The following is a 126,066-nucleotide window of genomic DNA, read 5'->3' as shown; positions in this document are numbered from 1 at the left end:
TTTCCGAGAGCTCTGAAGACAAATCTCAAACTACCCTGCAGGGGAAAAGTGCATGGTTTGTTCAACCCTCTCTTCTTTCTTCTCTTTTCTACATGCTTTAAGTCTCCTGCATGCTCTCCAACTAGAGCTTTTTCTCTATATGCACAGAAGTACACTTTCATATTCAAAACCTTGAAGGAGTGTTTGTTTCAATCATAAACATGGCAACCTAATGTGTGTGTTTTGTTGTACCAATCTGTTTCCTAGCAACAGTTTCAGTTCCTTTTTGTGGCTTCATCAAAAAACACGATGTACACATCAACAGTAGTCATACTGAGATGCATCACTTAAATCAGGAGGATAGAAAGCTGATCATAAGAAATTCTGTTTAAAGCCTTTCCTCACTTCATTATTGAATAATTTCCGGTCAGTAGCTTAGTGGATGTCATATGTCTGAATAAAGATCTGCCGTGTGTTGATAAGGTCTGCAGAGCACAGACAAGCCATCATGGTTTACAAATGAAGAGTCTAATGAAAAGTTGGCAGCCACAGCTGGCAGACGGGGTTAAAGAGGAAAAGACTCACCAAAAAAGCAGGAAAATAGAGGGACAGTGAGTCACACTCCCGAGTGAAGGAATTTTCACCACCCTGCCCCCTTTTACAACATGTGACCACCCCCACTCCTAAACTCTATTTCTTTATTTCCTTCTCTCTCACGCACAAACATGCATGCTTTATTTGTCAGTTACATGAATGCAGTGTTTAGGCTTATTACTTAACTAATAGGCTCGGATTTACATTCATTATATTTATGAAAATCTGCAGCCTTTTTTTTTTTTTTTTTTCTCGAAATGTCTCGTTTTTAACTCATCTGACTCAAAAAGGGTGGAAGCACATTTTTAGTTGCACCCATTTCCAGATGAAACCTCATGCAATTGGCTCTGCGGGATGTAGCAGGAATGAAATAAATGTCCTTGGCAATCACATTCAGCTCAACTTTTTATTACTCTTTTGTGTTTGTATGTTTTTTTTTTTTTTCATGTTTCCACCCAGTCACCCTCTGCTTACCCATTCATTAACTGCAACTCTGACATACTCAGGAAAGTGAAAATAAAAAAAGAATAATGGAAAGAACAAGGAAAGGAAAAGCTGAATCCTTCAGCAAGGGGAAACTGGAATCAGATTTCTTTTTTTTCTTTTTCTTACTCACTCCCAAACCAGCATTGTTTGTGTTTTAGCTGTATGTACACCCACTGTTCACAACTGTTTTAAACATTATATATAATAATAAGAAATATTTCTTGGGCAAATCAGCATATTGGAATGATTTCTGAAGGATCATGTGACACTGAAGACTGGAGTAATGGCTGCTGCAAACTCAGCTTGGCCATCACAGGAATACATTACACTTTAAAAATACTTTAAAATAGAAATAGATTTTTTCCCCCTGTAGTTTTAATCAGACAAATGCAGTCTTGGAGAGCATAAGAGATGAAAAAAAAAAATTAATAAATAAATAAATTTAAAAAATCACACCGGTGCCAAACCTTTTAACGGTAGTTTGTATAAGTGAGTACAATGAGAAAGTGAAGATGTATGTTCTCTCATGACTCAAGCTGTCAGAAATACACACAACAATAGCAACCTTAATGATTAATAGGACAGAATATGATGACAACCCTTTGTAAAGGGAATGTGTGGCATGATGAGCAATGGCTATACTAATTATAGGCTAATCGTTATCTCTGTATAAGGAAAGATGCTGTAGTATGATATTTATAAATGTGCACTCAAAAACATACATACACAATTAAAAGTAAATGTTTTATTTCAACATATTTGATATAAAGACATTGCAATGATTTTTACTTCATGAGTCATCTTGTTTTCTGTGTCTGTAGACTAAAGCAAAGACAGAAGACTGTGAGGTGTGTGATTGGTTCGGGTGAGGTAAGATGTTATGACGGATTAGTGGAACAGACACACCCTGTGACATTTAAATTTATCTTTTCAGCAGATTAAGAGATAATTTTCATAATACGCCTACTTCAGTTGGTGAGAAAAGGCAAAAGAGGGTGAAGCTACAGGAAAATGATGTCCTGACAACGATTGGCACCACAAGAGTGCGCACAGACCAAAACCTTCACTGGCTTCTTCAAATTCATGGAATTCTTATGTTGCTTGCAAAATATTTTTTGTTTACACAGTTACTTTTGAATGGCTGCCAATGGAGGAAGCTGCTTTTTGCCCACAGAATGGCGTAATATCTACCTAAAAGGGTTATTTAGACCTTGCTAACCAGCTAAACCTTAACCCTCATTCATACCTTCAACTCAGTCTGCTAAGTGTTCATGCAATGCCAAACTCAGCCACTAGGGAGTGCTAAAATCCGTTACAAACTGGGGAAACAGAAAACAGACCTACCAGAATGTCATTAGTTTACCGCTAGCACATGTTTTTACTCAGCTTTTTTCCACTTCAGCTCTCAAATAGTTTTTCTCCCATGATTCACTGGCTCAAAGCATTTAGCATTTGTATTCATATTCAGAGCTTGCTATCTGTTAATTCTACACTACATTTCACTATGCTAAGGCTGGTTGAAATGCAACATGTTGCAGTCATCTAACATTACATTGCTTGAAATTTCTCAATTTTTCTTTATTACTGTTTTGCAACTGTTCCCTTTGAGGCATAGAGATACATGGATGTAGTAGGCTAGGCTGTATTATAATTTGTCTTTGTCCACCTTGTCTGTTTTCAGTCCCTCTTACCTGAGTACTATTTATGTAAAAACAACTCCCTCCTTCAGTTCAGCACCTTGTACTTACAAAGAACGCTTTATCCTTTGGTGAAACATTTATCCAAAAGCAAACAGATGTTGTGCCTGCCTTAACATCACTCATGAGCCAATTGTTTCTTATTAGTGCTGTCATAGATTAACCCCCTGGTGCCCCAAAAGGGAAACCAGTTCTGGTGCAATTTTCCTTTTTTAAGATCTGTTTTAACAACAGTCACCTGTTTTTGCCTTCAGGACACCACACCCTTTTTCATATTACAGGAATACAGGCAGTAAAGGGTACACTGTTGAATTACCAGAATTATACTGATGAAAATTCATGCCTCAAGCCAGCAACAACAGGTCACTATTGGTTAGCTGCTGGTTTGGGCTTGTTTGTGGTCGTTACACTCTATCTCGAATGAAAGTGAATGACACGCATTCCAGGAGTTGTCAGAATCAACATGAAGTGGTAGAAAGTCTTCAAGGAGAGTTATGTGTTTATTATTACACTGTGTCTTGCCAATCCCAGTTTTACTTAATTTTATACTCTGTGGTTTATTTAGGAGTAGAATGAATTTACTAACAATTATTAATATAATTATATTATTCATCAATAATTAATTAATATATTCTTGATCAATAATTCATCACTCTTGTCACTCAAACCCATGTATTCATGTCATGATTTTAATCATTTATTAGTTTTACAGGCTTTGTGTGTATTTGTTGAGAGGTGACTGAGGGTCTGACATGTCAGGATTGTAGTATTTACTTCATTAGCCTGGCGTCTTCCAGAGAACAGATATGCAGTTATATTGTACTTCGTTTATTGATATATTTTTTTTGTGTGTCTGTGTGTGTAATCGTGTTTAATCATTAATTCCAGAGAGAGTTTTAGTTTCGATTTCTTTCTCTCTTTTTTTCTTTTTTCTTTTTTAATTTTGATGTGCATATATATTCAGCTTTGTCATCACAGGAATAAATAACATTTTGAAAATATATTCAAATAGAAAACGTATTTGAAACTGTAATAATATTACACAACATTACTGTTTTAATGCATTTTTGATCAAATGAATGCAGCCTTGGTGAGCATAAGAGATTTTTTTTTTTGAAAACATTAAAAAAGATCTTACTGACTTCACACTTTTGTTCAATAATGTATATATTGCTAGCTATATAGTATGTATAGTCAACCGTATAGTATGATTTATCTCCATTTTTTTTCTCTCCAGGTTTCTTTGTTGACTGTTGTGGCCCTACAATGTTGCTTACAATTTATTTATTTATTTGGTCACAATGCACATCTCCTTAGATCAGTTTTAAATTCTTCATCCCATGTTAGGTACCAATGGTGATTTGAAGGTTTTGGTAGTCTAAGAAAAGAGGCCAGAGTTTGTCTGTTTAACTTGGCAGTTAGTCCCTGCTGGTAAGCATAGTCTTGCATAGTAATTATAATGATGCCAATAACTTGCAATATTCCTGTAAAATACAACTTTTTTTAAAATCATTTCTCATTTTGTGTATCATATGTCTAGACTGTCACATCTTATCGCATACAGTATGCATACAAGTTGTATGTCGAGTTCAACTTGAGTTCTTTTACAGATTCTATCTGAATCCTCCTATCTAGCAAAATAACTGAAGTAACAGTCATTGCACTTTTGTATCTAATCTTACAAATGAGCGCCACGTCTACTAATGTCTGTCTACACCGCAAGTGCATGATTTTAATAGTTTTCTAATGTCATAACAAGCCACTCACAATCACAGTACCAGTGTTGTCATATTTCTCTCACCTAGAGAAAAGACCAAGAAGTAAAAGGAAAAACGAATCAACTGCCTTTAGTCTGTATTAAACTGCATTAGCAGAGGAGAACTGAAATTCGTTTTTAGTGGCACATGACCTTCATGAAAAAGGGGAACAAAAGATGCCACAACATTTTTATGACAATAGTACATAGATCTCTCCTCTATAAATCACACTCGGCAACAACATGAACATGATACACCTACATATATTACATGGAAGAAAAACGCCGTCATGTTTACAACTGTGAGAATGAGCGCTTACCAGGATCAACTAAACGCTGGATTTTCAAATGTATGTGAAGTTCGCAGCTCCATTGTTGCAGTAAACTTGCACAACGTTCTTGAATGAATAATTTATTAGATGCACGCCAGTCTATTATTGTAGGGACATCGACTTTACATTTTCACACTCCTAAGCATGGCGCGGAACAAAACAAACTGTGATTGGTTGTGTTACTTGTCAGTCATAAGGCCTGGCTATGTGAGACTATGTTAGGTTTAGTAGAATAAGGGGTTAGGGTTAGTAAAAATTTGACATTTACTTGTAAAGTTACTTATAGTCATTAGAATGTCTGTTGGGGGACCATCAAAATAAAGTGTTAGGCCACCTTTATTTAGATTTGTGTTTCTTGCACTATAGAGTACCTCAGAGATGACGTGTTTTTGTATGCAAAACCCGGAAGCGTGTAAGCATTTTAGGACTTCCGGTTCCATTGCCCCAAAGTCAATGGGTTTTTTGAATGTGTTTTTGCTAAATCGCCTGAAATAAGGTCTGTGGTTAACAAAGCCTCTAAATATTTTCACGTTTTGATATATGACATAAAACACACCAGTTATAACCCGCTTGTGATTTTTTTTAAAACCTTTATTGTGTCTTAAAAACGGCGGTTGCTAACAAATTGCTAAAAAGGTCTACTTCCTTTGGCGGGGACTTTAGACGTCATCATGACAAACAGGACATTTGGACAGCATTTCTCATGAAAAAGTGGATAAGTATACATACACACTGCAGATCATAATCAGCGAGCATGTTTTTAAATAAAGTTGTTTTCTAAATAAAGTTTGAGGACGCTTGGTGACGTTGATCTGCGACCATGGTGTGCTGTAGTCCGTTTATAGCCTACTGTTAGCTTTTTATATCTGACGACTTTATTTAGGCTTCAAAATGTATAAATGTTGTGCTAACTAGTAAAGATTATCTTGATAGACAAAACGTGTAAGTGTCATAACCCTTTGTTAAACACAGAGCTTATTTTTTCGATTCTCCAAAAGTCTATGGGAAAAATGCATAGGCTTTCGATCGAGGGAACCCGTGCGCCACTAACTTCCGGGTTGGCCTACAAAATCACGTCATCCCTGAGGTACTCTATTGCACCTCTTGGGCAAGCTGTCATATTTAAAGGGAGAGTCCATCCATTCCTCACGTCGTTGCAAATGTTTATACATTTCTTTCATTTCATTTGCTGAACACAAAAGAAGATATTTTGAAGAATGTTGGTAGCCAAACTGTTTTGGTCCCCGTTAACTTACATTATATATTGTTTGTCCATATGGTGGAAGTCGATAGGAACCAAAACTCCTTGGTTACCAACATTCATCAAAATATCTTCTTTTATGTTCAGCAGAAGAAAAATAGTCATGAATGACATGAGGATGAGTAAATGATGACAGTCTTTTCATTTTTGGGTGGACTCGTCCTTTAAAAGGTGCGCTTATCCAGGGACTTTCCTGCTGATTCATAGTTTATAGATCACACATCTAGAGAAAAGAAAAAAAAAAAAAATATCTGAATGATTTTTCTGTATAGGTTCACAAGAACGTATTACATTCTTAATATGAATATGTCATTCCATTAGGTACTCAATTTAAAATAAATTCTATGACAAATCTTTATGGAACAAACACAAAAAATCTTTAAATTGCGTTATGTTAGTAATTCAAATATTTTAAACTAATGTAGTATATTTGTAGCCTATATTGAGAAAGAATTTTATTTTGTAGTATACTATGGCATGGAGGTCACATTCAAAGGGTTGGCTGCAATAGGATGACTGTAACAGAAATATGCACACAGTTTCAAGTCTTGGACTGTTATCTTTACAACAAGTTGGATGGATCAGCCCATGATGCCTTTTGTCTCCAGAAAAGTACAACATACGACCAACCAAAGGAGTGTTTGTGTGGAGGAGGCTATGAGGGGAATTGTAATGAGTTTAAAGGGTAATTGTTTTTGCATTTGTAGATTGTGGGGACAAGTTCAAGTTAGCAATTAATTATTCATTCTAAGAGGGTGTACATAAAATTAAAGTTGTCAAATATCATACATGAACACTCATATAGTGGTTATGCAAACTCATGAAATGTTATACACTCTTTATTTTGTGCAATTATAGGTTTTTTGATTCTTAATTATTGACATAATATTTTTGGCTGGTTCTTGATTTGTTTTCTCTGATTGGCTGATCCTGCATCTTCTGTTTCTGTGCTCTCATGTCAATTAAGGATGCAAAGTAAAAGTACATTTGCTTCATGGTTTCTTAGCATGTTCAGATTTCACCATAAAAGTAATTATGTTTTGGAGTATTCCAAGCATTTCCCCTTTGCTCAGGGATCGAAGTGAAGCAGTTAATGTATAACAGTGTCCTCTTGATGTTCAACCCCATAACTCTCCAAACATATCTTGAAAATTGTTTCTTGACCAATAAGCTGGCCTTGGGCCACTCCCTGCTTTCCATATAAGAGTTTGAGGGCACGTCTGTCATCCCACCACTCTTGAGTATTCAACCCCTTAACTTTCCGTTCTCTCCAACTCTGACTGCAGAGATGCTGAACACGAAGAAAACCGTGAGGTCATTCAGCAGTCACTCCTCAGTAGGTGTGAGCAGGAACAGGAGGACACCCCTCACCCGTTCAGGGATGGTTTCGAGGGAAGGTTGGGGCTCCAGTCCAGATGTCTGCCCTCCAATTACAGCTGTAAAGGTCAATGAAAGTCTTCTGGCACCTCTGAACCTAGAGATTGACCCGAACATCCAGGCCATTAAGACTCAGGAGAAAGAGCAAATCAAGACGCTCAACAACCGCTTTGCTTCGTTCATTGACAAAGTAAGTTACCCCCTTCTTCACCTTGTCTTCATTTTAACCTTTGTGTGGACCTTTTATATTTTCACATCTAACAGAATGCATGTGCGTGTGGTTCGTATCCTGGTGTGAGGAAGTGATGTGAATGTGATAATGCATCAGTAACAATATAGGTCCAGTCATATCAGTGTCATATTTTATCAGGACCCCCACTTAACTGACTTACCTGAAGGGGCAATGTCCACTCTCTGCCATAAACACACCTTTGTCGTTTTTTTGGGCAATATCAGTTTACTATCAGTGGACACTCCCTTATACAGGCCTTTATTCAAAACACACACACTTACCTGTGCACACAACTATCTTTGAACTCGCATAATCTGTTCAATAAAGGACAGAGAGACATTTGCACTTAGGCTGCATTTAAAAATACATTACATTACATAGTATACGGTGTACAGAGAAGTACAGTGTGTTACTGTTGTTTAACATTACAATTGTTCAGCTTATGAAACATCTTTCCAAAACCACTTATAGTAGATAGAAACTCCATAAAACAGTTTTTAAAGTCATGGGATATGAACATTTAATTTTTTATCTAGGTTCATGCCATTGTAATGACTAAGTTTATCACTCACAGCCTTGTTTTTGTTTGTGTTAAATTCAACATACCCTGACTAAGGTTTATTCATGCCCATGTTATTTGTAAACTACCCATATGCATGCATTATATTTTATCATATAAAACTGTAAAATCTCTCTGTGAAATCTTCTTATCTTTCCCCAGGTGCGCTTCCTAGAACAGCAGAACAAGATGCTGGAGACAAAATGGAGTCTCTTGCAGGAACAGACCAGCCGCCAATCCAGCATTGATATTATGTTTGAGACCTACATTGCTAACCTACGCAGACAGCTGGATGGTTTAGGGAACGAGAAGCTGCGTCTGGATTCTGGCCTGCGGGACATGAGCAGCCTGGTAGAAGACTTCAAAAGCAAGTGAGAACATTGGAAATGTTTTCATGAAACTTGTGTGTTTGTACGTTAAAATGTTTAAACACAAACTTTATACATTTCTCCTCAGGTATGAAGATGAAATCAACAAACGGAATGATTCTGACAATGAATTTGTGCTGCTTAAAAAGGTCAGCACATAATGTAAAAGTGCACACAGATCAAATACTTTTAAAAATGTGATAACTAATTATAAATATCATAATTCTATTATTAGAAATATATTTTGTGCTATGTTTATGTTAGGACGCCGATGATGCATACCTGAGTAAAGTGGAGCTGGAAAGTAAACTAGATGGCCTAACAGATGAGATCAACTTCCTTTGGCAGATTTACGAGGCGGTACAATTCACTTCCTTCACATTTCTAATAAATCTTTGCACAGTCACATAATACACTTTGCAGATAGAATTTATTATGTTAACTGATAGTAAAACATAACTCATTACAGCTTATAACTCTTATGGAGTCTAAGCAATGTAAACATTCAAAAATGCATGAACAGGATTCAGAATGAGTGTTTTCAGAAATTCTTGTTTCATGTGTATAGGAATTGCGTGAGCTCCAGACTCAGATCAAGGACACGTCAGTTGTTATAGAGATGGACAACAGCAGAAATCTGGACATGGACGCCATTGTGGCTGAAGTTCGTGCTCAGTATGAGGACATTGCCAACCGCACCCGTGCTGAAGCAGAGAGCTGGTACCAACAGAAGGTGACTTAAAGGGGTGGTTGATTATAATTTCACTTTTTTAACTTTAGTTAGTGTGTAATGTTGCTGTTAGAGCATAAACAACATCTGCAAAGTTACGATGCTCAAAGTTCAATGCAAAGGGAGATATTTTCAACGCTGGATTTGCACAAATGATTAACATGACGACACATGCTAGTCGATGAGCTGAATCAACTCCACAGCAACTACATACATTTATCCACTAACTGTTGAGAAATGTCCAGCTGCATTATAAAAGTTGTAACTTCTTCCTGAGTCTCTCCATCAGTGTCCGACTCCGGTTTGAACAATGTAAGACTTAACACTGTTACTGATAAGTCATTTTGGCTGCGTGAGATTCTCCAGCTTTGTTGTTGTTGAGCAACCGAAGCACGAGCTGTTAAAGCTCCGCTCTCTTCTGGAAAGCAGCTCATTTGCATTTAAAGAGACACACACAAAAACGGCGTGTATTTCCTCACCCTCAAATTTGCCAAGCTATAATAAATGATCTGTGGGGTATTTTGAGCTGAAACTTCACAGACACATTTTGGGGTCACCAGAGACTTATATTACATCTTGTAAAAGGGGCCCCTTTAACTTTCTTGCATGGTGTATATGCGTGTCACAAATCACACACTTTTAAACATGCTTATTTTATTGCATTGTAAAATAGCTTTTCTAAATATGCTCTAATTATTTTTTTCTGTGTTTTTGTCTGTACATGAATGTTCATGTGTGCTATAAAATGTTAGTATGAAGAAATGCAGTTGACAGCAACCAAACATGGGGATAACCTGAAAAGCACAAAGGCTGAAATCGCAGAGTACAACCGAAGAATTGCACGTATACACTCTGACATGGAACTTATTAAGGGACAGGTAAGAACTCTATTCAGGGTCAACTGTCAAAAAAACAAACAAAAAAACTTCAAAATGTCAGTAAACAATTCACAGCATGCTTTTTTGGTGACATTTGACAAGAATAAAGCAAGCATTCTTTTAGTAAATCTAGGTAAAGTGTATTATATGTGAGTTGATCTCAGATGATCTCAATTAATCCCAGCTGATCTCAAGTTTTATATGCTAGGGTGTGGGAAGGATGTAATCTTTTGTCTCCTCTTATTTTAGCATTCAAACCATGAGGTGCAGATCAAAGAGGCAGAAGAACGTGGTGAACTAGCTGTGAAAGATGCAAAACTCCGTCTGCAGGAGCTGGAAGCAGCTCTTCTGAGAGCTAAACAAGACATGGCTCGACAAGTGCGCGAATACCAATCGTTGATGAACATCAAACTGGCTCTGGACATTGAGATCGCCACCTATCGGAAACTCCTGGAAGGAGAAGAGAGCAGGTGGGTGCAGCTTGAGACATCAGTGCTTGTTTATTAATATTATGAAACTTTAGTGAATCACAATGGAATCGTCATGTACTTTTCGTGTGTTCCTTCACAGATTATATAGTTCATTCCAGACTTTCTCCATCTCTAAACCAACCTGTGAGTTTCTTTAGACCATTTCGATATACATATACATTTAGAAGTATTTCACATCAGCTACCCACATTTGTAAGATGCTGCATTTGAACAGCTTTTTGTGACAGTTTTATGTCATTTTTTTCTTAGCGTTGAACTATGACCTTGAAAGCAGCCACCTCTCCTCCCAAAGTGCTGGGAAAGACGTTCATAACACAGGCCTGGTTAAGAAGGACGTCATGATTGCTAAGGGTGATAGCGCTAGCAGCATCACCAGCAGCATTGCCACCATTACCAAAAGCACAAAGACCACCATCATCACCAGTGAGACAGGGAACAAACTTGCAGCTACAGAGGGAAGTGTGCAAGTGATGGATAAATCTGCAGGCAAACTAGAGGAGGATGTTTTTGAATGACAAAAGAACAGATGAAAGGATTGTCTTGTGTACAGGGCCCAGGATCAGGTTTTTATAGGTGGGCCTCCACCACCTTCCCTCAACTCCATTAGCATGTTGAGTTTAGTATCTGTGGCTAAGGTGTGGCAGATCAAAATGAATTACAGTTATACAGTATATCATATTCAATATGTAGTAAATTTACATGGCCCTACGACAAACTCATATAATTTCTATTTTGTTCCCTATAACTAAAAATGACAATGTCTGTCACTGTGAGCACAGTCAAAAAGTAGGAGAAACATCCTTTGTGCACGTTCCTGATTACTATTAAGGCCTATATTCAAATAAAGTGAATGCATCAAAAAATAAATGAATACATTTTCAACCTTGAGTCTTTTATGTATTTTATGTGCTCTAGAAAGCCTAATACTGATGCAGCAGAAATAGACTTTTTGTTCCAAATATGAAGAAAATTTATCAGAAATATGTGACTTTATAGGGTCTGCTTGACGGTGATCGTGATTTTACCAAGCACATGTTCCTAGATCTATAGATATGTATAAGATGCCACATTTGACCGCTCCAGACACGTTGGTGTGCCCGCCATCTTGGAACGGTCAGTGTGTCGTTATTCACAGTAAGAATCAATGATGACAACATTGCATAGCTTCTGGTTGTGAAACTGCCGAGATATGAATTTCCAAAGAAATGGGATAAACTTTCACAGGTAAGAATGTGTTGGTTTGTGTTTTTATATGTACAGTCAAACCAAAAATTATTCGGACATTTTTTATATTTTTGATATATTTTTACTAGTGGGCGCAGGACACTATAGTTCATGTGACATATTATACCCAAAAATTCTTCATACAGTGGACTACCAGTAAAATTGATAAAAGTTTGTAACCAAAAATTATTCAGACACTTTGACCTGACCATGTTTTACTTAAGTGTTATCTGATATAATTAAGATGAATTTTTTCTGACACAGTTTAACTCTGAGATCTTGTCATATTTTATTACCATTTTTTTAAACTATAGTAAATAAACTGTAATAATAAATGAAATGTTCAAGGTGTCTGAATAATTTTTGGTTAACTCAATATTACAGGTTTTTATACTATGGTAACTTTTTAATGTTGTTTTAGCTGACCCCTTTGTCTTGTTAGTTTAGCAAAATCATCTGCTGAACTCTATTGCAGATACAGATATTCATACATGTGTCTAACTACAGTTGCAGATGCACAGTCAACTTGCTTTCAAATGTTCACGGACCGGTGTTTTGAATGCTCCAATACAGTGGACTGCTTACGTATGGCGGCCTACAGAAGCAGCCATTAATTAGGAACCTATCTTTATATATCTATACCTGGATCAGCATCTTTGTGGATCCTGGAACAACATTCCAATTAACCAATTAGATTTGTGGGAAAAGTTTACAGTTTAGTCAAGTTTATAGCTTACAACCAGGGTTAGGTGCTTCTACGTCAGTGTCATTCACCTATCATTTCCCTCTGATTTTAAGGATAAGTTATGTGTAGATTTAGGGGTAAGAATAGAGTGGTGCAGGTATGACATCAATTTGTAGGCCAAAACACGGAAATGAATTAGCATTTTAGCACTTCCGGTTCCATTGTCCCCAAGTCAATGGGTTTTTTTTGAATGGGATTTTGGTTAAATGACTGAAATAAGATCTGTGGTGAACACAAGCTCAAGACACTTTCACGTTTTATTCTACGACATAAAATACATCAGTATTACCCCACTCAAGCTGTTACATGTCTTGAAAAAGGCGGTTGCTAACAAGTAGCTAAATTGGCCTACAAAGTGACATCATACGTGCACCACTCTATTGGTTTAGAACTAAATTTTCAGACAGGAATGTTGTTCCAGGATCAACAAAATATGTTGATCCAGGAACATGTCTTACTTGGCAAAATTATGGTGACACTGATTGACAGTAAAAATTAAGTGGTCAAAATTGTATCTACCCCTTCAGTCGTTTATATAAAAAAACATGCAAAGAAACAACATAAAACTACTTTCTTTGAGCTTTTACATCTCTGCTGTTCAGCATTTTTACTTTGAATTTGCCTGATTGAAGGTGAACCTTGATGGCACTTCTATTCTAAACCAACAGGAGGGGTTGTTCATAGAAAAAAGTAACCAAGAGTTTTTAACTTTTAAAATGTGTTAAATTTAGTAAATTTAGAAACTTTATTTTTGTACTCAAGAGAGTCCAGGCTGATGCAGCAACAAATAATAATGCTACAAAAAAAAAAAAAAAAAAAAATGAGTAGGGGAAAAAAAATGAAAAGACCCAAATTCAAATGACAAGAACATTAATAATACATTTAAAAGAGAGAGAGAGAGAGGGAGGAAATGCTTAGATTATCTCAGAAAAAATCAATCAATTGCTTGCTCTTTTAACTCAAACTTTAATAAAAAAATGCTCTTGCACAGATTAATGTTGGTGATTATTTTAATGCGAATGTGATATCTGCATGTATGTGAGCTCAAAGACTTGTAGAAACAAACTAAAATAGCATGGTTGCATGTTTATTTCATGTTTGCTTTTGTTAAAACTATCGGTTAGGTTTAGGGGAGGGTTTAATGTAAGTGAGAAGTTATTTGCAAATGCAGAACATTAATCATTTAACCATTTAGCGACACTCACCAGACATTGATTTCCGATCTGCCATGATAAAACAATTAACGTAATAAATTGTTGCCAGATTATCGTTCATATTACTGAACGCGGTTTGAGTGCCACTCACTATGGAAGCTTGTTTCCGCCACAGAATAAAAAAAAGAAATAATAAAAAAAAGAAAACTGTGACTTTATATCTCACAATTCTGACTGTTTTTGTGATATCTGCAACTCTGTGAGTAGTAATAACTGCATTTATGACAGCGTCTCCTCCCCTTTAGCTAACACTGCCCTATGAGGGCTGCAGTCGTAAGGGAATTTAGACTCCACACCTATGAACTGGTGTAAAACTTAAACTGCTCAGACCGGACTAACCTAGGCTAATCCTTCACAATCTTTTCAATACTTTTGTAATTATTTTACAAATAACCAATTACTTCCACAAATCTATTAAAAGATCATATGTATGTATTATGTATATTTATGTATGCACCCATGTATTTAGCTAAAGATACTGACATTGATAGAAACTGTCCTTGTGGTGGGGACAAGTCACAATAGGTAAGTGCACTGGAATTTCTCAAGTCTTGCCACAACATGCACAGAGCTATTATGTTTGGTTTTATGTGCACTCATTAACTCCAGCTGTGCAGTTATTTAGAAGTTATTACTACATTGAGTTAAAAGCAGTTATGGCAGGTATTGTTTTCCATGGTTTGTTATCCAAAAGGTATAATGAGCTGCAAGGTGAGGTAAGAAAAATGTATTAAACTCTTGTAGAAAATACCACACATAACAGCTCAGTGGATGCGTGATTTTGGTGACAAATGTTGACACATGTTGGCCCCAGGTGTTTAACCTTATTCCTGAGTTGATCCACACCTAAAACACACCCAACAAACCAGTCCCCTAAGATTCATATCTTCCTTCCCCCACCCCCTCTTGCAACACCTTTATTCACTCTGGCTTTCTGCGATCAATGACTGCAATCTGTTCTAGTTTCTCCTTGTTTGACCTTTCACTCCTCCCTTTTATTGATTTATCATAGTATTTTTTTTATAATCTCCTGTCAAGGAGTTAAAAAAAACCTTCTCTCTTTCTTTCACTCTATGACATTCTCTCTTTTTCTGTGCAGGCCTCAACAGGCTGATACTTTTTTGCATATACCAACAGAAACTCAAGGGATTACAGGGCTGATGCTCTGGTCAAGCCTCTCCATAAGCCTCCTACATCTGCACATATTGTCACATATTGCTCCTGAATTTCATTTCACATTTATGGATAAGAATTTAATTAAAAATTTTTTGGTTATCAAGGTCTCTAGTTACATATATTATGCAACAGTCTATTGAGTAAGTAAGCACGTTTTACAAAAGATGTGTGTACACTGTAAAAAAATATTTTCATGATTTGTTATCAGAAAATTTTTCTTTTGTCAAATCAACTTAAATAATGTATGTGGTTCAGATAACATAATATTTAGAATTTCTGTTGATTAAACCAATTGCCTTCATTGTATTAACTCAAATTTTTAATTTCAATGAACTCAAAATTTTTAAGGCAACCAGGTAACTTACTTTTTTAAGTTAAACCAACAATTCTTTTTTTTTTTTTTTTTTTACAGTGTAAACACATGCAGAGTAGGCCTAGGTTGTTTATTTGGAATAGCTGCAACATATCATTAGTGGCCATTGGAAAAATATGCTTCTACCTACATTTTTGAAAAAAGAAAAGAAAAAGAAAAAAAATCTACATACAATTCACTGCAGTTTCCAATATTTGCACCACAATACCAGCTCCATATAGCCTATAGCCTATGGCTTTTCTGACATAGTAAAAACACTTCTTCAGTAATTCATGTGGTACAGCACTTAATTTTTGTTTCCTTTGAAAAGTGAGTCAAGATAAAAGAGCTCAAAGACTTGTAGAAACAAGCTAAAATAGCATGATGTCATTTTTATTTCATGTTTGCTTTTGTTAAAACTATCACTTATAGGTTTAGGGGAGGGTAAGTTATTTGCAAATGCAGAACATTAACCATTTAACCATTTAGCGACACTCACCAGACATTTCTGATCTGCCGTGATAAAACAACTGACGTAATAAATTGTTGCCAGATTATCATTCATATAACTGAATGTGGTTTTGAGTGCCACTCACTATGGAAGCTTGTTTTCGCCAGAGAATATAAAAAAAAAAAAAAAAAAGATAACTGCGACTTTATATCTCACAATTCTGACTTTTTTTCTCACAATTCTCAAATTGCAAGTTCAGATATTAACTCGCAATTAAGTTATAAAGTCAGAACTGTGAGATATAAACTCGCAATTCTGACTTTTTTCTCTCAATTCTGACTTTTCTCGCAATTGCAAGTTTTATCTTGAAATTCTGACTTTTCTCGCAATTGCGAGTTTATATCTTACAATTCTGACTTCTTTTCTCACAATTGTGAGATATAAACGTGCAATTGTGAGTAATAAAGTCCAATTCTGAGGGAAAAAAGACTGACGTTTTTCTCACAATTCTGACTTTTTTTTCTTGCTATTGTGAGTTTATATCTTACAATTTTGACTTTATAACTCACAACTGTGTGTTATAAAGTCAGAATTGAAAGATACAAACTCACAACCCAGCAAACATTTGGACGTTTAATGACTGTTGAAAAGACGTCCATCCGACACGTCCCGTCATGGTTGAAAAATAGCTCCAAAATGAAATTTGAACGGACGCCAAGTTATCTTATCAATCAATCAATCAATCAATCAATTAATTATTTATATATTGAACTACACAGCTAAAAGTCAAAGTAACAACTGTACATGCAATCCCAGAGAATTGTAGACATGTATACTACCTACCACAACTATTTTTGGCCAGGGACACGGCGTTGCCGTCACCCGTCGGACCAATGTTTGCTGGGAATTCGGAGAAAAAAGTCAGAATTGCGAGTTTATATATCACAATTCTGACTTTATAACACCCAATTGCGACTTTATACATTGCAATTGTGAGTTTATATCACGCAATTCTAAGAAGTGTGAGATGTAAACTTGCAATTGCGTGAAAAAAGTCAGAATTATGAGATAAAAAGTCGCAATTACCTTTATTTTTTATATTCAGTGCAGTGGCGGAGACATGTCTCACTGGAAAGTACTGGACAAGTATCTAATGTGCAAGAAATAACGTAAGCAACGTAGCTTCCGCTAACTCAAAATGGGCCCCGCCCCATGCTCAGGACGGCCCTGGTTAACAGTGTTTGCAGAAATCACCACAGTCGCCACAGTCGTGTTTTTCCAATGGTTTGCATAAAAACATACTTAGTAGTTACTGTTGATGTTTAGTTTAACATGGGCCTATATTAGAAACACTTATAATGTGTATAAACCATTTAAAGCCAAAAACATGCAGCATAATGTCAGACTTCATTATAAAGTGAAAGTGTGCTGTTTTAATCTTTTATCTATTTATATAATCTATTTCTTCATTAAATTTTGCTGAATAAACCTGCTGTAGCCTACATTTGTGAGTTAAAAAACATTTTTAAAAAAATTTTATTTTCAAAATGAACTCGAGTAACAGTTCACTTTTGCATGCACACACATAAACTGCATAAAATTGCAAAAGACGCATACATACACGTGCAACCTGCACCAACATGCGCAAATGGAGTGTGTTGTTTGGATCTGTTTTTTTATAGTAGTAGCATGTTTACTTCATCTCAGCCAATCACAATACGGAAAAATATTTGACAGCGGCTTTCCTCGTTCCTTGGACAATTCTTGCGGTATCCCTCCCTCTCCACAACTGCATCTCCACCTTTAAATTACAACATAGTTCTGGCTGTATCTGCCATACTTTCACAGCACTTTTTACAGTAGTAGTTTCACAGTTTGTAAATAAGTACGTTTACATGCATAATTACAAATGCTGCAGGTTTTTGCATATAGTCGAGCTACAGTGTTCATTTCTCTTTCCTAGAAAACATGATACAGCATCTAATTGAATGTTTGTTTGAATTTACGTCAGTGACGTCACACATCACATGTGTCTTTTGGAGCATGCGCACAAAGTAAGACCAACTATTATGATTAACGTGTTTTCTGGACAAAGCTGAGTTTTTATCTCAGTCCTGTTAGTCCAAATTCGCAAAAAAAAAAAAAAATGCATGGGTACAAATTTAGTTGGACAAAAGTGTTTAAATGGCATTTTATAAAGGTGAATTATTGCCTTAGTCAAACTAAAATCTCCCTTTTAAAGTGTATGTGAAAACATTTGACAATTGTAACTTCTCTGGAAGCCCAGGTGGGAATTTGCCTTTCCATTGCAGACAGCAATCCAAACCTGTTTACCTCTTTCTTAATCTATCACTTTGATAAACATTCACAAATGTGAACCTGCAATACACAGGTTACAACATATTTGATCTAGGGCAGGAGGTCAGTGTGCAGAAAGGCCACTTATAGTCTACTTTTTGACTATGTTTATATATCTTGTCTGTTGTTACATAATTGTGTACGAACTGTAAGTGCTTGACAGTATAAACACGTTTGTGTGAACTCTGCTACGGTCCCAAAACTCTCTATAGTATGTATTGTGTGTGTGTGTGTGTGTGTGTGTGTGTGTGTGTGTGTGTGTGTGTGTGTGTGTGTGTGTGTGTGTGTGTGTGTGTGTGTGTGTGTGTGTGTGTGTGTGTGTGTGTGTGTGTGTGTGTGTGTGTGTGTGTTTGAGAGAGAGAAAGAGAGCAAGTTTTCTTCAGCATGAAGGGCCCTCATTAAAGTTTTGACAGAACTTGTTGTTAAATGTACATATTGTACCTCCTCTCCCCCTCCCCCTGAAACATTCTTGAAAGACAAAACAAGCATATTTTCTTTACATAATGAATTTGCACAATGTTTACTGGCATGCTGGTATTTAACTCCTTTGGCCATACGTATACAGATAACATCTTCATTCTTTTAACAGTACATATTTAAATAAATTATGAATGCAATTATAGGGGGACTATTTTTTGGATGCAAAAGTGTTTTCAGGGCAATTTTTTAGAGCCATTGCACAGTGGGCAGAACATATTTGTATTGATGCAGGTGTGAATTCAACCAGATGTCTTGACACTTTCCCGTCTGCTCTCAATTGTCCTATTCTGTCTACAGATTTAATAAGGGAAATGCATAATTCTTAAAACTTTTGGAAGTATTCATGAAAAACTACTGAGGTTTGTCTGCAGAACAGGTAGCTTGCAAGTTCACACAGAGGCAAAAGCATTTTATGAACATTTGAAAATTCTATTGTTAATGTTCTGCTTCTCCTAGCAGAGAAATTGAATTTATGGATTCTTGTTTTGCCTTTTTGTTTTTGTTTTTTGTTTTTCTTACGCTTAGGGCCTTGAGTAACAGGTTTGCTGTGCTTGCATTCCTTTTACTTTGGTTGCAGGGGCACATTAAACACACCCCCTTTTTCTTTCTCACTCTCATACTCTTTATTTGCATAAGCTGATGGATATTTCTGACAGGTGTGTCTCATTCTTAAGCTGTGCTAAACAATGAAAGTAGCTATTTCAGCTATTCTCCTCAAATTCTCACAATCATTTGCTCCTTTTAGGTGTTAAGAGCCACTTGATACTGGAAAGAAACTTGAGAAACCAACAAACCAAGGAGCTGAAATGACTGGTTCAAAGTTTTCTTGGTTTTAGGACTGTTTCAGTTGCATTAGATTTATTTTATTTAATGCTTCTGCCCATTTATTTACAAATCTGCAAGGGTGTACTGCAAAATTCACTCATGTGAATGCAGTGATTAAAAATACTGTAGGTTGTAGGCACAGATAATGCATGTAGTGTGGTCTAAAAGTTTCAGATCACATATAAACCTTGAAATAAACAAGAGCTGAATGTGATCCTTTTTTAATAATAAAAAAAAACCTTTAAACATTCAAATTAAACTTATAAAACAAGCAGAAGGTTTTAGGGTTAAAAAAAAGCGATGAAGATGCAATTCTGTGCTAATCTTGGTTACTAATCAAATGTATTCAAATTTGTAACATTGGCCATATGAACTCCTTTGCACAAAAGGTCACTTTTTTTTTTTTTTTGAACACTTAAGTGATCATTCTTAAGTCATTCTGGATAACATCATGTTTATTAAACATGATTATGGCTAGTGGTGTGTGTTTACTCTATGGAGTAAGGTAAATGGAACATTCCTTTGAACATGCATATGTATATGAGGTCAGTGTGTTTTCAACACAAGACTGCTGCTGCAAGCCTGCCAGAGCTGTTTATCCATGTATGTGTGTGTGGTCCAGGTACCAAATGTCCCCACAAGAATAGTAAAACCTGAATTTTTTGACCTTGTGAGCAGAAAATTGCAGTCCCTGTGAGGAAAACTTTACAAATCATACTAAATTGTATAATGTGGGCACTTGTGGAGTCTGACAGATCAGTATAGATCAAGGTGCACAACACAGAGAATGTAGACACTCCCAGCATATTCAATATTACTGTAATTTGACCTTATACTTTTTTTTTTTTTTTTTTGCATGGGTGGAAGAATAAAGGTTTGGAATGTAACATTAGGTGTTGTTTGTTTTGTTTTGTTTCCCAGAAAATATTTAATACTTTAATCTACGACTTGTATAACTTTTAAACAGACACACTTTAAAGGGATAGTTCACCCAAAAATTAAACTTCTGTCATCATTTACTCACCCTCAAGTTGTTCCAAACCTGTAAAAAGGAAGATATTTTGAAGAAAGTTTGTAACCAGGCCGCTTTGGGGCACCACTGACTTCCATAGTAGTAAAAAAAAAAAAAAAAAAAAATACTATGCTAGTCAATGGTGCCAACTGTTCAGTTTCCCACATTCTTTAAAATATCTTCCTTTGTGTTCAACATAACGAAAAAATTTATATAGGTTTGGAACAACCTGAGAGAGTGTAAATGATGACAGGGGGTGAATTTTTGGGTGAATTATCCCTTTAAGATACATAAGCCGTCTTGTGACAGCTACTTCATGCAGTATTTGCACTGATGCATGTATATACATGTGTACTTAAGTTCACTTAGTTTTCTTAGTTGTCATTGCTGAAACCTGAAGGAGCTTATTTAGTGACATTTCCCTCTGCCAGAAGCGGTAAATCCTCACACTTGTCTATCTTTGAGACAGTGGCGGCTTTGTTCCAGGCCTGTCAGCTAATCAAGCTTCCAGTGTCCCATAAAGGCAAGTGTAACCAGTATGGGTGTAGATGTGTGTGGAGGGAGTGTGCACTTGTCCAAACACATACCCTCATAACAGGGGTGATAAGGGGGTTAAATCTTTGATTATTGTATAGACACATATGAGTTTGATAAATAGTATAATTTTTTTTGATATACAATATCTGAAGAAATAAAGATCGAAAAGATTCATCAAATTCTAAGACCACAAACTACAACAGCGAAACTGGTTGGTAAGCCCCTCGACCCCACCCACATTTTATGTGTTTGGATGACTGCACTCACAAAGAGATAAGCTTGAGAAACGCCTCAGCATGGTATGATCCACACCCTCAAGGCCCTGTGGATTGAACATTCACTAACTTGTCACTTTAGGTATAACTCTATGTCACTTTTACATGTTTAGATACACATCTACAGATACAATCACTTTTGAAAGAATCACATATGACTGGTTAGTGTGGGTTGCTATGTGAGGTTACTACAAAAACGGTCCACTGCCATTGTAATTATGTAATTATGTCATTTAAAGAGCTTGTTTTGTGGATAAGAAATCAACAGTTTCATTGATATGGACTCAAAATGATTACATTAAGTACTATTTCTCATCCAAGCTTCTCACTCTGCAATGTTCTTAGAATAAAACATTACAGTGATTTAAAAAATATTGTTCATTCATTCATGTTCCTTCATAATAATGTTAATTTATATCATTTGAACTGTTAATAATGTATTAGTATATGTAGAAATTAGCTTTAATTTCGATTAGAAATGCTGTAAAATTGTTCATTTTTTCATACCTATTACTTTTTTTTTAACAATAATTTTTGTGCTCCCAATTATTCATTTTAGTATGACATTATTCTAATATATAGTAATTGCACCAGCCTTTATTAGTCCAAAGAAATGACCAAAAATGAAAGGAGTAAAGTGGATTAAAAAGTTCATATTTGGGATTCTTGCGTTAGTTTTGATTGACAGATCCATTGTGCATCTTATCAGATTTCAGCCTTTAACAGAGTTATGAATAAATGGGTAACTAAAGACTGAAATAAAGGATGGAGAATGTCAAAAAGTAATAAGAACAATGTGTATGCACAAATATGAGTGCAACAGATCAGACGAAGTAGATAACAAGCAGCAGATGGTTCAGTGGCATTGGGAAAGAAAAGCTAGAGTTTATATGATCTACTGTGAGGTTTCTATGGTGAAAGTGCTTGGCTACAGTTGGCATGTGTTACCAGGGGTGTGTGTGAATTATGACTGTATGTTGCCATGGAAATTGTCTTTGGAATAGACAAGTGGAAACAATGGTTTTAGATCCAGAATACCACATAATTCCCCCCACACATTAATGTATAACTAACAGAAAAAACCTGCAAGTGAGCTGAAGTGTGAGTTTTTTTTTTTCTTTTGTGATTTTGTGTAGTTGTAGCAGGAATCCCACCCCCTTTAAGAGAAAAAGGTGGAGCTAGAAAGACTCACAGGCTGGGGTTGCATAAGAAGACTGCTGTGGTAATTATCTCCGTGTGTATATAACTTAGGAAAACAATGACTCACTTAAAAAATATGGGTCTATATTGCAAAAGAGAGACAAACATAATTTATAAAGTAAAATGAAGCTACAGCAGTACAATTACTGTGCGTTTATTATGAATGGAGCATATGATATGAATCAAATGGTGAGCAGGACTGAATCAAAGCTTACTGTGTTACTGTGGACGGGAAGTCTTCGTCATAAACTCCATGGTTGCTAGGCACTGAAAAACAAAAACAATAGTAAATGCTAAAGGAATACCCTCTTCTGACTGTTGAGTCAAGTAAAAGTCTAAGATATTTTATCCTTTGTAAATAAATGTGATCTGACTGCTTTATGCTAACACTTCAAAATAGGAATTAAAAACTAATTTTAGAAAAGAGAAGCACTTCCATGGGAAAAACATTCTGTGGTTATGTCACTGTTAACTCCTGGATTATAGCGCCATTACTATATGATGGGAAAATATGACTGTATCCACTAGTGATGTAGAAATCAACAATTGTCCACCACCCAGCCGTCCTTCTCTGACTTCATCTCTCTGACTCCATCCCTACATAAAAGACTGTCAAGACTAGACAATATAGTTTAGCAAGTCTCCTAGACCAAGGCGGTCTGTGTTCAGTGCTGCAGAAGCTACAGAGCCTAAAGCTTTATTAAAATAAAGCTTTATTTCGAAGCTTTACTAAAGTTTGTATACAGCGCGCAAGGTTTATGCGCAAGCTCCAAGTCTTATTTTTTGTTTTTAGTGTATCTCTATTGCAGAATTACAGCACCATATACTGATCTGGCATGTATATTACATCATTGTGAGTCATTTCAGTGGTTTCGTGTGTATGCAGATATTTCTTGAGAAGAGGAAAAAAAAAAAGATCGGATAGGGTAAGCTCTGGCTTTGTGTGGACGTAGCCTAAATCTCGCAAAATCTCTCGCAATCAAACGTGACTTTAGAGTAAACAAACATGGCGGACGACCAGCAAGAAGAAATGGCGATAATAGTGTTTGGACTGCTTTTAACAGAAAAATGTAGTTTTTAAAGGGGTGGTTCATTGCGATTTCACTTTTTTAACTTTAGTTAGTGTATAATGTTGCTGCTTGAGCATAAACAGTATCTGCAAAGTTAAAGCGCTCAAAGTTCAATGCAAACGGAGATATTTTCTTTTAAAGAATTTTCTGTTTAAAGACAACAACAAAGGGCTGGCAGGGACTACAAAGAGCATCTTCCCGGGTTGGTGACATCACTAACCCTAGAATTTACATAAACCCCGCCCCCGAGAACACGCAACAAAGGGGGTGAGGCCATGTTATTGCAATACAGTACATAACACAAATGCAATGGCATGTTATAAAAGCAAGATGACAAAATGACAAGTTATAACCATAATAAAACTAACCTATAACTGTTCTGTCTTCATGCAGCATATATTTTCTGGCTTTGTAAGCATCTTACAACAGTTCCCAAACTAGTAATTTATAGATTATCATGACAGAATATGCTAATTAATGACTTTAAGATAGTTAACTCCACATCAGCTAAATAAATTCATCAACTAACCATTCAGAAACGTCCTGTTGCATTCAAAATGTTGTCACTTCTTCTTGAGTCTCTCCATCATTGTCCGACTCCGTTTTGAACATAAAAGGCTGAACATTTTCTGACATTTTCAGTGAGGTAACATTAATCGGAGCTGCTAAATGCTAACACGAGCTCCTGAAACTCCGCTTTTGAGAGCAGCAGCTCGTTTGCATTTAAAGGGACACACACAAAAACTGAGAGTTTTGCTCACCCTCAAAAAGTGACAAATTTAACATGCTATAAAAAATGAGCTGTAGGGTATTTTGAGCTAAAACTTCACATACACACTCTGGGGACATCAGAGACTTATTTTACATCTTGTAAAAGTGGCATTATACCACCCCTTTAAAAAATAGTTTTTGAAAATTACTTGAAAATGTGAACTGTTGCAGTTAATGCTTAACACTGAATCTTCATTACCTTTTGAAATAATCCATTAAACAACCTGCGATTTGGGGAGCGTGCATTAATCGGTTCCATTCATTTGCACGTTGTCTCGAGACCACGCCCACAACAGAGGAAATATCATTAATATTTTCATGTATACTCCACCCTCTGGAACATTTTTTCACAGGAACTGAATATTACACAACACCTGGACCTTACTTGTCGGAAGGGCAGGGGAGAACTGTGCCTAAAAGCGGCCCTATTATCTTGTAGCGTGTGGGTGCTGTAGATCCTGCTGGTATGCCATAACTACACCATCTGGGCCAGAAAACTTCTTTCTCCATTGACAGTAAAGTAAAAAGTAAATTTGAAAGTAAATTTTTTATTTTATTTTATTTATTCATTTATTTTATTTATTTATTTTGCAAGCAACATTCATCCATCTATCCATTTTCCAAACTGCTTGTTCAATGTTGGAGCTTATCCCAATGTTGCAATCAACAGATAAATCATAAATATTGTATTATGGTATGTTTACGACAAATTGTTATAGAAATGCTAATGCTGAATTAAATTAAATAAAAATTTAGGTTTTTGAAACATTTATGATTTTTTTATTATTATTAAAAAAAAAGTATAAATTAAAAACCAAGGATTTGAATAAAAAAAAAAAAAAACGGATCTGCACATGACGAATTAGGGCAAAAATATTTCATTATAATTTTTCGGCGGTCACAAAAAAAAGTATTTATTGCCAAAAATAGTGAAATTCATTATGTTTATTGAAAGGTTATTTGTTTAAAATATCGGGGGGGGGGGGGTTTCAAAGAAAAGTTATAGAGAACATACAAACCAACTTTGGTCATCTAATCTGTGTGCTAATGTTTTGAGCTGTGTTCTGTTTATCTCGGCTGCACACCAGCCAACCGCACCTGCTGTCAAGTATAAGGCCTTTTCTCTTAGGTATTATTATATTTTATTACTTAATTTTTAAACTGTGCCTTTTTAGGCTTAAACTTGTCTTGTCTACCTTGTCTTGTCTATGGGCAGCTCAGAACCTGTTTTATTTGAAAACAGAATTGACTTTATGAATGACTAATTGCTCAACATGATGTTTAACAAGTAGGTAATTGCTGTCTGTAGTAATGATATCTAAGTGAGTAGTAAATGGCCATGAGCTACTGGCAACGAACTGATGTATCTGTATTAAAGCGAATCCATTCATTCATAAAGTCTTAATGTCCTGCCTGGAGCTGCAATAATATTCAAACACTTATAAATATCCATCCCAATCTCTCTTTTTTATTATTTCTGTTCTTCCCTGTGTCTATCTTGTGCATTTTTATAGAATGAATCACATATTGTGAAAAAAGTGAACCTTGTCATGTAATGTCTTTTGGTCAAATTTCATTGCCTAACCATTCCAGCTGTTTTTAATTCAGTGGTCTTTTGAAATGGTGTATAAATGTCAGAAAAGCTCTTAAAACAAAAAGTCTTAAATTTCTAAGGGAAGATTTACTTAGTTTCTGTAGGTCATAGGCTGTATCTTAAAATCGAAAGTCTAAAAAAAAAAATTCCACCTTTTCCAAAATGCTTTTTTAAAATAAAAAAGTCCACAAATATTATTATTGGATTTTCATCAACATTTAAGCATAAAACATACAAAAAAAAAAAAAAAACAGCCAAAATGTAAAACCATGGATTTGATTAACATAAATATGTGTAAGGTTAAAAATCCAAACCTTCAAAATATATCTGAACCTGGCCTCCCCAACTTGTGTATGTGTGTGCAATGTTTTTTTCTAATCTTTATTGAGTTCAGTAGTAAATCTGTTGAGATTATGGGTGTGCCTGAATCCCATAAAAAGCGGCTCTGTTGACTGGCAGACAAATATGATTGTGCCTGTTTATATGATCACCCACATTGTTTCAAGGTACGCTGGTTCACAGCATTTTCAGAAGTCAGCAACTCACTGACTGTGAGTAATGAGATTCTCCAGAATGAGCTACTCTAAGTTCTCTAAACCAACACCCATCCACTATAAGAAGGCATACAGGAGAGGGAGGAGAAAAGAGGCATGTAGAGACAGAGATGTTTATACCCTTTTTCCACTCCTTGGCCTTTGAAACAAAAAACAAATCAAATAGGGAAGAAAATAAAATAAACATTGAGTAGATAGAAAAGTATTTTGCCTCAGTGCTGCACACATAGTCATGATAAACGAAATGCTTTATACCATTTCTATTGTAGATATTTAATGACATGATATCTGGAAATAGGCCCACCAACTTAACCTAAATAACAACCACAAACTAAAATTTACTTTTTAGTGAAAATGAAATTGATTTTATTATGTTTTTACATTTTTTTCTGGTAGATTGCAAACACACTGATAGTCATGATGAGTGTTGCAAGAAAAGGCTTGTGCGCATGCATGATGTACCTTTGTGTAGGTGTTTTTATATTATTAGGTATAACTTTTTTAACATTATCACATGTGCACGAAATATCTGGTACATATCATGATGACCTTCAAAAGAAAAGGTTTGACAATAGTACCTTTGGGTGGATGGAATGTGTGCGATTAGTGACATTTTATTCAGCGCTTCTTAAGAAGGTCAATCATGCCGAGCTGGGACAAGTGTAGTAGCAAACCGTGGGAGTGGGTTTCAATCTATCCTCCATAATCTGGAAATACAGACCCAACTGGTTTCATTATCTGAACTTTTAGAATAGAAACCTGAGATCTAAATTTATTTAGTTTTGCATATTGGGTACGAAGCTGGGCGGATTCACTTTATGCAGTAAATATGAGTTGGATCCAGTCTGTTGATGTTTCTCTTTAAGTTCCAAATAAGTCTTTACAAAACAATGCTGTTTTGGCATGATGAACTTTATTTCAGCATACCTCAAAATAGACACCTTTTACTTAGAAAACATTGTGTAAACTATATATTCTAGAGTGCTGAGCAACTCTCCTCTTGCCCAGGCTTGACATTTTCTATTTACTAAATGGAGCATGTATAACAAAATGAAAAGAAAGAAAGAAAGAAAACTGCTGCTGATTCTGGCCCTGTAGCTTTAAGGCAGACTTATATGCAAATTACACATACCACAGCAACTACACATACCACAAACTAGGCAAGTGGACATGTTTCTAAAAGTCCCATAAATCCTGGTGTGCAACATTTAACAGTCTCAATTTTCTGTTCTTGATATTTTTTAGTGATCAGTTTCAAAGATTTGACTGTGGTGTTTTAAAGTAATTATTGATATACAATCCAGAAATGCTTAAAGTGAAAGAAAACCTAAAATAACGAGTCTTTTTCAAAGTGGTTTGAAATGGATATTCAAAGTACTGAATGTATCATCTATGAATAGGAAAATGAAAAGATAATAACACCCCATCCCCACATGCATTATTAAAAATTCAGATTATTGAATGTGCCGTTCAGTTGTGTTTTTGTTCTATTGACTTTTGTTTTGCACGCTTTTAAAATGCAGACAGGTGTTTTGTATGTTTCTCTTGTTAATCCCCTTCAGAGATACTACTACGACTAGACTTAATAGGATTAAAAACAAGATTTCAGCTTCATTTTATCAGATCTAGACTATAGGGTGCCATTAAAATACATATCAGAAGATATTTTGTTCTGTACTGCCACTGTTTGATCTGCAAATACGGTGCTCATTTGAAAATGATTCCACCCTTGTGACTGACAGCTGGCCTGGCTGCATAGTTTACAGTCTTTTTGTGGTGAATGTGTGATGAACACATCTGAACTGCTCTTTTTGAAATAAAACTGCATTGAAAAAAAAAAAAAGTATTCAAGTGTGGGTCTAATCTATGCATATGCATATGTTAATCCATACATTTTTTAGTATTATAAAGCTTTATTTTAGTGTAATAAGTCAGTTGGGGTGTGTCCATTCTTGTCATTAGTTTTTAAACTAGGAATGTGCCAGATGCTTCAGATCTTTATCTCTCATCATCAAACATGCCACTTTAGTACATAGATAAATGCTAATTTGTGTTCTATATAATTCCCCATGTGTGTGTTTATGTGCATATTATTTAGTACAAAAATATTGGTCAACCATGCTACAGAAATATTTGCATATTTTTTTTTCACAATACTACCAATGCAAATGTGGGTGCTTACTGCATTGCAATAATTCCAAGGTGCCAAGCCCTGTTATTTTACTGGAGCAAATCGGAAAATATGCATTATACACCTTAACTTAAGATCTGCTAAACTTGCAAACATGTTTGCACACTAATACGTGCACATGAATAATTTCCATAAAGTCATGGACGAGTCTGCACACAATCCTGCAGATATCCTACAGTCTCCAGCCAAACCCTCGTCTGATTACTGTAATGGTTTGCTACAGTAAACTTTCACCACAATGTACCGGAGATCCAGCCCGGACATGCATTTTCATGCCTTTCCTTCCCGTCTGACGTCTTTAAAGAAGCTTGTGCACACCATAGCCAAAGACACAGCTAGAGCTTATTACTCATCACAAACACTTGTACAAAGTAATGATTGCTGTACTATGATCTCACACCTTTCACACCTGGTTTATACTATCATAGTCTCAGGATGGTTGTAGACGATTGTGTAATACTATGAAATGCCCATCAGTGGTGGCTGTGACACCCAACTGTTGGCTTATCATGTTGGCTTGAACTGGAAATGAGAAATGGTCTGACTATACAGGGCGTATTATGCGTGGGAATGTTGAAGTTTAAAGGTAGAATGAAGTGTACTGTACTTTTGTGGCAAATTTTCTCGCTGTTGCTTTTCCCCAGCCCTATCACACCACTTTGCTCCACCTCAAACACACACACTAATATGTACACACATATGGTGTTTAGAGCCATAAAACGCATTAGCTGCATTAGCCGCTAGCGCTACTGTGCAGAAGCGTGTGCGCACATTTTCCAGTACCAATACTGACGGAAACCCTGCTTGCTGTTCTTTTTCCCTTGTAAATCTCAACAATGTACCTCTTCATCTCTTGGGGGGAAAAGGCCCTGCCAGTTCCAAACACTGGCAAAAGTAGATGGAAAAAGGCCATTCATAAATGTGAAAGTCGCTATGTGCCCCACCCTGCTGAAAAGAGTAGAGGTTAACTCACGCTCTACGGCTGCCCAGCCAACCAGATACTGAGGCAGACACACACCCGCTGGCAGACTGTGAGAGCTGCACTGTCTTTTCTGAATTTTTAAGTTTCTACTGGAATGTCTGTCCTCAAGTCTCTGCCTCTCCTCACATTTTCTCTGTCCACCAGGGGCAAAGCCTGGGGCTGGGTGTGACAGCATTTATCTTGCCACTTTCTCTCTGTACCTGTCTAACAGGTAGGGTGTGTGTGAGAGTGAATCTGTGAGTGAGTGTATGTGTGTGAAGAAGTGGCTCCGCCCCCAACCCCCCCCCTTCAGTGTGTGTATATAATTGGTCAGCCAGCTGCAGAGAGACACACAGAGGGACTTTGACTCTCCTTTCTGAGCAACCTCCTCCACTCCACTCCTCTCTCAGAGAGCACTCTCGTACCTCCTTCTCAGCAACTGAAAGACACAGGCACCATGACAAGCACCAGGACTGTCAGCTACAGCATTGGTGGTGGCAGCGGCGGTGGCTCCATCAGGAAGAGCTACTCCAGCCAGTCAGCGTATGCAGTTCCCGTCGGCTCTACCAGGGTCAGCTCTGTCAGGAGATCTGGCGTGGGTGCCGGCCCAGGCTTCGGTGCAGGGTTCGGTGCTGGAGGCAGCAGCTACAGCTTCAGCAGCAGCAGCATGGGTGGAGGCTATGGTGGAGGCTACGGTGGAGGTCTCGGTGGAGGCATGGGCTTCGTTGCAGCTCCCATCACTGCTGTAACAGTCAACCAGAGCCTGTTGGCCCCCCTCAACCTGGAAATTGACCCCACAATTCAGGCTGTCCGCACTCAGGAGAAAGAGCAGATCAAGACCCTCAACAACCGCTTCGCCTCATTCATTGACAAAGTGAGTATTATGCATTTGTTCTCTCTTATATTGAGATGTCTTTTACATTTTATGCAAATATATAAAATGATATAGTGCACTACAGTGCCTGTAGTGCATTCAAATGCAGAATTTTCATTTTATTACTAAGTATGACCTTTGAACCAGTGGCTCTTAACACTGGATGCCTTAAGTATTACTACACACCATAATAGCTTGCAGCTGTAAAAAAAAAAAAATTAAGTGAATATGTTGTCCCTTGCACAACAGCATTCTTTAAGCATATCTGCAAGCTAAGCTTTTTTCTTAGTTGTAAAAAATGAGTTTGAGATAAGTTTAATTTTATCTGCTTACACCACAGGCCTGTGTGGTACTATCTTTACTAATTGGGCAGTACAAGTAGTAGTAACGTTCAGCTAATAAGCTAATGTAAATTTTACAAATGTTAAACCATTTGTACTAGATCTCTCTTAGTATTGCTTTAGCCTTGGAAAAAAGTCCTCAAAAAACCCCCATGACTGAGGCTATCCAAATATGGGTGGAGTTTAGGTAATAACCTAGCAACCATGTGAGTCATACAGTAGATACACACTACATAGAGAGTGCTACAAGTAACCAGTGTGTGTGTAGTCCAAAGTCTAGACTTTATTACACCACAAAAAAATCACACAGCTTGTGAAATTGATAGTCATTTTGATCCATTTGTGCTGTGCATTTTTATTTCAGCCTCTCTTGTTTAAAAAAAAAAAAAAAAAAAGCTTTAGTCAGCTGTATGTTACGCCCATATTTGGCTGCAAACAAACACTTCATAACTTTCTGAGCAAATGTGGACAGAAGGCACACCCAAGGGCATGTAGTCTGCATACACACACACCTTTATTTTTTAGTGCCTGTGGGAGAATTTGCAATACGAAGTGTGTGTGACCTGGATGAGTCATCTGGGCCATAGACACAAGATGCACCAAACTTTTACTCTGCTTTATAACTTGCTAGCAGGTCAAAGATTATGCCAATAAATGCCTTTGAACCTTTTCTGAGGTTTAAGATAACAGGGAAATGTAAGTTATTGTTCATTTAAGATAATTAAATCAAGAAGTATTGAGGAAAATGGCATTAATATTTCTAGGATCCACTCATACTGCAGACATTTAGAAAAAAAAAAAGTGTAAAGACATCAGATTTAGTAGATTACTAGCTAGACAGGTGCTGTCAGGTATGGCTGATCTCCAAAGACCAGAGACAAAACCTGCCTTAGGGTGTGGCAGGTATGTCGTGTTTCTCTGATGTTACTGTTTTATCTGTGAAGCAATGCAGGTTTGGGGCGAGGTCATTACTGAAAGTTTTTTCCAGCCTATGTAGCTGGTGTGCAGCACTGCCACACCCAGTTAGTCCACTTCACCTTCCCCTCCCCCTTCTTTCACTCCACCCTGCAGAAAGAAAATGCCTGCTAAAATGACTCATGACCATTTGTATTCCCTTAAACAATGCTTCCAGAAAGCATACACAAAGAGACTTAAAGAGCCAGCACTACAAAGGAGTCATACAAGCCAGACAAAACCACCAATCCACTTCATTCATTCATTCATTTATTCATTCATTTTCAGAATGCAATCTTCCTCAACTACATGTTTAACCCCAAATTCAGGAGCTTGACAGTGAAAATCATTTAAAACAAACAGACAAAATACTAATTTCTCTCTCTTTTTTCCCTCAGGTGCGCTTCTTGGAACAGCAGAACAAGATGCTGGAGACAAAATGGAGTCTCCTCCAAGAACAGACCACCACCCGCTCTAACATCGACGCCATGTTTGAGGCCTACATTTCTAACCTGCGCAGACAGCTCGATGGCCTGGGAAATGAGAAGATCAAGCTGGAAGGAGAGCTGAAGAACATGCAGGGCCTGGTTGAGGACTTCAAGAACAAGTGAGTAAAGTTGTAATTTTGAAGGTGAATAATTTAACCGGCAAACACTGAGAACAGAATTGATATACTCACATTTTCCCGTCTCTTAACAGGTATGAAGATGAGATCAACAAGCGTGCTTCCGTAGAGAATGAGTTTGTCCTGCTCAAGAAGGTAAGGACTATTTGTTTTTTCTGTTTTGTTTTCTTGCCTCCCTTTTTCACTGCATTAATCTTTTTTTTTTTTTTTTGTGATAGCAATAGGTTAATGAATGTCCTCTCATTTATTTTCAGGATGTTGATGCAGCCTACATGAACAAGGTTGAGCTTGAAGCCAAGGTTGATGCTCTTCAAGATGAGATCAACTTCCTCAGGGCAGTCTACGAGGCTGTAAGTTCAATTCTGTTGTGTTTGGCCAACCAAAACTACTTAACATATAGTACTGTTGCTTTGTCATGGCAGGCAATGTACAAATTGTTTGGTCTATGTTTGTAGGAACTGCGTGAGCTCCAGTCTCAGATCAAGGACACATCAGTTATTGTGGAGATGGACAACAGCAGAAACCTGGATATGGACTCCATTGTTGCTGAAGTTCGTGCTCAGTATGAGGACATTGCAAACCGCAGCCGTGCCGAGGCAGAGAGCTGGTACAAACAGAAGGTTGGTCAAGCTCTTACAGGCTCAACTCTTGAAGCTCACCTCATCTGTGGCTACGCAAGTGCTCATTTGTCTCAATTTGTGTTACAGTTTGAGGAGATGCAGTCCTCTGCTGGTCAGTACGGTGAGGACCTCCGCTCAACCAAGGCTGAGATTGCTGAACTCAACCGCATGATCGCCCGCCTGCAGAATGAGATTGATGCCGTCAAGGGACAGGTAATGATGAGCAAGGATTGATAGAAAAATATTTAACACCCTGTTTATGTGAAAAAGCTGACTTTGTGTATGTTGTTGTCATTTTAGCGTGCCAACTTGGAGGCTCAGATCGCTGAGGCTGAGGAGCGCGGAGAGCTGGCAGTGAAGGATGCCAAGCTTCGCATCAAGGATCTTGAGGAAGCTCTCCAGAGGGCCAAGCAAGACATGGCCCGCCAGGTGCGTGAGTACCAGGAGCTCATGAACGTCAAACTGGCCCTGGACATTGAGATCGCCACCTACAGGAAGCTGTTGGAAGGAGAGGAGAGCAGGTAGGAAGTGTTCAAAGAGTGTTTCTTTGATATTTACACTCTCAAAAAGCTTTCTGACAAACCTCTAGGTGTTGAAAAACATAACTAAGCAAATCTGTCATCTTTACTCAGACTGTCCAGTGGTGGAGCTTCAGCCACCATTCATGTGCAGCAGTCCACTGGAGGAAGTCTGTCATCTGGTAATTAAATCTTGTTCACTCTCTCTAAATCAATCCACCTTTCTTATAATCTTATTTTCCAGGTCATGTTGGATATGTGTCTGAACCTTCTTTCTCTTGCAGGTTTCTCTGGTAGCGGTGCTGGATTTGGCTATGGCGGTGGCTCAGGATTCGGTGGTGGTTCAGGATACAGTGGTGGTTCAGGATACGGTGGCAGCTCCATCAGCAAAACCAGCGTCACCTCTGTCAGCAGCCAAAGACGCTATTAAAGAGAAGCCTTCCAAGCCAACCCAACCTAGCTTCCCACCTTCCTTACCTGCAACCAGATCACTTCAAACCTTTTTACAACTCAAACCATCTATGGTGCTATATTTTAGCCAGACAGCTATCCCCTGTTAATGAGGAGATGAGGACAATGTTTTCTTAAACAAAATAAGTTTTAGGTTTTTTTGTGCGTTGATGGTCACATCTTTTGTCTGGTGGTGTCACTGCCAATTTAAATCATCAACCCAACTACATTAAAATGACACCAGGAAGAATTTAATGAAGAATATATACTCCCAGCCACTGAATTTTTATTTCTGCACTGGTATGTATGGGGAAAGAGAGACTTGAATGAAATGTATACACATAGAAACCACTGAAGCCAATTAGGCCTTTCCCAACAATATGATTTCAAGTTTCATTAGCATGACCACAAGCAGTACCATGGTTTCACTGGATCAGGGATGTGCTATACAGGTCCTGAAAGTCCTGGTTGAATGTTTTGTGCTGTGTTACAACTCCCTGCTGTACTTTAGTTGACTAATATGTCTTTTATCATCATGCAGTGGCTGTCAGTGTCAGTTTACCTATTTGCTATAAAACATGACCTACAGCCTGTAACTGATGACAATGAATTGTGGGCTACCAATGTCCAGTTACCTCACATTCAAGGGAGATCTGTTACAGCAAAAAATAGGCACAATGACATTTCTGTGGACCATCCCTCCTTAACTTTGAGTACTTGCCAAGTTGGAAGCTAAATGCTTCAGTTGTTACTGTGTGGTTACTGTACTACCTTATACTTTCCCCAGTATTCAACTGCTTCCAGAGCATATTTTACAATCCCTGTTATAAATGGAAAAATGCAACAAAACTGAAATCATGTTCAACCAGATTTATTTTGTATTGATTGACTTGACACCAACTTAAAATCTGAATACAATAAATCTGAGACCACAACTTTTGCCTTGCTTTGTCTTTCTTTGCTTTTGTTGTTTGGGTCCCTTGAAATATTTTCAATTATGGACAGTTTCAACATCAAATAGCTGCATATGGCTTAAAATTAGACAATGGAACCACTAAGAAACTATAAATAGAAAAAGATATTTTAACGGATATATATCCACTTATGTTGGCCTTAAACTGTGATGATGACACTTCACTTTATCATCTCCCCCAATTAGTATTCATTAAAATCTTGCAAAGAACTTATTGCAACCATACAGACTCTCTAATTCATAATCATCTTAAAACTCTATAGACCTTATGTGCCAGAGAAACAAGCGCCGCCATCTTTATAATATTGTCTTTGAACTTTCGTTTTTGCGGTAGCTCTGTATATTTCTATGGCATCGCTGTTGAAGAATAATTAGCTGGTGAGGTTGATTTACTTGTTGTAGAGTTAATTAAAGTTATCGTGAGCATTGTAATGTTTAAAGCAGATGTCTTATCAAATGTCAGTAGACCCAGAAGTTTTTAAAAAGAGCAGTTCATTCATAAATACGTAAGATCGCTGTGGAAATACAAACCGGTAGTCAAAAGACAACGAGCGCAGCGCTGAAAAGGGGCGGGGCTACATAAGGTCTATAGGTTAGTTAATTTTTCAAGATATAATTTTAGCTACATTAACTTTGTCCCACTTTCCTTTATGAAGCCAGATGTTGATGTCTTAAATATTCTCTTTTAACCCTTTCATGCAGAGAGGTCACTACAGAGGACAGCTATTCCAAAAGCCATTTTCTTGCATATGCATAGGTTTTGATGGCATAGTTACACATCAACCACAACATTAGAACCCCATGACATTTTACTTTGTTTTCAAAACCCATATTTTTTAATTATTTTGGCAAAGTTTTATATTCATAAGACAAAAATAACTCAAAAAGGTAATATATGAGGGTTTCTTTTAACACCAATTTCACAATATATTTTGAAACTTTCGAACATGAGATCACAAAACAAAAAGCTTATAAAAACAATACAAATTCTAAAGCTTTTCAAATTCATGTAACTGCCCTAATAATATGTAGCACTTTTTATCCTATTTTCTTTTATTATTATTTATTTTTTTTGTTGTTGTTACTCTTTGTTTATGTGCTCTGATATGTATTACAATGTCTTATATTTGTCTTGTTAAAAAAAAAAAAAACACAACAGTGGACACTAGTTTATTATCCTATACACTGCCACCAAGTGGCAAGCTGTTGATTGTGGATTTTTTTTTTCTACAAACCAAGATGGTTGACAGCCACACACACAAAAAAAAAAAAAAAAAAAAAAAAAGTTGTAACATCAAATAACATTTAAGGAGTCATATCATTGCTACATTTTCCAAGTATTATTTTAGATTGGGAGGAAATTTTGATTAATCATCTATCATCACACTGAATTGGACATCATGCATCACTAGCTATGTTTCATTCATACTATTACTGTTACCGTTGTTCTTGAAAATACTTAAAGGGTTAGTTCACCCAAAAATGAAAATTCTGTCATTAATTACTCACCCTCATGTTGTTCGTTCAGAACACAAATTAAGATATTTTTCATAAAATCCAATGGCTCAGTGAGGCCTGCATTGCCAGCAAGATAATTAGCCCAGAAAGCTACTACAGTGGTTCAACCTTAATGATATGAAGTGACGGGAATACTTTTTGTGCACCAAAAAAAAAACTAAATAACGACTTTATTCAACAATATCTAGTGATGGGCGATTTCAACTTCATGAAGCTTTGAAGCTTTACGAATCTTTTGTTTCGAATCAGTGGTTCAGAGCGTGTATAAAACTGCCAAAGTCACGTGATTTCAGTAAACGAGGCTTTGTTACATCATAAGTGTTTCGAAATTTCAATGGTTCACCAATGGGGGGTGTGACTTTGGCAGTTTGATACATGCTCCGAACCACTGTTTCGAAACAAAAGATTCGTAAAACTTTGAAGCTTCACGAAGCAGTGTTTTGAAATCGCCCTGTGGAACGACATGAGGGTGAGTAATTAATGACATTATTTTCATTTTTGGATGAACCCTTTAAGCTGCAGTAACTTTTTTTGGCTGTAAATAAATGTATTTTTGTTATTAGAATGTAATTTGCAGTTACATGAAAAAAGTATTCTGATTATGTGATGCACCTTACTTGTAATGCGTCACTTTGCTCGTTCATCAGAAAAGTAATCTGACTGCATAATGCATGTTAATTGTAATGCATTACCCTCAACTCTGCACATTTCAGATGAGATTGAAAACACCTGATTGCTAGTTTTTCCGTCTGAAAACATCAATAGATCAATGTAGATTTTAGTCTCAGGTTTTCTCAGAGAGGAGAGCTACAGTAGAAATTTGTCGATTTTAAAACATAATTAGAATTATCAGCTAATAAGGGTAAATTGATGTACTCTGATTGCAGGGAGCGTGAGCATTTTCTACATAGCCTGATTTGAGTTTCCACAGTTGTACCTTCACCGGTTGTAGAGATCTTTGAAGGAATCACATCCTTATGTTCTGATATCAAACACACGCAAAGTTCAACTTGTATGAAGTTCTTCATTTGCTGGTCGAATGGGAACAAACTGTTTGCAATAATTTAAGCTGTATTATATTTTTCACATGATTTTATATAATTTTATTTGTTGGCTTGTTAAATACACAGTATTACTGTGTTATTACTGTATTATGTTTAATACACTATCTCTTCAGATAAAAACAAAAACGCATACTGTGGACATCTGAAAATCTCTTTGAAAAATGTTTTTAAAAACTTGTTGTTTTTCATGCCCTAAGAGCAATAAAAGCAACAACAACAAAAATCCTGACTGAGGTTTTTATAATTCATGCATGAGACGGTTAACTAACCTTTTCAGGAGCCCTTTGTACAAATGTTTTGCGAAATTAATCTCAACGTTTTTCAACATTCATTAAATTTCATATATCATGTAAAATGTAAATTTCCATAGTGAAGTTAAACCAGTTTTAAGGTATTAATGATTTTTCTTTGGCCTACAGTTGCTGTGGTATGTAGACATTGTGATCTGGGTTTTCAGTATTTGTTGCTGGGTCCTGGGAATGTGCTGGATATTCATGGCCCTGTACCTCTTCTGTTGCGGTTCTATACACACAAATATACGTCATAAGTGCTATTCCAGTAACAGTTGTAAGAACACCTACTACAATTGGTACCGGATCCGGAGGGTTGTATACTGCAAAAGACAAACAGAAGTGAACATCAGTAAAGTATAGGAAAAAAAAAAAAAAAAAAAAAGTCAGGAAAACATTTCCATTTTAAACCTAAGAACCTTGCAAATGTGGCGGAAATTAATATTGCGGCAATGAGAAAACATTGTTAAAATGTTGCTCAGCATATCAGTCCTTAAGAAGTGACCTACTCTATCTAAAATAAAATATATGATATGACAGGGGTCTTGACAAAAAGAACTATTCATTCTTTAGGGGTAATTTTTAATGACGTAAAAATTACAAATTAGTAGCTCAGCACTGACCCCTGGTGTTTGTTATTTAAAATTCTACATTAAAACAAATAAATCAAGAGCATAACTGCAAAAAAAAAAAAGAAAGAAAAAAAAAATGGACTGGATTAAAAAGTTGTTTTTTTATAAGAACTCACTGTAAATGAAGACTGTATTGCTGGGCTGAGACAACGGTCTAATTTTTGAAGAATAAAGTTGGTATGCACATTCATATTCTCCAGCCACTTTGTCAGACTCTGTGTTAGACACAGAGGTGAGTGGACTTATGTACATTTCTCTCAAAACAGTACCATCCTTTCTAAAAATGAAGTTCCCCTGAACAGGAAAGAAAACACTATTGAAAAGAGAACTGCTGTATATGTACCAGAAACAATATTTGCAATGTATTTACGAACAATTCAGTGTAACAGAATTAAGAGTACAAGTGTGAATAGGGTGAGTTACATAGTCGCGTTTTAAATAAGTTGAGTTAACGGAGCAGGTGATTTTCACATTTTCTTTGTCCTTGACATACAATTTGGAGACAGGGCCATAAGTCATCACAGACAGTTTAGGAACGGGCAATGCATCTGGAAAAGGGGAGAGTAAAATAAAGACATTTATTAGAAAGGTACAAAGTATGCAGAAATTTAGTCAGAACCCATGAAGTCATACATAAGCTTATGTAGTGTACTCCTTAATGTCGACATTATTAACCTTTAGCTGATATACAGCACACATACATTAAAATTTACAATAAAAACTCTCTTCTGGGAAAATGGGACAAAATGTTGAAGATTCATCTGGCACTACACAGATTTTTGTCCAGTTTTACACCTCTAATACCTGCAGCCAACTAGCAAGTAGCACAGTGGTTCATGAAAACTGTGCTTGTCATTTCATTGGGTCTTAAAAAAAAATATATTTTCGTATAAAGTGACATTGCAAAAATTTTGTACAATTAATCTCAATCTGTCTCACCTGAACAAATTATGTAGAGAATGCCTCTCTTATCGCACAATTCAAAATCACCCATTGGGCAATCTCTGGTCTTTTCTTCTTTCCCACTGCATCTGATACCCCCAACTGCGAATGAAAATGGCCGGTTGTTGTCCAAAATCCTCTTCCACTCCAGCACACTCCCACATCCCAGTTCCCTGCATACCACTTTAGCCGTAGCAATAGCAGCAGATGCATCGGCTTCGGTATCAACTTCCTTCTGACAAACAGGTTGCCACTGGCCTCTGAACTTGACATCCAGGTACCCCAGACAGGGGTTTTCTGATTCTTGCTCCCAGAGGTGAACCGGAAGCTCTTCTAATGGAGTACAAGTGAAGACAACGCACCATGGCTTTAGAAAACATAGACTTGAAATGAATATAAACACGTGGGAAAGAAAAATCACAAATAAGATCTCAATTTTCTTTTTTCCTAGACATCAGTTAAATAATTTGGTCTCAGATTTGGTATCTCAGATCTCAACACCTATTAGTCTCAACCAAGTCTCCTTCTTTTAGAAAAGATATGAACAATCTCAAATTAGACTCCAATTTCTCACCCATTTATCCACATTAATTTTACAGTTTAATACTCTTTTATTCCATTTTTATATTTCTCCTAAAGAGGTTTAAAATGAACATCCTGAGCTCCATTAAGTCTTTTGAGTCTGTATATACAGTATAAGCACACATAAACTCTCATACATACAAAAAAAATGCTTTGATTCTCTGTACCTGGGATGGCTTTCACAATATTAGACTTAGGTGAACTCATGAATTTTCCATTGTACAACATCTCCATATCGCAGGCAAACTCTTCTGGGATGACTGCATTCGTCCCTCTTAAAACGATATTAGGGTTATCTGTGAGAAACAATGAACCAACGATGGTCCAGTTGGTTTCGGGTGTGACAGAGAGGATGCGGCGATACAGACTTAATGTGAAGTTTGTGACTGGGCCAGCGTTTGAATTACAGTACACAGAGTAATTCCCACCCACAGGAAAGAGATTGGGGTGCAAAGACACTTTGGGAGCAGGGAGGGCAGCTGGTAAAGGGAAAGAGAGAGAAACAGAGTGACATTTCAGTAAAACATTTCTAATCTAAAATGCTAAAATACACTCATCTATGCATAATTAAACTTACATACGACTAACGTAACAGGATTACTGAATTCAGAATAAGAATTCTTCAGTTCAGTCCGAGTGGACTGGTACCAGCACACAATTTTCCCTTCATACTTGGCTATTGCAGGGATTATGAAACCCACTGATTTCACATAATGGACGACGTCAGAGGTCACCCAGGCTTCTGTGGTCTCTGGGGTCTGTGAGGGGCTTTCCAGCTTGCCCACAAACACATTTACAGGATACGGAGCACCTTTAGGAGTGTCACAGTAAATGTCGACTAGAGTGTTCAGCTCAATATTCTTTGCATTTACGCTGATTGCGAACTTCAATGTAGGGGCTGGAACAGATGCTGGAGAACAGAAAAAGACTTATTAATGCAATATTGGATCGTTTAGTCACTTTGTGCTTGTTCATTTCAAATCAATTATTATATTCAGCAAACCATACAAGCAACACTAAATAAAAACAAATCATGGAATTTGTTTTTATTTAGTGTTAGGATGCACTGACCTTGGCAGTCATACACTACTGTTCAAAGGTTTGTGTATTGTGGAAAAGAAATTACTTTCATTAGTCAAGGACACATTAAATTGATCAATTAAGACATAAGTTACAAAAGGTTTCTTTGAACTTTCGATTCAAAGAATCCTGAAAAAATGTTTCACAGTTTCCACCAAAAATGTTAAGCAGCACAACCATTTCTTGAGAATATATTAAAATAGATAACAGTTATTATAAATTGTAATAATAGAGACTCCTTTCAAAAACATAAATGATTTAAAAAAAAAAAAAAAAATCTATGGACAAAAACGTTTGAACTGTAATGCACAATAAGAAGAGAACCTGCATATCAACATGTTAGTGCAGGCATGGAGAACTTATGCTGCGTTCCAGGCAGGTTTTTGAGCCCGTAAGTCACGACTTCAAACCACGACTCACGACTTTGTAGCGTTCCAGGCAAGTCGCGTCAAGCTGCCTGAGTTTAAACAAACCAGCATGGCGGACCATACGGGGCTTATGCTCATTTACAATTATTTCTATCGCCAAAGGTGCTTACTCCTTGCTTATTTGAGGGAAACGGAGGAGGAAAAACAGCGCATAAGGCAAGAGAAGCTGTTATACCTTTTATTTTATGTTATTTTACCGTGCACTTGCATAAACACCGCATCCGTAAGGGATGCCATTGTTGTTTCGCGGGCTATGTGACGTCAGAGCGCGGAACTGGGAGTAGTACATCGATCTAGTACGAGTTCACGGGTGGGAAGTTACGGGTTTGACTGCCGTTCCAGTGCACTTTCACTGGTAGAAGGTTGGAAAAACACGGGTTACAAGTTGCCTGGAATGCGGCATTAACATTATATTATTATGCATCAGATTTTATGATCATTTAACTTTGGCAGCGGCTACTTGCACTAAGTGAAAATAGCAATATATTCTATTTACAATAAGTGACAATAGCAGCATTTTCTTAGCGATATGCTATTTACACTAGGTGAAAATAGCGATAGATTCTATTTACACAATGTAAAAGTATCAGTTCTTTTAAATAAGAGTAAATAGTAATTATATGCTATCTACTTTATATTGGCAGATACTATTTGCACCCAAGTATTTTTGTACATTAACAGGATAGGCCTACAATTATTAAATGGATGTTGCCTAATTGGGAGAATAAAAACCCTCCCTACACCTTCCTCTAACCCTACCCAATAAACACTTTTAATATTATTAAACACTTGTTCACAGTTTATTTCCTCTTTTGAAACATTATCTCCATTTTTACTGAAAATAAATGCGAGCTCGGCAAAAGACGGATTCAAACCCCCACTGATCGCGTTAAAAGCCAGGTCTGCAAACCTTACTCACTACTGCTGTGCTACTGAATGTGTTTTATTCCTTCTGTCTTTTGTAAAACTTGAGTGGCCCAACCAGACATTGGTGGGCAGAGTTAGTGTAAATACCATTTGCCAACAAATTTGCACTTAGTGTAAATAGACACTCCGTTTATCTTTTTGCACAGACAACTTATGTACTTTTTTAAAAGAACCCTGACAACCTAAAAGTCTTTCATTAATGCATTTTTTTTATAAACAGGACAAGTTGGTAAGAACAATTAGACAATAAGATATAAGTAACTCACGAAGATGAAGGGTCAAGATGAACAGTCTTTAATATAATAACTCACGTATAAACATAAAACTTCTTAACATTAATGTAGACAGGACAAAGACTGCAGACACACAAGGAGTACAAATACTAAACCAAATGAGGAGCTAATGAGTTAATTAATAGACAACAGGTGAACTGAATACAACAAATCAAACACGCTGGGAAACTGGGTCACAGAACAGAAAACAGAACATAACCCTGACATAAACAGCATGACAGATATATGTAAGATTATATGACCTGTCACCTAACTGGAAAAAACTGCCTTCTTTCCTTGTACTGACCATATGTGTGCTTCTGCATCTGTAAGGAGTAGATTATTCAGATGAAATGATTCTTACCCTGGGACACTGTGATTCTCACACACATTATCCAGCACACCACAGCTAGCGCTATGAAGAAAGAAAGATTGCAATATACTGTGAAAAACAGGACTTCCCAAGTTAAAGTACATGAAATGTGCAAGTTTCAACATTTTATACTTGAGGAGCAAACAAGACATTATTTAAACCCAAATAAATTATTTAAATCCTTAATATAGTTATTTATATTTTTAGGCTACTGGTTGAAAATATATTTGTACTTTACAAAAGTATAATATTGTGAGTCAAACAAACTCAAGATTCAGAAGAGTACTGTTTTTGACGTTTATTGCTTAATTGGCCAAACCGACCAGTCTGCATCTGAACAGTCCTGCTCACTGGAATGTAGATGTTATTAGACCAATTTATGGTGATATTTTTATAATAATAGTGACAGCTCTATCTATTAAGCCAGTTCTCTTCTAGTAACTGCAAATATGTTGTATATTTTGTTGCACTAGGAAGAATTGGGGGAGAAAAAAGCAAGTTCTTCAGCTAGCCCTGATTCACATGATCTAATTTAAACCATTAGTTGCAATTTACTGCAATTTTAAATAACTGAAATGGAAATCAGAGCTACACGTTTTTGCAATTAGCTAAATTTAATTAAATGTTCCTCTGATGGACAATGTAGCCTACTCCAATTAGATAAGCAAGATTTACTTCAAAAACATCAGGAAAACGAAATAAACACTTACCACTTATATTGGGGAGAAACATTCTGACAGGAAAAAGTAAATGAAACTGTGACACAGTACGAATGAAAACTGCTTAAATCCACAACAAAGCAGAGCTGAAATACCCAACTGGTGAAACTCTGCATTAAGTAACCAACAGGAAGTTCATTGACACCCCCCAAAAAAGGATACTGACCCAAAAAAAGGATGTAACACTTTTTTTTTCATTTAAAATATCTTTTAGTCCACTATATACAGTGTGTAATGTATTCAAATAATTCTATTTCAAATAATATTTTTTTAAAAATCAATCTTGAGTATTTTTGTATTAAAATGAAATCTATTTATTTATTTTAGTTTTACATTTGGATGATAAAGGCTTAAATAAATCACCAAAAAGTGAGATATTTAAAAAAGAAAATCTTGTACAATTCACTTATATTTCCACATTAACCATAATTTATGTCGATACCTCTGTCCATACAATAAAAAAGTAAATGAATATTTCATCATATTTCTTTTAAATTGTATACCTCTGCACATACACACATTCTGCTCATCTCTTAGTTCAAATCTAGTCCTTTTGTTTTGTAATACTGGGTGCACAGTATTTCTCTTCCCATTGTTGATAAAGAGATCTTATCACTACAAAAGTGATTCCAAAGCATGTCCTTTAGAAGCCATGGCCCATGATCCCAAACTTAGCCAGAGGCCTCTGCTTGGCCTGAGTGACCCGGCTAGATCTCTAATCCTGCATGGCTTTACTGCTGCTCTCAGGATGGCTGTGTTGTGTAACTGTGAGAGAGCAGATTACTGACTGTTCAGCCTCACGTCAGTCCCTGCCGTTCTGTCAGAGATGATACAAAGGTGGAAGAAAGTGTGACAAAAAGCCGAATAAGACATTTTTTGTGTACTACAGGATACATATTTTATTAAATCATATTTACAGCATCTTACAATGGATCATACATATTTACAAACATAATACATGATCAAGTCAGTCATGATAGCATTTTGTTAGAGTTTACACTGCAAAAAACAGTTCAGCAGTTGCTGTAAAAAAAAACCTAAAAAAAAAAACCTCTAAATGTTCATTTTATCAGCAGCTGAATTGTGGCTGCATGTCTGCTGTGGGATACAATAGTTTTGCAAATATGTAATCCACAGCATTTAAATATATATTTATGGAGAAGCTATGGTAAATTTGTTGTTTTTTAAATTTATTTGTATGAATAATCAAATTGTTCAATAAATGAACTGAAATATTCAGTTCTGATTATGTAGGTGGTTTATTTAAAGACACAATGCAGAATTCATTTAGGAATTATCCTACATGTAAGTCATCCAATCAGATATCTTGAACTGTTTGCTTTATCCTATGAGACTGACTGAAATGATCGTAGATACATTTCCCCTTTAAACTGGCAATAACAGTAGGAAGTGATTTCGTGAGACAGGACTGCACCACTGAGGTTTCAAAATGCACTTCTTCTTTTGCGTTCTTCACTGCATTACTTCACTGATTTCGTCATCAAGCATTGCCCCACACACCTTTACACTGAGGGCATCTACACCCTCACTGAGACTGAGAGATTTAAAAGAGTTTAAAAGAGTTCAGAAATCCCACCTTAGTCATCATCACTCTTTTTCTTTTTTCTTTTATCCTTGTCTTTGCTTTTCTTCTCCTTTTCTTTCTCTTCCTTTTCCTTCAATGCTTTCTTCTCTTTCTTCTTCTCATCCTTGGCCTCCTTATACTTCCACTTTGGAGGCTCCAGGTAACCTTTCTGTCTTTTCTTCTTCTTCTCTTTCTTTGGGGTGGGCTCAGAGGATTTTGTGACTTTGATCTGTGGGACACAGCCTGAGGGGAAAACACTGTTGCGCCTTGACGCTACGCTACGAGGAATGAAGGTGCGCATACCGGACTGAGCAATGGACAGCACACTTCCACGCCTCTCTGTTTCGGCACAGCAGGACACAGAGACGGACTCGACAGAGTGGATAGATGGAGAAATGGAGGAGACGGAGTTGTTTCGATGGCACAACGAACTCTCCTCCAGCTCTTTCTCTGAGTGCTTCTGCATCAGCTCAGCCACAGCCAGCCGACGTTTACCTACCTGTGGAGGGCTGCTTGGGCAAAGCGGCCGTGTGGCCGTGGCTATGAGCGGGCTGCGTAAGCTGGTGGTCATTCGTACCATGTGATCCATGACACCATTTTCCTGTGGGTCACGTGGGAAACTGAAACCGAACGTACTCTTGAGATGATGAGTCAACTTCTGGCCTGCACTCTTTTGAGCTGTTGCTTTGCTGACCAGCAACTTAAGGCTGGGCCACTCTGGGACGTAGGTGTCACAGAACTGTTCCGCTGTGGGATGGAGTACAAGGTGGCGCAGACGTGTCAGTGTGTCAAAGCGACCTGTTTTCAGCGCCCAGTCACGTGCACATTTACCACGGTTGGTGTCTACGGCATTTATGTCAGCACCTACGACAGAACAGTACAGAGAATTAAAATAATAATAATAATAGTACCAAAATCCTTGGCAGATATATTGTGTATTAGAGAGTTGCTGGAGGATTATGGTTTTCAAAAAAAGATTTTATCCATCATAAAAGCAGAGTAGCTGGACATCTTAAAAAAAGGGTTGGAGGGGGGTTAGAGAGTCAGACTGTTAACCCGATGGTTGCGGGTTCGAGTCTCAATACCAGCAGGTACCCTTGAGCAAGGCACCTAACCCCCAATCACTCCCTGGGTGCCACAGCAAAAATGATTGCCCACTGCTCACTACACACTACTCCTCATGTGCGTGCAACTGGATAGGTTAAGAGGAGAAATTCCAAGTATGGGTTACTATACTTGGCTTTCACGTGTCACTTAACAAATTTAAAGTCTGCATTAAAGCGGAAGTTGCGATTCTCTTTTCTTCTCTACTGTGACATCTATCCAAGTGAAACGGCATCTGAAATAAGAGGGCGGGACTTGATTTCGTCCTTCGGGAATTGATTGGATCGTTGGAAGTTGGGCGTTGCTAACAAAATGGAGGCAGATCTGAATGCCTGTTTGCAGTCAGTGGGGAATTTCTCTCCACCGGACTGACTGCGAGCACCCTCATGTTACTGTAAGTACTTTATTTATTGAGGATGACGAGGGCGGTCAATGGCACTAAACAGCGAGAGAGCGCGTGAGACTGAATGACTGACTGACTGTGCGTATCCGTTGGTGCGGAGTGAGCGTTTTCGATTCATTCCTATGGAAGTTGAGCCTCACGCTCGTGCGTATGTTAAGCGTGACGCTCAACTTCCATAGGAATGAATCTAAAAACGCTCTGGTCGCATGAATTTTAAAAAAAATAATGAAGTGCACGGATAAATTATTGATAATAAATACTACAATGTTCCATAAAAAAAAAAGAGTTGTCAATTTTGATTTCATGCCGACTTTAAAGGCTACATTAAAATGTGCACACTGACAGAAGCCTGAGTAGCCTGAGAATTTAAAGGATTAGTCCACTTTTAAATAAACTTTTCCTGATAATTTACTCACCCCCATGTCATCCAAGATGTTCATGTCTTTCTTTCTTCATTCGAAAAGAAATGAAGGTTTTTGATGAAAACATTCCAGGATTATTCTCCTTATAGTGGACTTCAATGGTCTCCAAACGGTTGAAGGTCAAAATTACAGTTTCAGTGCAGCTTCAAAGGGCTTTAAACGATACCAGACGAGGAATAAGGGTCTTATCTAGCGAAACGATCGGTCATTTTCTAAAAAAATGTAAATGTATATGCTTTATATAAACAAATGTTCGCCTTCTAAGTGTTTCCGCCAAAACCGCATTTCCGTATTCTCCAAAAAGTTTACGCTGTATGTCCTACGCCTTCCCTATTCAACTTACGGAACGAACGCAGCGCCAGTTACATTTTTTCCGTAAATTGAATAGGGTAGGCTCTGGGGTAGGCGTAGGACATACAGCGTAAACTTTTTGGAGAATACGGAAAGGCGGTTTTGGCGGAAGCACTTAAAAGGACATTTGTTTATATAAAGCATATACGTTTACATTTTTTTTTTTTTTTTTTTTTCCGAAAATGACCGATCGTTTCGCTAGATAAGACCCTTATTCTTCGTCTGGTATCGTTTAAAGCCCTTTGAAGCTGCACTGAAACTGTCATTTGGACCTTGAACCGTTTGGTGTCCATTAAAGTCCATAATATATGGAGAAAAATCCTGGAATGATTTCATCAAAAACCTTCATTTCTTTTCGACTGAAGAAAGAAAGACATGGACATCTTGGATGACATGGGTGTGAGTAAATGATCAGCAAAAGTTTATTTAAAAGTGAACTAATCCTTTAAAGAAGAATGTGGAGAGAGCAGAAGAGTCATCCCATTCAAAGTGAGAGGGATTAGTTAAGATGTACAATTATTTTAGGTAAAAAAAAGAAAAAAGGAGTTTGTCTAAAATGCTGTGTCAGAAGTCACTTGTTCCAAACCTGGCCTGTTATTCTGCACCTTCCACAGATCTTATGCTTGGCTGCTTAATTAATTAATCTAATAGGTGCTACTGAGGTGAACTGGGTCAATGCCAGTTATGCCATTCTTGATTAGCTATGTGGGTCATTTGGTGACTTCTTATCTCTTCCTAGTGATGTGATAAATATATAAGCAATATATGGAATGCTCATACATCAGACATGATTCAATTACTAACCGTGCATTATAAGAGCTGCCACCACATCAGTCCTGCCCTGTATGGCAGCTTTAATGAGGGCAGTGAATCCTCTGTTGTCTCTGATCTCAGTCTCTGCTCCAGGGAAGTAATTCATGATGTAGTTACATATGGAGACATGACCTGTGTACAGAAAGATTTAGAACTTTTTTACATTGTATTTATGAAGATATACAAAATAAAGAAATGGGGTGAATTCCCTAAACAGTAATAAGTAACTCAAACTGTATTTAACATGAAGTCATTGTCATTCTTTTTGATACAAATACACCTCTATTTTATGTAAATTATACTTATTGCACCATATTCACAAAACTCAACAATATTAGGCTGTACTGTAACACTATGTAACACTACTGTTAATCAGCAAGACCTGGGTTTCAGCAATTGATGGTGAGTTGGCTGGGTTATCTCTGTAAAGTTATGTTCTATAGAAATTATAATCTTTGACGCGGTGCCTCCAAAAATGTATGTCAACTATACACCAAGAAAATAGATGATGTACACTGTTCTCTTGATTAAATAAAATGAATTTCTCTATTTGTTATGGGCTGTGTTTTTTATAAACCACACTGTAATCAAATTATTAAATGCAAATATACAGTAAAACAAATACAAAAAAGTAGTAACAAAGAGAATTATTTATTTTACCAAACAAAAATCTCTAAAACTTAAAACAAAAATAAAATATCCGCTTTCTTTTTAGAAGAAATCAAATGAAAACCCCTCGGTTATATACTGTGAGTAAATTACATAGAATGGACAGAGCAAAACAAAACTGTAAAGTCAGGTGGATAATACCAATTATAAATTGCAGCTGTAAACCTCTATGAATCCACACTAACTTAAATCACATATTCATACTTATATGTGCACAACTGTTCGTAAACCAAGCGCTTGGATTTCGTTGGGGCCCTTATTCGGTGGTGCACTTAATGGCAGTCTCAAACAGATGACGCAGTTTTTAAAGTACCCTGTCAAACTGGTTAGCTACTCACTCAGGTGTGTTACAGCGAAACACTCCAAGCCGCGCTGAGGAGCGATTACGCGAAGCTTTGATCCTCGTCTCCTCCAGATGCACGGGGGAAATAGTCCAACACTGAAATAACTGATGCGTCACACACCCGAAAATGGCCGATGAGTCCGACGTACGAAGGCCTGCGGTCTCCTCCAACACAAACAGTCCACTTTCAGCATATACCCGCAGGAAAACACTCCGATGCGGTACCTGACTCCTCTGGGTCCTCGATTACAGAAGAAATAATGAGCAACGACAGTCAGTTCTAATATATGGCGGCTGCTTCGATGGACAGAGCAGATCTAATGCAGTTGGCTTTTTTCTTTTTTGAACACACGGAAAACCTTCCCGTTGTCAAAATATATAGTCTACATATATGCTATCTGTATCTGATATAGGACATAAATACTGTCGCTAAATCAACTTTACAGCGTTTTACAATCTTACTCCGTCCACAGTTCGCCAAGCCCTGTCCCCCCAGTTTCACAATCTCGTGCCCGACGCTCCTCCCCCTATCCATTACGTCTCGTTGCATGTGAACACACCAATAACCCAATGACATATCTTATTGACTAGCATTTTAAATACTTCAGAATACACTGGACATAATATACAAACTCCAATGTATGTACTCACAATATTGAAATAAATAAAACAAATGAAATAAAATAAAATAAAGGTGTACAAATATTCACAGGGTTACACTCTCCCCCCACCAAAATCCAGCATGACCCCATGTCTGGACTTAAAAAGAACACACAAAGAAAATAAAAATAAGTATGCTCAAACTGTGCATTTGAATGATTAATTCTAGACTCATACTCTAGGGACTGTGCAAGGAAAAATCTTTGAGTTTCTCATGCACATATTACACAATGCTTGAGAATTACACCACCAGACATGTTTATTTTCACCAGGTTTACAAAAACATGAAGACTCAGTTCCATGTCCCCCAACCTCACAACAATAGGAAGTAACAATTGTCTCCTTAACAGGTCTTCCTAGCTCAGGATAAGTAAATCTCTCAGGGGGTTTTCTTTGCCTCTCAGATCTCCGCACTTGAGAAGTATCAAACACATCCGACGGTTCTACCCTAGAAGTCACTGGAACACTGGGCTCAGGTAGGTTATCGGTATGTTCAAGGTGCTGTTCAATCTCACTTTCACCACCCATTATTTCTGTGTCAACATTTACTGTATCTAGAGTCTCATCTGGATCTCCCAACAGTTGACCTAAACTACAAACATCAGGCACAACAGCATGCCTATTTTGCCGGTCTTGATCTGGATATTCAAGCTCTGCAGATTTAGGATCAACATACATAAAAGGACCATAACCATATTCTGACTCGGAATCAGATGAGGAAAAATCTCTCTGCTCGGGGTAAACAGGATCAGACACTGGCTTTTCATTCCCACTTCGTTTCTTTCTGGTCTTACGAACTGGTAAAGGACTCGGGCTCTCACTTTCTGGACTCACTATCACTTGTGATTTCAAGGGCAAGATATGGTTTCTATGGAGAACCTTTTTAGGCCCATTACCACTCTCTGGAACCAGCTTATAGACAGGCAAGTTTGACAACTGACTCTCTACCACATATGGTACGGAATGCCACCGATCTGCAAGTTTGTGCTTTCCTTTTAACCCAAGGTTCTGAATGAGTACTCTGTCTCCCGGACTCAGGCTCTGAAGATGCATTCGCTTATCATACCTCAGTTTGTTTTTTTTGTTTGCACGTGCAGATTCAGCCGTTGCCAATTCATACGCATCCTTTAATTGTTGCCTCACTCTTTCTACATATTTCCCATAGGAAATTGGTGAATCTTCATCAGACCGAACCCCGAGACACACATCCACCGGTAACTTGGGTTCTCTCCCAAACATGAGGAAGTACGGTGTATACCCAGTCGCATCATTTTGGGTAGAATTGTATGAGTGAACTAACTGGGCAATATGCTGGCTCCACCTTGATTTCTGATGTGCATTTAATGTGCCAAGCATATTGAGAAGTGTCCTGTTAAACCTCTCTGGTTGTGGGTCCCCTTGTGGATGGTATGGAGTAGTGCGGGATTTTTTTACTCCCAACATAGCCAACATCTCCTTGATCAAACGGCTCTCAAAATCCCGCCCTTGATCAGAATGTATTCTATTTGGCAGGCCATAATGAACAAAATACTTCTCCCACAAGGTTCTCGCAACTGTCAATGCTTTCTGGTCCTTACAAGGAAAAGCCTGAGCATATCGAGTAAAATGATCAGTAATGACCAACACATTACTTACATTTCGGGTGTCTGGCTCAATTGTTAGAAAATCAATACAGACTAAGTCCAGAGGACCAGAACTGTGCATGTGTGACATAGGAGCACTTCTCTGAGGCAAAGTCTTCCTCATGATGCAGCGATCACAATTTTTACAATAAGCTTCCACCTCCGCTTTCATCCTAGGCCAGAAAAACCGGTCTCTCACGAGCGTGTATGTTTTTTCAAAGCCTAGATGCCCATTTTTGTCATGCAAAGATTCCAAAACAGTACTGCGAAGAGCAGTGGGAAGCACAAGCTGCCTGTACCTTTGATTATTTTTCCCTCCTACCACCCGGTAGAGCAGACCTTGATCCACTTCCAGACTCTTCCATTTTTTCTTTAAAGCCTTGAGGTCAACATGGTCCAACTGAACACTTTCGGGTGATTGCTTCTGGCTAACTGCTAGCCTTACATTACTCAGGCAAGGGTCATTCCCCTGAGCCTCCCTTAACTCACTGGAGTCCGAATTGTTTGGCTCATTTTGAGTAAAGGATACAACTTTCCCAGCAGCTTGGAGCACTCCACTCTCAGGACAACAAGACTTGGGTAAGTGAACACTCTGCTGATACACTACAGTTGACTCAAGGACACCTCGCACTTGATTTTGTGTTTCAACAGATTGGCAAAGTGTACGCACACCAGAAGCTGAAACTTCCTCCCAGTTTTCTTCAGCTCCAGAACTGGAATGAGGCCGTCTCGACAGAAAGTCTGCATCAATGTTTTTCAACCCTCGACGGTACTTCAAGCTGAACTGGTAAGTTGACAGAGCTGCTAGCCATCTGTGACCTGTTGCGTCTAGCTTAGCCGAAGTCAGGATGTAAGTCAGGGGATTGTTATCCGTTCTGACTTCGAAAGTTACTCCATAAAGATAGTCGTGTAGCTTATCGACCACAGCCCATTTTAATGCCAAGAATTCCAGCTTATGTGATGGGTAATTCCTTTCGGAGGTAGAAAGACTCCTACTAATGAATGCCACTGGGCGCAATCCTTCTGGATGTTGTTGATAGAGCACACCACCCAATCCATCCATACTGGCATCAACATGTAACACGTAAGGTAGTTCAGGGTCGGCAAAAGCTAACACAGGAGCTTGAGTTAAACGGAGTTTCAGTTCCCGAAAAGCCATCTCACAACTGTCATCCCATCGAGAACCAAATGGATCTGAGAGCCTGAAGTACCCATCAGTAGCAGACTTCTGGATGTTCTCCTTTCCTTGACGTTTTTGTGGATATCCCTTAAGCAGCTGGTTGAGGGGTCTGCACAAACTAGAGTACCCTTTCACAAACCGTCGATAGTACCCACAAAAACCAAGAAAGGATCGCAATTGGGTAACTGTCTGAGGTCTGGGCCAATTCACAACTGCTTCCACCTTAGATGGATCAGTGGCAATGCCATCTTGTGACACTATGTGACCAACATAAGTCACAGACGTCCTGCAAAACTGGCATTTGTCCAGTGACAACTTTAAACCCTCCTCTCTAAGCCGATCCAGAACTTTGAGCAAACGCTGATTGTGCTCTTCAAGGGTTCTGCCAAAAACAATCAAGTCGTCCAAATAAACCAACACTTCCAGAAAATTCATGTCACCCAATGTCTTCTCCATAACTCTCTGAAAGGTTGCAGGTGCCCCACTAATCCCCTGAGGCATACACTCAAACTGATAAAATCCTAGTGGGCAAATAAATGCAGTTTTCTCTTTATCAGCCTCCTCCATGGGAATCTGATAATACCCACTTCGCAAATCAAGTACACTGAACCATTTGCTCCCAACTAAACTATGGAGTGCATCTTCAACCCGAGGGACAGTGTATTGATCAGGTATAGTACGTCTGTTCAATGTTCTGTAATCAACACACATTCGCACTTTGCCTGATTTCTTACGCACTACCACAATGGGAGAGGCATAAGGGCTTCTGGATTCAGAGATGATACCACATTTCTGCAATTCCATTAGATGGTTTCGCACATCTTGCAAATCAGCAGGAGGCAAACGGCGAGAACGTTCACGAAAAGGAGTTGAATCAGTAAGCCGTATTTCATGCTTAGTGCTCTTCGAACGTCCAACATCCCATTCATGACAAGAAAATACATCATGCTTCTCCATCAATTGTTCACACAACTGTTGCTTGGCATCTTCAGGTAAGGGTGAATTCCCAAAATCAAATGATGCAGGAGTTAGTGTATTGGACAATTTATTCTCGACAACGGTGGGCTGAGGTACAATATCGACAGGGTAAAGGTGAGCAATTGGCGTGCCACGTTTCAGATGCACATCTTTAGTGGACATGTTTCTCACAGTAACAGTGATGATACGATTAGATACCACCGAAACAGACTGCACTTCAGGTCTCACTAGCAAGTCATCTGAAACACTAGTGTCATCAGGCTGGTCTATCAGGACATGCACGTCTGTAGGTTTCACAAACAGTTTAGGTTTACCCTGAATTTGACGTGATTCTCCAGGCCCTACAACAATTGGTTTATGTTGTGTGAACCACACAGTACCATGTCTCTCACAATCATCAGGTGAGCCGTCAGACTTCTGAATATTCTCATAGACTTCTCGAACTACAGGATGTACGGACAAGGTATGTAGGAAGTGATCACCCAGCTTCTGTTTACAAGCCTCAAACAAGCGTCTCACTATATTGGTGTTAGTCCCCACCAGAACAGCAACTCTCTTCTCTGGCTGAGAATCTGGACAAACAAGTGCAAGGGTGTCAACGATTTGTGGTAGTCCTACCACATTTTCGGTGAATTCAAGCTTAATGGGAAGATAACCGTCGTATGGGTATTTGTGTGAACTCAAACCCCATATTTCAAGATTTTCCACTGGCAACAGAGGTAAGTGTTTCAAGTACATGTCGTAAAAGCTTCGATAAAGGATGGTGACTTGAGAGCCACTATCAAGTAAAGCTTTCGTGTAGATTCCTTCAATTTGAACTGGTACTTCAGAAGTTGGACCAATCAGGCCAGATGGAATTTCGGAAGAACAAGCGATTTCTTTTTCAGAACAAGATGTGGAACGGAATGGAAAGGGAGTCCTGTGCCGTTCCTCCACGGAGCTCCCTAGATGTTTCCCGAAAACCTACACTGACTGATCAACTTTTGATTTACTTTTCTCAGGTTTTCAGTTCCTCGACACTCTCGCTTTGTGTGACCATCCTCACCACACTTGTAACAGAAAATTCCAGGCCGAGAAAACCTGGATGTGCTCTGCTTATTGGAAGCTTCTGTAGCACTTGGATCCGCCACTTGACACACAGGGCCAGTTGCTTTTGAAGAATGTTCAGGAACAGAGTCAGTTGCAGCTCCCTTCAACAGCTTGGACATCTTTGTAGTAAGTGCACTCACCTCTTGCTTTATACTGCTCAATTCAGACACAAGAGAAGCCTGTGGAACAGAGGCAGCAGCCACCCCTACTTTTCTACCATCTCTAGCCCTGATCCAATCCTCTTCTTCCCTTACTTCTCGTAACAATTGCGAGAAACTAGGAGGATCACGCAAAGTGTGGGTCATTCTTAGTCGTAGTGCTACCATATCAGTAGTACGAGCTCCTTTAACCACTTGCTCCATACGCATGCGATTTAAATCAGCGGCTACAACCCCTCCTTTTACAAGCATGCGATGAAGGAGCTTGTCCAGCCTATAAAGAAAATCAGAAAGCTTTTCACTTTCCCCTTGGTAAGTACTCCTGAACTTTGCAAGAAGATCGGAATTACTTTCAGTATTTCCATAGGCAGTTTCCAGAGCAACCAGATAATCAGTAGCTGTGGCAGCTGGATTACTAACCTTTAGAAACCGAACTATATCTGAAGCGGGTCCCCGCAAACTCTCAACAATACGCTGCCTTTTCACAGAATCAGCACACTGCCACTCGCTGATCATTTGGACAGCCTGTTCCATCCAGGGGTCATATTCTTCCTCCCCAGCAGGTACTGGTTTCACACCTGAAAATACTCTTAATCTCCTGTAACCCAAAGTTTCACTGGGCACATGGATACACTTTTCCACAAGGCGATCAATAGCATTCACCAAATCAAGATTAACATTTACATTAGAGGACTGACCTTGCTCCAACATAGACTTCACATCCTCCAGCGACTTTCCTTCCTGCTGCAACAAGGACAACAACTTATCCTGAAAAACAGCATCTCCCACAGAAGGATCTGTCACCATTTTTTTAGGTACATGTACCCTCCATGGGCCAACCTCATCAGGAATCCCTATCTCTGGAGGTACAGTATCAGGATCGATATCATTACTCGTTTCAAGCAACAAGAACAACTTAGTTCCTGTAGGGTCTCCCCGTTTACCATGAATTTTGGTATGCCCAAATACCTTCACTGTATTAAGCACATCTGCGATAGTCTCATCCCTCACATCTATTGGGACATCGCTGAGTATTAGACAACGAGATGGATTTATTTGCGCCTGACGACTCCATTCGCCAGCCTTAGAAATATCCATGTCTCACAATGTTTCACAACACAAATAAAAAAGTGAGGAAAAAAAACAGCCCAAGAGGGGAAAAAAAAAAAAATATATATATATGTATATCCAGAGAAACACGAATCCCAGCGGTGCCTCCAAAAATGTAACACTACTGTTAATCAGCAAGACCTGGGTTTCAGCAATTGATGGTGAGTTGGCTGGGTTATCTCTGTAAAGTTATGTTCTATAGAAATTATAATCTTTGACGCGGTGCCTCCAAAAATGTATGTCAACTATACACCAAGAAAATAGATGATGTACACTGTTCTCTTGATTAAATAAAATGAATTTCTCTATTTGTTATGGGCTGTGTTTTTTATAAACCACACTGTAATCAAATTATTAAATGCAAATATACAGTAAAACAAATACAAAAAAGTAGTAACAAAGAGAATTATTTATTTTACCAAACAAAAATCTCTAAAACTTAAAACAAAAATAAAATATCCGCTTTCTTTTTAGAAGAAATCAAATGAAAACCCCTCGGTTATATACTGTGAGTAAATTACATAGAATGGACAGAGCAAAACAAAACTGTAAAGTCAGGTGGATAATACCAATTATAAATTGCAGCTGTAAACCTCTATGAATCCACACTAACTTAAATCACATATTCATACTTATATGTGCACAACTGTTCGTAAACCAAGCGCTTGGATTTCGTTGGGGCCCTTATTCGGTGGTGCACTTAATGGCAGTCTCAAACAGATGACGCAGTTTTTAAAGTACCCTGTCAAACTGGTTAGCTACTCACTCAGGTGTGTTACAGCGAAACACTCCAAGCCGCGCTGAGGAGCGATTACGCGAAGCTTTGATCCTCGTCTCCTCCAGATGCACGGGGGAAATAGTCCAACACTGAAATAACTGATGCGTCACACACCCGAAAATGGCCGATGAGTCCGACGTACGAAGGCCTGCGGTCTCCTCCAACACAAACAGTCCACTTTCAGCATATACCCGCAGGAAAACACTCCGATGCGGTACCTGACTCCTCTGGGTCCTCGATTACAGAAGAAATAATGAGCAACGACAGTCAGTTCTAATATATGGCGGCTGCTTCGATGGACAGAGCAGATCTAATGCAGTTGGCTTTTTTCTTTTTTGAACACACGGAAAACCTTCCCGTTGTCAAAATATATAGTCTACATATATGCTATCTGTATCTGATATAGGACATAAATACTGTCGCTAAATCAACTTTACAGCGTTTTACAATCTTACTCCGTCCACAGTTCGCCAAGCCCTGTCCCCCCAGTTTCACAATCTCGTGCCCGACGCTCCTCCCCCTATCCATTACGTCTCGTTGCATGTGAACACACCAATAACCCAATGACATATCTTATTGACTAGCATTTTAAATACTTCAGAATACACTGGACATAATATACAAACTCCAATGTATGTACTCACAATATTGAAATAAATAAAACAAATGAAATAAAATAAAATAAAGGTGTACAAATATTCACAGGGTTACAACTAGAAGAATCCAGGCAGTAGTTCCTCTAACTACCATCAAAAAAAGTGAATTGACATCACACATTACAACTGACCAGCTTGAGCAGCGATCATTAGAGCAGTGTTGCCGTCATTATCTTGGTGGTTGATGTCCAGATGTGGACAGCCGTGCAGCTCATAAACAATTGGAAGAAAGCCTTTATATGCAGCCACCATCAGTCCATTCTAGAAGAGAGGATCATGTTATAAGGACCTCTCTCAGTTTACAGTTAAAAAGGTTAGAGACAACATAGACACTCCACACCAACAGACAACATTTTCATAATCAACTAAACCATAATATCCCTGCAACACTTTGAGGCATGGGTTTCTTCAGGAATTTCCATGATAATTTTTTACAATAAGGTCTGTTAACATTACTTAAATGGACTTAAATTCACATGCTGTTAAATTTCAAAGTAAATGCAGTAATATCTCAAATATGAATTGTGAAACTGTTGTTAACAAGTTGCTAGATAAGGACTGCAATGGTTGTCCAAGTTGGTAGTTCACTGTTAAAGTACTAAACATAAAAGTCTCTTCAAGAAATGTTAACCTCAGACCCCATTTTACTCATAAAGATTTTAAACTCCCAAAGGAAACCATGTTGAAATAGCCTTTATGGGTGACCTACAAATTTATTTAAAACATCGGCCCCACTTTATATTAGGTGGCCTTAAATACTATGTCCTTAAACATTTGATACAATATACTTACCAAGTATATACATATGGATGTGTTGTAATTACATTTAAAGTACTTAAGATTTGTTGTTGCATTGTTTACTTTTCTTCTTACTGTAACCCAAACCCTTACCCCAGAACTCTAACCCCTAATCCTATAACTCTACCCTTGCTCCTAACCTCAAACTAATGTGAATTTTCCAGAACAATATGTAGTTACATAGTAAATCCATAGATTTGTAAGTATTTAGTACATAGTAGTTAAGGCCATCTAATATAAAGGTTGACCAAAGCATAATTGGTTGACAGTGATGTTATATATTTTGAATGCCATGTTGACAAAAGTTATCTATTTTTAATGGATTACCTCAGTCTTTTATAGCTCACTCCTAAAAACACTATTGACAAAGCAACTGACCTGTCTGCTCTGTGATTAGACAGTCAGTCTCACGCTCTTTAATACTCTGCACAGTCTTACCCAGCCATTAATGTCAACATTCATGACCTCATCACGGGTCACGCCACGTTCCAACACTCTCTTCAGTGCCTCTGCATCATTTTGGACACAAGCCTCATATAGTGTGTTGGCAGTCCCCTTTTTCCTGTCCTCTCGTTCATAATCAGGGAGAACAGAGTCATCAGAGAGCAAACTTCCAGAGTCAGACTCGTCCAACAATGAGATTTCATCATCATCCGGGCCGGACCCCAGGTTTGGGTCCACAAAGGCAGAGCTATGAACTGCTGCCATGTTTCAAGAGTTCAATCTCGCCTACACCATCATTGCTGGAATTTGAGGAAAGTGTTCCAACACGGTTGTAGTAGGTCTGCAACTTGAGGTGAAGGAATGCACTCCAAGTGTTTATGGCCCCTGTCTTGAGGTAAACAGACCAACAGAGATAAACCACAAGGCTCTCTAACCAAGCGAAAGAACCTTCATAAAAATAATGCATTTACAGCGACTGCAACTATTGCCGTTCAATTGACTCAAAAGCTTCCGATGCGAGAAAACTGGGAGTTTTAATAGCTCTGGTTTTAGCCTGGGAGAGCTGTGCTTTAATTGTCGGTGCTAAATCTGGCCTGCTCAGGCTTAAAATACACAGATACCCGTAAACAGGCTTACGTACACTTTAAAAGCATGTTACCTCAGTGAACTGTAGCATAAATATATCTATACATTTATACAGGTCTTTTAAGTTGTAAAACATATTTAATTTAGTTACAAAACTGTTATTTCGATTTCTCAATACAGCAGTAAATTAAACATTTCTCCAGTTGTGCATATCAAAATACAATCCAAAGATTACAACAATAAAGCAATAAACATTCTCTTTAAAGCTCCAGTGAACCAATATGAAGACAACCAGATGCTCTTTTTTTTTTTTTTAACTTTATTTAACATAGAGATTGATCAAATATGGAGTATAACTCACCTGTGTCCACCTTCCAGAAGAAAAGATGAGCCTTTGGTGAGCGCTGCTATACCTTTAATCAACTTTCACATCCTTAGAAACCTCAGCTCCCAGAAAATACAACAGTCAGCTTCACGTCTTCATATTGCATGTGTGTGTGTGGTGTGTGATCATAGAGGGGTGTATACATGCTCCGTAGACTGACTAATGCCTTTCAGGATCAGAAAGGACTCAACATAGGCACTCAGAGTGTAATCACCTTTCACACACGCGCACGCGCACACACACACACACACACACACACACACACACACACAAACACACGCATTGGGTTTCCATGTTTTATGGGGACTTAGACATAATGATTTTTATACTATACAAACTGTAGATATTCTGTCCCTTAACACTACCCCAGCACTCACAGAAAACTTTCTGGACTTTTACATTTTCAAAAAACTTCATTTAGCATTAATTATAAGCTGGTTTCCTTATGGGGACCAAGAAAATGACATTTTGACATTCACTTAGCAATCTAAATGGGGACATTGCATAGACTTCTATTGTTTTTATATGCAGCTAGTTGTACTATAACCTAACCCTAACCCACACCCTAACCGAAAAACTTTCTGCATTTTTACTTCTTTTTTTTTTTTAAAACTGTACTTTATTTTTATATTACACACTGATGCTGATGAAGTTAAACATACAGTGGGTGTGTTTCAGGACTTTGTGTTTTTGTCTTATATATTGCTTGTTTTATGTCACAGGACCCTGAATTCAGTTTAGAGGATTATATGGAATGTGAAGGTGTCTTTGATCAGATTTCAAGACAGAGTGACGTACTTTGCTGACAAAAATGTCCTTACATGACCAGGTTAAATGTTAATTATCAGATAAACACTTGCCTCTCTAGATGGACAAAATAAGAAAACAATTTCTCTGATTAATATGGCACAAATAAATACCAATCATCATTACGTAATTAACACCAATGTCAGTAGAACAACAACCTATAAATATTTTGCGTTGAACATAACTGAACAAGCTCAAGACAAGATAGGGCTTTATGCAGAAAATTATTTAAACAAAACCGCAAGCTAATTTGCTCAAATTCTTGTGATTCTGAAGGGACTGATAAAATAGTCTTAGCTTAACAAAACATCCTATGTACCAAAATTAAGTTTATATTAAGTTAATCCTCATGTATCCCAGCACCACATCAAGTCAGTCATCACTGATATACAAGCACACATATCAGACATAGTATTATAGTAACAGATTATTCTTACAATGAATAAAAACTAAAGCAACGCAAAATACAAAGTAATAGAATACAATTAGAATAGAATTTGCACAGCAAGACAGAACTGCATAAAAGAGAATAGAAAGAAAGCAACATTTTTAATACAATATTCATATAACTGAACTAAAACTCTGCTACTTTCTCGAATGTATTATTAATGTTTTTAAGTATAATCTCTTATCCTTAAACCTAATCCTCATAGGACTTTTACTGCATTTCTAGATTTAAGATTTACTATGTTTATTAAATTGTTTTCCTTATGGGGACAACTAAGGAAAATAGATCTAGATCTAAGTATCCTTCCTCGAACAAGTACCCTCTGCCCCACAACAACCCTTTCACTTCCAAAAACCCATACAAAACACATGTACATTGTTTTCATATCATGTTGGGGACCTCCCACTGATTAGTTGTTCTAAATTTAACTTAATTAGACTAACCCTATAGGGAAGAACCCTAAACCAAAACCTTTGGGACTTGTACATGTTAAATAAGACTTTATTTAATTCCTTTATTTATGTTTGAGATTGGAGGTTTGTAGGACAACATGTTGAGCCCTTTCTCTTGTTTCCTCACGTTGCTCTCTCTCTCTCTCGCTCTGGCCCAGGGAGGTTAAGATGGAGCAAGAGGGTGTTGGAGAAACGGGAGGGAATGGGTGGTGGACAGAAGAAGGAGAGAAGATAAGAATGTGTGTCAGTGAGTCAGGGAGTAGGGATTAAGCTGGACAGTACTGGACCAGGATAGAGAAGACACAACACAACACACATTTCCTTCATCCATCTGAAGACCAAGAAAGAGCAAGATGGAGAGTTTGGCCAGCCTTCAGGGAAACCCAGAGCAACTGCTGATATCTTTATCAAACACTATCCCGTCCTTGGCCCTGAGTAACCAGCACTGGGTGAGCAAACACACGCTCACACACGTCTACTTTGAAATGGGAACATATTTAACGTAGACATTGATTTTTAAAACATTTTTGTTTTTAAAATGATCAATTTTAAGGTCATTTTCGGAGACTATTTTTTCTCTCGAACTATAGTGTAGTGTAAAGTACACACACACATAATATTGACAACTATTAAATACACACAAATAAAAAAAAACTGAATAAGATTAAATTATTTTGAGGCCTTATTTAGTGTGGCTGTTATTGTGTATGTCTTTTGGTATATTCCAAACACATTCCAGACATCAGACATGACTGAGATAACCAGATTTTGACAGTGCGTTCAAAGTCTGTAAGCGCTTTCTCCATGAATTTTGTGTCGCTTTCAAATCAATGGCTAATGGACCATTTACACAGAAATGACTATATATTATAATTCCCTAACACTGCCCTACTAAATGATAAGTATATGGGTAGTTGATGTCCATACATTTATTTGCATCAATGAATTCATTTTAATCACTGTTTAAGTGTCTTGTGACTTGTCCTCTAGTGTAAAAATGAATAAATATTCCATGCAGTCTCTCAATTAATATGAGACCAAAAGAACTGCATTGTAGCTAATACACTAATACATAAAATGCAATAGCAAAATGTAGTGTTTTAGCTGGAATACACAGCAGCATATCACACCACAGGACATGTCAACTACCCTTATCTTGACTATTTTAATCAGTGCACTACACTTAATTTTTATTTCTCTGTTTGTGTGATTGCTTTAGCAATATTGTAATAATTTACAATCACATCAACTTTGTTAACTCAGACCCACACACACAGAATACCAATCTCAAAACAAGTGTGATTGAAAGCAGACCTGTGTCTTGTTTTATGCCTAAGGGATGCTTCTTATTTTTATTTCTTCTAATTTTACTTATTCTCTCTTACCAACAACACATCAGCAAGAATTACATGGAAAATACTTGGGAGAATTTGTCCCAAGTTTTTTTTTTTTTTTTTTTTGTCAGCTGCTGTCTCTTTGAAAGGCATTTTTGGCATTCTCTGTACTTCCTTAAACAGAAAATGATTACTTCATGGTTAAGACTAAAGCACTCAATAGAAATCTGCCAAACTTGTCACAACAAGTCATTAGCTCAATACTGATATTGCTCCAACTAGGCCAACCTGCCAAATGTTTACTGGAAATGAAGGAAGCAAGCACAAAAGATAAGACCTCCTCCAGTACACTGTACTTTGGATGTATTCCTACAGTAAATAGAAAAAAAAAATGTGTTACACTTGTTCATTTCTAGCTTAGTATGTGTTGTCTGGAATGTTTGTATATCGTAATACATGTAAATATATACCAACGAAAGTAAAGCCTAGACAGTGGCACAAATCTAATTTATTTAGATTGTCAATGTATCCATATATTTAGGTCTTAATAGAAAGGTTTTTTTTTTATTATTATTTTTTTTTATCAAAATGTCATGGTACCACTTGTAGTATTATCTTTAAGTAACACTTATTTAAATAAATATTTAAATCAGTAATCAGAATCTAACGAAAATTACCATTGAGAACTCAAATGAGGTACTGAGTATTTAGGGGGAAATGGTCCAATAGACAATAGACTTAATTTTTATATTTTTTCTTTTGATTTTGGGGTGAAATACTTTCTCAAGACTCACCAAGGAGTGTCTTGTCTGTCTAATTTGAGGTGGTATGTGGTCTTTTTTTAGGGTCATATGAATTGCTCAGGTATGGACATGCATTCATTGCTGCTGTGATAGTAAAGCTAGTTACAGCTCTGTCCCTTCAGAGCTGATGGATAACACTAACTTTTATGACCCGTCCAGATCCAAGAGAGAAACGAAGGGTGTACTTTACTGGAAGACAGCTGGGGTTGTTCAAAGAAGGGCGCAGAATTGGAAACTGGAGAACAAAGCTGGAACTCAAGACCCAAACGCATACCTGAGGGCAAAGGTGAGGAGTCAAACATACCCTTTTTTTTTTTTTTTACTGAACATGAATTCTTTGTCACACACAGTTAAAGCATGAAAACATAGTCTTTAACTGACTCCACACCTAGTGCAAGACAAATAAATAAATAAATAAACATAGTAATTTCTGCCAGTTTGTATCTGTGAAAGTATGGTTTAAAGAGCAAAAACAACAGTTTTAAAGTCCAAAATCCCATACATTTTCAGTTAAACCAACTCCAAATGTAACTAACAAATTAAATGGAGATGACCATGAGATGACCTTATCTGGGAAAATATGGTTTATCTTCCGGTGGATATTTCACTCTGTACAAATGTAGGTCTAAGATGCCAAAATAATGAGAAAAGAGAAGGCTCTTCATTGAAAGTTTTCCCTGATGTTTCTCCACAAGATGGCAATGTTGGGTACTCTTTTTTTTTTTTTAACTAGGGGGATTTGTTGTACTTGGAGAGAGCAGTAAAGCCTGATTATTCTTTTTGACGTCTGTTGTAACGTGTTGTACGCGGTCAAGCGCTCTAGCTTTTCTAACCTTCATAAACCATTGCATTATCTTTTAACTCGAGTTGAACAAACGCGGGTACCTTGGCTTCAGACCTCCTCACATGTCCACTTTGTTGCTTCCATCTTCATCTTTTGCTGTTTTTATTGGCGTTTTTCATCGTCTTCTTCGATTAGTTCCAAAGACTTAAGAAGACTGTGCACACATATTACTTTTGAATAGGGTAACGTTATATGTCGGACGTTACATGACCAAACCGGAAAACTGGTCTCATTGCATCCGCTTGTCAGAGAAAGTGTTGACAAGCAGTATGAACTGACAGCATATCTGTGGACTTTTAAGGTAATCAGTGAAACTACATATTTCACATTGTTATATGCGTTTTATTCTATTAAATATCTAAACGTTAGTGTGAAGAAGAAAAAAAAAAAAAAAAAAAAGCTTTTAAATATCAATCTGCATATGCGGGGGACATCAGTTATGCTCATCTTTGCTCGCTCCTTTTAAGTTATCTTGAATAAAACACCAGATTTTTTCATGAAGCACATACAAAAGACCTAAACCGGATGCGATCTGATCTGTTTTACAGAATACAGATTAGATACAGAATAGATACAGATACAGAATAGATTGCGCATAACCCCTATGGTAGAAATTGCAACACGCAATAAGTCCCGCCTTCTAAATAAAAAGTACATTTTTTTCTTGTTCAAGAAGCCATTTCACTCGGATTGGATATATATGGAAGCTTATAAAGTCAGAATTGCGAGTTTATATTAAGTCGCAATTCTGACTTTTTTCTCGCAATTGCGCGTTTTTATTATGCAGTTCTGACTTTATATCTAACAATTCTGACTTTTTTCTCAGAATTATGATATAAACTCACAATTGCGAGCTATAGTCAGAACTGAGTGATATAAACTCGCAACTGCATCTTATAAAGTCAGAATTGCGAGTTTTTATCTCGTAATTCGGACTTTTTTTGAGTTATAAAGTCAAAATTGTGAGATATAAAAAAGTCAGAATTACGAGATATAAACTCGCAATTCTGACTTTATAAGATGCAGCTGCGAGTTTATATCACTCAATTCTGACTTTATAACTCACAAGTCAGAATTATGAGATGCAAACTCGCAATTGCGAGAAAAAAGTTGAAAATTACCTATTTTATTTAATTTAGTGGTGGAAACAAGCTTCCGCAGATATATGACGTGCATCACAATAGGCAAGAAAAGACTATTGAAACTTCCGTTTCATGCCGCGTTCCTCCCCCTGTCACTAAAATAAGATCGAAGAAATTAGTAAAAGAAATGACAACGATGGACAAAATCAAGTCCCGTCCTACATTTTGTCTTTTGAGAAGCCATTTTACTCAGATAAATGTCACAATAGGGAAGAAAAGATGTTCCCAAAATAATAATAATAAAAAAAATCACCCTCTATTTTCTAAACAAAGAAAAGTTATAACATTTTATAAAATCTAAAATGATTCATGTAAATGTTTACTTTTAAAAAAATGACTGAATTTTTTAATCAAAATGTCATAATATGACAGTTTTCTTTCTTGTGATGTATGCGGGACTTCTCCACTCATTTGTCCACTGATTTCATGGTGACTTTGTCAGCAATAAAGTCTCCTGTTGTCTCTCTATTTAAGAGACAGATATTAGCAATGTAGACTGTACACTGGCGGTGGAGGAAAATGAGGAGCCAAAGAAATTAACCACATCCCCATTCTTTCACTCTGACCCTTCTCATTGCCTCCTGGAAGGTGAAGAGGCATGATGTGACAGTGGATCTATGTGGATAAAAGCAGGGATTATACAGATGTTGCGTGTGAATTCAGAGCTCAGGGATTACCTCTGAACTGGGAATAGGAGTGTGTCTCCCTGTAAACATCGTCACAGTGCCATGCAGTAGGGTTATAATATACGGCAGTGTTTACTCGGCTGGTATGAAGGGGTATCGTGCTCCACGGGTGTGTGGCTGTGTACGCTTCTGTCAGAAAGTTTTGGCCAGGTGTGATTGCTGCTTCAGACAGCAAGGTAAGAGATCCATTAGTCTATGTTGCTCTCACTTTTCACTATAGTCAAATTGTCAGATCTCTTCGAATATCATTTGTATTTGCATTGTGTTAGGCTTTGCTGTTTTTAAGGGATGAATATTCTGAATATGTGCCAATCATACTTGATTAGACCAAAAACATTAATTCATATTTTACACATTTTGGAGCTTGGAAAGGATTCTTTGCTTGGAAACCGAGTGTATTAATTGCATTATTCTGCTGCTTCATCATACCTGCAGTTTGTAAAAATGATGTTAAACTATTTCTTAACATTGTTATTTTGTCAGTATTATTTTACATCTATTGAAATGTTTTATTGCTGATGCATTGTATGTGTGTGTGAATGGTTGTTTTATAGGTTATTGCAGGATTATGGTGACCTTTAGAAACAGCTAATCCATGCACACAGAAAAAGTAGAATCCATTCTGTTCTGTCCCTCATTCTCTCTCTCAAAGTTTTTCTTTTTCTTTTGCCCTTCAGATAGGGCATGTTTCTCTCATTTTGCGCTGTAAAGCTTTTAAATCGGGGAAAAAGCCAAACCATTTTTAAGCTGTATCATCTGCTTATAAGGCAGAATCTCTTCCATGAACTGCCAGCTATATTTATATTCCACCTTTCATGACTATGTGGAAAATTCAACAAAAATAACTGCAAGATGAATATTAGAGGTGAAACTGGAAATTCCCTTGTGATATAATCTTATTACTCTCTGTCTCTCCAAATTCTCTCCTTATTGCACAATATACACTACTATTCAAAGGTCTAGGGTCAGTAAGATTTTTGTTTATTTAATTAATTTTTTGAAGTAATTTAATACTTTTATTACGCATTAAATTGATCAAAAGTGACAGTGAATAGACTTTTACTTTGTTGCAAAATGTTATATTTTAAATAAATGCTGTTCTTTTTCATTTTCTATTTATCAAAGAATCCTGAAAAAAATCACACTTTCCACAAAAATATTAAGCATGACAACTGTTTTCAAATCTGATAATAATAATAAATGTTTTTTGAGCACCAAATCGGGATATTATAATGATTTCTGAATGATTATGTGAAACTGAAGACTGGAGTAATGATTCATTTTAAAGAATATATAAATAGTTGTTTTAAATTGTAATAATATTTCACAATATTTTTGTTTTTACTGTATTTGTAATTAAATAAATTCAGCCCTGGTGAGCATGGGGCAAGAGGTTTTTTTAATTATTAAAAAATCTTAGAGACCCCAAATTTTCTTTGTGAATGTTTGTGAATTTAACAACAATAAATGCAACAGTAAAAAAAAAAAAAAAAACAGTTAATTGGGAAAAATGTCAATACGTTTAATTTTACTGCTAAGTATTTCAAAATATGTTTTTAATTTATAATAAAAAAATCTATAATATTTTAATAGAAGAAGCTTTTCTGGTAATATATGTATATATTGTTAAAATTATTAATAAATAAAAATGATAAAAAAGCACTTTATTTATGGCAAAAATGGCCATATATAAAGTAATGGGAAATAAAGGTCGCTTCTAATGAAATGAGGTAAGTCTTCTACCCCCTGTTTTATCATGGTGGTTGTCAGTACAATCAAGTTAAAATCATTTAATCATGCATTTAGTTATAATCTGTTATATTTGTTTGTAGACCTAAAAATGCCATCCATTAATTTGTCAAATGTTCAGAGTTTTGATAATCACAGCCTCCATTTTTACTTTAGCATAAATATGACAATTTTTTCATTGCTGTTTGTTCATATGTTAAACACCTGTTTTTCGGAAGTGTTGCTTTGAAGATCTTCTATCACATTACCTTTCTCTCTCTCTCTGTCTCTGTCTCTGTAGAGTCATACACATTGACAGGGCTTGGCGATGTCTCCTTGCCTACTGATACACCTTCGCCCTCTGTCTCCATTGATGACCTCTCTCCAATCTCACCCAGCAATAATCAGCCTCCTTCCTCTAGGCGGCCATCTACCACATCTACCCGCTCTCTCAAGGCCCTCAAGAGATGGTTGAGCAGCCCAGTTCGAAGGCTGAGTCTGGGAGGAGGTGGCAAGGGTCAGAGCTCAAAGGTCATTCAGCGCCCAGACGGCTCAGGCTATATGTTTCTGCCTCTCTCACCTGCTCAAAGCCCATTGAGCCCAACAGAGAAGTCCAAAAAACTGCCCCACTCCTACAGATCTCTGGTATGCACATAATTTACACTACTGTTTAAAAGTGTGGGGGCAGTAAGTTTTTTGGTAACACTTTACAGTAAGGTTTCATTAGTTAACATAAAACTTTTGAATGGTAGTGTATATCACAGAGAGAGAGAGGGAAAAAGTGTATTTTTTATACTGTATATAATACTAAAACTGTACACACACTCTTGTCCTGTGGCATGCAGGACTGTGGTGAACTTTCAGGGCCAACATCTCCTGACAGTCCCTATTACCCAAGATACCTAAATGATCTCTTGCAGGTACTACACAACACTGATTACTTGACAGTACTGAATAATTTTACTTAACTGATTTGTGCTTGTGATGGCTAATGAGTCCAATTTCAGAGGCATCAGTCTTGCGATGTGCATTCTGGGAGATGGGAGGGAGGTGCCTCGTTGATTGATGAGACACTTGTACAATCGCTGAGCCTAGAGGATGAAGACCAGGAGAGAAGAACTGCCTTAGAGAAAAGCATGTAGGTATTTGATTGATGGTGACCTCAAACCCATGGTTTCTGGAATAAAATGTTGTTAATAATCCTGCTCCAAATCAGACATACCTCATATTTTACTCATAGATATGTGCTGACAGAGCTGGTAGAGACAGAGAAGCTGTATGTGGAAGATCTGGGGCTTGTAGTGGAGGTAACATAAATGCATTCAATATGCATAGAAGAGCTTAGTCATTCTCTCTTTTTAACTCTCACTTTCTCCCTTCTCCAGGGTTATATGGCTACAATGAAAAGTGTTGGGGTGCCTGAGTATTTGGCAGGAAAGGATAAAATTGTGTTTGGGAACATTCATCAGATCTATGACTGGCACAAAGAGTAAGTCACCTATTGATATGATCTGTGCCAGTTGAGACCTTCTTACAGCTCCTACCTTTATTTATCTATTTTTTTCTATTTGAACAGCTATTTTCTTGAAGAGTTGGAGAAATGTGTGTCTGAACCTGACCTGCTGGCACAACTGTTTATTAAACATGTATGTCTATGTTTTATTTCCTTCTTGTGAGTTAAACTGCTGATGATATTGTCAGTATATAATGTAGTAATTTGTATTACATAAATTGAAACATTTGCTGAGGAACAAATATGTCTGTGTGTTTCCCAGGAGAGGCGGCTCAACATGTATGTGGTCTATTGTCAGAACAAGCCAAAGTCAGAGCATATTGTCTCAGAGTACATTGAAACCTATTTTGAGGTAAATTATGATGAAATGAGGTAAAATCTGAGTAGTTATGTGGCCATGTTTACTATTTAGTGTATGAGGGAAAGGTCTTTGATTATGTTTCTTGTGCTCTTTCTTAATGTAGGAACTGAGACAACAGCTGGGTCACAGACTGCAGTTAAATGACCTGCTCATCAAACCTGTTCAGAGAATCATGAAATATCAGCTGCTGCTGAAGGTGTGTTAGTGTAAGCTTGTACAAAAGCTCAAAATAGCTACTTCTAATGGTGGACCTTTTTTTTCACCTGTACTTTCAGTCTTTCTCTATTTTCCTCCTCTGTACACCTAACAGGGTTTATGGCCATAGCTGAAATATCATTATAATTTTAAATAATTGTTTTCTATTTTAATATATTTTAAAAATGCAATCTATTCCTGTGATGGCAAAGCTGAATTTGCAGCAGCCATTACTTCAGTCTTCAGTGTCACATGATCCTTCAGAAATCATCCTAAATACTGTATGTTGATTTGGTGCTCAAGTAACATTCCTTATTATGATCATCAATGTTGAAAACAGTTGTGCTGCTTAATATTTTTGTGGAAACCATGATACTTTTTCTTAGGATTCTTAACAGCATATATTTAGAAATATTTTGTAACATTATAAATGTCTTTACTGTCACTTTGATATATTTACTGCTGAAAAAGTATTAACGGCACAATATGTAAGATTTTTGGATTAAAATATTCAAAAACCACTAGAACAATGTTATATATTTTGTTGATTTGTGTACTTACATTATCCCAAATGTTTCCAAGAATGTATAAATCCAGAAAAATAAGCAATTTAACCAGGACACGGATTGTGTCCGTGCGTCGCCTATCAATGACATCATACCCGCGTTACCCTCGATTTCCATGGAAACACCAAAGACGCTTTAATATATTATGTGTTTTATTAGACAGGTGAGCAACTGTTTGAATGGATACATTAATTGACAGAAAACTCATTGTTATATAGCTTAACACAGTAAGTCTTATTGTTTGAATCTTGTTTTCTTGATTTACAGCGAGTACCATGTTTTACCATGCCTAATATTGATCTAGTTTACTGCAGTGTGCATTAAGTGTCTCATAGTAGCCCCTGAGCGGAAGAAGTGGAAGCGGCGACTGCGGCATAATAAAAGTTCGGCTACTCTCGAGTGTGTCACGCTCGTCTCTCATTAGCTATCGCTCCAGCTCTGCTTCATACTACAGTAACTTTAATAATCTCATCCATAAACATGATTTCTGCCCGATTCCCATCCTGATTCTTTTCCACCGGCTATAGACAACACCTCCGATGATTGCGCGAAATCAAGGAGTCATCAAGCTATACCTTTGTTTTGAATAAGTGACCTCTAGCGGCGAAAATGTACATATTATGCCTTTAATTAAAAAAATTTTAAAAAAATCATACTGACCTCAAACTTTTGAATGGTAGTAAATATATTCCCATTACAGATAAAATTACCTCAAATTCGTACAGTATGGCCAATATATATAATTCTAAATCTTGTCATTGTATGGGCTGACATGAAGTGCATAACAACAAACAGAGAAAAGAAAAGTATTATGATAGCTTTTGTTGCTACTTAGTTATTTGTAAGAAAATCAAATCAAACATGCCTTGTTTAACCCTGACATATAGATAAACAACGTAGATGTGATTTAGGTTAAAAAAAACAAACAAAAAAAACAGATTTAACCCACAGAAAATGGGTTAAAAAAGTCAACGCCTCATTTTGCATATTTATTCTTGTCCGTCTTTACAAATTAAGGATCTGAGTTGGAGTCCTTATGCCTGTTAGTTAGTATTCTGCCTATATGCTGTTTATTTACAGGATTTCTTGAAGTACTACACTAAAGCAGGCAGACAAACAGAAGATCTTGAGGTAGGTTCAGTCTGTACTATCTTATAAAAGAGGGGGAAAGAGAATAAACTCTTTGACATATTGAATTATTATTCTGTCTTCTTTTTGTGTCCTTATCACAGAGGGCAGTGCAGGTGATGTGTTTTGTTCCAAAGCGATGTAACGACATGATGAATGTTGGAAGACTACAGGGTTTTGAGGTAAGATGCACAAATACACTGGAGAAATGGAAATGGTTTACTTCACCTTGGTAACCTTCAGTATCCGAAATGAGCACAACATGAGGCCATTATTTATACAATAATTATCTATTTATGCCATTTATAGTTCTTTTATATTTGTATTAGCTCTCTCACCTATATTTGAAGCTATATGGGTTCATAGGGTCAGCTGAGAGCACAAGGGAAACTCTTGCAACAGGACACCTTCACATTCATTGAAAATGAGAACAGCATCCTCTCCCGTCCCAAGGAGAGACGGGTGTTCCTCTTTGAGCAGCTTGTCATCCTCAGCGAGCCAATTGACCGCAAGAAAGGCTTTTCCCTGCCAGGATACATCTATAAAAACAGCATCAAGGTGAGAAGCAGAGGAGAAAAAAGTGGGAGATTATATGCAAAATAAATATGTTTATTTGTTTCTTTCATAGATTAGTTGTTTGGGCATTGAGGATCGTTGCCCGGATGACCCATGTCGGTTGGTGTTGACGTCTCGTAATGTAGATGGAAGCATGCACCGATTCATTCTTCATGCATCAACTCCAGAAATCAGAATGTCCTGGGCAAATGACATCATACAGATCCTGGAGACACAACGCAACTTTTTAAACGGTGTCATAATCATACTTTTCATTGACCATTCTGTGACCTCGCCATAGATCAGAATTCCTAATGGACACTGTTCTCTTTTATCTCCTCTATCAAACCCATTTTAGCTCTGCAATCTCCTATTGAATTCCAGAGAAAAGAAATTAAATCCCTCAGCCTGAGAATGAACATGACAACATCACCCTCACTGAACTCTGACCTGCGACCCTATAGCTCTGCCTCAATAGACCGCCAGGGTCTGCCTTGCCTGCGCTCCTGGAATTCTTCACAACCTTCCATGCCTCAGTGAAAGGTCAGTGTTTGCTAGATTGTGAAGTTATCATAATTTGTTCATTAAACGCCCCAAAAATGTCTATAGATCCATCTGGTTTCATAGCGTTATATTTTGTAGAGTATTGGACTTATGATTTCCCTCTATTCCTATAATTTTCAGCTTTCTGACAGTCCTGTAAAGGCACTTTCTCATCTTCTTCTGCCTTCAACCCAAGCAATGGATCATCTGTTACTCTCAGGAGAACATTATAAGGAGATAAAGGAAGACTTAGTCCCTTTCCGAGTTAGTTATGTCCAATAAACAAAGATTGAATTTATTTAATTATTCATTATAACTGAATTATTCATCCGCCTGCCATTTCAATATGTTAATTCACACAAACCATATATCCAACACAACCTTCAGGGCCAAGTATTTTGAACCTACAAGACTACATTTTCTGTTACCATAACAAAAAGTATTGGACCGTATGTGCTAAACTTTGCATTAGTGACATTATATCATACTGATAATTCTATATTGCTAAAATTGTGCATGGGAAGGTTAACTTATTCCTTGTTCCAAATGATATATAATGTGACATAGAGGAAGATTTTAGGCATTAAACATGTCAGGTACTGTAACGTATACTTGATCCTCTTGTAAAAAGACAGTATATCAAGCTATCCAATGTATTACTTTTTCATATTTGAATTCAGATGTTTTCATTAGCATTGTATATTCACTGAATGACTCTAGATTTTCGTATTGAAAGCTGTCAATTAAAAGATTATCCCAGACTTCTCTGTATGTCTACTACAGTATATTCTAACTTTACCATACAAGGTTTACACAGTTCTTCAGGAAGACAGAAGACATGACAAATGTTATCACCAAAGCCTTTATCTCATTCCATTCAACAACAAATGCGTTTTCTGACATTTACAAAAAAAAAAAAAAAAAAAGGAAAAAACGTTGTTGTTGTTTTTGTGTTCTTTTCCCCTTTTTTATATTTGAGGGACTTTTGCATACTACATTTTTCTTTTAAAAAATGATCAATAGGCAGCCACAATTTTTGGGGGGACAGAGAATTAGATTTGTATTAGAGATACAAAACACCAACAGAAATTAGGAGTCATGCAGACACAGTGAGAAACCCAGAGATGAGGAGACAGAATCATTGCAGTGAAGTGAGAAGGAAGCAGGGAATTAAAATAGTAATCAAAACGTTGTTTCATACACAGCCAGAGTATCAGATATTCAGCTTTTCACTTATGTTCAGTCTCCTATCCCCTTAAGCTCATCTGAAACTAACCGTAAGACTCGAGTAGCCTTAAACCAATGCTTTTGCATGCTCCATTTTTGACCTTACGCTCATGCTTACACCTGGATATGCAGGGCAGATTAATGGAAGCATTCTCCAAACGGCATCATAGAAGCTCTATACTTAGTATTGCAGGACTGCATCCTCCACTTGTCTTTTTCAGGACTGAAATAAGCTCAATGACTGGTAGAGAGTGATAAAGTACAATTTAAAAGAATATTAGGTCACACTTTATTTTAAGGTGTCCCTGTTACAATGTAATTATACATGTAAGTAGAGTAACATTAATTAACTATATGTGCTTACTATAGGGTTAGGGTTAAGATTAGAATTGGGTTTAAGGTTAACTGCATGTAATTATGCATTATTTATAGTTACAATATAGTTACTACATGTAACAAGGACTCTAAAATAAAGTGTTACCGAACTTTATAACTTTTTCTGTGTTTTGAGGGGGTGTCACATGGCATTCAAGATATAAAACAAGTGCACAAGAGTTTTCAATTTAACTTCACACCATTGCATGTTGTATTCAACCTGTGTATTCATTAAACTCCATTACGTATTTAACCTCTGAGCGCTATCATTTTCTTCACCTCTTTTAAGGCTTTTTTGGACAGCCATGCACGTATTTACTCCTGTATGGCACCATTTTTAGACAGGATGTAACAGAAAAGGAACTATCACACACAATTGCACAGAAATGTATAATCTTTGACAAGGCCATAATGTTGAATGTTGTTTGAAGAATTTGTGGTTCAATGGATAATGCAGCAAACAGTCATTAGGGCCTCATGCTGTTCATGAGCAACAATGTAAAGCCCACTCGATGTAGTTTAAAAACGCTTATCTCTCTCTCACACACGCATAAAAACAAACAATATACAAATAAACATAACTTCAATTATGCTATACATTGGATTAGACAGCTTTTACTCTACAGAAGGTGGCTGTATACGGTCCAGGTAAATTATTATTTTAATTTCCTTATCAAATATACAGTACTAGTCAAAGGTTTGGACAAACTGTTTCTCTTGATCTTAAAGCTTTATTTTGGATGAGAAATGTACACAGTGCCTAAGTCTATACAAAACTTAATTTTTAAATTAAATTATTGGGCAGAGTTTGGATACTTAAAGAACCTGAAATGTAAAAAGTTTAATTTTTTTGGGGCTCAATGTTCTTATCACAAAAATTATTACAAAATGTGGAAAATAATAATGAGTTTTGTCCAAATTTTTGACTGCTACTGTAGATAAAAATTGAATAACCATTTTATTTTATAGTAACTTCTTTATTATTTGCACATCCGTGCTATTTACTCTATGTCTGTTAATAGTGGGGTTTTTTTTTGGTTTTATTAAGGTTAGTTGTCTCAGCCATTCTGCATAGCAAAAGCAACTGACTGGACCTTTTTTTCCACCAAAACTGGCTTTGGTTGAAATCCAGCTCAAACACAATAAAAATGCAATTACAGTAAGTGCCTTTGGACTATATGCTCATGATGGGTGACTGATAACTAAATTTATAAAAGGTGGCATTGGACTTCACATTACTGCTTCACATCTGGCTGATACTTAAACCAGGCTGCATGCTTCAGTACAATGGGACGAAATCTAAAAAATACCCCAGAATCAAGGAAATAAAAACGTACAAAAAATAAATAAACCATACCGGGACAGTGATTCAGCCTTTGGCACAGTCACTCTTTAGAACGGAAAAATATCAAATTCAGAAGGTTTCACTGATACACAATGAATCACTCCTCCTTCTCTCGCTGAGAAATCTGACAGAGTGTGTATGGGAGAGGGAAAGAGAGATAATGAGAGTGATATGTTGGATTGTCTGTGGTTTTAGCTTGCTAATGATGTTCAGTCTGTTCCTTCTTTCCGTGACGCTGAGGGTCTGGTCTCTCCAATTGAAGTCCATTTGTTTTAGTGCAAACGTACAGAGAGACGACCCTCAATAAAACACACACAGACACACATACACAGGTACATACACGATTAATGCCAGACAGGGAGCTGATGTGACATTCCATGCGAATGTCCCAAAGAAAGTGTCTCCCTTGAACTGGATTTAAAAATTCTAAAAGTCATAGTTCAAATGTTTACCTCCACAGTTTTCTCTTCGTTCTTCAGTTTCAAAAGAAACTTGTGTACTCTCGTCGGTTAAAGGACTAGTTAATTCAAAAATAAAATATTCTGTCATAATTTACTTACTCCCGTGTCATTATGGGGCTTGGAAGTCTCTTTTATGGTTTGAACCAACATCCGTGTCAGTAAATTATGACAGAATTTTCATTTTTGGGCTCACTATCCCTTTAAATGTGATATTGAAACATGATTGGCTGAGGAGAAAAAAGACGGCTGTGCATAATTTACGGAATGGTTTGATCTGTATCTAAAGAATTCTTCTGAGCAAAAATAAAGCTAAAGAAAGGAGACACAAAAATACGACATCTTCAGGTATCAAAATAATGTTAATCAGCCATCACTGCACTTCTCATCTGTCAGTCATGTTTGATCACATTAGGACCCTTTCCAAAAGAACTCCCTTTTACTCACATGGGACCATATACAGTATACACAGCACACCTCTAGTGTCTTCACGGGCCCCTTTAGCTACTCAGGGAGAGAGTGTTCGTTTGAGGGAGGATGAGAGAAAGGGAAGAAGGCATTGTCAGAGCGGGTTCAGTTGTGTGTTAGACACTGGAAGCGGTTTTTGAAGTACAAGAGGCCATTTTTGGTGTGTGTCGCATCAGATGAAGCAGGAGGGTAACGGAACTTTGCGTAAGTTTTGTCGCTTTCCGACTGGCCCCACGGGAGCTTGATCTTAGTGGCGTGGTTCACGATGACATCATCACATGACCCAACGTGCAGGGAGCCGAGCCCATCAATAAAAAACTCTGCCAAACAAATTATGGAAAAGAGAAAATTAATTTTGTCTCTGTGAACCATGGTGTTCTTTTGTGTCTATGTGACTAATTTCTTTAGTCTACAATTATGATGAAAATTGTTGCTGCTTATATACGTTCGTAATGATGATTGACAGGACTGAATGTTTAGGCTCCTCCCGAACCTACGTTTGGAACTACATATATTATATATATATATATATATATATATATATATATGGGTCAATGACGTGACGGGTCATTTTTTTGTCCAAAGGCCTCAATAATAATAAAAAACTAAGATATGACATCCAAAGTATGTAAGGTACTACAACTAGACCTCTTTTAATGAATCCAAAAGGTTTTAATTATATTTTGCTACATATATTTTGCAACATGTCAAAAGGTCATTCAGTTTAACCGTCCAAAGGCCAATACAGCCATTTCATTTGTGATTAAAATCTTAAAATGTAATAAGTGTTTTTTTTTTTTTTTTCTGGCATGATGTGAATGAAATTAATTTCATTGATGTAATTCGGAGTAACCAATATAAAGGGACCATTTTGGATCAAGTCACGCAGTCAGTATCATGTGACAGGATGTGACATCATTCAGACACCTGCCAAGGACCACATGGTCATGAAGCAAAGTAACTAACTCTCTCTCTTAACTATTTGAAAAATTCATGTTTTTTTACTTGCTCATACACATGTCCTGAAGCATCAGGTCATTCGGTACAACCACTATAAAACATGGAAAATGTTGTAATATTTTAAAAACTCGTACTAAATATAAAATGTTTGATTGTCCTTTTGCTAACTAGCTTGCTAGCTAGATATCAGCCTGTTAGCATTGATTGAAAATATCGTCATTAGGTATAACTAAAAGTGTCATTCGGTAAAACTGAAATTTTGGTTAAACCGAATGACTTTTTTGGTGACAGATCTTGTAAAAAATGACAAAAGCAGTGTTAATTGATTATAAAAACCACATAATCTCATTGTTAACACTTAAAAAAACTTAATTATATCTCTATTATGTTTTTTTACACTTTTAAAAACCTTATTCGTCAATGACCCATAAATATATATAAATTTATAAAATTCAGCTTTGCCATCACAAAAATAAATTACATTTTAAAGTGTGTATATATATATATATATATATATACACACACACACACACACACACACACACAATAAAATGTAATTTATTCTTATGATGGAAAAGCTGAATTTTCAGCATCATTACTCTAGTCTTCAGTGTCACATGATCCTTCAGAAATCATTCTTATATGCTGATTTGATGCTAAAGAAACATTTCTTATCATTATCAATGTTGAAAACAATTGTGCTAATACATAATATTTTTGTAGAAACCATCATGCATTTTTTCAGGATTCTCTGATAAACAGAAAGTTCAACAGTATTTATTTATTTATTAAGTGTCATTACTGTCACTTTTGATCAATTTAATGCATTCTTGAATAAAAGTATTAATTTATTTAAAATAAAATAAAAATCATATTGACCCTAAACTTGTGTAAATAAATACACTAATAATTTGATAACGTAAAATGTAATCTTCTGCGGATCTCAAAATGAATTATATTTTCATACTGTACATTATGATTCACATGTATAGCATAACATGAAAACAATTATTAGCTCATCGGTATCTGCCAGAACTTAATATCAGTTCATCCCTAATTTATATTTATAAATTTTGCTGTAAAATATACACCACAATCCTAGAACCACCTACTTGTGTGTTTGCACTCCATTGAAAACTCACCCAGATGAGCAACACGGGCTAGCCGGGGGTCAAAGCCAACCTGCTGCACTTTATCTGTCCTGGCAAGAAAGAAATTGATGACTCCATCAGTGACCACGCAGTGAGGAAACCCCTGGATGATATGATGGAAGCCTCTCCGCATGTGCAGACAGTCCCCATCTTCCTCTCCAGCCTCAATTGAGATTGTCTGCCTGTAGGTGGCAGTGTAGCCTGTAGCTTCACGCACTGCGCCTCCAACCTAAACACACACAGCAACCAAACACTAAGAACAATGCAGGGATGATAAATCGAAGTGGAGGACACTCTTTAGTCAGAGTATCTCTATCAATAAAAAAAAAACACAGTTAATCTTTTTTTGTCTCTTTCTCTTTATAAAAGTGTATGAGCTTCTCTCCTTTTCCAGGGCATGCCTCCAGCTGGGTGGTTGTGCACACAGAAGACTCGTTCACTGGAAAGGTCACATAGATGACCCATTCCAGAGCAATAATCTGCCCTAGATCTGCTCCTGCCTAAAGCATAATGCAAACTGTATTTATGTCAGATGACATACTCAGTTGAATGAACTGTATAAAAAATGGGAAGAACACAAAACCATTCTCAGAGGGAAATTCCACTAAGCAATACTTTTAAGAAAAACATCTGCACCTAACAACTCTGTGAGATGAAAACACAACAGTGAGGTTATAAAAATTGTGTCTACTTCTACTGCTGTTGGCCTTACCAACACATTTAAAAAAAAAAAAACGCCCTCAGAAATGCCCTCTAATGCTCCCCCAAGGTAATAATGCAGCCACAACATGAAGCCTCAGGTGTGAAAAGTGCAGTGTGACTGCCCCTTAACTCACGATGATCGATTCAGCTTTAAGATTTAGGGAAAGATTTTACCCTCCTGAACTGGTCAGTTAAATCATGGCCCGGGCTTTGGCCAGTCTGACTTTTATGGGTCCATTGTCACTTTAGTTGCCTTGGCAGATGCTAAGCAGAAACATTTTCATAGTTCCTAAGTGACTTCAAAATGTCCAAGATCGACCCCATGCTAGGCACAAAGGGTCATGTGGCCACAGACACATTGTGAAAACAACTAATACACATAACACACACACACACATACCGAAATTCTCTGCATTTAACTCATATATAAACTATCCCAGAATGTTATATGATGTATTCCTGTGTGTATGCATGTCCACATGTTATAATTAGCCTAGTTTTCTTTTTTTTTTTTTTTTTGTTATTTTAGGATAAGTTTAAAATGCTTAGAACCATATGTGAGAATGTACCATTCTTTTAACGTCTTCCCACCCTATCATATTTGGTCTTGAAATAATTCTCTCTTTATGCCTTATTTGATGATGTATATTATGTTATGATAAAATGCATTATATTATTTTTTACTATACTTTGTGGTAAAAACAACTAATCTGACACCACCATAAACATGCAAAATAGGTTGCAAACGGAGACAAAGGAAACTTTCTCCCGCTCAAAATTCAAACTTGGGATTGGTCAATTTGCCCAAAGAAAGGTGTAGACTGGTTTGTCCTTAAAAGATCTCAATGACATTGTCTCTCATCGTCTCTCATCTTTGTTCATCCTCGATCACTTTTCTCATGATGAACACTTTCCAGCAAAATGTGCTTTGAAGTTACCGCCGTTCAAACTTCCCACGGACAGCACGGAAGAAACCAACGAACTCCAGCTCACGAACGCACTGAATCTCTGCACCGCATCCATCCGTAACTCAGCACCAAAAAATCCATGCAAGTATCGTTCTTATCAATCTTTAGATGCGTTTAAGCCTGTATTCCCCTATTAAAGTAATGTGATTTTTTGCTGGCTCTCAAGGTTAACTAATCTCTCTCTTTCTTTCTTTACTTTCATTATCCTGTATATGTGTATTCTTTGCTTAGATTTAGTTGTATGTATTTGTAGTTTCATTTATTAAAATCCATTATATTAATTAATAATAATTAGAATCAATTTTAATTAATTATATATATATATATATATATATATATATATACACAAATCAACCCTTTGTGGTTGATTTATATTTATAATTAATCATAATGCGTTATGATTAATTATATATACACTTAACCTTTGAGCTAATTCGCTACACTGTATGTACTGTAGAGTAAAAAAAAAAAGATACAGGGTTCCTAGTTTCTTATTTTTAACATGGCATAGAGAGTTTGTTTTCTCTAAAACATTTAACATTGTTAAAGAATAGAATAACATGATGAATAACTCCAACACCACTTGAGATTTTTAATTAGCAGAGACTGAGGCTGTTGCTGTGGATATTGTGAGGTGGGACGGTATCATCTTGATTAAAGGTTTAACTGGGGACTCTGCCAGTTCCAAAGGTGTAAGTTCCTCACCACAAGAGGGAGCATAAGAAGGAATACCTTGCTCACTGTGCAATGGAAAAAGTCCTCAAGGGGTTTTTAAGCCATTGATGTGCACCTGAGGCACCAAACACATGCAATGTCTCTGCAATGGCTCTTCACTAGATAAAACTGGATTATAAGTGTATTTTTTAGTGTTTTTCTTTATTTGATAAATAACATTTAAAGGATTAGTCCACTTTGAAATAAAAGTTTCCTGATAATTTACTCACCCCCATGTCATCCAAAATGTCCATGTCCTTCTTTCTTCAGTCAAAAAGAAATTAAGGTTTTTAATTGAAACATTCCAGGATTATTCTCCTTATAGTGGACTTCAATTGGCCCCAAATGGTTGAAGGTCAAAATGACAGTTTCAGTGCAGCTTCAAAGGGCTTTAAATGATACCAGACGAGGAATAAGGGTCTTTTCTGGCAGTGTAAACGCTGCTAAGTGTATTACTGCCCTCCACAGGTCAAAGTTTGAACTAATTGTTATATACTTGCACTAGCATATTGTATATGACAATTTAATTCAAACTTTGACCTGTGGAGGGCAGTAATACACTTAGCAGCATTTACACTGCCGGAATTCTAATAGAGAAGAAGAGAGCTAGTTCAAGACGTGCGTCTATGGTTAAAACGTATATCATTTTTTATTTTTTTTTTAGAAAATGACCGATTATTTCACTAGATAAAACCCTTATTCCTTGTCTGGTATCGTTTAAAGCCCTTTGAAGCTGCACTGAAACTGTAATTTTGACCTTCAACCATTTGGGGCCAATTGAAGTCCACTATAAGGAGAAAAATCCTGGGATGTTTTCATCAAAAACCTTAATTTCTTTTTGACTGAAGAAAGAAGGACATGGACATCTTGGATGACATGGGGGTGAGTAAATTATCAGGAAATTTTTATTTGGAAGTGGACTAATCCTTTAACGGCAGAAATTTGCTGTGCTAGAAATATATATATATAAATATATATGCAACATACAGTATATATTTGAATGTTTTCTCACCAGGTCAAGTGTGGTTTTCTCCAGCACATCCACCAGCTTCTCTAGCTTTGTGTTGGCAGTGAAGATAAAGTCATCATCCACCCACAGCACATACTTGGTCGTGACCTGTGACACGGCCAGATTACGACCAGCAAACCAGCCCTGAGACATAGACATACATATCAGATCCGATCATACTGCATGCAAACACTCTTTTTTAAAATTGTTAAAAACAAGCCAGTTTGGGTCATTTTAGCAACCCCAGCGCTGGGTCAAAAAGGAACAAACCTAAATATCAACCCAAATTAGATCAAATCAACCCATATTTCTTACCCAACAGTCTCAACCCAGCGTTTGGGTTTAAAAAATAACCCAGTGTTTTTTACAAGCAATATATAAACTCAAGGAAGTTACCTACCTTTCCAAAGGGCATGATGTAATGTTCAATATATGGGCCTGACACAGTTTTCGGGTGTTCACTGTCGTCTGCTATCACTATTGTAACAGTTGGATAGTACCGTCGTATGCTGTCAATTAAATCCTGGAGCTTGTCATAGCGCAGGAAGGTTTTGGTTGCTATGGTCACAAGAGCGCTGATGTTGTATTCTTTGAACAGGGAAAGGTAAAAGTGAGGAATTTAGTTACTATACCAATAACACTACAATCACAGAATGAAACAAGCGAATCAAGTGTATATCTAATGACACCTCTAATAACCCTTTTCTATTTTAATATATTTTAAAATGTAATTTATTCCTGTGACAGTCATTACTCCAGTCTTCAGTGTCACATGATCCTTCAGAAATAATTCTAATATGCTGATTTGGTGCTCAAGAAACATTTCTTCTTATTATCAATGTTGAAAGCAGTTATGCTGCTTAATACTTTTGTGAAAAGACTGATTAATTTATTCTGTTGATTTTTCTATCTTTGCTGAATAGAAAGTTCAGAAGATCAGCATTTAATTTAAAATAGATTTTTTTTGTAACAATGTAAAAGACTTTACTGTCACTTTTGATTAATTTAATGCATCCTTGCTGTATAAAATTATTAATTAACTGACTGTTTTGTATGGTAGTGTAATTAACCAAGCTTGCACTTTTTATGACTAATAATTTGAAGTTTAATTTAATGTCATTTAAAGTCAGTTTTAATGTCTCTAAGAAGGACAAATACTCCATTATAGAATGAATCTTCAGATTAATACATCTTGGAGATGTGTAACTAACATGTAAAACTGTAAATGGTCATGTAAAATATATGAGCAAACCTAAAGCAGGTCTGATTTTTGCATCTCAAAGCATATCTGCACAGGCTGTGAGTTACCAGATTGACTATGGCTTGATTTTGAATATTACAGTAATGCATTTTCTTTGTTTGGGAAATTCAGGAACATTACCTAGCAACATCAGGATGATCTAATTAATATTCATGATATAAGCCATCATCATGATGTGATGCCACAAAAAGTCTGTTATTTTAGTATTATTTACATACTATTGTATTTATTTTAGCTTATATTTTTATATTTGTTACGTGGATGTATGTTCATTTTTATCAGTTGTAGTTTTTTAAACATTTCTATTTAGCTTTAATTTATTTTTCAGTCTTATTAGTCTTAGTCTTAGTTATTTTAGTACTTCAACTTATACTTAATTTCAGTTAGTTGCCAAGGCAACATTTCTAATTTTCATTTAAGTTTTTTGAGTTTAAGTTTTTCATCTTATATTTTATTGTATTTCAGCTTTATTTAAATTGATCAGAAACTATTTTAGTAACAGTTTTAGTTTTAATTAACAATAACAACACCGATGTATTCACCTTTATCTGCATCAGAGCCTGTGTTGTAGAGTTTGGGTGTTACTCCATGACGAATCTTGATGGTGAAAAGAGCCTGATGTCCTTCTGTGTCTAACTGCACTGAATCATAAGCACAGGAAAACTACATATGAAATAAAGATGATCCAGTCCTGAGTTTACATGTACATTTTGGGATGCATTTTTTTTTTTTTACAGTAACTACCCAGAAGCTGCATACCTGTGTCAGCTGTGCTTGGGTGGAACAGCGTGTTAGTATATGTGATAAACTGGAGCTGTCGATTCAGACTGGACAAAAGGCCACTGTTCAGTGTCATATGCATCTCGCCATCACCCCTAATCTTTACCCCCTCCACTTCTGCTGCCACATTAAATGTGCCCAGAGATGCTGAAAAGTTCAGCTACAGAGAAGGACAAAAAACAGAGTGTTCAACGAGCATCCACAACACATGGGCACAGGGAATAGACATAAATTATTCATATCACTTACAGTATAGAAATCTCTGGGCACCTCTTTTAAGGACAAACCTGAAACACATTACAGCCATGCATTGTTACTGTCAAGCCTCTATAAAAATCCACTAAACTACCCTCTATTACAGACACATTCAGTAATCTAGTAATATGCTCTTTTCTTTTCACTTCACTTCAGTCTGGAAAAGACCAAGCCATTTTCTAATTCATTTTGGTGTGAATTATCCCTTTAATGTTGGTGTTAACAGTCATTACACTTAGGGCTGCACGATATGTCGTAATTATCGAAATATTGATATGCATATCACAACGGCTTGCGATAACGGCATGAACACTCCAAAAGATTACAAAAAGACCATGTTTTAGGTCGACGCAGACTGGACACATGACTGTTACATACGTGTGACATGCTTAATGTTATTAAATGCAATAAGCAAAGTACTCACACGCACAGAAAGCTGCCTCTCGGACAGCATATGATCTCGAATTCAGTTATCTTCCGCAGCTTATGTGGTCAAATACACACAAAATTATTTCAAAATGTCCGTCATGGTGAGTATTCATGTAAACACAGTAAGTTATGTCTTATGTGGACTAAACAGTTCAGAAAAAAGTGTGTGTGTATTGGATCCGTACAGCTCTTAAAGTGACAGCAGCCTAATAAACCTGTCTGTGTGCTTAATGTTAATCAAACAACAAAAGACAAAGAGAAAATCACTCACTGCTCTTGACTGAACAACATTTGTAGCTTTAATGAGAATCAGAATATATTTAATTCATACAGTGAAGACTAAGCAGTTTTATTTTTACATTTAATTATTCAATTTCTGTTGTTTAATAAATCTAATGTAGGCCTACCCCCTGATTTACACTGATGTTAAAATGACACTTACTTTTTATGTAATGCTACAGTAAAACACTGCTGTTCACTTTCAGAAGTTGTAGGGATGCTCTTACAAAAAGAATGTGAAACATGTATGTTGGTTATATCAATTTCCGTTTTTAAATATATTTAAATATAATTTACATTTATTTTACACACTTAAAGCATTATTGTATTGCATATCGAATATCACATTATTTATCGAGTTATCGCATTTTGCCTTTTTCTTCAATATCGTGCAACCCTAATTACGTTAGATTAAAGATTTATTAATAAAATGCTTTGCAATATTCTCATCACATCTCTTCAGTCATGTGGCAATATTCATCTAACTAGACACAAAAAGAGTAATACCTGGTATAAGGATAGTTTTAAGTGGCCGAACCTCCACACCCTGTGTTGGGTACTGCAGGGGGTTGTTAGCTTCAGCTACAATCAGCAGATCAGCAGGGGTCTGCGACCTAAAAACACCAGATTTATTATCATTAACTAAAATTAAAACCAGTAACGAAACATTTTATTACTTGAAATAAAATAAACACTAACAGAAATGAAATAATATATCAAAAAGCTAAAACTAATTTTATTTCAGCTAGTTGCCAAGGCAACATTTCTCATTTTCATTTAGTTTAAGCTAAAGTACTAAAATAACTAAAACTAATACTTAGTAAATACTATGTAGACATATGTGTTACATGTTGCCTTGTTTTTTGTTACTTGTTTTTGTTATTTGGACGTTTATTTTGAAGTGTATTTTCTGTTCCCAGTGTTCACGTCCTGTGTTCAGTTCCTGTTTTACTTTGTTTCTATAGTCAAGTCAAGTCACCTTTATTTTTATAGCACTTTATACAATACAGATTGTTTCAAAGCAGCTTTATAGTTACCCTTGTTTGTTGCCATAGTGATTGATTACCCACACCTTTTTCTTGTTTGCCTCTTGATACTCTTGTTTTTATCCTAGTGTTTTCTTTGTTCAGTGTCTGGTGTTGTCCATTGTGGTTGTATTGTGTGCGTTGTTTTCAGTTCTGTTTTTGCCTGCCTTGCCCCGTGTCTGAATTTACTCTCTTTCTGCCTGGATTTACTTTCGGTATTTTGTTAATAAACTTCTATATTGCTCTTGGATCCTATTCACCATCTTTTCTGAAGCACCCCATGTAACAGTATTTAAAAAAAAAAAAAATCAAGAACTACTAATAATGACAATTAAAAATTAGTAAATCAATAAAATTACTAAATTAAATTAAAAAAACAAAACATAAAAAATAAAATATAATTCAAAATATTAAAACTATAACAGTATATCAATTATGCTTCAATTATACATACGTGTATACAGAAAAATATAACTTTATTTATCAAAACTTTAATAACTATTGTCTTAAAAATGTCCCAAGTGTAGACATTCTGACATTCTATTTGATAAAATATGGATATATAAACCAAACATTGGCACTGGCATAAAATGATTAAATGTACCTCATTTGGAAGCTCTGATACTCTTTGGCTCGCCGTTTCTTCATCTCATGGAGCTGGGAGGCCTGGAAGGCAGTGTGCAGGGGATGGGCAGACACTCTAGGGAACAGTAGCTGAGCAAAGGGCAGGTTGACCCCTCGGCTTTCTCCTTCACAAACACACCCGTTGCGAGCCAAAAGCCTTGCAGAAGAAGAGAAGAGTTATCACAAGATCATTCCGTCACTGAGTTTTTGACCTGAAGAAAGATGTTTTCATCCTCCTGAGGTGACGGTAGATAATGAAGGCCTCTGTCTACAAATGTGTGTGTGTGTGTGTGTGTGTGTGTATATATATATATATATAGTCAAACCAAAATTTATTCAGACACCTTGAACATTTAATTCATTAATATAGTTTATTCAGTATAGTTAAAAAATGGTAATAAAATATGACAAGATCTCAGAGTTAAACTATGTCAGAAAAACTTAATCTTAATTATGTCAGATAACACTTAAGCAAAACATGGTCAGGTCAAAGTGTCTGAATAACTTTTGGTTCCTATTTTTTATCAATTTTACTGGTAGTCCACTGTATGAAGAATTTTTGGGTATAATATGTCATCACAGTTTACTTTATTTTGCTATCCTCACTTACATAAATGAACTATAGTGTCCTGCACCCACTAGTAAAATTATACCAAAAATATCAAAAATGTCTGAATAATTTTTGTAAACTTTTAATTTTAATAATATTTAACAATATTGCTGTTTTACTGTGTTTTTGGTCAAATAAATGCAGCCTTGGTGAGCATAAGAAAAAAAAAGGATTAAAAACTCCTACCAACCCCAAACTTTTGAATGGTAGTGTGTATCAGAAAAATCAGTAGTGGAAAAAAGATGCTGAAGCAAAAGGTTTTCTGACCATTCTTAGTCTCCCTTCCTTGAACTGATGTTTGTGAAGATTAACTAACCTGGCCACACTCTCCCTCACACGGTAAGGGATGGTACTAGCACTGGGATCCGGTTCAGGAAGTCTCTCCTCCAGTAGCCGTTCAGCTCCAGGACCTGGCCTGTACCGGACATCCACAGTGCTGTAGACCCGCGTGGGCCAGGAATGTAGCACAGCCAAAACCAGCACCACTGATGCTACCAGAGCTAACAGCACAGTCTTACGTAGGGAACGCATGCTACAAGCTACAACACAAACAGAAACACATAGTGTTAAAACTTCATTCAGTGTAATTAAATCAAATTATACAGAAATGGTAGTGGCCCTTCATGTGAAACTTCAGCATTCTCTTTATTCATATAATGAAGCATTCACTTCAATTCAATTTTCTAATTAGCTTCCATTTGATTTTCCTTCACTTAATAACAATGGGGGGAAAGCACTTCAGTAATTCCTTGTAACACTTCATAATATACTCACTCTATCCAATCAGAGCGAGAGGTACTGCAAGTTGCCATTACTGCTCCTAAAGGTCCATAGTACCGATTGGCTCAATCTTGATGTGATTGACAGTAGCTGATGAGGCTGATGGAGGGCACTCTCCATCTGCTGAGGTAGAAAAAACCTTAGTCATCATGTCAGCTGAAGTGCATTCATTTACACATGTATTTATTACTGTACATAAAAAGTCAAAACTACTCATTCGCTATATTCAAAGTCTTCTAAAGGCCATGAATACACTTTGTATTAGGCACAGGCCCAAATGTCAGGCTTTATCACAGGGTAATTAAAGAATTTGACACAATAGTACACATTATTAAAGATAATTTTACACAACATTCAGCAAATATAAAACAAACATAATAATTTGTTTACATTGAAGCAATATTTTTAGGGAACTTTGTGGTCACCCTGCTACAGCTAAGACAACTAAAATAGTCTTAACCTACAGTGCTGGGTAGATTACATTCAAATTGCAATCTGTTACTGATTACAAATTACATGATCAAAACTGTTTTTAGTAACGTAATCTATTAGATTACACATTTTAGGTAATGTATTCTGACTACTTTTTGATTACTTTTAGATTACTTTTAGATTACTTGACCTAACTGATTATTGTGTACCATATTGATATAAAAAAAACAAAAAGAAAGAATATATATTCCATTTTTTGTTATCTATATCATGAAATGCATTAAACATTACATTACGCAAGGGTTTCCCAAACTGGGGTTCATAGAAGAACTGCAGGGGAAAAGCTAATAATTAATTAAAATATAAATAACATAAAATATGTTTGACATAATGTCAAATTAAAATAAATAAATACATTTAAAATAAAAATGAAACACTTGAACACTAAAAATATAAATATTTTATTTGTTTACATCCTTGTCATTCCCAACATCACTGAACTGAAGGACTTTCTGAATGTATACAAGCAGAAGGATTTTTTAGAGTGAAAAATTTAAAACAGGAAAAAAAAATTAGGGAGAATCAATGAATTATAAATAGTAGGGATGCTCCGAATGATTGGCTGCAGATCGGTATCAGCCGATAATCACATTCTATGACTCGATCGGTTGTCACAAAATTTGGCCGATCTCATGAACTGATCTCAATTTGTTGACGTAAAACATGTGATGACGTCAAACTTTAGCGCCGCAGCCACCTGTCATGTTCTAGAGAAATATCATGTGGAGGAACATTGGCTAAAGGATTTAATACAAGGAACCTGCTACGCTGCCTCTGTCATCTGTTATCGTTGTCTGAGGTGGGGCTCAGACATGTCCTCCACACACACACACACACACACACACACAAAGAGGACAGTGTATTTGGCCGATACACACATGCACACACACACACACAGAGCAGATCGGTATCAGCCGATCATGATGACAAGAAATCAGTAACTGGTAATGGCTGCAAAAATCCTGATCGGAGCATCCCTAATAAATTGTTTACTTCATTGTGTGAATGATATGTAATCATGTAATCTAAAGATATGAGCATTTTAAAACTTCAGGTACATTAATTTACTTTTTTAATTATCTAGTTAATTTGACAGTTACTCTGAATGATACTGGTACACTATCAGTAGTAGATAGTGGATCAAAGCTTGCAGGCCTAGTAAGACAATGTGACAAAATCTCTCTGGGGTTCTCATTTCTGTTTTCTAAAGCTTAATTCTAATCAGTAACTTCTATAATAAAATTTGTAGTGGTAATCTAATCCACCAGTTCCTGTAACACATAATGGAAATGCTGTGATCTGAGCTCAATGAGATGATTTGTGTAATTTTAGATGGACATGTTTTATTTATAACAAGAATGTAATGTAAAAATCTGAGACATTCTACCAAAACAAGAGAGATTATTTCAATTTCTTTTATCATTACAACAATAACATCTTTCTGTAACTGAAAAGGCCTTTCCAATAATGTATTTTAAAGGGGACCTATAATGCCCCTTTTACAAGATGTAATATAAGTCTCTGGTGTCCCCAGAATGTGTCTGTGAAATTTCAGCTCAAAATACCCCACAGATCATTTATAATAGCTTGTCAAATTTGCCCTTATTTGGGAGTGAGCAAAAACAATGTCCCTTTAAATGCAAATGAGCTGCTGCTCCTGGTCCCCTTTCCATAAGAGGGCGGAGCTTTAACAGCTTACGCTTCGGTTGCTCAACAACAACAAAGCTGGAGAATCTCATGCAGCCAAAATGAAGATTGTCAGTAACGGTGTTCAGCCTTACATTGTTCAAACCGGAGTCGGACACTGATGGAGAGACTCAGGAAGAAGTTACAAATTTTAGAAAGCATCTGAATGTTTCTTAACCTTTTGAGCGGTACGGTCACACATATGTGATTTTTTTATTTCTGTGCCCGAGAGTACGGTCCCACATATGGGATTTAGAACGTTCAGCGACGTCACATAACTGCCAGATTCAAACTGTGCTTTCACGCTTTGGCTGTGAGACGGACGCGCTCAGCGCTTGTCATACATCACAACTATGCAGCGTTTTCAGACAAATTCTTTTTCTAAGGTTTCAGACATTTAAATACGCATAAGCACCAGTAAAACAATACATTTAGAGTTTATAAAATACACACTGATGTCAGACAGACAGTGGAAGCAGCAATAACAATCCATTCAAATATAATTTGCCGACATTTATATCATTCATATCAGACACACCTAATGGGCCTAAGTAACTATAAAGTTTACTCTATTGTTCTTCCAGTTTACCAGCCACATATGTTTCGGGAGAAACTGATGAATTCCCCTGTTGTAAATCCGACTGTCAGGACTCTATGAACTGCGGGGCAAACTAAGATGGCGGCACCCACCTTGCGTTATAGATCAAGATAAAGATCATTTATAAAGGTTTTTAAACAACAAAACACACTCACTTACACATATTTGAGAATCGGAATATCAGATAGTTGGTGATATGGTAAGCAAGTTTGGGAATATTTTAAATAAAAAAGGAAAAACAAAATAATAGCGATCCATCTGTCATTCAGTGTTATTGTGGCTGTGGTGTGTTACATGACACCAAAGTCCCTTTAAGACAAGTCATTTCACTCGGCGGCCATCTTTGAAACGCCTCTCGGGCATCCAAGTGCAGCTCCCATCTCTTTGAATGGGGAAACATCAAATTCTCCAAAGCTGTTTGTCAAGCTTTCGATTAAATTTCATATTTGAAGTCACCAATGAAATCTGACAACAACTGTCTCATAAATTTTGTTTCTAAAGGCTCGAATCATGACAAAAAATTGTATTTTTCAGGCTGGATCAAGCTAATGCGCATGCGCAGTCTTGTGCCTCATTTCGGAGGCGTGCGTCTGACTGTTTCTATAGAAACCGGAACTTCTAACGGCTGCTGCAGTGACGCGATGTCTTTACCAATTGGCGATTGGCTCTTATTTAGAAGGCGGGGCTTATTCCGCCATATTGCGTGTTGCACTTTCTCCCATTCAAAACAATATGAGTGACGCGTCTTGTGTTATTTTATAGTCTTTGATGACACGCATGATGAGTTGCCATGGAAACAATAAGGGCAAACGTTCTAAAATAACGGTCGCCTTAAAAAAACTCACTCTGGGGGGTCAGTTAGAAGATTTTAAACTCACGCTTGAAAGAGTTAATGGTTAGTGGATAAATTTATGTAGTTGCTGTGGAATTGATTGAACTCATGGACTAGCATGTGCCGTCAAGTTAATCTTTTGTGCAAATCCAGCGTTGAATTGACCCTTGTTTGTGAAGCAGTCCAGCGTAAAATCGCGGCATGGTAACAACACTCTACTACAACAACTCTTCCTCTTCTCTAAAGCAGCCCAACATGACCTCGCCCCCTTTGTTGCATGTTCTCTCGGGCAGGGTTTATGTAAACTTGTGATGTCACTAACCCGGGAAGAAGCTTGTTGTAGTCCCTACCAGCCGTTTGTTGTAGTCCTTAAAAAGCGATTTCTGTAAAAGAAAATATCTCCCTTTGCATTGAACTTCGAGCATTGTAACTTTGCAGATGTTGTTTATGCTCAAACAGCAACATTACAAGCTAACTAAAGCTAAAAAAAAGTTAAATCATAATCAAGGACCCCTTTAATAATGCCCCTTACCATACTGCATGAATTAAGCCACTGATGACAAGCGTTGACAGATACATTTGCTGCATGAAGCTGAAATGCTGACAAAAATACTTTTACAAATTATGAAGAATAATGCTTAATGGTCACAGTGGTGAGCATTGCCTTATTTCTATAAAATGCCCATGTCATTTCTTCTAGGGCTTGGGAAGAAGATAAACATGAAATCAACATTATTTGTTCAGAGATAATAGTGTCTAGTTTTGAGTGTGTTTAGAAATATTTTAGCAAAGAGTGAATAAAATAAAAGAAAATTAGACTAGATTAGCATTGTAGACTGAGGAGACAACCCAAAAGAAAAAAGAGAGGAAAAAATGAAAGAAAACATTGCATTGCGCAACTAAGGCAGAAACTATTCACTTGCATCTAAACAGCACTCCACCCACGGCTATGGAGGAAAAACCACGCACAGCCCCGTAGTGTAGCCTATAAGCCCAATGGATGCGACTTCCCTCCTAATGATATTGATGTGGTATAGTCTATACAGCAGGCCAATGTGCGGTGATTCCCAGCCTACTGTAAACTACATCTCACATAGGCCTAACAGCTGACAGCTTGCACTGTTGGCTTTAGATCAGTTCAAAGCTTTGGCAAATAGTCAATAGCCATTAAGGGGCATGATAACTGGCGTACTCATCATTTCCACTGCCCATTCAACCGTCTTTACAGAAATAGAGGTACCGAAAGCCCCTTGGCCTGTTGTCGCCATATGTCACAACAGCATCCACAGAAGATTCCATCAGGCAATGCAGAGCCATAATTCTATTAGAAATGTATCGTGGAATCCGAATCCAATCTGTTCTATTCTAACACCAGGAAGTGAGTGCGAACAATTAATTTAGCGGTGCTTATTTAATTGTATTAACTCAATAGTGCAGCAGAAACAAACAAATGTGTCGTAAACGACAGAAAATGATATCAGTGCTAATCACATTAGGGCGGAGGAGCGAGCAAACACGTTCAAATAAATCTTACCTGTAATGTCGCGCGAACAAGAGGGATCTCCTACCCTTAAAATACCCCCGGCGCGCTTGTCATGTGAACGCAAACAGCTGTTAAATGAAGAAAATCCGGTGGCATGGCATCCACCTCTAAAACAGAATGGAGGAGAGCGGAGAGTCGTCGGGCTACCCCCTCTGTGAAAAGCGATGGAGGAAGGCTGCAGCGCGGCGAAATGCGCTCAAATGAGGAGGGGAGGATGATGTAGCTGCACAACGTGCGATCACGCCTGCCGCTCACCACAAGAAGCGGATTTAGCTCCTAAAATGCTTATTGATCTGAATGGATATCAATTATGCAGGAAAAAATAATTGGCTACTGTATAACTAGATTACTGGTAAATATATTTTCACAAGTAGTAAATGAGCACATTATTCACTTATTTGATATAGCTCAATGAAATAAACTACCTTGTCTAAAAAAAAAAGAAAAGGCAGAAAAAAAATGGTTTTGATCCTGGTCAGTTCTCACTGACGGTAGGCTAAACTAAAAATGCTCCATTGGTCAAAAGGCGTTAACAGCAAACAATAAAGCAACATAAAAGTCTACTTTTAAATGTTTTTACAATGTGATACAATCAGTTACTTATGCATAATAGGGTACTGAGTGCACTGGGCATAAATTTGACCACTGATGTGTTTACATGCATTATGATCATAATTGATATGATAATGAACATTAAGAATAGATAATGCATCCTTAATGGACAGACATCATCTCTCATAGAGGCAAATGGAAATAATAATAATAATAAAAATCCGGTCATGTGACACCTGCAATGTAAAAATCAATTTTCCATTTATCCTATTTAGGGTTGAAGTGATGCTGGAGTCAAATCATAACAGTCTGTGCTTTCATTTATTATTCACACATAATCTGTTTACTCAATTAGCCTAAAATAATCATATTGCTCAATTAAATAAATCTCAAAAATAATAAAATATGCTTTCTTTTGACCTCCTCTCTATAGGCTACTTACAAAAGTCCCCTTTCCCATTTTTTTCCCCCCTCACCTCTTTAACTTACATAATTCAATGAGAAGAGCTGTTTCTGTCAGGACCACTATTGTCAAATATGATTGATAACTGCATAGAGTTTGGATTGGCGGTATGGTTCTGTTCTGGACAAGAACTCCCTGCGCATCCATGCAGTCTAGCATGGATAAGAGCAGGGAGAGCAGAACCAGAACAGAACCAACATAAATGTGCATATATCATTAATGTCAATATTTTAACTGTCATGCACACATTTTTTTAAGAATTAGTCTGATTTAAGGGGAATCAGAAAGCCAAATCCTGACTGACGAGAGGAGCTGGGGATGGAGGAGGGTAATTAGCTCCTGAGAAATGTGATACTGATAATACTGAAGAGCTTATATTCATGCTGTGATAGGTGTTGTATTTTTATAGGTAGACGTGAGTCACCTGGTGTGAGCTTGACTGACGTGCCAGAACTGACGCTACGCTTGATTTTCATCCAAAATACCATATTTGTTTATTTCAGATGAGGTTCACAGTTTGAAGTGTTCTCAAGCAGTGACTTTAAATGGGCTTGAAACCAAGTCAGTCAAACAAGAACACCCACTGCCCTGACTTCTGGCTCAAATGTGGGCTGTAGCCATGTGTAGCTTATTCCCCCCAGACTGCTTTTTGATATTATGGTGAATAAAAATGTTTTATTTGTGCACTACATTTTTATTTATGCACTACTGTTATGCTGTAACTTGCCTGCCTGCCTACACTGTGTCTGTTCATTCAGTTTAACTGTTCACATGCATTTCACAAGCAAGAGATCTTCTAAGTGATAGCAGAGATTTGTTAATCAAGACATTCTTAATAAATCTCACTAAAATGTATGATTTATTCAAACACTGTAGCAACTTTTAAAATAAATATATTTACAGTCAGTAACATCAGAAATGAAAAAAGCCAGTAAAACAGAAAAATACAGAAAATAATGTAGGTGTGTCATAGTTTGAAATTGTGCTAGAGAATTCATGTACGTCAGGTGTTTCAGCAAACAGGACATGATGCAAATGTTTTCTTTCTAAATGAAGAAGCCTCAATATAGATTAGATACTGATTAGTAGCTATCTCGTAGTCATCAACTACAAGTAAACACATCTGTCTGAACAGATCTCTGTTATCACAAAAAGATACTTTTTATCTTAAATATAATGGCTATTTATTTTTTTACTCACAGAGAATGCTTTGATTCCTATAATGACAAAAATGAGAGAGAGAACTAAAAACGACGTACTTTGTGCGACTGTGCGTTCTCACATGCTCCACAGCGACCTCATGAGTCCGAATCTTAACATTACATTGATTTGCATTTACTCGGCGGGTCCAATAGAAGCCAATTTCGTGGCTGGTGGGTGTCTATTACCGCATGTGATCCAATGAACACACGTTCTAAACATGACTGACGTTGTTAATAACCAATCGTGTGTCAGTTTTCAACAACGTTGTCCAATCCACGTTCCTTGGCGCATATTGACATGCACCAAATAACAAATCATTTGACAACGCTAGTTTGCGATATGAGAGAACTATGGCTTCCTCCTTGATTAAGTGGTTAAGAGGATTATATCTTTTTTTCTTAACATGTCTCCTGTCCGTTTTTGCTTTTTTGAATTTAGAAGAATTAAATGAAATGAAATATGGAATACAGATTCTGCCCGATCCTGTTATTATGGGACAGGTAAGATTGTTTTGGTCAGGGATGCAGCTAGCTGCTTATTTGCTACAGACAGCTGTTTTTTTTTGTGCATAGCTTGATGTATCAGACATTAAAGCCTATGTAATAGGGGTTTCTATTAAGTATCTACTAGTCCAATACAGAATAGTAAAGCTGGTTAAGTAACGAGTGGGGAATTATCTATGTGACAGGAGGTTGTTAGACTGTGCCTCCACAGGTATGATGTGGATCAGGGGTTTCCAGGGACTGTAGTCCGGGACCCCGTGGGGGCCGTAAGGGAGTGATGGGGGGGACTGTGTAAATGTTTACAGAATAGTCATAAAAATAAGGTGAAAATAAATAAATAATCAATTATTTTAAAATAAAAAAGTAATTAAATAATTAGATTAAATATCTAAGTAAATAAATAAGTGAATTAGCAAATAAATGAAAAAACAAAAATTAAATGAATAATAAATACAGTACTATGAGTAGAAAAAAGTAATAATGTAACTTAATAGAAACTAAATAAATTGGGTCTTTATGTAGTAAACTATATAGATGCCTTTCATATTTTAAGATAGGGGGGTCCCTCGCATGAGGAAGATAATATTTAAGGGTCCGTGGCATTTAAACGATTGAAAACCCCTGCTTTAGAATTAGCATAATTATAACTATATGAATTTCAGTGGAAATCATTATGGTAGAAATGTAGTGTAAACTGTGTTCACACCTCTCCCTGGTTCTCCTTTTCTAATTCCTTTTCTCTCTTTCTGTCATCTTCTTTCTGTTCCTGTTTTTAGATGGAAGATGTGATGTTGGTCTCTAACAAATACAAGCAGCTGTATGAGTGTCGTTTGCCAGCTCAGGCAGTGCGTTTTCATCAGGACCCGGTATCAGAGCCTGACATGCAGGGTTACAGTGGCCCAGGAGTCCCTGACCTCCTCAAGCCCATGCAGACTGCACCATGCCTGATTAAGGTTGACATGGCCTCCAATTCTATGTCACAGTGACTTACACACTGAATAAAAGCATCCACTGACACTGATCTAGATATAAGTGACTATCGCTAATAGTTATTTAGAAAAAAGCACCTTTGTAGTGTCCATGTTTGTGTAAATAATGAATAAATTATTGCCATTTGCTATAGTCTTTTTTACATAAATAGCAAACAATAAAAACTACAGAACATATCACTGTGACTTGAAACTTATTTATTTTGTTCTGTTTATAGACCAAAGACTGGTGGACTTATGAGTTCTGCTATGGCCAGCACATCAGGCAATATCACTTAGAAGGTATGTTAAATCATGTCAGCTATCTTTATTAAAAAATTATGTCTAAGTTATGTTTTACAATGTCTAATTAAATTGAATAAAATGTGTGTACTGCCTGGTATAGCCTTATTATTTTTAATGGAGAAAAAAAAGGGATTTTAGGGCTTTTCGACAGAGAGCCTGGGTGATTTTTTCCTAGGATTTAAAGGGATAGTTCACCCCAAAATAAATTCTGTCATTGTTTACTCACCACTCAAGTTGTTCCAAACCTGTATAAAATTATTATTGTGCTGAACACAAAAGATATTTTGAAGAATATGGGAAACCAAACAGTTGATGGGCCCCATTGACTTCCACAGTATATATATATAAAAAAAAAAAAAAAATAATTAAAAAGCTATAGAAGTCAATGAGGTCCATCAACAACTTGAGGGTGAGTAAATGATGACAGAATTAATTTTTTTGTGTGAACTATCCCTTTAAGGCTTTCAGGATAATGTGTAGTCTATAATGTGTATTTAAACTTTTCATTTTCATTATATTTATACAATATATGCAACCACATTTGTGATTATAGATTCAGAGATCAAGGGAGATGTGCTCTTTTTGGGATATTATGATTCAGAGTTCGACTGGACCAATGAAACTGCCAAGGTAAGGCCAAAGGCTAATGTGCTTAATTTGTTTACTTTTTTTTTTTACTTGTTTCATGTTATTCATCTTTTGAAAGTGTCAGAAATTGGAGGAATTAGGAATTCCGATACTACCAGTAATTATTTTCCATTTATAGCTGATAATTAATATTAGCAATACTGGGAGCAATATTATGAACTAACTCACATCTCTGAAAATGCAGTTGTAGTTATCATATATATATATATATAGTATTTCTGTAATTGAGATATACAGTCAAACCAAAAATTATTCAGACATTTTTGATATTTTTGATATATTTTTACTAGTGGATACAGGACACTAGTTCATTTATGTAAGTGAGGATAGCAAAATAAAGTAAACTGTGACATAATATACCCAAAAATTCTTCATACAGTGGACTACCAGTAAAACAGATAAAAATTTGGAACCAAAAATTATTCAGACACTTTGACCTGACCATGTTTTGTTGAAGTGTTATCTGACATAATTAAGATTCATTTTTTTCTGACACAGTTTAACTCTGAGATCTTGTCATATTTTATTACCATTTTTTTAAACTATAGTAATTAAACTGAATTAATGAATAAAATGTTCAAGGTGTCTGAATAAATTTTGGTTTGACTGTATATGGATAAAAAAATAATATATTTTATTTATTTATTTAGATTTGCTGATATGTTTTCTCTTTTTAGGCATCTAAGCAGCATAAACTGAAGAGGTATCATAGTCAGTCATATGTCAATGGCTCTAAATGTGACTTGAATGGCAATCCCAGAGAGACGGAAGTCAGAGTAAGACTGCACACACACACAAAGTGCCACCTTCTATTTCCAGGCCATAGAGAAAAATGTATTAAGAAAGTTCACTATTGAAGTCAGTCTGAAAACACAATATATGTGGATGCTAATTAACTGTTTTGACTAGTCTTTCAATTAAGACTAATCTTAATACTAGAGTATACATTGTTTGAGGTGTGTAAAATTACTTTTATTCAGAAATGGTGAATTAAATTGATCAAAAAAAATTTTTTTAAAGTGTAACAATATTTCACAACATGTTTTTTTTAAACAGCTTGTATGTGAGGAGGGCTCTAGTGACTATATTGCACGGGTAGATGAACCTCAGTCCTGCCGCTACGTCTTGACAGTACACACCTCTCGTACCTGCCAGCATCCCCTCCTGCGGCCACCTTCCACTGCCAAGCCGCAAGGCATTGTGTGCCAACCTGCTCTCAGTGCCCAGCAGTATATGGACTATGTCAAGGCTCAAGTCTGTAAGTACTAGAGGTTCTGTTTTTTTTTTTTTTTTTTTTTTATAACCTCTATCAGGGCCTTGTCATAGACATAATGTGAATGTTGCAATAATATTGATTTGCTTATTGATTTAAATAATTTATTTGGCCGTCAAGAGTGTGTCACAATCCTTCCTTGTTGTGCTGCACAACTATGAGACGTTAAGATGTTTTCATAACATAATCAGAATGTTTATTGTTACATTATTGCATATAAATGAAAATGATTAAACATTTCTTTTAATTTATAAAATATTCCATATAATTTTTATGTATGTTATTTCAGGAAAAACATTCATTGATAAGATTTTGACTGTACTGTGCTTCTTGCATTTTTAATCTATTTGAATACTTTTACTGTTTAGTAATGGTTGGAACAAAAACACCTTTTAAATATCAAAATAAACTTTGAAATGTAAATCAGGAGAAGTATAAATCATACTGAGATAGATATTTTTTAAGATATATCCCTCAATAGATCCAGCACAGCAGTTTTATACCTAAGAGAGATGACCTATATAATTTGTTAATTACACCTTGGGGGCCTACATGATTACAATAACAGGATTTGGATTGCTATGAGAGCAGGTAAAGCCCAGCCTACTGTAACTCAGTTCATTATAACAGTTGCCAGTTTCACCATTTCATATTGCTGTAGAGGAACATTGTGGCAATTGGCTTAGTCTTGCTTACATGGAAAGCAGTCAGGTAAAAGGAATTCTTCAGATGATTAATCAGACATTGGATGTAGTCTGATTTTGACGACTTGAATTTGTCTTATCACTCATTACACTATTCATGGAAAATGTCCCTAGTGCACAAGTGATGTCCTGTTAGATGAGATATCCAGAGATGCAATCAGCCTAGATTTAATCATTCTCTGTTCTCTAATTGATGCATTATTTTTAGCACATAGACATCTCTCTTTGTATCACTCTCTCTTCTTCATTCTCTGTACTTAGCTGACACCAAACGTAAAGTGGAGCAGATCTCGGAGGAGCTTAAGAACCTGGATGAAATTCTATCCAAAGATGACAAGAACAGAGGATTGCAGGATGACAAAACAGATGAGGACCCTGCCATCCATTCAGATGAGCCTCCAGTTTCAGAGTCAGAAACCAAAGGTTAGCATCAAGGCACTAATTCAGGCTAATTTGACTTTGATCATCCACAACGCCCTTTTAACCACAGTACCTATTAATTTTATAAATCATGCAGTTACAACTCAATGCACTGGGTGGCACTGTGTAAATATGACATTGAGGCAGTGAGACGTGATGCCATGTGCTTTCAGTATCTTAGGCTATGTTCAGACTGCCAGCAAAAATCAGATTTTTTGCATATCCAGATTGGATTTGTGAAGGTCTGGACAGCAAAAAAAAAACAAAAAACACATGAAACCACATTTGGAGGTGGTTTGAAATGCGATTCAAATCAGATTTTTACAGATGCGTCTGTCTGGACACTCTGGCTGCTCAAATTGTCTTTTGCATCACTCTTAACGCGACACACAACGATAACGTCAAAACTGGTGATGGAAACACAGCACCCCTTGCTGCACCTTGTCATGGCTACAGCACAGAGCATCACAATATATACCAGTCTTATCCGACGCTGAGTTTTTCTTGTGTGACAGAGGATTGTTGCACTGCGACTCGACAGGGCGCTTATTTAGAGAGCGAGATATGATGCACCTCCATTTTATCTGCATTAATTTTGAAAGCCTCGTCAGAAACATGGGTACGCCTCTGTCGTTACCAAAGCAACCAATGCAGATACAGTGGTTATGTCTGGACACAAATCTTATTTGATCACTAATAGTGCGACAGCCTGCCTGAAAAGATCTAATTTGAGGAAAAATCAGATTTGGTGTGACTCATTCGTGTTGCCAGATCTTGCTAGAAAAAACAGCAAACAAGAACAAGCCCATAATAAACCGTGATAAATCCAACTGCCAAATAAGAATGTTGTTACCCACATCTGCCCACTGTAATATCCCCATAAACATGATTGCTTTATGAACCAAAACCAAACAACAAGCTCAAAAACATTTAATAAGTGGACATGGCAACACTTCAAGTGCATGTTCTGCGACGCAGCCTTACAAACAGAAATAAAACATGACACCTCGGTAAACTCGTTTTTTTTAACTAAAACTCGTTTAGTTAAAATTGCAGAACATAAGTCTTTGGTGCACATTCCAAACACGCAAGATGCCAGAACTTCTATGGTTACCTTGTTTTCAATCATCGCAATTTTGGGAGTGAGTCATGTTCCATACACACACAGAACGATAATTTAGGGGTTTTACTCCTGCATTTGAATGCGGTTGTCACTTCTGAAACTTTACAGTGTACGTGGCATATTACAATGTTCATTTTCAAATCCTCATCTTTTAATAAAACGGCTGATGTATGCTTGTTTGTGCATTTAGTGTATATTTAGTTTGTATCTTTCCTCCAGATATGTCTTTTTCAGTCTTGATTTTTTTTCCGTTCTCTCTTTTTTTTTTTTTTTTTTTTTTTTTTTTTTAGCTTTCTCCCTTTTGTTTCATTAGCAGCTTCTGTGCAGCATTCAAAGAGTATGACATCTCTGTGTACATGTTTGTGTTAACAGAGGCTGAAGTAGCTGAAGGGGACTCAGTGAGTGAAGAGCCAGAGGACAAGGACTTCTGGGAGGGAGTGACCAAACCAGCAAGCACAGAGTCAAGCACACCTGACTCAGAGGTACAGCCTTATTTAAAGCACCTCTTCACTCTATACTCGATCCTGTTGTGAACCATATACACTTTTTTACACCTGTTTAAAGAACCTTTTTTAGGGGTCACTGATCATTACCATGTTTTAAAACTGTTTTACAGACCCCTCAGGAGCCTCAGGACAGCCAATTACACGAAAATGACAGTAAGACAATTATTCAGTTTAAATAGACCTTGTTTTAAGTCATTTGTGTTGAACAAAAAAAAATTATAGCATCAATCAAGTTGTCCTTAAATTAAAGCTATGCACCTTTGTCACTTTCTCTGTGGTCATCTTTCTCTTTCTGTTCAGTATTTGGGGAGGAAAAGTTTAATTTTAAAATCATCACAGACCCTGCAGACCTCATGAAGTTTGTACAACACCTCAGAGAGAGCAACCAGAAGGTGAGTATGTTTGAATCTGGACACAGACTTTCAGCCAACATCTAGCCATTTGCCCAATAACTGCTCTTGTTTGGCAAAAAATGTGAAAAATCCTGCCCATGGCATTAAATGTCTTGTAGTTTTTCAAAATTTTCTGCCATAAAGTGTTTCTAAGTCACTGTGTCAAGTTAAAAGCCTTCTCTAACTTCGCCGCTCTATTTTCAGAACAGGAAAGCCGAGCTAGAAAAAGAGAGCCAACAATCATCTCAGAACAGAGAAGAGGAGGAGGAGGAGGAAGAGAAAAGAAAGGAGAAGACAGCAGGACAGGAGGTGGAGGTGGAGGTGGAGGTAGAGGAAGGGGATGAGGATGAAAGATTGCTGCAGGAGTTTGAGGATGAGATGGCAGATCTGTCCGTTCCCTCCTCCAAGATAGAAGAGATAAAAGAAGAGATGCAGAAGGAGTTCGACAACATCATAGAGGAAGTAAGAGTTATTACTGTTACAGCCTGTAAGTACAAATCAACCAAAAGATTTGGCAGTGAATATACGCTTTTTCATCTTTCTTATCTCCCAGGCTCAGCAGGAGTTAGAGAATGAAGGTCTTAAGGGTGAGTTTGATCGCTCTCAGGCTACGCAAACTCTAGAGAACACACTGGGGAAACTTCTGGACTGTCTTGAAGACAAGACTGAACATGAGAGTGAACCAGAATCAGAAAAAAATACAGATATGCATAAAAGCACACACTCGCCGCACAAGACAGAAGGAGGCCCTTCTCCTGACAGCCCAAACCTGGTTCCCAAAACACCAGGTAAATATAGAGAATGGATGCTGAGTGAACAGGTGCATGAATGAACAGATGGTGGAATGGATGGCTCATCCACTCATAAATTGCTTGTAACTTTCGCCTTTGCATCCCAGGCTTTCATATAACCTGCTTATGAGCATATTATACTATACGTGTATAGTATAATGTCTATAAATGTGTGCCTGATGCATATATATGCATTATACACTGGCTCCAAAAATAGTCATCAGCAAATGAATGACGCTAGATCTTTTCACTTCACTTTTAATTTAACTGCTTAACCTTTTTACTGCTTAAGTTATTAGATGCAAATATTTATCATTTTAATAATTTTTAATGATTCACCACTGTTCAAAAGTTTAGGGTCAGTAAGATGTTCTTTGTTTTTGAAAGAAGTATCTTATGCTCTTCAAGGCTGCATTTACTTGATCTAAAATACAGTAAAAATATTGTGAAATATTATTACAATTTAAAGTAACTAATATCTATTTTAATCTATTTTAAAATGTAATTTATTTCTGTGATGCAAAGTTACATTTTCAACATCATTACTCCAGTCGAGTGTCACATGATCCTTCAGAAATCATTATAATATGTTGATTTGGTGCTCGTGAAACATTATTATCAGTGTGAAAACATGTATTAATAATAATAGTAATATTATATTTTATTTATATTTATTTATTTATATATATTATATTTTAGTAAAAAAAAAAATTTAGGATTATTTGATAAATAGAAATTCAAAAGAACAGCATCTATTTGAAACAGAAATCTTTTGTAACATTATAATGTTTTTACTGTCACTTTTGACATCCCAACCTTTTGAACGGTAGCATATATCTGTTAACTTATTTTCAACCAACAATGGTCCAAATATTTTTGGGGCCACTGTATATTTTATATTCATGATGAAATCATTGTCACCACTAACACTAATACTACCCCGTGTCATACTGTTGTGCAACTCTAACTTGGCCATTGATGTTGTTCGAGAGAGACTATAATAAGAAATGAAATGGGGAGGGGAATTTTCCGCTGTATCCGCGGTAACCTCCCCTTCCCTTTGTCTCTCATCACCCAAGCCCAAGCGGGCAGCAGTGGCGAGCAGGTAAAAGTCAGGGTGACTAAGTATAAGGTGGGCGGAGGTGTGGCTGCAGGAGGCAACGATGATGATGATGAGGGGGGTGTGAAGGTGAAGGAACTGGGCGAGGGCGACCCCCAGTGGCAGCAGATTCAGGAAGTGGTCAAAGAGCAGCTAGAGAGAGCCGGCATCAAGGCCGAAGGTAGGCCGGAACACACTAACACACACATCTAAAGTATTCTTATTTCCCTGTGTGTGTCTGTGTGAGTGGAGCGAAGACTTTATCTTTCATTCTGAAATCTTGAACTATTCTTCTGCCTGGTCTTTGCTCTGAGTACATTTACATTTATTCATTTAGAAAAGCGACTTACAAATGAGGAATACAAGAAACGATTCATCTTAGAGGCAATTAACATGAGGAGTGCTAGTAATACAAAGATTCAGATATTGATAAGAATAGTACAAACTAGAACAGGGAAGGTTTTTTTTCAGTAACTTGTTTATTCCCTCAAATAATCAACTTTTGTCTGATTGTCTTCTCTTTGACTCTATTCAAGATTAAGACACTTCTAAACTTCATGATCTTCATAGATGCCAGTGATTTTGTTTTTCCCTTGATGCTAGCTTTTGCGTGGCTGTAGAGAAATTCAAGGAGGTCTTTTTCTGCCTTAAGAAAGGCTTTGAAAGAAAACAACATTACAGGTTTAGCGTGCACTCAGTTTTGCCAGTACAGGGTGGTGGCTATTGCTCCAGTTTTCTGGTTTTGGAGAAGATGTTCAGCCTAAATGTGTAGAGTTAGGAATATGAAAGCACTTCATTTGTCCTTCCCACATCCCACAGCCTTCATTACCATCTCTGCATGCATCATTTCTATCACTACTTATTTCTTCTATCAACTGTGTGCGCATGGGAATGAAAAATAGTCATTTTGTTTCTGTTTGTGTATAACAGGATAATTGTTTAGATTAAGGTATGTCGATAACGACTAAGGATTTTGGGCCTGTTTTTCAGGAAAGATTGAGGTGAAGATTTTAACCCGTAAAACAGCAGAGGAAGCGGGAGACCAGTGGCTCACTGAGGAGGATACAAAATCATTTAGAGAGCTTCTCATCAATCTTCTGGTATGAATCTGTACACTACTATACAAGCAGCATGTAAAAAGCAACACCTTCAAGTTTTCTATCTAGTCACAAGTTAAAGAGAACATAAGGTTCATAGTGTAGCAGTGCATGAAGCACAGAAGTCACTTTCAAACCATGCAGATTTCTGTTGGTCAGTGTGGCGAATTCAGGGAATTTTTTCTCAAGCAAAACTTATTGTGCAGATTCCTATTTAAATGACTGAATATCACAGTAGTGTGACCGCACTTTAACAACTAATAAGAGGAAAATGTGGGAAAGTTGGTTGAACCTTGTGCTATTCCTAGCTGTGTGTAGCACCTGCGGCTCTTCATATTTCCTGAATCCAAATAATTAAAGGGGTCAATCAAATTTTCCTTGATCTTTTGATATGTAAGAGGTCATTGTACTATAAAAACATCCTGTAAAGTTGATGATACATGGAGCAACTTTTTGTGCAATGTTGCCAGGCAAAGTCGCTGAGCGATGATCCTTGGGCACTTTCCCATTGTGAATGGGCAACAAATTTGTATCTGGTACTTTTTTTGTTCTCAATGGGAAGGTGCCCAAGCATCATCGCTCGCCAACACTGCCCGGCAACATTGCTCAAAAAGTTTACCTTAAGTTTCAGAACTCAAAACTTCCTTGATAGTCCAAAAACAGCTTTTATTGAAACCGAGCTCCGAAAATTCGGATTTTGTCACATTGTGCGTTGAAAGACCGCCTCTACATAATCAGATCAAAGCCTACTTCTACATCATCGCATCTTTGGCCCCACCCACTGGCACATTAGTGAGATGAGAAGGAGAGATACAGAATCACTGGACTAAAAACTACATTTCCTTCCAAAGGATCCTAATGCTAGAAAAGTGGTTATTTATTTTCAACTATGTGAATGTCTCAGTAGAGCATTATTTGTTTGTTAAGTACATTTCACTGTGGATTCTTTGGTAAATCAGTCGCATTTTCGGCGCAGACTTTCTGTAAAGGTGATGATACATGGGGCAACTTTTTGAGCAATGTTGCTGAGCAATGTTGCTTGGACACTTTCCCATTAAGAATGGGCAACCGATTTCGATCTAAAGTATCGAAATTTGTTGCCCATTCTCAATGGGAAAGTGCCCAAGCAACATCGTTCGGCAACATTGCTCAAAAAGTTGCCGCATGTTTCATCACCTTAAGACTTTTACTGTAAGATATGGAGCCGACAGCAATGCCACAACATAAGTAACTGTGTTAGTTCTAATGCCTAATCTGTGATCAGTGATTTCTGATATTTAATGATTCATGTACAGTCAGGTGTTCTTTGTCTCAAAAACGTTTATTGTTGTTTATGTGTCAGTAAATCAAGCCAGTGACTAAACGTAAAGCAATCAAGGAACCCTTCCTTTATAATAGCTAGAGCTGTCAATCACACAGAGTGAGGTTATCAGCGACAGACATCTGAACTTCTGAGTGTGTTTGCACTATTAGTTATGATGAAATTATTCATGAGGATGCAGAAATCAAGTTGCAATGACAAGATCACTGCATTCATGCACTCAACAGACATGTCTGTCATCGGCTACAGTGCTCATTGCTGCAGTCTTTCTGCCACAGGAGTAGATCTAAATATAATGCTATAATCAACAATTTTTACTATTAGTTAATCTCGACAGCTGTAATAGTAAAAACACAGTAAAAGATTTTAAGAGAGTTCCAAATGTAATACTTCATATTCAAAGATGTTAGCCAATCATAGCAGTGGGCGTTTACATTGAAGTCTCACAGCAAACACACCGCATCCAACAGAGCGTTCAGATCAGAGGGCTAAAATCAGTAAGAAAATGGCCTTTTATTTTTAAGTAATGACAATTATTGATGTAAAAATTATACTAACATTATAAGTGCAACACAGGAAATATATAAAATGTTTTTTAAAAAATGCAGTTCGTGACTCCTCTAAAAAAAATACAGAAATTGATCATTTCGTTCTGAACAGCACATTTCAGCAAGGATTGTTTCGTGAACAGTGTAATAAGTTAAAAAAAGTTATGTTGGACTCAACAGCAAACCCTTAGTTCACAAGTACAGTTAATATTGGAAGGCCATTAGAGGCTAATCAGCACAAAATTATAAGGGTCAGAAACAGGATGGCAAGTACATTATGACTGTTTTAGATACAAAAATCGTTATTATCGTTATGAGTGTAAATAATTAAGAAAATGTTGATGTGACCCCTTTAATATAAATTCCCCTTACACATTTCAGTGCAAGTTGGCTTTTTCATCCCTTGTTTCTGACACTGATTCACCAGGTAAATAATTGATGTTTACTCTCTTTGTGTGCAGACGGGAGGTACAGAGGAGGTATATAAAGAGCAGAAGAGACAGCAAGAGTTGGAGAATAACTACAAATTTGTCTGGGGAGAAAAACAGGATGAGAGCCAGTCCACAGGAAACAGTGATTCTGATGAAACAGACTTTTGAGCTATTTCCTCTTCTCTTAAGCACAGATAAAGTGAAGGAGGACAGCCATCTTTCTCTGAACTCCGAACTTTGCTACCTGGTTGTCACTTTAGAGTGTGCATGGCAACCAAACTGCTCTCTCAGACTGTTTAAGTCATTTGAGCCCTGTAAAGGGTTCAGTCCACGGCCGTGAATTCTGATTATCCTGTATGAGCATCTGTAAGTTGTTTATACTGTATCTTGCCTGTTTTCAGTTTGGGATTTTTTTTTTTTTTTTTTTTTTTTTTTTTTTAAATATACAAATATACTTCACATTTCAGTTGTGTTGCACTTTATGTCTGTGTGTGACAGTCTGTAAAACAGACCTTGCCCCTCTCACACATTCAGACAAAACATCAGTTAGTATTCATGTCAAAGTTTATTTTGAAAAGGCAGTCTGGACCAACATGTTGTCATCACTGGACAAACAGCGACTTTGTTTCACTTGGCTGCTTTTGAATGTCAAGAAAATCTGGATACAAGAAATGCTGTTGATGATTGATATGTGCAATATGGAGCTTGATGCAGAATCACCGTAATGCAAGTTGAACAAATTGAAACAGTTATTTTCAATGTCCTTCCACATTTTTCCCATTGACTTTTTGGAAAAAACCTTCAGCTAGTTTCTTTAACAAATCCTAGCCACGCACGAAGCAAAATATTCAGCGTACAGCTTCAGTTTAGTCTTAATTAATGTTTTTGACAAGTCTGTTATTCTACAACCAGCCTTCAAAGGATTTATGTCTTACATTTATAAGGTTCAGACTTAGTTTAGGAATTGAACAAAAACTATTGCCAAACATTGGGAATCTTCTGCATTTAGCCGCTGCTTCCATGTCCCCTACAGATAAGGGCTCTTTTTGTTGTAAATGCTTCGAATGATCATCATAGTTTGGTCGATTGTAAATAATGTTGCTACAGCATTTGATTTGTTTGTTGATAAGAAGACAGTTTCTAATTTCTTAAGCACAGTTTTTGTGAGGGAATGTCAGTGGTTAAAGCTGCTGTAAGCAATTAATCGTTTCTGTTAGTATCTGACAGATACCAATACCTGAAATATTTATATCCTGAGACATCACATGGTCTCTCTGTGGCAGTCCCAATGTTGGGCAATGAGCTGAATGAATGAAAAACCGCGGCCCGCGCGTGCGAAACAATCAGAGAACCTAGTGGCGGATCTCTGTAATTTCATACATTTGCGGCGCGGCTACTTGTTTGTTCAAACAACGGGACCTTGCAAGGAATGTTAAGACATTTTTAGTGGCTTAGAAAAATCGCTTACAGCAGCTTTAGGTTTTCAGACTTCACCAAGAAATGGACAACTGTATATTTTGTACTACTGAGGAAACGTTTAATCTCAGCAACCTGTTGAAAATGCATTCATTGCACATACTAGTGGGAGGATAATTAAACAATGCCATGTACGACATAATGTGGTCTACTATAAATATATTCAATAATTAATTCATATGTCTAAATTGTTTAATAGCGTTAAAGTTCTCACATTTAATTTACTAGTTTTTTGTCACATCTAACAAATCAACGTCTTCTGAGATGGAGACAAAAACCCTGTTTCATTCTGTTCACAATTTTATTGTCAGTTTTATCAGGAAAATGCCTGATAGTATACGGATATAAATATAAAATAAATAATACGACGTAGGCTAAATAGTTTTATAATATTATAAAATGAAGTATAACGTGGCATTTAACTTAACTTAAAAATACAGACCCACATTACTGACACCTTTCAAATTATAAGTTAGAATTTACTTAATTAAAAAACAAATATAAGTTTTGGGGTATTAAAATTACTTATGCAACTTGACACCTCTCGACCCTTCCCTCTGTTACGACACCGGCTATGCTATGCGTAGTTGTAAAACAAGAATCTTCTTTTATACTAGTTTTCTTCTTGGCGTGATTCTTTTTATTCTGTGCCTTCTCTTGCTGAAACGTGTTCCGCAATTGGGTACATGTGGCCCAATCATAACCCTCCGTTCAAATGACATAATCGTTTAGCCGAAGATCGACAGGTGATCCATCCAATCAAATGCGCTTCCGTATGTCCTGCATTAGTTGTGACGCGAACAGTTCACAGTTCGCAGTTGATCAAGCGTTTACTTTTCTAGAATGGTGTAGTCGAAAAGATGTAGTTTTTTTTTTTTTTTTTTTTTAAATAAAAGCGACACAATTTAGTGGGATGAGTGTGTGTCACTGTCCACAAAACAAAGACTGACAGGGAGTAGCTCTTAAAGAGGCTGGCTAATACGGAATTGAACCGCCCCCACACCTCTCGGCTTTACTTAGTGAACATTCAGTTAACATAGGAAGATAGGAAGCACGTTGCTACTTAGCTTCAAGTAAAGCGTAATATTATCTATCAACCCAAATTTGCATGGGGCAGAAAATAACTAGGACATGATTTTGGATCCGATGTACCTGGTTAGGCTGTCAAATTTCTTGGATTTAAGTTGAAAACCATAGCTTTACTGTCATGCTAGCTCTGTGACTTGGACCGAAATGGCCTCGGAGCCGAATCTTGCTGTTTTTTTCACTTCTGGTATGGAGGAAATCAGCTGTCTGGTAAGATTGTGACAGTGTTTCCTAAACTTATTATTCCGCATGTAGGCTAAGATATTTCCTGTGGTACTCCTGCTGTAATCATGACAAAGCTACAATGTTTTGAAACTTTTTTTTATGATCAGAAACAAAAAAGTGTCAATAGGTTGACGCTTGAATTAATTTCTTGATTACCGAAGTTGTAAGTTCTTCAGTAATAACAAAAGCAACAGTTGAATATATGTCAGTTCACATGTTGTATTACGACTTAATTTTTAACAGCTATTAAGTTTATTTTAATATAACTTAATGTGTTGTCTTGTGGCCCCTTGTAAGTTTGCTAAGGGCCCCTCGTTGACGACTACTATGCTACTAAACAAGCCCTATGTTCATTTCAGTGACTAAAATAAATAAATTTGCCAAGACAAATTGACTGATTGATTGATAGACAGTAATTATTTTACGCATGATAGTGCTGTGTACACTTGTAGTAATTTTCTTATATAAATAGTTTGAATTCAGTAGAATGGGTCATTACTCAGCTGTCATTAGTATCCTGGTATGACGACATATGCCGCTCTATCGCTTCGTTTTTTGTCATATCAGTCAGGAAGCTGCTGTCACGCGGACTGTACACGCGCCTATCTTCCGTTTTATTTTATGAAATATGATTTTTTTTTTTTTTTTAAACATAACCAGATGATAAGTGTGATAAATGCGCCGTCCTCTGCCTTCTGTAGTTAGTCTTCATTGTGTCTCTGTTTGTGTTCTAAATAGTCACACTAAGGTGAGAGTCTCTACATATAGAGCTCGTCATGAAAGCTCTCGGTGCGCGCTACGCGTTCTACGTGGGCTTTCTGGTGGGCACGTGCAGCCTGTACCTGCTCCTGAGTCAAGTTGGGTTCAAGCGAAACTTGGGGTCTCGTGAGCCCGAGGCCCACGACAAAAGCTTACTGCAGATGATAGAAGAAGAAAACAAGAACTGGAAAAAGGAGAGGTCGGCTCTCTTCAACCTCAATCATCCGCACCATACAGGTAAATTACACTGTAGAAACTAATGGAGATGTTGCAAATAAAAACAAGGCTCTTATAATGAGCAAATCACAGATCATTCGCTCAGAAACAATCCAAACCTGTATGATTTTTGTATGTGAAAATTAAAAGAAGATGACAGGCAGAATGTCAGCCTCACTCATGGTTTGTTGACTTATATGCAAAAAAGATTCAATGAATGTGAACAGTAGAAAGTCATTGTAGATTGGCAACAGGTTTGGAACACCTTGAGGTGACACAGTAATTTTAAATCTTATTTACATCTTCATTTTTCCCTCTAAGCATATAAGGCGATTGTGTGTATCTTACTGGAATAGCTTAAATGGCACTGAACAAATGACATTGCTTGTGCTCTCTCATTTTACCTGTACAAGCGGTTTAACTTGTTTTGCATTGTCTCAAACCAGAATATGGAAATGGATCCCTAGCTTGTTACTGGCAGTCATTCCAATTAAAAAAAAAAAGTTATTTGTCATATTTTATTATCCACAAAGATTTTAGTAATTTTAGTAAATATTTTAGTGATTTATTTTATTTTAGTAATCTGTCAGTCATTGTAATAACATAGTGAAAGCATTCCCAGAAGGGGTGTGTTAGACTGGTAGAGCCAGATGATGTACGCAGTACTAAAGCTTATTACACTCTTTTATTGATATGATTTGTGGACATAACCTCTCGCCCTGATGTTACCATTGAGCTACCTGTTCCATTTGAGCTTTAAGTCAGTTGTTTGTATGCCAAGTTTTTTTTGGCATATTTGTGTTTTCTCCCTAGAGAGATGGACTTTGCTCTGATTTTGGGCTTGCGTCTAATGTTTTGTCCTTGTTAAAAGTTTACCAAAATGTCTTATCGCCTGCTGGTTATCACTGAACTATCCCAATAAACTGTTTAGTGCCATATGCTGAATTTTATGCATGAGTAGTTGACAATCTAAGTAGATGATGATATTCTATGCTTTATATAAAACAATTTCTTCAATGTTTATCAACATTTTAAAAACCCTTTTGCTTTGACTAGTTCATTTTAAAATGGTTAGTTCACCTAAAAACTGCCTCACCCTTGTTGTTGATGACTTTTGTTCATCCTCGAAAAATACAATTGGTATTTTTAAAGAAACCTGCAAGATTTCTTTTCCTCCATTGAAAGTCAACTCAATGAAAAATTTTGACACTTCATAAAGTTCATAAAAACAGTGTAAACAACGTAATCCATATGTCTTCTGAAGAGACACAATTTATATGGTGAACAGATATAATTTAGGTTATTTATTCACATTTATTCACATTTTATTCAGCATGTACAGTTGAGCTGCAGTTTGACAAATGAATTTTTAGTATCATTAAAAATAATTCTCTATACATGCACATTCAAAAAATTCTTGTCTACTTTGTAGAATTTGATTTTCATCAGTTTCATGTATTTTTCTGAGTAATCTTTGACTCTCTTGTAGGTGAGGATGGCAAACTGGCTGATGCTCTCTATAAGCGTGTACGCATTCTGTGTTGGGTTATGACTGGCCCTAATAACCTCGAGAAAAAAGCTCGACACGTAAAAGCCACATGGAGTCGCCACTGCAACATTGTGGTCTTCGTAAGCTCTGTGGATGACCCCGATTTTCCAACGGTTGGCCTAAACACCAAGGAAGGTCGGGATCAGCTGTACTGGAAAACGATTCGTGCTTTCCACTATGTCTTGGAGAAGCACGGGGATGAGGCAGACTGGTTCCTCAAAGCGGATGACGACACTTATGTGATCGTCGACAACCTGCGCTGGATTCTGGGCAGCTACTCTCCAGAGGACCCTGTGTATTTTGGCCGGCGATTTAAGCCGTACGTAAAACAGGGCTACATGAGTGGCGGCGCTGGCTACGTGCTCAGCAAAGAGGCTCTGAAGAGGTTTGTGGAGGGATTTCGCACCAAAGTGTGCACTCACACTACCTCAGTGGAGGACTTAGCTATAGGTCAGTGTTTAGAGAAGGTAGGCGTTGTGGCAGGAGACTCCCGAGACACCATGCAAAGAGAGACATTCCATCCTTTCGTACCCGAGTCCCATCTCACTGGCACATTCCCCAAGACTTTCTGGTATTGGAACTACTGTTATTACCCCATTGTGCAGGTGAGTCTGAATTGAGTGAAAACTCAACACTGAGTTTCTAAATATGTTCTTGTTCAAAGCCTTGCTAACTGCCTACCTATACAGCATCACATGCTCCAATTAGCAGCAGCAGCATCATCATCATCATCATTTTTTTTTTTTGTTTGTTGTTGTTGTTGTTGTTGCTTGGATTATCATAGAAATGACAGATGGTGATGTATGCCAGACTTCTCGAATCATTTAGTCCACTTAAACCCTGCCCCTTTCTTACAATCGACTGCAAGTTTGCATTCAGATCTGCCTCCATCCAATCTACAACTGATGGATATAACCAAGATTCCACCCTACATTTTTTTCCGATAATCTGTTTATCTTAGATGTATGGCACAATACGGAAAAAAATTGTGTTTCAGATCAGTCTCTTATGAAGTTTCCATTAAGTTGTCTATGTAGACAGGGAAGCAAAGGTGAAAAAAATCAGTCTTCAGTCTGTCAACATTGGCATTTAACGCACCCTGGGGGTGTGATTATCAACCTTTACATACATCCTGTTCAAATGAATGACGCACAAGAACACTGACTATACGCTCTTCAAATCCCCATGTCAATTGCCCAAGTGAGCATGAGTTTGTTTTGGCACAGTTCAAAGTCTATTGAGTACATCTACGCTGGCAACATTTTACTTTAAGCACTATTGATGATATAAAACAGAAGAAAAGACTAGCTCATAACTAATAGTTAAAAAAAAATAAATAAAGAAAGCTCTGCCATTATTTAACTAACCCCAATGTTGTTCCAAATTATTTTTCTTCTTCTGTGGAATACAAAAGAAAAAAATTTTCATTGTTTACTTGTACTGATGTCATTCCAAACTAATTTCATTTTTTTCTTTTCCCATTGAACACAAAAGGAGATTATTTGCGTAATATGGGCTCTTAAATGGGCTCCATTCCATTACAATGAATAGGGAGCGTATTCTAGCTTAAAAAAGGATGCAAAAGCACCATAAAAGTGGTCCATTTGATCTATATTCTGAGAACTGACTTTATTCACTAAAAATCTTCCAGTGCAGTTGGCAGGTAAATGCTGCAACTTCTATTATTAGTCAATTTGAATAAAAGCATCTGCTAAATGCATGATTGTGATTTTAAACTGTATCTTTGAGTCAAAACTGAATCAATCTGATTTGTTATTGTCTGGACCACTTTTAAAGTATTTTTATGGTGCTTTTCAATCGTATCGAAAGCTGCAGTCCCCATTCATTAGAACTGCCCGAAAGAGTGATCAGTGCATTATCATTTGTGTTTCACAGCAAAATAAATAAATGAATATTTATATATTCATTCACATAATTCTTTCTCTCTGTCTCTCTCAGGGTCCACAGTGTTGCTCAGACCTGGCTGTTTCTTTCCACTATGTGGATGCGTCACACATGTACCTGCTGGAATACTACACTTACCACTTGCGTGCCTTTGGCTACCAATACCGCTATCAGGCCCATGAACCCAAAGTCATACAAGACTTCAATGCCCCAGTCCCAGACAAAGTGGAAACCGGAGACTCGGAGCAAAAGCTGGAGGTAGAAGCACAGGAAGGAGAAAAACAATCCCCTGAACTTAATGAAAATTCATAGCAGCTTTTTGCATAAGATTTAAAAAAACAAACAAAAAAACATTTAAAATCTTCTTCCAAAAGAACTCGTTTTGGGATGGCTTTACCTTTTTGTTTGGGTAATGGTCTTTAAATGTATCCTATATTGTGCCACAGAAATGTGTGCATGACATGTTTGTGTGATTTAATGAACTGGTACAGTTTGAGAGGGTGTTTCTTTTAATAATGCATTTGGATGTGAATGTTTAAATATATGTGACAGTGCAGAATTGTATGAAATTAAGGTTAAGACATGTTTATGGTTCTTGGGATGTGATTCATTTAGTGTGTGAGCCTGCCTTAACAGTGCAGTAGCATGGGGTAAGAAAGGCTGCCTCTGCATTCGTTATATTTAGCATTCGTTTGTGTGTTTTTTATATACATATATAAAAATATGAATTGTGTGTTTGCTCTGCACTGTGTAATCATAAGCACACCACCATGTATGATTTAACCGCAATTCCATAAGAAAAAGGGGCCTTGATTTTCCTTTCATTTGCTCATTCCCTTGAATTAGTGCCTCTGCTCTGATCCAGAGAAATCATGCATTTCCATATGTCCCCGCACTGTGTTTGTATTGAGGTTAGGCAATATTTAAACGCAGAGCAGGTTGTATTGTATAGCTTTTTTTATAGCTTGCAAACATTCAAGCTCCAGCATTGTTTTCTCCACACAATCTACAGTATCTTTGCCAAATTTGAATATGTACACACTACTTTGCCTCAAGATTACATCTATATAATATTAACCAGGATGTATTCCTTCAGTTGACACCCTTCTCTTGAAGTTCAGAATACAGATTATTACAGCATTAAGATCCTGTTGGCTGGCCCAATAGTTCCTATAGGGAAGAAATAAAGGAAGATAAGACTGCTTAAGTACACTTTCTTCATGCTAGTGGGAATTTTGGTCTTGTAGATGAGTGGCGTATTGTAACACACACTGTGAAGCATGCAGGTGGTGAATTACTGGATTTTTCAGACCACATAATGCTTTATTTAATTGACTGGAGTATGACTGTGAAGGTTTTTGTTTATCTAGGATTGTCTGGTTTTGTGTCATTTCACATCGCTAGTGTGGCAACTACTACAGCAGTCTGTGTGCGAAATTAAATATGCTGATTTTACAACTGATGCAGCCGCTTGTCCAGAGTAGTGAAAATTATTCTTGTTTCTCGTGATGTATGTTTTATGTCTCAATTTCTCAGTTATTTGTGTGTATTTGCTATACTTAGAGACAGTTCACCCAAAAATGAAAATTCTCGCTCTCATGTTGCTCCAAATCTGTTTGACTTCCTTTCTTCTGTGAAACAAAAGAAGATATTTTGAATTTTTTAAATATTTTTAAGTCCATTATGGACAAAAATATTCTTCAAAGTATCTTCTTTTTTGTTCCACAAGTAATACATGTTTGGAAAGACATCAGGCTGAGTAAATGATGACAGATTTTTATTATTATTTTTTGAACTATGCCTTTAAATGTGCTGGTGTTGATAAATGTTCATTTTAAAATAATGCACACTAAAAGTGTATGTTATTCACATTGACTTTCTATTCAGGAATGGTAGGATTTGAGATAAAGCTGAGAGTTAAAGCAGAGGTTGCAGGCAGAAGACAGTAATAAAGAGTCTTTACTGCACTGGCAAACATTTTGACTGTGCACTGCTTAGTAACTTAAACTGCCACAATTATGAAGGATTTCAAATAAAGTTTATTTGAATGAATAAACTTATTTGAAGTGGAAATGAGTTTTATTTTAATACAAATCACTGTTGCTTTTTGACCACTTCCAGCACAACATCACTTTTGCATTTGTAGAACTGAATGGTTTTTAAGTGAATTGATCAAACAAGCATATATACATTCTTGGTAAAATTATCCTTATTTTACTACTTAATGGAATTCTGGGTACATCTTGAAGTTGTTAGGGGAATGATTATGGGTTTTGACTAAACATGAACAAGCTTCATTTATCAGTGAGTCTTCAATATGGTGTGAATTCTGGAAAATCTCTGATAAAAAAAAAAAAAAAAAAGTTTACTGTGTTCTGTGGTGTTCTGTTGATTTAAAGAGGAAAAGCACTCGAATTTGCACCACTCACTTGTAACGATAGTTACAACGATAAGGGAACTCAACTTGTCATGAATGAATCAAAACCATTCATAGTGCTAACATCAAAACCAGCAGGAAAATGCAAATGTACTTTCCAATCTTGTTAAAGCAAATTTGCATTTCTGAATTGATGCGTTTCATGCCCTTGTCTTTAATCTAAAAGTATGTTTTTTTTGTTTGTTTTTCTTGTTTTTTCTGTTTTTTTTGTTTTTTCTTTCCTTTTCGGTGGGGTCTTTTATGTTCAAAGGGAATCCTGTACAGTTCTTTCACAACAATCTTTTATTTATAAAAGAGTGTGTGAGGCAAATGTGTGACAGGAATAATTCAATGAGGAACAATAACCAGCATATTAAATAAAGACTTATTTTGCAGTACACTGTTTTTTGTGTAGATTTCTCTATGAATAAATAAAGAAATAAAATATTTGAGAATGGTTATATTTTACAGCACTTTAAGTAAGCATATGTTAAAATTAATAAGGTATAAGCAAGAACATTTACAGTGTGTGGCTCATATATTCTTCAGTCTTCCTGTATCTGTCCAATCAACACAGGATTGTTGTCATTCTTTGAAACAAGATATCCTTTTTCTGATTTGAGATTACTTGGAAACTGTATAGGGGTTCGATGTAAGAATTCTTATCCTACATAAAAAAATACTAGAATGAATGCACTTTGACAATAAACGAAAAATCATACAGCCCAGTTATCTTACAAAGAAAGATATTTTTTCCTCGGAATAGTGAATGAGTTCTGGACCGATGAGATCAGGCTTCATACACCACAGCAAAACCTTCATAAAAAACAAGCAATACAATTACACAGAAACCTCTGAAAAATAACTTTTACTGTTGACTGACCTGCAATTCATCAACTCACCCCAATGATTACTCTATAACAAAACTTACAAATTCTCACCTTAGCCTTCTTTCCTTTGAGAAAATGTTGCCTCTCCGCTCTCTTCTCCAAGCAGGAATAGCTGATAAAAAAAAAAAATTAAATAAAAAAAAAAAAATTATTTACAATCTTCATAGTAGCCACTAGAGGTCAGTGTATTCTCTACACCGTTTTGTATGTCCTGTCCTGCAGTCACTTATTCTGCATTGTGCAAATTTCAGCTGTTACACACGTGGTGTATAGGTTCGTTTGCATATGGTGACATAAATATAGACAATAATTAATTAATGAAATCCCTTATTCCCCATTCACTCTTTTGGCTAACTCATATTGACCACCATTCATTGATCTCTTACCAGACACAATGTTTCTCCGTCCCAACAGTCCAACAAAAATGTCATTCATGTTAGCTACAAAAGGACCAAAGAAACAAAGCTCTCATCAGTCTCTGACATGTCACTTTAATTAATATTAGGACAACACTGAAGCAAGATAATGATAAACATCGAAACTTACGTCTAAATGGTGAATTCATGTCACGATTTGTTCCTGTAAAAATAAAAATGAATCATAAAACCAACATTAAATACCCTTGACCTCTAAGGAATAGTTGTTCCAAAAATCTCAATTCTGTTGTTTACTCACCCTCATGATGTTTCATTGTTCATGAAGATCAGTAAATAATGACTGCATGAACTATTCAGTCTTGTGAATGTTTAATACTATTCAAAGCAGATTTCATCTTTCATCTCATTTAGTCTCTTTGTTTCTCACCTGCACTCCTCCTGCCCATCAGGCCGATGAAACTGTCATAATCGATATCATTGTTTCGTTTGTCATAGCGCTCAGACTGGGGGTTGCTGTTGTCCTGTACAAAACACACAAACAGGAATGTTCAAGAACTCAGAAAATGAATGTCTGACTCACTAATGTGAATGACTCAGTAACATAAAGACTCCAGACTGTGATGATCATTAAAATTATAAAAACAACTAAGAGAAAATGATCAGGGTATTGCTTTGAAAAATGATCTCACAAAACATTAAAAATAATAAAATAAATCAGTGAGTGAGTGGTATAGGCTGTAATGTCTATATGTAATCTCATACATTATTGTGTGTGTGTGTGTGTGTGTGTGTGGTCCTGGTAAATGGGGGACTTTATGGGCACAAAATGTCCTCATAGAGATGGCAATATCCGAAATCCTTGTCCTTGTGGGGACATTTTTTGGCCCCCAAACAGCTTATAATTCATATAAGTGAAATGTAAAAATGCAGAAAGTTTTCTGTGATGGTAAGTTTAGGGATAGGGGATAGAATATACAGTTTGTACATTATAAAAATCATTATGTCTATGGAAAGTCCCCATAAAACATCAAAACCCAATGTGTATGTGTATGTGTGTGAGAGAGAGATAACCTGCATGTGTAGTTTGTTAGTGTGTACACATGACTCAACCTCCGTTTGAGCCCATATTTAACAGTTGATATCACATTAAATAAACCATTAAGGTTTTAATGGAATTATGATTCATTCTAGCCACCTCCATACATTCTCCCTGTATCGGTTGCCATAGGTATATAAGTATATACTTATATAAATGGTAGGATGTTAATTGGAAACAACATAGGCCTGCACCAACAAGTTAATCAAGCATCTAGATCATTTAAAATATTCTTTGTGAAGTTTTATATTGGAAAGATTTTTTTAATGTTTTTAAAGGAAGCCTTTTCATGTATTTGATCCAAAATACAGTAAAAACAGTAATATTGTGAACTATTTTTACAATTTAAAAGAATAGTTTTTTATTTAAACATATTTTAAAATCCAATTTATTCCTGTGATGACAAAGCTGAATTTTTAGCATCATTAATCTAGTCTTCATTGTCACATGATCCTTCAGAAACCATTCTAATATGCTGATTTGCTGCTCAAGAAACATTATTATTATCAATGTTGAAAATAGTTATGTGCAATTTTTTTTTTTTTTCAGGATTCTTTGATAAATAGAAAGTTCAAAAGAGCAGCATTTATCTGAAATGGAAATCTTTTGTAACATTATACTTATACACTAACGTTCAAAAGTTTGGGGTCAGTAAGATTTATTCAGCAAGGATGCATGAAATTGATCAGTAAAGTGACAGACATTTATAATGTTACAAAAGATTTCTATTTCAGATAAATATTGTTCTTTTGAACTTTCTATTCATCAAAGAATCCTAAAAAAATGTATTAAACTCACTTTTTCATGTCGAAGAAAAGTCCGTCTAACAAACGAACGATATCCTTTGAAAAGAGTCGCTGATTGTGCATGTACTTACTGTGAATGATGGATAGTCGAGCGCACAGCGCGAGAGTCCAGGACACGCGAGCAACAGCACCACATGAGAGAACAGCACGAGCAACCAACTGCAGGACATCCTCAGATCCACTGCTCTCCACACACCTGCATCAAACTTTATTTATAAAATCCAAACCAATAACTTTGTTATAAATCTAAAATAACTGTATAAAATTAGAAGAAATAATACCTTTAAAATACACTGAGACGAGCTGGTATTCAGGAGGATGATGTTCAGGTTCTTCTCAGAGCTGTGTAAAGGATCGCAGATGCGCGCGTTCCTTTATTTGTAGTGTTCGCGCGCTCCGCTTACACAAGCTTGGGCAAGCTGGCTCTCCAATACGAACTAAATAATGATGCTAACATATCCTAGTGACGCAAAGTCATTAACACCAGAGCCTTGACGTATTTGTGCGGTCAATTACATTACAACTAAACTCACACCTCATCTTAGTCTCTTTAGCCTCACATCAAAATTCAGACTAAATCTAAACCTGTGTGAATTGACTTGTTTATATGAAGAGTAGGCTGTACAATCCAGTATATATAGAATCAGATGAAGGCAAATGGACAAGGTTTTTTGCATTGTATTCTGGTAACTCATTTAAAGAAGGTTTAGTAGGTTTTTGACTCAGAAGGACATGTGTGTGATTGGGGGTTCAGTGCTTATTATCCAGTGGGATTATGAGTCATCTATACTGGTCATTCCATTTAATCCATCTCAGATATGTCCTTCATCTGGACAAAGCTGTCGGTAAGCTATAGAAAAGGTGATGTCTTGATTAAGATCTGTAGGAGCCTGATTGATGAATACAGATGGCTTTAAAGCAAGGCTTAGATTTAACATTTCTCTGAATTTGGGTGAAATATTCTTTCAAAAAAGTTATACATGTCAAAAAATGTTTTGCAGAGATTTGATCTGTTAGTCTGTTTGTGTGACAAATGATTTATTTATTTAATTTTTCTGTTGTCTACGCAAGACTGAGATGAAATCATGATTGACATTTGCCATCAGATGCCTCCATATTAAACAGATCAGTACACTCTAAACAAAACTGGTGCTAAATAGCACTAAAGGTGGTTCATTGGCTTGTAATCATAGGGGAACCACTTTAAGTGCTATAGCATCTTCAAAGGTGCTATATACAACACCTTTTTCAAATGGTGCTATGTAGAACTATAAGTGTTGGTTGAAAACTTTACTTACAGAATGCTTCAATCACAAAACATCAAGATATAGCCTAATTATTTGACTACATAAATAACACAAAACAGTTAATATATGAATATTGCCTTTTTATTGAAGTTTGTTACATAATTTTGGTATAGCTGACTTCACAAACACCTCCTGTCGAGCTTCTTATCCATTTACATTCATTCAAAGCCAAACACCATGTCTTAGCTTTCTCTCATCCTCCAATTGCATTCCTCCTTCCACATAATTTAAACTGAAACTGACAGCTCTCAGTATCCAATCCGTCTTGTTGCATCCTACCACTGCCCTAAGGTTCTCCTCCTTAGATTTTAGATATGTTGAGCACTCTCATATGTTTGCTATGAATTATATACTACAATGGCAAAAGCTGTTTTAAATGACTTTTATACTTTTCCATGAGGTCAGCCCTGGAAATCCTAGAATATTTGAAATGTTTTTTTTTTTTAATCCTTTCCTTGACTAAACTAAGAGACTGAGAAAGAGTTAGAGAACCTATAAAGAACTATACAGGGGTTTAACAGGTTCTTTGTATGGCAGTGGTGCTATATACACTATATTGCCAAAAGTATCCAAATCATTGAATTCAGGTGTTCCAATCACTTCCATGGCCACAGGTGTATAAAATCAAGTACCTAGGCATGCAGACTGCTTCTACAAACATTTGTGAAAGAATGGGTCACTCTTAGGAGCTCAGTGATTTCAAGTGTGGTACCGTGATAGGTTGCCACCTGTGCTATAAGTCCATTCGTGAAATTTCCTCACTACTAAATATTCCACGGTCAACTGTTAGTGGTATCATAACAAAGTGGAAGCAATTGGGAACAACAGCAACTCAGCCACGAAGTGGTAGACCACGTAAATTCACAGAGCGGGGTCAGTGCATGCTGAGGCGCACAGTGCGCAGAAGTCGCCAACTTTCTGCAATAGCTCAAGAGCTACAGACCTCCAAACTTTATGTGGTCTTCAGATTAGCTCAAGAACAGTGCATAAAGAGCTTCATGGAATGGGTTTCCATGGCCGAGCACCTGCATCCAAGCCTTAAATCACAAATTGCAATGCAAAGCGTCGGATGCAGTGGTGTAAAGCACACCGGCACTGGACTCTAGAGCAGTGGAGACGTGTTCTTTGGAGTGACAAATCACGCTTCTCTGTCTGGCAGTCCGATGGACGAGTCTGGGTTTGGCAGTTGCCAGGAGAACGGTACTTGCCTGACTGCATTGTGTCAAGTGTAAAGTTTGGTGGAGGGGGGATTATGGTGTGGGGTTGTTTTTCAGGGGTTGGGCTTGGCCCCTTAGTTCCAGTGAAAGGAACTCTTAATGCTTCAGCATACCAAGACATTTTGGACAATTTCATGCTCCCAACTTTGTGGGAACAGTTTGGGGATGGCCCCTTCCTGTTCCAACATGACTGCGCACCAGTGCACAAAGCAAGGTCCATAAAGACATGGATGAGCGAGTTTGGTTTGGAGGAACTTGACTGGCCTGCGCAGAGTCCTGACCTCAACCTGATAGAACACCTTTGGGATGAATTAGAGCGGAGACTGCGAGCCAGGCCTTCTCGTCCAACATCAGTGCCTGACCTCACAAATGCGCTTTAGAAGAATGGTCAAAAATTCCCATAAACACACTCCTAAACCTTGTGGAAAGCCTTCCTAGAGGAGTTGAGGCTGTTATAGCTGCAAAGGGTGGGCCAACTCCATATTAAACCCTACGGATTAAGAATGGGATGTCATTAAAGTTCATGTGCACGTAAAGGCAGGTGTCCCAAAACTTTTGGCAATACAGTGTAGCTTCTCAACCACCCCAAAGAACCGCTAAAGAACCAAATTTTGTGTGTGTGTGTAGTAAACTTGGTGTTGTGTTAATGAAAAAAAGAGGAAAACCAAATTAAATAAACAAGAGAAAATTAATTTAGTCACCATGACAACAGTGGCACCGTGACATCTATTTGTCAACTGACCAATTTGTCACATATTCAGGAAGATATTTACATTTTTTTACACTCTTTCTTTCTTTCTTTCTTTCTCACAACCTCTCCCTATGTCTTTATTCACTCACATACTTTTGCTAGTCTTTTTACATTAGATTTGATTGACCTCCGGGTTTTTTTAGAGTATGAAATTCTACTAAATTCATTTGCATAACGACGAAGCCCTGAACATTTTACTGCTTAATTAATTTTTCAAATTATTCTTATTTCTCTCTTTTGATTCCTCAGCAAGCAGGAAAGCTCTTAGTGATACACCAACGCACTACAGTCCTCCTGAATCCGGATTTACTGTATGCAAGGGACGTGGAGCTGGAAAACAGGACTTTGAAGTGATTAAGTCTGGTTGTTTGCATTGAGAACAAATGATTCCCTCAGTTCTGAACATTTCTATTACCATCAAAACAAGTGATTATACTTTCCGATAGACTTGTCAGTGGAAGTAAGAATCCTTCGTTCTCCTAAGACTAATTTGTTCCTGCATTTGTGAGAAAGTGTGCATGTGTTTGCTGAAGCGGACGTGAAGCATTAGAACAGTTCGGAAGTACACCCACACTCACTACAGTCCAGTCAGTGCTTCTCAATGGTGAATGACACCTACCATCTTTCGCTTACGCAAATAAACTCTCACACACACAGAGCCTCTCTCTCATTTCCTTTCTTATAGCTTAATTTCCTTGAGTTTTTATTGTATTTTTGGTCTCATTCAGTCACTAAACTTTGATTCACATAACTTATTTTTACATGAATAACATTATCTGTCAGATTAGAATGAAAGATTAAATGTAAAGCACATTTTGTTCTGCCAGCTCAAAATAACCTTCATTATCGTCATCATGATCATATTTGTCTTACATTATTTACTATATCCAAATGTGGCATTTAATGGTACACGTATTTTTGATATATTTTATTTGTTTGCACTCTGTTTCAATGTCATTCATCTATGTTGACAGCTTGCGTCCAACCCTCGTCCACCTACACAAACACATCTTTGAGTCTTTAGATCAAGGAGAAAATAGTGTTTGAATGCATCATCTGTCCATTCAAACAACCCTTATTTTGAAAAGAAACTTCGATTGCCTGTCTCATGGTCAGCGGTCATTGAAAGAGCATTCATCAGACTTTATATGTCCTCATAGAAAATTTAACCCAAGGTGACCTCAATTTCTGAAAACTTTGCAAAGATGATGCATCACTTTCCCTGAATCACACACATAGATGGCATAACAATAAGCAGCAGTGAGAGAAAACCTGAATTTCAAGGCTTTCAGCATAAATTAATTTAATTAAGTCCAAGGAATTTACCATGGCCGGATTGCTGCTGGATACTTTATCCTAGATATTTAAGGCTGAACTGATTTAGGGGACTCTTCAAGATGAAATTTACACAAGATTTACTTCACAAGAGTGTAAAGGAGGGAGTGTTGCTCATCATTTGGTTGATTCAGTAATAATACATTGCCCTGTTGATCCCCCATCCTGATGCTACTCCAGGTAATTTTGTGCAATCCAATTATAACTATCCAATTATATTCAATTATAACTAAACAAGATTGCCTTCAGTCTTATCTAACACATTTTACTCTCTGGTGTCCATAATGACAAATATATCGGGGACATATCTGACATATTTTCTCACACATGGACACACACAAAATCACCCAAAGCCCCCCTTAATTTGTTCAGTTCCCCCTAAGGATTTATTAACACTTGATATGGCACGGTGTGTGTGATCATGGCATTGTGTGTCACATGTGACTTCCTTTGTGTTTTGGGCCAATAAGTTGGCATGTGAAAATGAGAATCACACTTCTACATATTTCTTCTTGTACCTCACTCCTCCCACCCGTTTCTGTGTTTCTCACTTCATGAGAAATGATGGCATTGACGCTGGATCCAT

The 126,066-nt window shown here is 36.9% G+C and overlaps 7 protein-coding genes and 1 long non-coding RNA gene across 13 annotated transcripts; 5 read left to right on the top strand and 3 right to left on the bottom strand.

Moving 5' to 3' along the window:
• Positions 1 to 6,201: 6,201 nt before the first annotated feature.
• zgc:158846 (uncharacterized protein LOC100009654 homolog) lies at positions 6,202 to 11,622 on the top strand. Its single transcript, XM_051898244.1, has 9 exons — positions 6,202 to 7,672; positions 8,436 to 8,644; positions 8,730 to 8,790; positions 8,906 to 9,001; positions 9,210 to 9,374; positions 10,124 to 10,249; positions 10,499 to 10,719; positions 10,820 to 10,863; positions 10,990 to 11,622. Exons 1-9 carry the CDS (start codon positions 7,394 to 7,396, stop codon positions 11,253 to 11,255), a joined length of 1,467 nt encoding a protein of 488 aa, XP_051754204.1. The 5' UTR covers positions 6,202 to 7,393; the 3' UTR covers positions 11,256 to 11,622.
• An 18,451-nt stretch (positions 11,623 to 30,073) lies between these two features.
• Positions 30,074 to 35,047, top strand: krt4 (keratin 4). Its single transcript, XM_051896625.1, has 9 exons — positions 30,074 to 30,604; positions 32,298 to 32,506; positions 32,599 to 32,659; positions 32,779 to 32,874; positions 32,980 to 33,144; positions 33,232 to 33,357; positions 33,445 to 33,665; positions 33,777 to 33,844; positions 33,947 to 35,047. Exons 1-9 carry the CDS (start codon positions 30,188 to 30,190, stop codon positions 34,090 to 34,092), a joined length of 1,509 nt encoding a protein of 502 aa, XP_051752585.1. The 5' UTR covers positions 30,074 to 30,187; the 3' UTR covers positions 34,093 to 35,047.
• LOC127514143 (photoreceptor ankyrin repeat protein-like) lies at positions 34,968 to 59,339 on the bottom strand. Of its 3 annotated transcripts, XM_051896624.1 has the most exons (11): positions 59,070 to 59,339; positions 57,965 to 58,094; positions 48,582 to 48,722; positions 43,904 to 46,361; positions 43,185 to 43,235; positions 40,691 to 41,023; positions 40,281 to 40,592; positions 39,529 to 39,864; positions 39,013 to 39,137; positions 38,706 to 38,883; positions 34,968 to 38,280 (listed from the first exon to the last, which is right to left on the bottom strand). In XM_051896624.1, the coding sequence occupies exons 1-4, from the start codon at positions 59,337 to 59,339 to the stop codon at positions 45,511 to 45,513; spliced, it is 1,392 nt and encodes a 463-aa protein (XP_051752584.1). In that variant the 3' UTR covers positions 34,968 to 38,280; positions 38,706 to 38,883; positions 39,013 to 39,137; positions 39,529 to 39,864; positions 40,281 to 40,592; positions 40,691 to 41,023; positions 43,185 to 43,235; positions 43,904 to 45,510. The 3 variants fall into 3 exon arrangements, with proteins under 3 accessions (XP_051752584.1, XP_051752582.1, XP_051752583.1); XM_051896622.1 differs by lacking the exons at positions 48,582 to 48,722; positions 57,965 to 58,094; positions 59,070 to 59,339 and having other exon boundaries at positions 43,904 to 44,058; XM_051896623.1 differs by lacking the exons at positions 48,582 to 48,722; positions 57,965 to 58,094; positions 59,070 to 59,339 and having other exon boundaries at positions 43,128 to 43,235; positions 43,904 to 43,921.
• Positions 59,340 to 61,927: 2,588 nt separating this feature from the next.
• Positions 61,928 to 73,871, top strand: arhgef25b (Rho guanine nucleotide exchange factor (GEF) 25b). Of its 2 annotated transcripts, XM_051897895.1 has the most exons (16): positions 61,928 to 62,201; positions 64,049 to 64,175; positions 68,591 to 68,934; positions 69,135 to 69,209; positions 69,297 to 69,427; positions 69,530 to 69,596; positions 69,675 to 69,778; positions 69,866 to 69,935; positions 70,065 to 70,154; positions 70,267 to 70,359; positions 72,005 to 72,055; positions 72,157 to 72,234; positions 72,419 to 72,610; positions 72,681 to 72,861; positions 72,966 to 73,150; positions 73,292 to 73,871. In XM_051897895.1, the coding sequence occupies exons 1-15, from the start codon at positions 62,106 to 62,108 to the stop codon at positions 73,145 to 73,147; spliced, it is 1,881 nt and encodes a 626-aa protein (XP_051753855.1). In that variant the 5' UTR covers positions 61,928 to 62,105; the 3' UTR covers positions 73,148 to 73,150; positions 73,292 to 73,871. The 2 variants fall into 2 exon arrangements, with proteins under 2 accessions (XP_051753855.1, XP_051753856.1); XM_051897896.1 differs by lacking the exons at positions 61,928 to 62,201; positions 64,049 to 64,175 and adding an exon at positions 65,793 to 66,737.
• Positions 73,872 to 73,996: 125 nt separating this feature from the next.
• b4galnt1b (beta-1,4-N-acetyl-galactosaminyl transferase 1b) lies at positions 73,997 to 93,982 on the bottom strand. Of its 2 annotated transcripts, none has more exons than XM_051897897.1 (12): positions 93,713 to 93,982; positions 88,565 to 88,693; positions 88,107 to 88,329; positions 87,161 to 87,337; positions 86,039 to 86,145; positions 84,818 to 84,855; positions 84,548 to 84,728; positions 84,331 to 84,429; positions 82,928 to 83,115; positions 82,531 to 82,671; positions 79,126 to 79,363; positions 73,997 to 77,343 (listed from the first exon to the last, which is right to left on the bottom strand). In XM_051897897.1, exons 3-12 carry the CDS (start codon positions 88,319 to 88,321, stop codon positions 77,129 to 77,131), a joined length of 1,599 nt encoding a protein of 532 aa, XP_051753857.1. In that variant the 5' UTR covers positions 88,322 to 88,329; positions 88,565 to 88,693; positions 93,713 to 93,982; the 3' UTR covers positions 73,997 to 77,128. The 2 variants fall into 2 exon arrangements, with proteins under 2 accessions (XP_051753857.1, XP_051753858.1); XM_051897898.1 differs by having other exon boundaries at positions 88,565 to 88,690.
• Positions 93,983 to 96,237: 2,255 nt separating this feature from the next.
• Positions 96,238 to 108,528, top strand: os9 (OS9 endoplasmic reticulum lectin). 2 transcript variants are annotated; one of them, XM_051896626.1, is made up of 15 exons: positions 96,238 to 96,439; positions 97,219 to 97,395; positions 97,650 to 97,713; positions 98,270 to 98,346; positions 99,042 to 99,140; positions 99,421 to 99,622; positions 100,603 to 100,764; positions 102,257 to 102,366; positions 102,501 to 102,543; positions 102,691 to 102,782; positions 102,987 to 103,244; positions 103,336 to 103,570; positions 104,653 to 104,853; positions 105,663 to 105,772; positions 108,100 to 108,528. In XM_051896626.1, exons 1-15 carry the CDS (start codon positions 96,290 to 96,292, stop codon positions 108,235 to 108,237), a joined length of 2,118 nt encoding a protein of 705 aa, XP_051752586.1. In that variant the 5' UTR covers positions 96,238 to 96,289; the 3' UTR covers positions 108,238 to 108,528. The 2 variants fall into 2 exon arrangements, with proteins under 2 accessions (XP_051752586.1, XP_051752587.1); XM_051896627.1 differs by lacking the exon at positions 104,653 to 104,853.
• A 1,348-nt stretch (positions 108,529 to 109,876) lies between these two features.
• Positions 109,877 to 118,099, top strand: c1galt1lb (core 1 synthase, glycoprotein-N-acetylgalactosamine 3-beta-galactosyltransferase 1, like b). The gene is made up of 4 exons (XM_051896628.1): positions 109,877 to 110,841; positions 111,595 to 111,852; positions 113,321 to 113,985; positions 115,340 to 118,099. Exons 2-4 carry the CDS (start codon positions 111,633 to 111,635, stop codon positions 115,595 to 115,597), a joined length of 1,143 nt encoding a protein of 380 aa, XP_051752588.1. The 5' UTR covers positions 109,877 to 110,841; positions 111,595 to 111,632; the 3' UTR covers positions 115,598 to 118,099.
• A 1,295-nt stretch (positions 118,100 to 119,394) lies between these two features.
• On the bottom strand, positions 119,395 to 120,990 carry LOC127514147 (uncharacterized). Its single transcript, XR_007930574.1, has 2 exons — positions 120,942 to 120,990; positions 119,395 to 119,489 (listed from the first exon to the last, which is right to left on the bottom strand). It is a non-coding gene; the product is annotated as an uncharacterized LOC127514147 (long non-coding RNA).
• Positions 120,991 to 126,066: the final 5,076 nt, after the last annotated feature.

This window comes from Ctenopharyngodon idella, chromosome 6 (genome assembly GCF_019924925.1).
Source record: "Ctenopharyngodon idella isolate HZGC_01 chromosome 6, HZGC01, whole genome shotgun sequence".
Lineage (NCBI taxonomy): Eukaryota > Metazoa > Chordata > Actinopteri > Cypriniformes > Xenocyprididae > Ctenopharyngodon > Ctenopharyngodon idella.
Note: the sequence above shows the minus strand (reverse complement) of the source record. Positions and strands in the feature narration are given on the sequence as shown.

Coding starts and splice junctions, on each gene's coding strand:
- os9 (XM_051896626.1), top strand. CDS start 96,290: ATGGCTTCCTCCTTGATTAAGTGGTTAAGAGGATTATATCTTTTTTTC. Junction 102,367..102,500: donor CAAGCACACCTGACTCAGAG/GTACAGCCTTAT, acceptor ACTGTTTTACAG/ACCCCTCAGGAGCCTCAGGA. Junction 104,854..105,662: donor AGCCGGCATCAAGGCCGAAG/GTAGGCCGGAAC, acceptor CCTGTTTTTCAG/GAAAGATTGAGGTGAAGATT.
- LOC127514143 (XM_051896622.1), bottom strand. CDS start 43,925: ATGTTTCTCCCCAATATAAGTG. Junction 40,593..40,690: donor TCCTGTTACGTTAGTCGTAT/GTAAGTTTAATT, acceptor TCCCTTTACCAG/CTGCCCTCCCTGCTCCCAAA. Junction 38,281..38,705: donor CAATACAGTCTTCATTTACA/GTGAGTTCTTAT, acceptor TGTCTTTTGCAG/TATACAACCCTCCGGATCCG.
- c1galt1lb (XM_051896628.1), top strand. CDS start 111,633: ATGAAAGCTCTCGGTGCGCGCTACGCGTTCTACGTGGGCTTTCTGGTG. Junction 111,853..113,320: donor CAATCATCCGCACCATACAG/GTAAATTACACT, acceptor ACTCTCTTGTAG/GTGAGGATGGCAAACTGGCT. Junction 113,986..115,339: donor GTTATTACCCCATTGTGCAG/GTGAGTCTGAAT, acceptor TGTCTCTCTCAG/GGTCCACAGTGTTGCTCAGA.
- zgc:158846 (XM_051898244.1), top strand. CDS start 7,394: ATGCTGAACACGAAGAAAACCGTGAGGTCATTCAGCAGTCACTCCTCA. Junction 8,645..8,729: donor GTAGAAGACTTCAAAAGCAA/GTGAGAACATTG, acceptor ATTTCTCCTCAG/GTATGAAGATGAAATCAACA. Junction 10,250..10,498: donor TGGAACTTATTAAGGGACAG/GTAAGAACTCTA, acceptor CTCTTATTTTAG/CATTCAAACCATGAGGTGCA.
- b4galnt1b (XM_051897897.1), bottom strand. CDS start 88,321: ATGCGTTCCCTACGTAAGACTGTGCTGTTAGCTCTGGTAGCATCAGTG. Junction 84,729..84,817: donor TGCCCAGAGATTTCTATACT/GTAAGTGATATG, acceptor CCTTCTCTGTAG/CTGAACTTTTCAGCATCTCT. Junction 84,430..84,547: donor CCCAAGCACAGCTGACACAG/GTATGCAGCTTC, acceptor CTTATGATTCAG/TGCAGTTAGACACAGAAGGA.
- krt4 (XM_051896625.1), top strand. CDS start 30,188: ATGACAAGCACCAGGACTGTCAGCTACAGCATTGGTGGTGGCAGCGGC. Junction 30,605..32,297: donor TCGCCTCATTCATTGACAAA/GTGAGTATTATG, acceptor TTTTTCCCTCAG/GTGCGCTTCTTGGAACAGCA. Junction 32,507..32,598: donor GTTGAGGACTTCAAGAACAA/GTGAGTAAAGTT, acceptor GTCTCTTAACAG/GTATGAAGATGAGATCAACA.
- arhgef25b (XM_051897895.1), top strand. CDS start 62,106: ATGGAGAGTTTGGCCAGCCTTCAGGGAAACCCAGAGCAACTGCTGATA. Junction 69,779..69,865: donor ATCTATGACTGGCACAAAGA/GTAAGTCACCTA, acceptor CTATTTGAACAG/CTATTTTCTTGAAGAGTTGG. Junction 69,936..70,064: donor CACAACTGTTTATTAAACAT/GTATGTCTATGT, acceptor TGTGTTTCCCAG/GAGAGGCGGCTCAACATGTA.